At 34.8% G+C, this 123,932-nt stretch overlaps 4 protein-coding genes across 8 annotated transcripts; 1 reads left to right on the plus strand and 3 right to left on the minus strand.

The window, feature by feature from the left end:
* Positions 1-1,267: 1,267 nt before the first annotated feature.
* On the plus strand, positions 1,268-56,542 carry gdpd5b (glycerophosphodiester phosphodiesterase domain containing 5b). 5 transcript variants are annotated; one of them, XR_007829175.1, is made up of 18 exons: positions 1,268-1,590; positions 21,110-21,284; positions 34,826-34,929; positions 38,161-38,254; positions 38,464-38,523; positions 38,790-38,888; positions 38,971-39,064; positions 41,431-41,576; positions 44,295-44,377; positions 46,763-46,913; positions 47,280-47,501; positions 49,197-49,354; positions 49,560-49,707; positions 50,101-50,183; positions 52,657-52,671; positions 54,240-54,352; positions 55,524-55,758; positions 56,455-56,542. XR_007829175.1 is itself a non-coding variant. In XM_051128933.1 (17 exons), exons 2-17 carry the CDS (start codon positions 21,168-21,170, stop codon positions 56,520-56,522), a joined length of 1,755 nt encoding a protein of 584 aa, XP_050984890.1. In that variant the 5' UTR covers positions 1,268-1,590; positions 21,110-21,167; the 3' UTR covers positions 56,523-56,542. The 5 variants fall into 5 exon arrangements, 3 of the variants coding, with proteins under 3 accessions (XP_050984890.1, XP_050984894.1, XP_050984891.1); XM_051128933.1 differs by lacking the exon at positions 55,524-55,758; XM_051128937.1 differs by lacking the exon at positions 56,455-56,542 and having other exon boundaries at positions 55,524-56,244.
* A 2,488-nt stretch (positions 56,543-59,030) lies between these two features.
* Positions 59,031-63,232, minus strand: hspa13 (heat shock protein 70 family, member 13). Its single transcript, XM_051128938.1, has 5 exons — positions 63,111-63,232; positions 62,282-62,622; positions 61,988-62,201; positions 61,362-61,529; positions 59,031-60,048 (listed from the first exon to the last, which is right to left on the minus strand). Exons 1-5 carry the CDS (start codon positions 63,133-63,135, stop codon positions 59,480-59,482), a joined length of 1,317 nt encoding a protein of 438 aa, XP_050984895.1. The 5' UTR covers positions 63,136-63,232; the 3' UTR covers positions 59,031-59,479.
* A 1,845-nt stretch (positions 63,233-65,077) lies between these two features.
* On the minus strand, positions 65,078-80,530 carry samsn1a (SAM domain, SH3 domain and nuclear localisation signals 1a). The gene is made up of 16 exons (XM_051130091.1): positions 80,412-80,530; positions 77,805-77,948; positions 77,417-77,463; positions 77,214-77,251; positions 76,827-76,910; positions 73,972-74,063; positions 73,776-73,838; positions 72,743-72,845; positions 72,350-72,645; positions 69,996-70,076; positions 69,666-69,794; positions 68,682-68,788; positions 68,447-68,603; positions 68,143-68,361; positions 66,252-66,402; positions 65,078-65,760 (listed from the first exon to the last, which is right to left on the minus strand). Exons 1-16 carry the CDS (start codon positions 80,433-80,435, stop codon positions 65,657-65,659), a joined length of 1,839 nt encoding a protein of 612 aa, XP_050986048.1. The 5' UTR covers positions 80,436-80,530; the 3' UTR covers positions 65,078-65,656.
* Positions 80,531-83,910: 3,380 nt separating this feature from the next.
* On the minus strand, positions 83,911-85,836 carry ly6d (lymphocyte antigen 6 family member D). The gene is made up of 3 exons (XM_051129880.1): positions 85,698-85,836; positions 85,007-85,102; positions 83,911-84,211 (listed from the first exon to the last, which is right to left on the minus strand). The coding sequence occupies exons 1-3, from the start codon at positions 85,768-85,770 to the stop codon at positions 84,129-84,131; spliced, it is 252 nt and encodes an 83-aa protein (XP_050985837.1). The 5' UTR covers positions 85,771-85,836; the 3' UTR covers positions 83,911-84,128.
* Between the last annotated feature and the right edge of the window lie 38,096 nt (positions 85,837-123,932).

The raw sequence follows: 123,932 nt of genomic DNA on the forward strand, positions 1-123,932 counted from the left end.
AAAGTTAGTATTCAAGAACCATACATAGGAGTATTACATTAAAAGTCTTTGTTTGAATAAAACTGAATAAGGATTCCTCATAAAAAAAATACTGTATGGAGTTCCTAGCTCTATATTGGCCAAATTCTCTTTTAAACATGCAAATTGTGGTTTCATCTTTGAGTAGTAATGTAATTTTAAAGTATATGAAAAGTAAAACTAAAATATACTACCAGTCAAAAGTTTTTGAACAGTAAGTTTTTTAAGTTTTTTTTTAAAGAAGTCTTTTCTGCTCACCAAGCCTGCATCTATTTGATCCAAAATACAGCAAAAGCAGTAATATTGTGAAAATTTTTTGCTGTTTAAAATAACTGCTTTTTATTTTAATATATTTTAAGATGAAATTTAATTTATACATTTTCAGCATCATTACTCCAGTCCTCATCTGTCATATGATCCTTCAGAAATCATTCTAATATGCTCATTTGCTGTTCTAGAACATGTATTATTATTATTATTATTATCATCATCAATATTTAAAACAGTCAAATACATTTTTCTGGATTCTTTGATGAATAGAAAGATCCACATATCAGCGTTTATCTGAGATAAAAAAAACTTTTGTAACATTATACTCTATTCAGTAGCTTGGGGTCAGTCATTTTTATTTTATTTATTTATTTATTTATTTATTTTTTGTGAAAGAAATGTTAGAAATTAATACTTTTATTTAGCAAGGATGCTTTAAATTGATCAAAAGTGAAAAAAGATTTTTATTTCAGATAAATGCTGTTCTTCTGAACTTTCTATTCATCAAAAAAACCTGAAAAAAATCTACTCAGCTGTTTTCAACAATAATAATAATTATATATATATATATATATATATATATATATCATCAGCATATTAGAATGATTTCTGAAGGATCATATGATGCTATAAATTCAGCTTTGAAAACACTGGGATAAATTACATTTTAAAATATATTCAAATAGAAAACTGTTATTTTAAATAGTAAAAAAAGTCATTTTACTGTGTGGTTCTTTGGATCAAATAAATGCAGGCTTGGTGAGCAGAAGAGACTTCTTTAAAAAACATAAAAAAATCTTACTTTTCAAAAACTTTTGTCTGGTAGTGTATGTATGTAATATATTTTAAGCTCACAGCATTTGCCTCTATCCTTTAGATAGAAGCATCATCATACCGGACAGTAGGGAGCACAATAAGACAGAGCAGCATCTGGCCCCTCCCACATCGCATCAGCCCCGCCCATAAGCAATCGACAGCACTAGTGCTGTCTCACTCCCATAAGCACAAGCGCAGGTACAGCATTCGTATGACAACACAAAAAACGCTTGGAGCCGAGCAAACAAACCGCTTGCTCTTTTAGTTCAGCCACTTTTATTGCTTCTAAACATGTTTGTCGTGTCTGCCAGTGCGAGTGCCTTTTAATTTGGTCTCATATTCGTTTAATATCCTTTGGTTGAGTTGCTGTGTCAGTTGTTAGCTACCTGTCCCGTTAGGTGTAGAAGGAAGGAAGAACCGCACACAGGAAACGTTCCGCGAAAGTTCACTTGCTGAACAGCTACGGGGCAAACGCGTCTAGAGAAGGTAAGAAAACTTCTTTCTTGCTTTAATTTTGTCATGTGCTCTTTTAAATGATTTGTTCAAATGGTCAAATGGTCAACAAACAGTTTAACTATTAATGTCTGGTAATGTAAGGCTATTGGTTTAATACAATCATTTATGTAATATTAATAGGCAGTCAGTTCATATTGCAAAGACGCAGAGGGTTATCTAATGTTGACAGGGTGCGGTGGGGGTCTTAAAAACGTCCTGCAATGGGAGTGAAAGAAAAAGTTTGAGGGGGTTTCATGGTTTTTAACATTTCAGTCACAACAAGAGTTCGGTAAACGCTTATTAATAACAGAAATCACGTTGTAACCATAGCAACGTTATGGCGTTTTCGCACTTTTCGTTAGGATTATCATTAGACTTCGTCTTTTTAGTAAAGATTTAGACATTAAAAATATGTCACAAAACTTTAACGGTTTGTTTTGAATGCCTTAAAGCTTAGCTTTTGCGTTTTGGTAACTAAGAAACGCGAAAGACATTTTACGTAGCCCGAACATAAACAGATATGTAACCCAGGACAAAGAAACCAGTCATAAGGGTAATTTTTTTTTAAAAAAAATTGAGACTTATACATCTGAAACCTGAAAAAATAAGATTTCCATTGATGTTGGGTTTGTTAGAATAGGACAATATTTGTCCGAGACCCAGCTATTTGAAAATCTGGAATCTGAGGGTGCAAAAAAATCTAAATACTGAGAAAGTCGCCTTTAAAGGTGTCCAGATGAAGTTCTTAGCAATGCATATTATTAATCAAAAATTACATTTGGATGTGTTTACTGTTGGAAATTTACGAAAAATCTTCATGGAACATGATCTTTACTTAATATCCCAATGATTTTTGGCATAAAAGCAAAATTGATCATTTTGACACAGTGTATTTTTGGCTATTGCTGCAAATATTACCCGTGCTACTTGGTTTTATGATCCAAGGTCACATGTTTCTTTGTGCATGTAATCATCCTATTCCCAGTAAATTAAGCATTTAGCATCTGCTCAAATTTGAGCAAAATATTTCAAGAAACCAGAATATTGGCTTACTTTGGTTTTGGCAATCAGGTTAATTATTTTACATGACACTTGGTCATTTTCTGACTAACACTAAAACGCTGAGTCAATCATTCATAGGAATGTTGTTGCAGGTCCAACAAAGGATGGTGATCCAGCAAAAATGTTTGAATTTGTTTTTTAAGCACTTTATATGATATAATCAGTACAATCATAACCTACATTACTGGTTTGTTGGTCTTGATAATCTTGCTTTGTTTAATCTTGTAATCTGCTTGACTTGTTAGATATCAATGCCGATTTTCCAGTTTAAGGGGTAGTTCACTAAAAAATGAAAACTGTCATCTTTTACTCACCCTCGGGTTGTTACAAACCTGTAGAAGTTTCTACTGTTGAACACAAAAGACTTTTTTAAGAATGTTGGTAACCAAACCACTGACGATAGTCATTGACTGCTGTTTTTTGCAATTTTCTTGATGGGACAGTGAAGATAGGACAGGAAGCAAGTGGGAGAGGGGAGAGGGGGGGTTGGTGGTATGGGATCGGGACAGGTCCATGAAGCAGGATTCAATCTCGGGACACCCGAAGTGCAACTGTGCCATATGTCAGCGTGCTGCCCACAAGGCTATTGGTGCCAACAGTCACTGACTGCCTTAATATGGTAAAAATAATATGGCGACCCTCAATGGTTTGGTTAACAACATTCTTTAAAATATCTTCTTTTGTATTCATCAGGTTTGCAACAACTTGAAAGTGAGTAAATGAGACAGAATTCTCCTTTTTTGGTGAACTTTCCCTTCAGAGTGAGTCACATTTGTGACCCTGGACCACAAAACCAGTCTTAAGTAGCACGGGTATATTTGTAGCAAAAGCCAAAAATACATTATTCTTTTATGCCAAAAAATCATTAGGGTATGTAGTAAAGATCATGTTCTATGAAGATGTTTTGTAAATAATTAGTAATATGCATTGCTAAGAACTTAATTTGGACAATTTTCTCAATATTTAGATTTTTTTGCATCCTTAGATTTCAGATTTTCAAGTAGTTTTATCTCAGCCAAATATTGCCCTATCATAACAAACTATACATCAACCATACATCAATATTTATTCAGCTATCAGGTGATCTATAAATCTCAATTTCAAAAAAATGGACCCTTATGACTGGTTTTGTGGTCCAGGGTCACATTTGTCATTTACGCCTTTTTTAAGCTAAATTCCAAAAGAACATTGTTTATTTTGGAATACTAATAGCATATTTTATGTTCAAACGTTTCCCCATTAGTGTGACACATCTAAATGCTATTAGAAACAAAACCAGACCAAAAGTTAAAAATGAACCCATTGTGGTTGCATGTTGCGAAATACACTCATCCTGGCTTTTATATGAGCTTTCATCTGCACTAAAGATCTGTTCACTGAGTAAAAAGAATCACTGTTGGCCATCTCTAAGGAAACAGTCTTCATTTTATCTAGCATGGCGGGAGTAACGATGAATTATCCCTCCTTATCGTAAGTGAGCCGGGTGATGCTGTGAGATGACCTATTATTATTGTCAGTCCTGTGGGAGCTGAGCCATGTGCTGTCTTTGATTAGTTCACACCCCCCTCCCACATGTCAAGGAATAATGGACGAGACTCTGAGACTCAAAGCACAGCGTTGCATCATTAGCGGTCCAAATGACGTCTACCCTCTTAAGAAGCCTGCATCTGATGAGGTGCGCTTTAATACTTGGGGATCTTTAATCTTCATTGCGTTTGACGTTGGGTGATTTTTAACTTGGTCATTACTGCAGAAATCTGTGATTATTTGATCAGCAAGGATTTCTTTACTAAATGGCAGCAGTTTAAATTAATTGTGAGGCTTTACTGGCTATCACATGTTTTACTAGTCTGCCAAATTTAGTTCATTTTGAAGCACAGGTTGAGGCAAAGCAGAGATGTAGTGTTTGATGATAAAGTACTGGCCTGTATCATATCATCAGTCAGTAAACAAATTGAGACTTACTGCTGCACATCTATTCATAGTTTTCACATGATGTTACACCCTTATAAGAACGCCCACCTGTAGGGCAAAACAAGGCTTTCCTCTTCTGCCTGCTAGTTATTTTTTTACCATGTTTGTGCTAAGTACTACCATACTGAGACTATGCTATTAAAAGACTAATTTTAGTATGCACCGAATTAATGATGCATGCTATATACAGCAAGTCGATGCGCCAAGAATATGAATGCAACACTTCAAAGGGGTAATTCACCCAAAAATGAAAAATCTGTCACTAATTACTCACCCTCATGTCATTCCAAACCCGTAAGGCCTTTTTTCATCTTCAGAACACAAATGAAGATGATAAAATCCAAGAGCTTTCTGACCATTTTCTGACCCCTTCTGAAAGTTAAAACTTGTAAACCTTTAGAGATAGACATGCTGATTTTTAAAAATAATTGTATAACAGCAAAATTTGTGGGGTAAAAACTACATGATGCTGAGAAGAAAATTCCACCAATCAGAGAGCTCGGCACTTTTGCAATGTTGTGATTTACCTTGTAGTTGGTTAGTTTGGCTTATAATGCTTTACAAAAACTTTTTTTTTAAAGTAATGGAAATAATCCAGAAGCGATGCAATATTTGGATATCTGCTTGAGTGAATCATCAATGGCCACGTACACACTGCAAGTTTTAGGAGTGACAACCGCATTTAAATTCGGGAATGAGTCCCATAATCTATCGTTCCATGTGTGTACAGAACAGCAGTCACTCTACATTTTGGTGTCTTGCGAGAGTGAATAAGAATTTAGTCGATTAGTATCTGCCTTTTTTGAATAAAGACCATTATTTTAACTAAAGTACCGCTGATACATGTGCTGTGTTTTGTTTATGCTCAGGAGGCTGCTTTAAAGAGCACTGTTGTGCAGTGTTGCCATGTCCTCATATTTACAAGCACTTTTAGGCTTGCTGCTTCGTATTAACTCACAAAGCTAGGCACTTTATGGAGTTAATAAAGTGGTCTATTGTGGATCTGAGATATATGATTCTTTTGGTGTTATAAAACAAAGTATTTGGATGTTTTAGTGTTGTTCAGTTTGGTTCCGTACACACTGCATAGAATTGTCACTGCCTGTATTTTTTGGGAGTTAATGTGGTTGTCACACCCGTATTTTAGTGAATTATGTGTGAAAAGAATAGTTTTAAGCAGTAAAAGGTGAACTGGCAACCAAATTTATCTGCAGCGTGTACATGGCCAATAAAGCCATACTACATTAAACAGTGTTAAACTCAACATTGATTCAAATATTAAGTCAATCTCTCTTCTAAATGCTGATCTTATTGTGAACATTTCTTTTATGCATATTTTTATTGTGGACTTTTTTCTCAGAATTCCGAGTTTGTATCTCGTAACCCTGACTTTTTCTTAAGAATTGTGAATTTCGCAAGCCTCACTTTTTTTCTCTCAGAATTGCAAGTTTGTATCTTGCAATCTTGACTTTTTTTCTCTGAATTGAGAGTTTGTATTTCGTAATCCTGACTTTTTTCCGCAGAATTGCGAGTTTGAATCTCGCAATCTTCATTTTTTTCCCTCAGAATAGCAAGTTTGTATCTCGTAATTCAGTTTTTTTTTTTTTTTATCAGAATACTGAGTTTGTGTCTCGTAATTCTGACATTTTTCTCAGAATAGTGAGTTTGTATCTCATAATCCTCATTTTTTTCTCAGGATTGCGAGTTTGTATCTCACAATCTTGATCTTTTTTTGCAGAATAGCTAGTTTGTATTTCATAATCCTGACTTTTTTCTCAGAATAATGGGTTTATATCTCGCAATCCTCATTTTTTTTTCTCAGAATTCCAAGTTTGTATCTCGCAATCTCGACTTTCTTTTGTCAGTATTGTGAGTTTGTATCTTGCAATCCTCATTTTTTTCTTACAATTGTTTTTGTATCTCACAATTTTTTTCCTTAGAATTGCAAGTTTATATCACAAGATTCTAAGATTATAAAGTTTGCAAGTTAAAGTCGCAATTGCCTTTTTCAATTTTTCATTCAGTGGTGGAAATGGGCTTCCATACTGTCCTGCTGTTTTTCGTGATTGAAGTAGTGCAGTGGGTGCTGTATATGGATCACAAGTGCCCAATACTTGCAGTTTGTTCGTATATTGTTTTTCTTCTTTTGACAGGCATTCAAAATACTTATGACTTCAAACACATGAGGAAATTGACAGGCCTGTGCTTTATTGTTCCATGGATGTTTTGTTATCAAAGTATCTGCACCAGTTACGAGACTGAAACTATTGGCCGTGAATTGTATGTTTATCATTCGGACAGATGGCACCTGTGCTTACTTCCTCTGGGATTTCAGGTGGCAAAGGAAGGGTTAAAGCTTTGATGGCCTTCGTTTCAGTTAGAACAATGTTCCCTCTGTGACTGCATGCCTTGAATGCCTTTGTCAGGTGCTGGTTTTCCAGGGAAATGTTTCAGCACCTACTGTATGATTAAAGTCTGATCCAGAATTGCTTTATTCTCGCTAGTTCACTGAACTTAATCACCAGGGGTTGTTGCAAACTACTCCATTAGGCCATTCTTGTGCTTTCGGCATTAGCATTCAAGAGGGCAGCGGGTTCAGCTGGATGGAGAACGTGCCAAGCTCAGCATCCCTCTGTTTGGAGTGAGTGAAGCCATCTGAGCACAGTATGTTTATCCTGGTTTGTTGTTCGTTTTGCTCTGTCCCTCGTGTGTAGGAGGTGTTGACTCCTTCATTTTGTCTCACTCTTTTAGATTTTTTTTTTTTTCAAAAATTGTTTTGTGGCAAAGCCTGTTTTTCATAAGAGGTTGTCCACTCGTTTTGTCTTTGCTTTAATTTGCATTAAGAATTGCTTTAGAACTAAAACAATATATATCCTGAAAATATCCTGTTTGAGTTCTACATTAAAACTTTGCTCATATTGCACATCATTTATTTATTTATTTATTTATTTATTTATTTAGTAAATCTAATAAGTGAAATTTATTCTTCTGACCATATTGAAACCCATTTTCAAATATCAGATTTTTAATCGAATGGATTGTTTTGGCTAGCATGCCAGAAAACATGCCAAATTTTGCTGCTTGTCTGAACAAAGCCTTAAAAGCCTCTCAAAACACAAATGGAGAAGCTTGGCATAGGAGTAAATTCTCACCAAAGATTGTCAATTGCAGGCAGTCAATTAGATGGGCAAGGAGGAATGATTACTTAAAGAACACCACTGAGTGGTGTTATGTCTTTAGCTCCATTACTCTCCTGAATAAATGATGGGGCATTAAATTAACCACATTTGATCTTTCAAAAATGGCGCTGTTCCACATTAGCACAATGATGTGTGGGGTGAGGTTGGGTGCCCTGTCATGTTTGATCTTTCTGCTCATAATTAAAACTATATTTTCTCTGATGTGCATAGATGAGAGAGAGAGAGATTTTGTTTAAACACAGCTGTTGTATGGACTAGTGTACAAACTGCATGTTATTTTTAATTTAGTACTGACCTGAATAAGGTGTTTCACATAAAATACGTTTACATGTAGTCCACAAGAAAAAATAATAGTTGAATTTATAAAAATGACACTGTTCTTAACTGATTCTTAATACTTTGTTTTTACCTGAATGATCCACAGCTGTGTATTTTTGTCTGGTGATAGTTGTTCATGAGTCCCTTGTTTGTCCTGAACAGTTAAACTGCTTGCCATTCTTCAGAAAAATCCTTCAGATTTTTTTGGTTTTTCAGCATTTTTGTGTAATTGAACCCTTTTTAACAATGACTGTATGATTTTGAAATCCATCTTTTGACACTGGGGACAACTGAGGGACTCATATGCAACTATTACAGGTTTTTCTGTTCAAAAGTTTTCTCCCCCCGGCTCTTAATGTATCGTTTTTCCTGCTGAAGCATCAGTGAGCATTTGAACCTTTTGTAATAGTTGCGTAAAGTCCCTCAGTTGTGCTCCGTGTCAAAAGATGGAGCTCAAAATCATACAGTCATTGTTGGAAAGGGTTCAAATACACAAAAATGCTGAAAAACCAAAGAATCTGTGGGACCTGAAGAATTTTTCTAAAGAACAGCAGGCAGTTTAACTGTTCAGGACAAACAAGCTACTCATGAACAGCCATCACTAAACTCAACTTCAACTTTTGAGTCCCTAAAAAGTTTTGACCTCAGCTGTACATTCTAATATGTCCAAATGGGAGAATTTCCAATATGTTAAAATGAGTTTGGTGGTTTTTTAAACCACTTTTGAGCAAACTTCATTTTGGTGATTGTTGCCCAGACTTATGTTGTGAAAAATATGTTGTATGTTGGAGCTCAGTCATAATTTTGGCTTTTGTTCATCTACTGTCTCACTTTTTTTCCCCAAAGTGCACCACCTGCTGCTTTTAATTAGTGCCAGAGAGTAACTAAAATATCCACAGACGCAGCCCAGCTCTCATCTGTGGCATTTTAAATCATAGACTGTCTTCAGTCAGGGAGGAAGGAGGCGTCTGAAAACACTATATTGCTAGACTTATAATTACACTGATGGGCATTTAGTGCTGTAAAACGTAGGTAGTTGGTCTGTGAGAAGTGCTTTGTGTCACTTGTCACAACTGCTAAATAATGCCTACTTTTAATTGGTTCCAGTTTACGGTGCTGAGCTTTGCTTTCTGAAACTAGCTGTCAGATAAATGAGTCTTAATCATAATTAGCGAGTAGTTGCGTGTTATTTTTTTATTATGGCATTTTAATTAAAGGCGGTGTATAATTTTCTTTCAGTTTTCTTAATAAGAAAGTCACGTTGTCCTGACAGTGAGTGTTTCTTCCAAAAGACATCAAGTGGAAAAGTGACAGCATCTAACGGCCATGTTCAAGGCTACATTAGCTTGTACAATAGAGGAAAGGAGCTATATTTAACTTAAATCTATTACAGTGTCTTCGATCAATCAGAACAAGGTCTTCCGGTAGATGCTCGTGGCTCAGCATTTTGTTGACTGTTTTTTTATTGAAGATGTCCTCTCCTTGGCCTGCAAAAACTTGTTTGCTTGATCTCTCCACCCAAGAGGACAGAGCCCTCAGTGAGTGAAAAATGAAAAAGGAAATTCACCGGACATTTGACCCAGTTCATACCCTCACCGATAATGAGCGGTTTATCATGATTATAATAGCTGTCACAGTATGGCAGTCTATTAGTCATTTAGTAGTAGGAAATGAAGGACTTGCTTATTTGTTTTTGATTGCCATGTGTCCCCAAACCAGCCTTTTAATTAATTTACATGGCAGAGACTGATTAAAGAAGGAACACTTCCAATTTAATTAGCCTTTTTTCCACTTTTAAAATCTATTCCCATTAATTCCCATTAAGCTCTTATCTATGAAATGAGTGTGAATGGCATGTAACAAATGAGGTACGGTCAGGTGGTTTGCATTATCGCAAAATAAACCCTGATAGGGTGATCAGAACCCTGACGGAAAGAGGAAATAATACATTTTCTTATTTATTCTTCATTACAACAATCAGTCAGTTTAGCGACTTGAGGTGGGCGATATGACGAAAATCTAATATCATGATATGAGTAATAATACGGTAACGTCATGATATATATATATATATTTTGCTTTAAATAAGCCCTTTGATATACATTTTTAATGCCATAGAAATTTCATAAAATTTCAAATATTAGCCAAAAAATAATAATAATAATAATAAAAAATATATATATATATATATATATATATATATATAGCTTGAGTTGTTTTATTTATTTATATATATATATGTATGTATGTATGTATGTATGTGTATATATATATATATATATATATATATATATATATATATATATATATATATATATATATATATATATATATATATATATAAAACAACTCAAGCTCACAAAAGACAAGTAAACAGTAGGCAATAGGAGCAACAGGACAAAACTAGAGTAGAACAAATAAAAAACAAGTGCTACATACATTGTAGTCAAAACACTGACTGCATATTCTTCTCTGTGTAAATAAAATGTGTTTTTCTTCTTAATAAAGTTGCAAAAGTGATTTAGTCAAGAGCAGTGAGAGATTTTCTTTTTCTGTTATTTGATTAACATGGAGGACAAACAGCAGCAATATCAGACTGCTGTCACTTTAAGAGCTGCCCGGATCCAATATACTGTTACACATGTGTTTTCTTTCTCAGCTGTTTGCTTTCACTTAAGACCTAGTATACTTACGAAAATGGAATTTTTGACACACAAGTGTGTGTATTTAACTGTTCAAGGCCTATAAAAATAACTGTTCAATACTCCTGCGCTCTTTGAGCACCGTCTTCACATGTGCGCACCCCTCTGAAGGCACTTGGAAACGTTTTTGTGACCATGTTGCACAGCAAAATTAAGTGAGCGTGTAATTGCAATAGAGACCATAGTCCAAAATCTCTACTGGTTAATCATGTCTACCGGTATGCAGTGTTTTCCACAGGATTTTGTGAGACTGTGGTTGGTGGACCTCAGTCAATCTAGGGGGGTGCGGGGGCTACTACAAGAACTAAACATATTTATAAAAAAAAAAATAAAAATCAAAAATATGTGAAATTAGAACCAACCACTGCATTTTAATCACAGTGCAAACAAAAATGAGCAGTTTATTTTATTTTATTTTATTTAGTTGAATTTGATTGTATCATTTCAACATTTAAATCAGAATCAGAATGGACTTTAGCTTTGTGAAATTATGCTGTAACCTGCATAAAACAAGAACAGTTTCATTCTCTGACAGCAGGTGGCGCTTATGGAACAGCAGTGATAAGAGGGGAAAATGCCATCAAAACTTCAAAGTCAGTTCCCTTCAGAAATACATCCCACCCCAGTATTTATATTTTTATTCCAAAAAAAAACAAAAAAAACACTGATTTTGCTCTGTCTGTACATTATTACGTCTATTAATTTTAGTCCTTGCTTGCAGGAGATAAACCTATGAGCTTTTATTTTGTCAGTGATTCAGTGGTAACCATAACATTTTATGGTCTAACACTTTAACACTTTAACACTTGATGGTCTAATGAGTTATGAGTAAAAATTCTGAAAATCTTTTAGAGCTCATAATTTGTTTAAAAAATATAACCTATTACACATTAATGAATAACTCAATATATATAAAATTATTTAATTTACAAGTATCATTGTTACTATGTGTGACAAACAATGCCGCTCTCCCACAACACATCATATTCTCACGCAGTGAAAAATACATTGCGGAGGAAACTCACAACATGCCGACAGACAAGACAGCAGGTTACTTATGGTATGAAACAAGGTCGTAGCTTTAAAATGTTGGCCTTTTAAAAAAAAAAATTAAACATTAAATACCATTTTGCAGCTCAATCGTGACAGATCACTGTATTACCTTATTAGATCAACTGAAACGTAAACCAATGATCTTTTCTTCTTTACTTAAAGCACAAAATAAACATGAATGAACATCAGAATGTATTTTTTCAACAGCGGAAAAAATATCAATACAAACGATTTTTCAAGTTTAATTCCACCTAAGTTAATCTACTATGATTGGTCAGATCGCCTGTCAATCAAGCTCTTTGCAAAGGGTCAAGGAATGAAGTATTTCAAAGAGCTATGTAGTAAATTAGATTATTAAAAATCCCATTACTGTGCAAAGCCGGTCAATAAATAATGCAGTTAGCTTTTACCTGCACTAACATTTTGCATAATAAATTAGAATCTGACAAATAAAACATGTGATTCGAAACGTGCCATATAGTTTGATTCATATTTAATGGTCCTCACAAATGATGTTGGATCTGGCTATATGACGTTATGACTTACGGTTATTGTTTTCTTGACAGTATGAAGTATTGTGGCCTCTTCTCTCTCTCTCCATACAATCTGATTGTGGTGACATTTTTGCTCTGTGCCAGTTTAGATTGCAGTCCCAATGCGTTCTCTTCAGGCTCATTTCATATCTGACATAATGTAATGACTTTTTAAAAATGTCTTGGAAGTTTATATGTCATTTGTGTCAGTTACTGGTCCAGAGCTTCACAAGCAACTTATTTTGCTGTCATGAGCTGCCTTAAAAAGGGTAGAAAACTCTGCATAAATACGCAGTTATAATGTTGCTATGTCTGCATTTTGGACCCTCTGAAATAACGGATTTCCACATCAGCATTTTGCAGCACTCATTAGCATTCTGAGCAGGCTGTGCTCTAAAGTCGGCACATCTTTTTTCATGCTAGAATCCTTGGGCGAAGTAGATCAATGTCTGAAATCAATCAAACATGGAGATTTTGCCAATGCTCTGTCACCAAGAATAGGCCTAATTGAGCTTGAGTGGTTTCTCCATAAATAATATAGCATCCCAGCATATTTTTAAAAAGCTCACAATCAGTGTACATAACTTTGTCAGATCTACCTGTGGCAGTAATGTTGACAAGGTCAGTATATCCTGGTCAGTATATCAGTCTTTTGCTATTTTTTTTTTTCCCCACGTTGGGCACCAGATATGCTGGTTGTTTAATTGTTTGGTGATTTAAAATGGTTTAACAGGTTAAATGTTCTCCATATGTCCTTGATTTATTTCTCTCTTATTTTTTGATTTCCTGAAGTTGCAAAATTCTTGGTCTTAGTATGTGTTTGGATAGTATACTGGATGAATTCCAAGTTCTTCTTGGAAGTTTTTTTTATATAGGCTACTAGTCCTTGAGAAGTAGCGTTGTTATAAAACTTTTGATAGGCAGAAGTAGCATGCGTTGCAGAACCACAGAAGTTTTTCGTTGTACAAAAAGAGCTAAAGCATCCTTTTTGGTTTGCTTAATAGGCAAAAAGTTTCTCCAACAATATTCTACGAACCACCCCAAATGTTATTTCACCGCCAGCTCCGCTGGTCTTCGTCTACTCGGACTCTGTCTGTGTTTATTTAGGTGTGCTGTGGAAGAGGTCAAGTCCGAACTGTTTGTGGTCTTTGTAAATTCCAGCCTGAAGTGTTTTAAAAAGTGTCTGTGAGCGTCTAATCTGTGCCATCACATTTACTCCCTCGATGTAAGGGAGTATTTCTACTCTGGCTTTGTGCAAGGTATTTGGCAGTTTTAAGCAAACAGATGGCGGCTGGAATATCTTTTAGTCGTTATAGAGAGAGTGAGTGAGTGGGGGGCCGCTGACACAGCATTGGAGCACTTCCATTTAGGAGGGAGTCAGACATAAACAACCTGCTAATATGAGTCAGGTCATGGCAGGGCCTGTATTATCTTCTTCATCAACACCCCTCTATTTAGTTTGTTATCCATGGTGCATCGTCTAGTCACTTACTATGGTTTAGTATTGAAATAAAAAAAAAATTCGTTTTAGACTGTTTAGATGCATGATTTAGACTAGTTAATTACCAGTTTGGCTGTTAAATTGTTTTTGTTATTGCCTTCAAGCTGAATCCTCATGCTAATCACAGTTATTTTCTCTGGTAATCAACAGTGCAAATTGTGTTGTGGATATGTGGATATTGTGTTCCAGTTCAGATTTTCAGAATATCAGATGCTTAAAGGGAATATTTTACATTATACAAGTAAAGACAAGCTTAAGAAAGCAATTTGTCTCCTCCTTTGGAAAAATGCAACACCTTTGTACTGTAAATCGATCAACTTTGACATCTTACCACTGAATAAAAACAAAATGTCCGCAACCTTTCCCTAAGGCAAAGAGGCATTTTTTTCATTTTCAGCAATTGTCTCTTTACTTGTCAAGGAATGATAGCGGTCATTTGTAATGCGTCATTTTAAGGAGCCTGAGGTTGCTTTGAATGTCTCATGGTGCAATGTCATGTCTTTCTTGAAAAGAAAAGAAATTAAGGTTTTTGAGATAAACATTCCAGGATTATTCACCCATTTAGTGGACTCCAGTGGGAACCAATGGATCCCAGCTGAGGAATCAAGGTCTTATCTAACGAAATGATTGGTCATTTAAAAAAAATAAAAATAAAATAAAAATAAAAATAATGGTATACTTTTTAATAGGGTTGTCAAAAGGTACCGGGTTCGGTACTTTCAGTACTGAAATTTTAAAAACGTTCATTTCCCGCTCGCATTTGAGTGCTGTTGAGACGATTTTTAAACATCGCCCATTGGCCATAGTGTTCACGTGCTCAACAGACATGACTGTGATTGGCTACAATGATAAGCGATTCACGCTCCTCACCGATCGCTCACACTTAAGCACAACAGGAGCGTTTGAAAGCCGCGTCTGTCAGCGGATCCGTCTATATGCAGATGTATTAGGGATCCGCTGACACATGCGGCTTTCAAACGCTCCCGTTGTGCTTATGTGTGAGCGCTATCATTGTAGCCAATCATAGTCATGTCTGTTGAGCGCATGAACACTTTGGCCAATCAGCGATGTTTAAAATTCGGGTCAACAGCGCCCAAATGTGAGCGGGAAATGGACGTTTTTAAAAGTTCAGTACCGAAAGTACCAAACCCAGTACCGTTTGACAACCCTACTTTTTAACCACAAATGCTCATCTTGCACTAGCTCAACTTCACACATTACGTAGCCTCGTTGGAAGGTCACGCATGATGTAGGCGGAAGTACCGACCCAGTGTTTACAAAGTGAACATGCAAAGAAAGCCAAACGGCCTTTACAAAAACGATGTTGGATGATTTTGAAGTTGGAGGAGAAAATGAGATGGAGTTTTTCGCCCTACCTTACCTTTTTGAACCGAAGTACATAAATGAAGATCTAACCTCACATGACCTTTCCAATGTGATTACGTAATGCGTGAAGATGTGCATTGCAGCATGTGCAAATGAGCATTTGTGGTTAAAAAGTATATACGTCTTAATTTTTTAGAAAATGACAGATCGTTTTGCTAGATAAGACCCTTATTCCTTGGCTGGGATCATGTAGAGCCCTTTGAAGCTGCATTTAAACTTTAATTTGGGCCTTTATCTTCCTTGATCTCCATTGAGGTCCACTATGGAGAAAAATCCTGGAATGTTTTTCTCAAAAACCTTCTTTTCAACCGAATAAGGAAAGACATGAATATCTTGGATGGCATCAGGTTGAGTAAATTGTCAGGAACTTTAATTCAGGAGTGAACTAATCCTTTAAATAATGACTCAGGGGCTTGTTTTGTTTGTCACCAGGCTGTAAACGGTTTAACTCCCTTGTCTTTTTCAGTGTGACCGGTAGTTTGACCTGAGTATACAGTAAACATGTTTGAGATGCTGATAGTAGATTGACTCACAGGCCTTTTCTACAGGTGTGGTCAAATGTTGTGTTGTTTAGCAAATTTTGGCTGGGGAAATCTGTCATTTCAAAAGGACTCCACCTAAATTGGAATTTTGAATGTGGGTGAAAAAATCCCACACACTTTTCACAACAGTGGGTCACACAAATTTGCCAAACTGACCAACAATAAGCTGCATGGTTTGAAAGTGATTCTGTGTAAGATTCATACATTGCTATGCTTTTCACAATAGACTATTTATTGCTCACAAAATTTAGTCCAAACAAACTTAAATGTCCTGATAATTTACTCACCCCTATGTCATCCAAGATGTTCATGTCTTTCTTTCTTCAGTCGAAAATAAATTAAGGTTTTTGAGGAAAACTTTCCAGGATTTTTCTCCGTTTAGTGAACTTCAACTGGGGCCGATGGGTTCTTGTCTGTGTACTTCGATTCAAAAAGGTAGGCTAGGGCGAAAAAAATTTTTTAATCATTTTTTGGAAAGGGCGTTTGACTTTCTTTGCACCTTCGCTTTGTAAACACTGGGTTAGTACTTCCGCCTACGTCACGCTTGACCTTTCCAACATGACTACATAATGAGTGAGGTCAAGCTAGTGCAAGATGAGCATTTGTGGTTAAAGTATATACATTTTTCTTTTTTAAGAAAATGACAGATCATTTTGCTAGACAAGATCTTTATTCCTCAAAGTAGAGCTCTTTGAAGCTGCATTTGAAAGTGCAATTTGGACCGTCAACCTATTGGTTCTCATTGAAGTCCACTATATGGGAGAAAAATCGTGGAATGTTTTCCTCAAAAAAACGTTCTTTTCAGCTGAAGAAAGAAAGACATGAACATCTTGGATGACAAGGGGGTGAGTACATTATCAGGAAATTTTTATCTGGACGAGAACTAATCTTTTAAGGCTCTTGAGACTGTCAGTGATACTGAAGAGGTTCCTTTTAACTCAACCTTTCCCTTTTACACTAATCCGAGATGCAAACTGCTGAACTGTTTCCCTTAATGGAGGCTGTTTGTCAGTGTTTCGTGGCATTAGGAAATGAAGCAGCAGAAAGAGAGAATATTGTTCTTAAACTCTCTCACCCATGCCAGAGCCCTAAAAATATGGTACAGAGTCAACTAGACGTGAAACTCACGATTGACAGAAACTGTGTGACTTTGTCCTTTACTTGAAGGCACTGCATTTAATGCAGGTGTGAACTGTTTTCATTTAAGAGTAAATTCTAAATGTCCAAAAGTGAGTATTTTTCTCTTCCCTTAAGCATGTTTACATTCTCCCTTTCAACTGGTAATTAAATGAACTGGTGACCTAGCAAAAAGCTGATGCATTTAGAGAAACTAGAGTTTTTTTTATTGCAGTATGACTTCACTGTGGTCTTGTGTAATAGCATGTTTTGTTTTTCTGTTCTGTTGAGACAAGGAACAGCTGACGGCTGCATTTCATCACTAGATCATAACAAGTGACTAATCCTAATTATTTTAACCCCCTGTGTTTATTTATTATGCCATTTCATGTTTGGATATTAATGAACAAGTACGTGATGATTTATTCTTGTTTATAGTTTATTCTACATGTTCCTGGCATGCAAACATTAAAAATGTAAAAAGTTATTGCATGTCTTTCAGCCATGTCTGGCATGACCAGATCAAATTAACCCTATAATTATCCCACCTGCTCTATAACATCCACCTCCTAGATCTGCCACACGCACAGCAGTAAATGCAGAAGATGCTTAATTATTCAGCAGTTCTCCAAAATGGATTTACTTCATGGGAGTCCAGGAAGAATTGCTTTCTTTGCAATTAACAAACACTGACAGCTAATTTACAGAAACACAAGCTCATTTAAGCTCATTTTGGTTATGTAAGAAGTTATTTACTTCAACACACACTTGAAAAATCATGTTTTTGTATTTAACTCCAAGAACATGCATTGATTTTGCTAAAGCAGATTACCTGATGCTAGTACAACATTGCGGTTCCTAACCTTCACAGTAGCCCTTTGCAGGTTCATCGCTGTTAAAAATTCTGTTGTGATGTTCTGTTCAGCTAATCTAAAGAAGAGTCTCTGCTATTATTTTCCATAAACCTTTGTGTTATTTTTGAAGTGGGTGTTCACATGAGACCTTGGTGACGTAAACTAACACTCATTGCTCTGTTGGGTCCTCTAAATGCCGGATACGCCTCCCTCCAGCGCAGTGAACATGAAAGACTACTGGTGGTCTCTGTTCTCTCCCTGATGGCACTGATTGCTGTTTGGGTAGGCTTGGCAATGATTCATTTAGCAGATAAGCAAAGGAGGTATTCAGAGATATGATGTGCCATGCTTATAAATACGGGAGCCCTCATGAGAAGCAGCGTGGAGATTAATTTGGATAATTTTCTTATGTATTTTTTCAACATGAGTTGTTTTCATGAACTTTTTTTCTGTTTAGGTCAGCCTATGTCATATTTTTGCAGCCCTAACAAGTTTTCTTTTAACCTTCTGAAAATGCATGGTCCATTACCACTTAAAAGATTGGGGTTGGTAAGATTTTGAAGTCTTATGCTCAGTAATAATGTGAAGTAATCTTACACAATAACTGTTTTCTATTTTAGTTCCTATTTTGAAATATAATTTACTCATGATCTTTCAAAAATCATTTTAATATGCTGATTTGCTGCTTAAGAAACACTTATTATCAGTGTTGAAAATGGCATTCTTTGATGAATAGAAAAATCTTGACTATCACTGTTGATCAGTTAGCGCATCCTTGCTGAATAAAAGTAGTAATTTCTAAATAAATAAATAAATACGGGCCCCAAACTTTTGAGCTGTGGTATAAACATTGTTTCTTAAACACAAAACTTTTTTAAAATAGATTTGTTGCCGAAATACAACAATGGATAACACTGAAAGAACTTCTGTGTCAGCTTTTCCACAGTGCACATTTGTGCAAATGAAAAGCTGTCTCATTAGATGACACTGTTTTGGCTTATGCCAGGGCCGCCCAGGCTCCCCTGATAAGGGTTCCAGAGGCTTAGTTCCTCGCTCATAGAGACTGATAAGCGGAGGAAAATCTCTGAGCTGAGGCAGCAAGAAGGTGAATTTATTCTCTTGGGCAATTCAGCGACAATAACTGCAGGCACTGTGCTGATCTGGCGACTGGCACACATGAACACGAGAACGGTTGAGGGTCCACTACTGTTATGCTGGCAGGTTTTAGGTGTTGATGGAATCTACAGACATCGTGATATCATGGAAACGATTCTATGTTTTTTCAGTATTCTTTGATGAAAAGAGAGTTCAAAAGAACATCATCTATTTGGAGTAGAAATCGTTTGTAACAGTATCACTTTTGATCAATTTAAAGGATTGATCAAGCATTTGTGACTAAAAACTACTGCGTGCGACTATGAAAAAATACTTAGGAGCACCAGTGCAAGTGACCAGATCGGCTTCAAAGCTTCAAAGGTTTCTACGTGTTTTTGTAACATTGAGTAATGCATCACAGACACATCTCACACATCCTTTCATAAACAAAGCGTAGCTTGAATGTAAATAAGAGATTCATTGTGCATTGTAGAGAGCTCCGTTGATTATAATGGAACTTCGTGAGATTGTGATGAACTAAGATGAGTGACAGCTTTTAATGATTTTTTCAAAGAGTTTGTAAATGAGATATTGTTAAATAAACAAGAAGTGAATATTAAGTGACTTACATTGTCTGACTATAACACTATTGCTTGATTTTGCGATATTTCGTCTTCAAAAATAGTTTGAACCAGTCACAACTGAGCCTCTGCACATCTCTATTCAAACACAGCAGCGTTTTGTTTATAAATGATCGTTTGTTTTTAAATGAATCTAGTGAGTTAATGAATCAATTTTCCCATTTATAAAGACAGTCACTTGCTTTATTCCTGAAGGAATCAGCTGTTCGAACGAATCAAATGAATGAATGATTCAGTAATTTAATCAGTGACTTACTAGCAGTTTTAGTTTCATTTTTTAAGTATCTTTTCAGTTATTTAAATCATTTAATATTTCTATATTTAACATTTTATATTTAAAACATTAATCTCAACATGAATTTATAAATGTGATTGCACTCATGCCACCTCTGAGCCTCATTAAACGTATGAAAATACACCTACAAGCCACTTTTATGTTGTTCTGTGCCACCTCTGTTGTACAAATTAATTTACTTGGTAACTTCTTATTCTTATTCTACTTGTTCTTATTCTGTTGTTTTAATTAGACATTTTAAAAAGCTTATAAAATATAATAAAAAAATTGACATAAAAGATGACATACTTTTAATAAAGTTAGAAAAATGCCGTTACAAAGGTAAAAACAAATTTCCTCTGTAAAGCACTTTAAGGAGTCAAATATCACCTCGTCTTATATAATGAAACGATTGGTCATTTTCTAAAAAAATCTATGCACTCTTTGTCTATGCACTCAAAAGGTTTAAAAATGTAGGGTAGGGCAAAAAACTCCCATGTCATTTTCTCCTCCAACTTCAAAATTGCATGATATCGTTGTTTTACCTATTTTTTTAAAAAGGGGGTCTGACCTTCTTTGCGGTTCACGCGTGACCTTTCCAACATGACTACATAATGCGTGAAGTCAAGCTGGTTCAAGACAAGAATGTTGTGGTTTAAAAAGTATATACATTTTTATTTTTTTAGAAGATGACGTTCGTTTCGCTAGTTAAGACCCTTATTCCTTGGTTGGGATCATGTAGAGCCCTTTGAAACTCACTGAAACTCCAATTTGGACCTTCAACCCATTGATCCCCATTAAAGTCCACTATATAGAGAAAAAATCCTGGAATGTTTTCCTCAAAAACCTTAATTCCTTTTTGACTGATGAAAGAAAGACATGAACATCATGGATGACGAGTAAATTATCAGGAAATTTTAATTCAGGAGTGAACTAATCCTTAAATGCATTCTTGCAGAATAAAATTACTAGTTTCTTTAAATAAACATCTTCTGGCCCCAAACCTTTGAACAGTAGATTCAGCATTGAACAGTTTGAGCATAAAATGTGAAATTGAATGGTCAGCTTTAGGAATTATGCATCTATATTTAGATGATCTGGCATGGCACTGAGCAGTGACAATGGTGAAAATAGACTCTTAGTTTTCCACTCCTCCCCTCGTAAGATTTATGGATGTGTCAGCCATTCGAAGTGTCACATGGTGCTAATGTTAATCTGCTGTTTGTTTTATGCAGTGCTCTGTGTGCGTCTTTCTACAGGGTTCTTGGCGATCAGTGGGATGATAGTGAGGCGGGTTGGAGTCTGGATTGAAGGAGCATGGTAAAACACCAACCATTACAGGTCTACGAGAGACAGCTGTGTTTGTCATGTCTAACCGGGATCTACGGATGCCGCTGGAAACGCTACCAGCGGTCACATGATGACACCACCAAGGTGAGTCGCCAAGCCGTCTGCCTGTGATGTGAAGAGTTTATTACAGCTCAAATCCCACAGCTAATATTTTAGATGGCACATTTTAATTTAGCACACGTAATTTGAACTGAGTGTTTATGCAAACAGTTTTGATTTGGTTAAGTGGGTTAGTTCACCCAAAATTTAATGAAAATTCTAATTAATGTTGTTACAAAGCTGTAAGACCTTCGTGCATCTTCAGGACACATATTAAGATATTTTCGATGAAATCCGAGAGCTTTCTGACCCTGCATAAACAGTAACGCAACTACCACGTTCAAGGCTTAGAAAGGTAGTAAGGATATTGTTAAACTAGTCCATGTGACACCAGTGGTTCAACCGTAATATTATGAAGCTACAAGACTTTTGTGCGCAAGAACCTTTAACGTCCATGGAACATTTCCATTGCACAAAAGTGTAGGTTAACTAGGATTGGAAATTAATCGGGTCACATGTTGAGTCATAGTTTCCAAGAAAACTTTTTGGAGAAGATCAAAGTTTAGATTAGTCAAGGGTCACGGTGCAGTACGGGGTCAGAAATTCATTAGCTAATCGTGAACTCTATGTTCCCTTGTGTTCTTTATCACCCAGATCAATGTGACATGTCTATCATTGTCTTTGTTTTGTGCGTAGACATAGATGTTGTAGTGTCAATATGTCTAGTAAACTCCAGGTCATTAAGAAGTAAGCTGAATCAACATTTGCACTGTATACATATCAAATAACCGGAACTTATTCAGTAATAAAACATAAAAGTGAGACGGAACCAGCCGTTAGGTTTCATAACTGATTTACTGTATTAGCTGATGTTCTAGAAAATGATTAATATCAGCCGGATATTAGTCAAAGGGATAAAAAACTAAATCATGTTAGTCCTTTTGTTTGGTGGTCTTTTGATTGGGGTTTGCTCTGGTCTGCTTCAATAGAGTCAAGTAAGTAAGTAACGATCAGTCTTTTATGCATGAAGGTAGTTTCTGTTTAGGATACTGCTTCCCTGCATTTAATTAAAGGACATGCGCTGAGCATCAGGGGAATTGTGACATTATTTATGTGTGTTGAAAGAGCCGTCTCCAGACTGTCAACAAATGGTATTATCCTCATTGCCTAATGTAGTGAGCGAGTCCAAGAGTCTGTGAGGGGGTTGTTCTGCTTTAGTACAAGAAGACTTGCAGGTCTGTATAACTTATGTTAGTGGAATATGTAACTAGCACAGCAACTGTGGATTTCTTTGTCATGGGAATAAGTGCCCTTTCATGTTGTACATACCCTTTCATTTGCCACTGTAAGGCGAAGTGTAAGGCTAATAACCATCCTTTAGTTTTTTCTACCTATTTCATGGTGTCTCCAAAGAGTTCCAGTGGCTTAAAAATGCAGAAGTGTTAGTGGAAAACCTGTAGGCCTGTCTAACATTCAGTGTTTTTTAATTATGCTAATCAAATGTGTCCGCAAACTCCCTGAAGGTGCATTTATTAGTGTTTGCTTTCCTTCAGAGGGAGTTTTGCCTTTGAGCATTACTGTTTTCAGATGTGTACTCCGTAAAGGTCCCTGTGGGAGAAGAGAGTTGGGACACAATTGCTTGTCAGAGAATCATGCTGTAAGATGAGACGCAAGCGAAAGGAGAAGACTTTGTGTTGAAAATCAGTGACACAGATTTTGACCGTGGTCATGTTGCTGAGAAGAGCTGGAGAGATGGTTGTCAGAGAAACCAAGATAAAGTTGGAGGTTTTATAAGTACAGATGCATGTCGATAATGAAAAGAGGACCATTACACAATACCAGGGAAACGACATCAGTTTCTAAGGAATCTGGCCTTTTTTTGATGTATTTTCTTTGTTATTGTTGAGTTACACACCATCAGATCAGATAATGCAGGAATTATTCCAGTGGATCTGAGTTTAATTTGTTTATTTATTTATTTATTTATTTTTTTTTGCTAGGCAGACAAGAATCCCATAGACATAACTTTTTATGGGCCAAAATATGAACCAGAAATTTGATAAGCAACTACCCTGAACGACATAGTAATTGTGTAGCAACATGCTGAAACACCTCTAAACATCTAAATATGTGTATATAATATTTAAAAAACAAAAAAAAAAAAAAACAAAAAAAAAAAAAAAAAAATATATATATATATATATATATATATATATATATATATATATATATATATATATATATATATATATATATATATATAAGTATAAAGAGAGAGAGAGAGAGATAATAAAATACTGAATAAATCTGAATATATAGCCTATTATAAGTCTGAATACATAAATGTAAATTGTGAATATGTAGTTATAGTTCTAAAAATATAAATATAGATTGCAATATGTAAATATAAGTCTAAATATATAAGCATAAATTGCTAAAATACATAAATGTAAATTGTAAATATTTAGTTATAATTCTGAAAATATTGTTGTAAATTAAAAATTTAAAGGTATAATATAAAGATAAAAAAAAATATTCATTTTTTTAATTTTTGGGCATGGTAATATAATAATACTGTTATTCTGATTTTATTTATTTATTTATTTTTGGCTCATGTACTATGGTAATGTTTGTTCTTCCATGGTATTCAGGTGCCTTAAAGTGAATACCATGATAATAGCATATGATAATCTTTCTGTTGTATATCACAATTCCATAGTATTTTCATTTGAAATGGTAGGGGTATGATCTTGCTTTTTTAACCTTTTTCAGATTCAGAACATAGTGTGAGTCAACCAGATGGAGATATGCATCACATATCCACAATCAGTGTGCAGTTAGATCAATGCCTACTACACTAAAATGACCTGTAACGGATAAGATGTACATTTCCACTTTAATTCCACTAAAGAAGACTAAACCAATGCCCTGGTTTCCTGTTGTTCTCTAGCTCTCAGCTGCTTGTACTGTGCTGTCAGCGATTTCGGTCCAGTCTTGACTGTCCGCAGCGGGAGGCCTGACCCTGTCCACAGAAACAGCCAGTTCAGCTGTCTGCGAGTGAGAGAGAGAGATACCCAGACTAGAATGCACTGTGGTGTCAATTCTCAATGAATGCATCTAATGTAGTTTCCTGTCACTTTTAAATGAAACAGGATATGCTGTTTTCACTCCTACATAAAAATGTGACCTTTGTCCCATCCTGCCACAGTTGATCGTTTCATTGCCCAGGTCTTGCCCTCATATAACACACTAAACTCTGAGCTGTGCGACCAGGGATGATGCAAAGCGCATCCATATTTCATGATTCCAGACTCAATCTGTGGAATCACTGGAGCGGTGAGATTCCGTCTGGCATGTCAAACTCAATACAAAGGCTTTGTGCATTAACCCCAGAAGGTGTACAGTGGTCTAATATGACTAGTTCTGTTGAGTTATTCTATATGAAGCCTGTCTTTGTGTGTGTGTGTGAGGGAGAAATGTGTGTTCGTCTTCTGTTTAAGCTGTAAGCTGTGCTCCACTGAAAAGAGATCCCTCCTCAGTAATAATTGAGAGTTTTTCCATTTACGTATCCCAAGACAAAGGGCACGTGAATGGGAGTGTCCTTTTCCCCATGGGCCCCTGCGTGGTCTGTGCAAACCAATATAGCACACATAACACAATACCAGCAGCAACTGGCGTGTAGTGGAATAACTGTGATCAGTTATATACAGTACCATTCAAAAGTCTGGGGTCAGTAAGATTTTAAAATGTTTTTGAAAGGCTGCATTTATTTGATACAAAAATACACTAAATACTGTAGTATTGTTTTACATTTGTCACATTTGAAAATGGTTGTACTACTGCTTAATACATTTGTAATGCAGTTTTATTTCTTTGAGTAGAAATTTCAAAATAACTGCATTTATTTTAAATAGAAATCTAAATTGTAACATTATACATTGTTTTTGTTAGTTTTGATCAATTTAGTACATCCTCGCTGAAAAAAAGTATTAATTTCTTTTATCTCACAATTCAGACTTTTTTCTTGCAATTGCGAGAATTTTTTTTCTCAGAATTGCGTGATATAAGCTTGCAATTGTGAGCTATAAAGTCAGAATTGCAAGACATTCTCAGCAATTCTGAGAAATAAAGTCGCAATTCTGAGTATAAACTCACAATTTTTTCTCAGGATCAGAAATGCATGACATAAACTTGTTACTGTAAGTTATGAAGTCAGATCTGCGAGACAGAATCACAATTTTGAGAAATAAAGTCACAATTTTGAGAAATAAAGTTGAAATTCTGAGAAATAAAGTTGCAATTCTGAGAAGTAGTCACAATTTTGAGAAATAAAGTCACTATTCTGAGGAATAAAGTCAGAATTGCAAGATATAAACTTGCAATTTTGACTTTTCTTATAGCTGAGTGATATAAACTTGCAATTGTGAGTTATAAAGTCAGAATTGCGAGACATAGTCACAGTTCTTAGAAACAAAGTCGCAATTCTCAGTGTAAACTCGCAGTTTTGAAATAGCCGCAATTCTGACATTTTTTTCAGGATCGAATGATGTAAACTTGCAATTGTGAGTTATAAAGTCAGCACTGCAATTCTAAGAAATGAAGTTGCAATTCTGAGAATTGAGTTCATATCTCACAATTGTGGCTTTTTTCTCAGAATTGCGAATTTATCCTGCAATTTAGTTTGTTTTTTTTCTCAGAATTGCGACTTCATTTCTCAGAGTTGCATTGAAAACTTGCAGTTTTTTGAATTTTAGTGCCAAGATTTGAATTGTGAGAAAAATTTGCAATTACGTTTTTTATATTTTATTCAGTTGTGGAATTCTGAGAACATATCAGTCTTTTTTCCCTTAGAAATGGACTTTATAACTCGCAATTGTGAATTTATATCACAATAATAAAAATTCTGAGAAAGAAAGTCAGAATTATGAGATAAAAAGTCGCAATAACCTTTTTTAACTTTTCTTCAGTGGCGGAAGCCAGCTTCCATAGATAACCCTTTAGAGTCCTGAAGGATTTAATTTAATTCAAAGCTTTTTACTGCAGCTCCTGCTGCATTCGTCCTCTGAGATGCTGCCAAAAGCTCTCAGGATCTACTCAAACACTTTACACAGTTCCCCTCTTTCCTCTCAGTTTTCATCTGAGAGAGGTTGACAGCTCTAACATTAGTGATTGACAATAAGGATTAACGCACAATGTGTGGTACACATGCGTCAATGACACAGCATACAACTAGTTGTTGACTTTGCCTCCATTCGTACAGCATGCATCAGCTGAAATCACTTGTAAAATTCAGTTGTGAGTCACTGTTTATAGAATGCGGCTGTCAGTCTTCTATAAACATAACCATAGTAAGCCTTTAAACAGGACTGACAGTTGTATCCTTCTGCTGTGTGAACCCTTTTTAGCAAACCCTTTTTGAAGTGTTTACTTTTGGGAAAAGTAGTTAAATTCAGTCAGTTGAATTTACAGTTTCTGTTCATGTTTTCGGACAGTAGCAGCCAAGCTTTTGGTGCATCCCTAAAAATACCAGTTTAAAGAGGTTGTTCACCCCAAAAATTAAATTCTGTCATTACTTACTCTCATGTTGTTCCAACTTGTATGATTTTTCTTCTGTGGAACATAAAAGAAGATATTTTGAGAAATGTCTTTGTTGTTTGGACCTTAAGAAAGTCAGTGGATACAAAAATTGTTTGGATACAAAATGTCTTCTACTGTGGTCCACTGGCAAAAGAAAGACTTTCAGTTTTGGAACAGTGTGAATGACAGAATTTTCATTTTTGGGAGAAATATCCTTTTTAACACTTCAACAAAGTTCAAATACCTCTTCACATGGGGAATACTTTTGTATGTTAAAATGTTCTCTGCTTCCAGTCGGTACTGAGGGCAGGGTGTCACCACAGACATAATGCGCAATGACAGACAGTGACTCTACCCGTGTTACATCAGGTACATAACCGCCTCAGACTGAGCCAGAGGCCCCCCAACCATTCAGTGTTTTCCCTCAGGCTGAACACTGTAATTTCCGGTCGATTGGAAGAAACTAACAGACATGTACATGCATCTTCAGACAGCGTGAGGCTCTTAAACACTTGCCATCCCTCAGGAATACAGATTATGTCTGTGATTACATTTTGTTCCCTAGACGCTGTATTGCACATAGTAATCTGTTCACTGCAATGTTCTTCTTTTTGCAGTCATTCAGGGTTCGTGTTTACAGATCAGAGCAGCGTTCTTAAATGGCTTTGATGAATTTATCTATGGGTGTGCTATCTAGTGCCAGCATCTCCTACAAGGTGACCTACAACGAATGTTCTTGTCAGATTTAATCTTTTCCTGTCCGTCAGCATGGAGATTATTAGGTTACATGTATTTTAACAAAGAACGATGTTAAAGGGGACCTATTATGGAAAAATCACTGTTATAAGGTGTTTGAACACAGTTGTGTGGTCGTAGTGTTTGAAAACAATAAGCCTATAATGGTAAAAAATCCACTAGCCCGGCAGACGCTTGTCAATCAACTATCGTGGGAGCAGCCTCTCTCGGTGTGACGCCACACCGACAGGCATCTGAGAATGGCTTGATTTGAAAAAGGGGATATTATTTTTACAGATTAATTAAAAACCACAGCATGCATTTTTATCATTATAGGGTAGATTTGTACATACACTGCCAACACACATTAATGTTCAAAGAACATATAAAAGTGAACTTTGCATCCGATGACCCCTTTAAGTAGCAGTCTGTGGAGCAGTCTGTGGTCAATTTGAGTTTATATTTCAAAATTCTGACTCTCGTAGTTCCGAGATTAAATCTCACAATTCTGACAAGAAAAAAACAACAACTCGTCATTGTCTCTTTCCCACTCTGCTTTGGCTTTTTTCCCCTGAGAACTGACAAACTCACTATTGTTGAGTTAAATCGTTATAAAAGTCCGAACTAACAAATATAAACTTGAGTCAGAATTGTGAGATAAAATGAACAGATGTTCTGTAAAAGGTTAAAAGTGATAGGTTTAAATATTATGTCATGCTGTAACTGTAGGGCTAATACAGTACATCCCCTACAAACAGCATATGTGAATATTATGAGGACATATTATTGAAATCAAATTTATGCTTTAAAAGCAGAGTAAACATAGCAGTTTTTCGTACATAGTCTGTCCGTTTAAACATCTGCATTTACCTTTAAATGGCATCTTTGACGACAGTATTCTCTTAAAATTATTTGCATTCCCACTCTGGCATTAAAAGGCACTAAAAATTGTTTTTTTCTTTTTATTCCATGGATTTTACCTGTTTCACTCCACTTGTTACCAGTGTTTTTCTGCCACCACTATGCGTGCGCAGCTGCAAGTGACGTAACTGTGGTGTCTACTCCAAATTGGTTTATAGGTCAGCTTTAAAGGGATAATTTATTGACTTTCCTTGTATCGACATTGAGACATCTTTTCCAAATTACATTTTCATTCATTATTATGTTCTTCTGAAGATAAAGTAGTACTGGTCTGGAAAGACATGAAAGTGAGTAAATGACAGAATTGAAATGTTCACATCTTGGTCACTGAGTGCTTTTGAATATTTGAAATTTTTGTGCATCTGACATTTTGTTCTTTGTTTGAAGTACATATTTCATTTTGTGAATTTATTTTTTTTTTGCATGTTTGCAAAGCCAGCTTTTAAAAGTACTCTTTGCAGCAGCTGACACATTGACACACAGTGATTTTACATAACAATTAACATCAATGGAACACTTTGAATAGAATTAAATGTGTAATTTCACGTGGAAATTAGTCATGTTTACAGCGTTTTCATTTAGACATCCAGCATGTCTGGCTGTAACCCTCAGCCAGACATTGTCGAGCTGTAGTGAACTACGTTCAGGTCCAAAAATACCCTTATGTAAATACCAACACTACAGTGGGAATGTACTGTACATCACACCTCTCCACTACTACAGCTGGTCTATTCAGTAGAAGTGATCTAAGTAACCCATGAAGCTCTAAACACTAGTAGTGTTAAATTGAATCCACATGGGTTATTAAAGGTCATTTTTGCATAGTCCTTGTTATACTGCCTCAATTTAATTCCACCTGACCTATATTTGACCTGCAATGATACTTTCTTTTCAGTCGCGTAGTCACTGTACACTAGTATAATAATCACTCTATAAATAAAAATGGACATCTTTTCTTTAAACAGTCCTGTTAATGGATTACATGACATCTGTTCCAGTCCAGGTCAGTCCATTTTGTAGAAAGGAACCTGATTTTGCACCTTCCTTACGGATGTGATTTACCGCTGAGGGACTGTTCTTAAGAACGTTGTTCTGCTGCTCCCCTACCTTTTCCACTTCCATTTTTCAATCCGCTCACTTCCACCCACTGCCTCTCCTTCACTCTCTCACATCGGGCAGCCGGCCTCCCCGTGTTCTTTGCCCTTTGCCTCAGTGGAATAGATATTTAGCAGTCAGTGGGATTTTGAACTACAGTTGGTGACTCAAGGGAGCAATTGTGTGCAGCAAACTTACTCGTATGAATAAATTATGTGATTCCGGGGCGTCAGAGTCAAGGCGCTCCAAGAAAAAGCTGCTTTTTAGGCTTGTGTTTGTCTTGTTTTTGGGCAGTTGTTCAGCTTGGCTTGGTTGTTTGCTCAGGAAACGCTAACGAAACTCTTGGCTAATTTTCATAATTGCAGCCAGTGCTTGGCAGATCCTAGCCTGAGATGTTATTATACCCATATTTCAGCATCAGATAAGCCTGTTTAACTTAATGAAGATAATTAAAGGCAGCCACTGTAACCATGCCATTTCACCCCACCTTAACCAATTAGCGAGAGTCTTTACGGCGTTAAAACAAATGTGCCGTGCAAAGCAGCGCCGGAATTGTTTTAAAGCGAATTGTTACTTTGATTTTTGTCATAGAAGTGTTTCTGTGCCTGACGTAACTCAATGAGACGGTCAAGGTTCAGACAGTTGTAGATGCTGTCGTAGATGCACAATACAACTCTCCCTTCAGGAAATAGTGGAAAAAGTGAGTTTACTTTGGTACTAAATGGTAGAGTGGAGCTGCCATTTCAGATCAGCGGGAGGGAATAAAACAAGGATTTTGAAAATAAGCTTTTTGAGGCTTAATGATGAGATAATATTGTCGTTTAGAGGAAACACAATTTGCCGCCCGGCGCTGCTCTGAATCCCTCCTGTTAAGATGTACGCTGCTTGTTGCGCATTGGCCCTGATGATGTCATGACAATCTGTTCAGCTGCTGCAACCACATAAGTGCCAAAAACACAGCCGTGTTTATTAATTCATACGCTGAAGCCATATAATAACTTGGGGCTGTTTTGTTAGCGTCCACCTAGCAATGGCTTAGCAACATGTAGGACTGTTTATTTTTTCCCAGATTCAATTTTATTTTCTTCCAAATTCCATTTTTCACTCCATTTTAATGGCTAAATATTTTTTTCATCAGAAAGCATGTCTGATTAATTGAAATCATGAAACTTACAGTATTAAACAGCAACAATTTATTAAAAGTTTAACAAAAATGACATTTTTAAGGCCCTGTAAAATGTTTTTTTTTTTTTTAGATTCTATTTTAATTGGATCATTAAATATTAATAAACAATGATTTTGTGAAAAAATGGAATTTGGAAAAAAATAAAATTGAATCTGGGAAAAAATAAACTGCCCTACATGTTGCTAAGCCATTGCTGGCAAAAAATACAATAAAAGTAAAATAAGACAAAACTAAGAGTACACATACATGTATGTAATTCTGTGATTTTTTTTTTTTTTTTTTTCTTTAATTAATTGATTTTATAAAAATATTGTTTTTTTTTTTCCTTTTTTTCCAGAAATAGTGTGTTGTGTATTTGCATTTTTCTGCTAAATAAATTCTGGTAAGTAATTTTTCTGGTAAATATTCCTTTAAAAATATGGTTTTATAATTTTATTATTAGTAGTAGCACTATCATTATATTAAGTAATAGTTCTGTTACGGTTTCTTCAAGTTAAACCTAACTTTTATTTTGACAGGTTGCTTTAGGTTTCTGTTTGTATATATGATGATAGATTTACTCAAAAGGAACTGTGAAATGCTCATGAAGTGACTCTCAGAGCACTTCTAGAGATTATGTCTATGTTTTCAAGTACTCGTATATTGAAGCAGTAAACTTTTGAATGGGGACATTTTTATAAATTCAACTATTATTTTCTCTTGTGGACTATATATAAATGTTTTTCATGTGAAATATCTTATTCAGGTTAGTACTAAATAAAAAACAACATGCATTTTTATGATACCTCTTATTTTGGTAAAATAATTAACATTTTTGCAGATTCTGCAAGTGTATGTAAACTTTTGACCTCAACTTTACTTACCTACTTTGATGTATCCATTCAAAATTTGGCAAATTCGATGACATTCTGTGTTACACAGTAAATACACAGTGATTCTGTCTGCGTTTTCCAAATTGTGGAAATCAGAGGGCCCTAAACATTTGACAAGCCAATCAGAGTTACTTAATAATGTTATAGTAACGCCCTGTAACCACTCTACTGCAGCCATCAGCACTGTTGTGGCAAGGACTTTTACACAGACAAATAATTTAAGTGCAAAACATTTCTGTTGTTCTCAGTCTGGTGCCATTTTTAAACTCGTTGGAAAAATCATTTGGAAAAACAATACTGCATTTGACATTTGACCTGTTTTATGGTGTGATATTGATTTGGCGCATTCAGGCAGTGTTCGATGCTGGTGGGAGATCTCAGGTTTAGCAGCATTTATTTGTGTGTATTATTTTTCTGCTCAGAATTACCCATAATCCTCTTTATCCGTCTATATTTAGGTGTTTTTGGGATGATGGGGCTTAGGAATTAATACATGCTTTCTAACTGCTTTTTGTGAGCCAAACGGATCATTCATTTCTGAATAAAATGGCTTTTATTGCCCTGTTCCCTCATGAAAGACCGTGTTTCATTCTTTGTGTAGTGACAAGGAAAAAGATTGACAGTACGAGTACTTCTCCACTGATTTTTTTTTTTTTTTTTTTTTAATAAAGAGCTGTCAGTTTGCATGTTCTTTATTTTGCAGTGAGAACAGTGAATTTCTTTATGTAACCAGGCGTAATCTTAACAGTTCTTTTTATATATATATATATATATATAATATTAGATAAACACAATTCATTTTGCCACCCAGCACTGCTCTGAGACATAATCAGATTTTATTTTATTTTATTTATTTTATTTTCATTAGGCCACACTGTTTGTGGTTTTTATTACACTTTTAGTCCATTTTCCAAAAAAAAACCTTATGCAAATCATGTATAGGAATTAGAGGAAGTTGTCAGCCATATACAGGACTGACACTAAATCCCTAGGGTAGATTAAAGAGGAAAACCATTAAGAAAAATCACTATGATTTGAAAATTATAGTAATATTAGTCCATTCCAACATTAATTTATTCAGAAATAAATGTTTTATTTGTTTTTCATGGTTTATGTAAGTGCACACTAGCCATTTCATTAATCTACAAACCCAATTTCATGGTGTCATAGACAGTGCACTATTCAAAAAAAAGGAAAAAAAAGAATTGGTCATCTGTGAGCCATATAAATGATGGTATTTTAAATGCGGGTTTAAATTATTCATGGTACATAATGTTACGAGATTGGCTGTGCCAGGGGTGTATATGTGCAAACACAAATGTGTGGGAAGTGCCTGTGATATGCTGAAAATGAAACTATCTCAAAGAAAATATTCTTGAATACTTGACCATCTATGTGTGAGAAATGCTAATAGAGAGCTTTTTTTTATTTGAACCTGAGAACAAATAGCATTGGCTGTCTACAAGGGTTACATGGTACTAAATGACTGTTACTGCTGTAAATTTACTCACTCCAAGTCCAAGGCCATCCAAGTCATAGATGAGTTAATTTTTTTCATCAGAGCATATTTGGAGAAATTTTGCAGTGCATCACTTGCTCACCAATGGATCCTTTACACTGAATGGGTGACGTCAGGATGAGAGTCCAAACTGAAAATAAAACACCTCAATAATGTACAAGTAATCCACATTAAAGGAGAAGTTCACTTCCAGAACAAAAATTTACAGATAATTTACTCACCCCCTTTCATCCAAGATGTCTGTGTCTTTCTTTCTTCAGTCAAAAAGAAATTATGTTTCTTGAGGAAAAAAATTCAGGAATTTTCTCCATATAATGGACTTCAATGGTGCCCCCAAGTTTGAACTTCCAAAATGTAGTTTAAATGCAGGTTCAAATGGCTCTAAATGATCCCAGCTGAGGAAGAAGGGTCTTGTCTAGCAAAACGATTGGTCGTTTTCGAAACAAATGGACAATTTATACACTTTTTAACCTCAAACGCTTGTCTTGTCTAAGTCTGCGTGAACTTTTTCCGGTTCAGTATGGTCAAGAAAGTTAGGGTATGTCGAAAAACTCCCCAACTTCAAAATCATCCTACATCGCCGCAGAAGTACCGACCCAGTGTTTACAAAGTGATCATGCAAAGAAGATCAAACGCCCTGGTAAAACTGGTAAAACAGTGATGTAGGACGATTTTGACGTAGAAGTCAATGAGACTGGAGTTTTTCGACATACCCTAACTATTGATCCGGATTACACAGACTATGCATGCGCATTGCAGAGATGAGACAAGACAAGCATTTGAGGTTAAAAGTATATAAATTGTCAATTTGTTTCGAAAATTTATAGCCCTTTGAAGCTGCATTTAAACTGCATTTTGGAAGTTCAAACTTTGGGGCACCATTGAAGTCCACTATATGGAGAAAATTCCTGAAATGTTTACCTCAAGAAACATGATTTCTTATTGACCGAAGAAAGAAAGACATGAACATCTTGGATGACAAGGGGGTAAGCAAATTATCTGTAAATCTTTGTTCTGGAAGAGGACTTCTCCTTTAATGAACATCTTGTGAAGCACTTGTGGATTATTGTGATGTTTCAGCTATTTGGACTCTCATTCATGAGCTACATTTCTCAAAACATGTTCTGATGAAGAAACAATCTCGTCTATATTTTGAATGGCCTGAAGGTGAGTGGATTATAGATATTTTCATTTTTGGGTGAGCTACTCCTTAAATTTTTGTAGGTTTGCAGTAATTTTAGTGTTTGAATCACCTATATATTTTGATGCTTCTCCTAATGTCTTAGTTAAGAAAGTGAGAGCTGAATTCAGGCAACAGAAAGGCTTTCTCACATACCCTGCAGAGAGCAGAACTAATGTTTCAATAATGAATCTGTGATGAAGGCCTATCTCGCTATTAAAACAGCTCTATTCATATTAACTGAGTTTCATACAAGTATGCGGTCATGTCCTGAGGCACTATGAATACTCTACATTAAATTTCACTCAATTTTTAAACAGCTTTGACAGTATTTTGAAATGTCTGTTCTCGAGATTATCTTTTGGTACAGTTTCTCACAGTGACTGTATTAGTTGATGCTGGCACCAACCCATTTAATAATACTGATGCTGACAGACACAAATTATGTAACATTTATTTGAACTCCTTTTTTGATTTCTTTTTTTTTTTTTTTTTTTCCAGTGGGAGTGCTTGTGGTCCTTCATTCTCTTCTGCACTTTCTCCTTGTTACTGGTTTGGTTTTACTTCTGGTGGGAGGCGCACAATGACTACAACGAGTTTAACTGGTGAGTAGGATTTATAAAATCACACGCTTTCATAAACAATCCCAAAATCGCTGTTTCTCTGAAGAGACATATAAGAAACTCATAAGCTTTGCCAAAACAAATTTGGCATAATCCTACATTGAAAGTAATCCAGAGTTCATGGAAAGGTCTCTGATAGAACAGATTGCGTGTATTTTTAATAGAGAGGCTACACTGTTCTTGGCTAGTGTTCAGAATAGCCTACAGCATACTATGAAGTACTATACGTTGTACTGCATACTACTTTTAGTATGTAAACCAGTATGCAGTATGCAATTAATTCATAAGAGTACTATGTTAATATCTTAAAAGTGGTTATTTGGTATTTTGAATGCAAATTTGCGTAAAAATGTCATTTGTGAGTCCAATTATACAAGAGAAAGAGGTTGAAAATTGAGGCTGTTGTTATTTCCAGTTATTTGTTGAACAATAAATAGAAGGTCATGTTGAGCAGAGTGAATTATGGGATTTGTATGTAGTATACAGAATTAAAATATACATATAAAATATGTATTACTTTAATATTATACATGTGTAATCCTGTATGATATAAACAAACTCACAAAAACACCCCCATTTACATTCAGTTATGGTTTAGCTATTAAGTCACGCTCTGACATTTTTACAGTACCCGTTGCTATATAACCTTCTATTTTCCAGGAGCCACATGCTCTGTGAAACTGGTTGAGGACATTACAAACAACGTGACAATGAAAGCCATTGTTTGCTTTGTCCCTCAAGGTCGTTTCTTCTGATCTTTTTAATTCTTTCATCTCCTGTTTTCTCTTTCTTTTCAATGTCACTTCTCTCCTTCCTTATGTGGCCTCCACCTCCCCCTGCACAGTCTCAGGGGAGGTACATGAGTCCTTGATGTTACAGTAGAGGACAAGAGGGTTGATTCACAACGATCTCCAGTTATTGCCCTGAGGGACTGTGTATGTAGAATCTGTGATCAGACAGAGGATGTAACAGGCAAACCCTTGATATGGCTCCACCCACCAAGCTGCATTTAGCCAATCAATTCTGAAGGAGTGTTTACGGGTGCTCTATAATCTGCCCGGCCCCCTTTTTCCATTCTGATGATAACATACCAACATACTACTATTGCTGCAGTATATACTATGTACGCTGTATGTATGATTCAAAAGTTTGGTGTCAGAAAGGTTTTACCACAATGCAATGTGCTTGATTTGACTATTCGGAATAGCATACTACCATAATAGTAATCGTACTATTCGTAGTGCTGGGCAATGATTAATCGTGAATAATCACGTCCAAAATAAAGGTTTTTATATATGTATATATATATATATATATATGTATGTGTATTGTGTATATTTATTGAGTACATATAAAGATACACACATACAGTATGTATTGTGAAAATATTTACATATGTTTACATGTATATATTTATATTCATATACTTTACATTATATATAAATATATTACATTTATTAACATAACGTATTTTTCTTAAATATATACATGCATGTGTGTGTATGTATGTATACCTAATAAATATACACAGTACACATACATACATTATGTACACACAAACTTTTATTTTGGATGCGATTAATCACAATTAATCATTGCCCAGCACTAATTTCTGGTTATCAAACATACATACATACATTTTTTTTTTTTAATCACAGAAGTACATGTTTTTCATGCTACTTTATTATTTAACAATACTATTATCTTTTTTTTTTTTTTTTTAATGTTATCTTATTTTTGCTACTCTCTAAATTAAACATGTATGTGAACCAACATATAATAATAATTTTTCACTCACTACTTTAATAAACTAGTAATTTTACTATTCAGCCATTTTTGTTTATTAAATTGGAAATTATTTTGAAAAGTTTTTTAAATGTAACTTTGTAAAAAAAAAAAAAAAAAACTTAAATAAATAACTTTAAAAAATCACAGAATTACATACATGTATGTATACTCTTAGTTTGGTCTTATTTTACTTTTAGCTTATTTTTTGCCAAATGTATGCAAACAAACATATAATAGTATATATGTTGCACTCACAACTGTAATAAACTACTAATCTTTTTAGCCATGTTTGATTATCAAATCGGAAATAATTTTGAAGTGTTTTGTTTGTTATTTTGTATAAATAAATAAACGTTTTAAAAAAAATCTAAGAATTAAACATGTTTAAATATGTTAAATACGTTAATAATAATCTTAGTTTTATCTTTACTTTTATCTTAGTTTTTGCTACTCTAAACATGTATGTGAACTAGGGCTGTAACGATAATTGCACGATGTCGTGAGGCGCGTTTAGTCAATGAAGCCGGTACTTTGATTAGTAGTAAAGCTCCATCACGTGCGTTCAGCTGGAGCGGCAAGTAATACACAGAGCCGTAAAGCACTGACAAGCTACGCCAAAATCGCGATTCGATTTTGCGCGCGATTTTCGACATCGTGCGATTATCGTTACAGCCCTAATGTGAACAAACATATAATAATATAATAATATATATTTTGCACTCACTAATTTAATGAGCTAGTATCATCTTACTATTCTGGCATTTTTGGATATCAAAGCAGAAATTATCTGGAATTTTTTTTTTTGTAATTTGGTAACAAAATCTAATAAAAAAATTAAGAACTTTTTCATGCTACTCAGTTGTTAATAATTATTAAAATTATCTTATTTTTTGCTATTCTCTAAAGTAAACATGTATGCAAACTAACCTATATGCAACACATCAAGGAATAATATTATACTACTTTAATAAACTAGTAAGCAGTATACAGGATTTACTGCACAGTATTCAGGAAAACATAAGCCAGTGTTCAATTCTGATCTCAGCCGCTGAGTTTAGATGTTGAAGAAAGCTAATACTGACCTTGATACTGTGTCCTATGGTCTCATGTGTTTTATCTCCCTTTGTTTCAAAGATACACACTAGGCAGATGATGCTTTTTGTAAAACAGATGCCTCTCTCATCCACCTCTTTGGGAAAAGTATACTTACATAATCCTGAGCTCTCATAAGAGCAAGCAAGAGAAATGTGTAGCCAGTCAAAAGATTAGTAGCTTCTGTTTGTTTTTGAGGGGGTTGGTTATTTGATTAGGCCTTAATGCAGTCTGGCCATTATGGAGAACATAAGACAACCAGGAATTCTAATGCTGAATAATCAACTGCTAAGGTTTTTTTTTTTTTTTTTTTACGGTATTGTGCTCCCACAGGTTTTTATATAACCGTTCAGGGGAGTGGAGTGATGGAACCGTTCCCATATTGGCCGCTACGGCAGCTGGTTTCACCTATATTGCATTTTTAATGGTGAGTTGTAACTGCTGTGAAGCAGTGATACTGCATACTAAAACCTCTCCAAAACCACCAATGCTTTAACTCTCTCAGACATGTGTGTACATGTTACTATTCAGAATTATTATGATGTTTTAGCTCCATACCCCAGCTATCAATTCATCTGAACAGTTGCTGTCATCCAGTGTTTCACTGAATGTACTATTTGTCCCTTTTTGGTCCAGATTTTAGCCCTGTGCCACGTAGCTGTCGGGCAGCAGTTAAACCTCCACTGGCTCCACAAGGTACCTGTCAACCTCTGATTTTTTTTTTTTTCCCAGAATAGAAAAAGAAAAGCTTGTCCGTTTGTGTGAGACAAACCAAATTAACCTTGACACAGTGTCACAAACACCTCGTTATGCCCTGAGGCTGACTTAAAGTAGTATTTCCTGTTTGTTCATGAACAGAAATGGAGCATTGTGGATTTTCAGTGTAGTTTGCTGAATAAGTGATGCAGAATTGCGTAAAATGAAGTGAAACTGAATGAAGTGGTCTGTGTTTTTCTCTCTAGATTGGTGTGACAGCTGCTTTGCTCACTACAATAATTGGTGTGATATCGGTCACTCAAATGTGGGGAGAGGAATGGGATGTAGTTTGGATTTCTCTTCAGGTACATTCTTTTAGATGTTCTTTTCCTCCACTGTCTAGACATTTCTCTTATTATATCCATGTTTGTCTCTGTTATAATTCAGGCTACTGGTCCTTTCCTGCACATCGGTGCTTTAGCTGCAGTTACCGCTTTGGCCTGGCTGGTGGCCGGACAAGTGGCGCGAGCGGAGAAAACCAGTAAGATGAATCCACCTCCTCGCTTAAAGATCAGTCTCTCAGTTAGTCATCATTATTAACTAGATGTTAATTATTAAAGGGATACACAGAGAAATCCTCTGTCCCGATACATTCCTGTCGTCACACAGAAACGGATTGCTGTCTCTGCTAGCTCAATGCGCTCGTGTTTCATGTTACAGCATTAGGGGGAAAATTAATATACTGCTATTGATTCCTCATTTCAGTTTACCCAAGCTCATCTGATTGAACTAAGCACAGATTTAACTGGCTCATCTCATTTAGTTAATCGGAAGACTTTCTCTGTATTCCTTAGAGACGTACACTGAGCATAAACTACAGTTCAGAAGTTTGGAGTCAAAGAGATTTTTGAAAGAATATTATGTTCACCAAAACTGTATTTATATTTGCATGTATTAAAGCAGTAATATTGTAAAAACCAGAATTAGAATTTCCTGATAATTTACTCACCCCTATGTTATCCAAGATGTTCCTGTCCTCCTTTCTTCAGTCAAAAAGAATGAAGTTTTTTTGAGGAAAACAGTTCAGGATTTTTCTCCATATAGTGGACTTCAATGGGGATCATTGAGTTGAAGGTCCAACTTGCAGATTCAATGCAGCTATAATGGACTCTACACGATCCCAGCCGAGGTATAAGGGCCTTATATAGTGAAACTTTTCTTAAAAAAAAAAACAAAAGTATATACTTTCTGACCACAAATGCACATCTTGCACTAGCTCTGCATCTACGACTTCATGCATTACGTAGTCATGTTGGAAAGGTCACGCATGATGTAGGCGGAAGTATCGACCCAGTGTTTACAAAGCGAACGTCAAACATCCTTTTGTAATATTATAGAAGTCTTTACTGTTCTCAATTTTTATCAATTTAATGCATCCTTGCTACATAAAAAGTATTATATAATAACAGAACCCAAACTTTTGAATGTTTGCATTTTGTCTTAATAATTTGTAAATTTCACTAAGTAGCCTCAAAATTTCTTTAAGATGTAGGTCTATCCTCCTGAAACATACTTTGTGCAAGCATGTGAACTAAAATAGCTGTGTAAGCTCAATTCCACACCTCATACATTAAGAAATGCCACTAAAGATTAGTATGTTTTCAGCATTATCACAAGAGAAGTTATTGCACACTTTAGCCTTCTACACTTAGTGTTTTCTTCAGGTCAGCTAGGTGGAATCAGCACTCCTTAACAGTCGACATTTTATATCATATGAACAGTAACTCTTACTTACAACAACACCAGCGATAGAAAACACATTAGGTATGTACAACGAGGCCACACAGATTGAATGTATTGGCTAAGCATTCACATCTGCATTGTGTGCCTGTTTCTAACCTAAAATTTCCATTTAGGCATTTTCTTTTGAAAAAAAAAAAAAAAAAGTTACTTTGGCATAACACGTGATCATTCAAAATGATTTAAAAAGCTGTTTTATAGCCATTTTCATTTTATGCCTTAAAGGATTAGTTCACTTATAGAAAAAAAAATTCCATGTCATTCAAGATGTTCATGTCTGTCTTTCTTCTGTTGAAAAGAAATTAAGGTTTTTGAGGAAAACATTGCAGAATTTTTCTCTGTATAGTGGACTTCAATGGGGATCAGCGGGTTGAAGGTCAAAACTGCAGTTTTCACAATCCCAGCCATGGAATAAGGGTCTTACCTAGTGAAACGATCAGTCATTTTCAAAAAAAAAAAAAATTAATATACTTTTTAACCACAAATGCTCATCTTGCACTAGCTCTGCGATGCGCATGCGCTTCTTCGTGCATTACATAATCACGTTGGAAAAGTCATGCGCAGTTAGTTATTTGTCTGTGTACTTCGGTTCAAAAAGGTAGGGTAGGGCGTAAACCTCCATCTCATTTCCTCCAACTTCAAAATTGTCTGATATCGCTGTTTTACCTTTTTCTTAAAGTGTGTTTGACTTTCTTTGCACGGTTACTTTTTAAACACTACCTTCTGTCTACATTGCATGTGCGTGATTACATAATGCGTGAAATCGAGCTAGTGCAAGACAAGCATTTGTGGTTAAAAAGTATATAAATTATTATTATTTTTTTAAAACGATCGATCGTTTCGATCCTTCTTCCTTGGCTGGGATTTTGTAGAGCCCTTTGAAGCTACATTGAAACTGCATTTTGGACCTTCAACACGTTGGCTCCCATTGAAGTACACTATATGGAGAAAAATCCTGGAATGTTTTTCTCAAAAACCTGAATTTCTTTTCCACTGAGGAAAGAAAGACATGAACATCTTGGATGATGTAGGGGTGAGTAAATGATCAGGACAGTTTTATTCTGGAAGTTCCTGTACCTTCAGCTAACTAAGTTGTTGGTTCTCTAGGGTTTCAGGTGATGGTTCTCCTCCTCTACCTGAGTGTTCTCCTCACGCTCTACTTCATTCCGCTGTCAATCACCTCACCCTGTATTATGGAGCGTGGGAGTCTCAAAGCAGCACCCGCCATCATCGGCCATCAAGGAGCTCCAATGGTGAGATGCCAAATTGTCAACATTGTGCTGTGTACTTCCTGTCTTCCCTAGATGCTACATCTAACTCAGGCTACATCAAGGATTGCTGGAGGCAGTTTGGTCTTTTCTCTCTCTCTGTGGCACATCTCTTTCCCCTGTCTTTCCATCCCTCACTATCTTTCTCTCTTTCTTTCTCCCCCTCCATTTATCTTTCTCATATTTCTTTTCCCTGGCTTGTCATAGCTAAATATAACTCGGGAAAGAGCCACTGAGAATCTCTGTGTAGGCGTTGTTCAAGGTTTGGTGGTTATGAAGGGTTTTCAATACACCCGTGTGTATCATTGGTCTATTGTGAAATGGCAAATATGCTTTTAATGTGTGCACGTTATTTCAGATTTATAGCGGCACTGAAAAAAAATGGCAAAAGTCAAAATCAGTATATGGACAGGATTAGATTTCGGAGCTAATGTTGATATTTATTAATACATTGTGTGTGTATATATATAATAAATATATACACCAATATGGAATAATAAATACATTCATAAATATATAAAATATATATAAATTAACTAATACATATATAAAATGTATGTATATGCACTGCTGTTCAAAAGTTTGGGATCAGTAAGATTTGTAATGTTTTTTTTAAAGACTTTTCTGCTCATCAAGGCTGCATTTGTTTGATTAAAAATACAGAGAAAAACAGACATATTGTGAAATATTATTGCAATTGAAAATAGTGGTTTTCTATTTTAATATACTTTAAAATGGTATATATTCCTTGGATGCAAAGCTGAATTTTTAGCTTTTTTTTCTCAGCATTTTCATTTATTTAAAATAGATTCGTAACAATATACACTGCCATTTAAAATTTGGGGTCAATTATTTTTTTTTCTTTCTGTCTTTCTTTGAAAGAAATTAGTATTATTTAGCAAGGATGTGTTAAATTGATAAAAAGTGATACTAAAGACTTGTATTGTTAGAAAAGATTCGTATTTTTAATAAATGCTGTTCTTTTTTTAACTTTTTATTCATCAAAGTATCCTGAAAAAATATCATAGTTTTCAAAAAATATGAAGCAGCACAACTGTTTCCAACACTGATAATAAATCAGCATATTAGAATGATTTCTGAAGGATCATGTGATACTGAAGACTGCAGTAATGGCTGATGAAAATTCAGCTTTTCATCACAGAAATAAATTATATTTTAAAGTATATTAAAATAGAAAACTGATTTTTTTAAATTGCAATAATATTTCACAATATTACATTTTTTTCCCTGCATTTTCGATCAAATAAATGCAACTTTGATGAGTGTAAGAAACTTCTTTAATAACATAAAAAAATTAAAATCCAATCCCAAACATTCAATACATGTATATATTTAAAAAATATTGATGTGTATATATATATATATATATATATTTTTTTTTTTTATGTATATATATATATATATTTTTCATATGATTTATATTATACATAAATATAAATATATTGCATACATTTCTCAAATGTATACATTTTATTTTATATATATATATATACATTTAAATATACACAGACATATACACAAATATACACACACATATATTATGTAAACGCAAACTTTTATTTTGCATGCGATAAATCACGATTAATCAAATTGACAGCACTAAATATGTGTATTATTTATGTAGTATTTCTTTTGAGATTTGTATAGTCAAAAATGGGATTCGCTTTATCAGAATTAGTATGTAAAAAAATATATGGTTAATTTCCTCTAATTTTGCTGAGTTTGTACGCGAACAAACAGATGATTATTTGGTTTGCATTAAAATCACCTATGAAGCACAAATTTACCTAATTTCCTCTGGGAAAAGCCGTTTCTCATCTAAATAGGGCTACACAAAAATAATTGAGTAAGAAAATGAATAATAATATCTCATCATTTTTACGGGTGGCGTGCTAGCAGCAGTGTTATGTAACATTTCAGCGAGCCTATTAGTGAACATTTTTTTGGAAGAACGTACAGTAATTGTCCTCCACCACTCCTAGCTACAGCTGTAAACAGCCAAACTTAGGTTGAAAACAAGCCTTTACAACACCGCAGGCGCTGGTTGGAGATCATAAGTGTAGTATCAACCACCATGGCTTTAAAAACCAGAATTCAAAATTGAGAGTCATAACCATAAGTGCTCTCCAAAGACATGCATACAGATCCTAATTTATTCCTCTCCTCATTCTCTCGTGCTTGAAAAGAAGCATCCTTCATTTTGCATTGATGTCACATGTACTAGTAAATCTAGATCCGCAGTGTGCGGATGATCACAAGTTGCTGCCTGCATGCCTTTGCATGAGCATGAACCACAGAGGATCCATGGATTGTGCATGTGTCTGGCCCTCAAGCACTCCGTGAACCTCCATGAGATGGGTTATTGATTTATTTCCAAAGAACGAGGAAGAGGTTTAGCTGCTGCTTAGCTCCAGGGTGAGAAGACTCTCACATTTTGGTTTAACAAAGATATTTCCATTCTGAACTCCATAGGGTTTAAATATGCAAAGTGTTATTCTCTGTATCATTTTTACTTCTTAATCATTTCATGTATTTCACTCTTCCATTTCCATCTTTTTGTGGTTTTGTCTTGCTTGGAAATAAAGAGTGCAGTTACACACCTAAAATGAATAAATCAATGAAAATACATACATACATATATTATATTTTGTTATATTTTATCTTTCTTTTTCTCTCATTTAGCTCGCTCCAGAGAACACTCTCCTATCATTCAACAGAGCTCTTCAGAGAAATGTTAGCGCGTTGGAGGCGGATGTGACCATCAGGTATGCATGCATTTATTCTGTCTGGTTCTCCTCCTCTTGGTACAGTTCAATCAATACATTATACAGAGCCGTTTGTGTGTGTGTGTGTGTCTCTCCAAAGGCACAAGGACACCGTGTGTTTCAAAGTGTGAATCCTTGTGTGGCCGTGTGAGTCTACTGTAATGAGAGGTTGGCATGACGTCTCTTGTGAGCCCAGTGAGCGCATAGTAATTGAACACTGGGATAGACAGGAAGACTTTAGAAAGAAGCCCCCGTAAGCTATAATCTACTCTGCCTGCTTAACACGCATCTTTAGATAATGGAGCAGAAATTGTCCATCTGTTGGGTTGTAATTTATCTCGGTTAAAGACAGTCATCACTCAGGCTTTTTAGATTGAGATATCATCTCTTGTTTGTTTAGACTGTTGCGTTCTCAGTATTTTTGTGTATACAAATATTAGCAATACCCGGTGGACACCGTCTCTGGCACAATTTTGAGTACCAAAGAAAATAATTTCATTTACAGTTAAAAAAAAAAAGAAAAAAAGATATGTTATATATAAATAAAAGATATATATATATATAAATAAATATAAATGAATGAACTATGTTAGATGATAGTTATATGTTTATTTATGTTTTGAAATATGTTTTCTTTTATATATTTTATATTTATTTTCGTGCTATATATATATATATATATATATATATATATATATATATATATATATATATATATATATATATATATATATATATTCATTTAACAGTAACTATAGTAATTGTTTTTCTTTTTATATTTTTTTTTTTTATATATATATATATATATATATATATATATATATACACACACACACACACACACACACACACATATATATATATATATATATATATATATATATATATATATATATATATATATATATATATATATATATATATTATTCATTTAACAGTAACTATAGTAATTGTTTTTCTTTTTATATTTTTTTCTTTATATATATATATATATATATATACACACACACACACACACACATATATATATATATATATATATATACATATATATATATATACATTTTGAACAATACTTATAAATATATAATAAAAATTATGTTTAACATTAAATTTAATATTTACATTTTAAATAGGACTTATAATATGTAATATAAAAATTCAGTTTTTTTCTTTAACAGTAATTGTATTTTTTTTATATTTATTTTCTTGCTATATATATTTTTAAATATTTAGGTTTTAAACAATACTTATAATATAAAGATTAATTTTTTTTTCTTTAACAATAATTGTAGTTATTTATTGTCCTGATATCATTATAAGTATTGTTCAAAATGTAAATAATTTAATATATATTATGTAGTATTATTATTATATATAATGATATAATAATATAGTACTTTTTTTCTTTTTTATATTTATTTTCTTGGCATATATATATTTTAAATATTTACATTTTGAACAATACGTATAATATAAAAATTATATTTTTTTTATTTAACAATAATAATAGTAATTGTTTTTCTTTTAGATTTATTGTCTTGATATATATATATTTAAATATTTACATTTTGAACAATACTTATAATAAAATATATAAAAAGTATATAGATTTTTTCTTGAACAAAAATTAGTAAATGTTTTTCTTTTATATTTATTTTCTTGCTATATGTATTTTTAACTATTTACTTTTTTTTACTGTAATTATTCCTTAGACAAGTCCCTAGATGAAAATAAAATTGCATTGTTTAAACAATAAAATTGTTTGAATTTGGTGACTGTTTTCTCCTGATCATCCATCTTGACCATTGTGTTGCCAAAAAACATTTATCATTTTTAGACAGTGGAGTCAGTTAAAAGCTTTGTAAAGCTGCTTTGGATCAATATACATTGTAAGAAAGACTTTACAAATAATTTAAATTAAAAATGAAGTCTTGTGGGCCATCACTGCTTTGTGATTGGATATTTCAGGCCACATGTTATTATGGTTTGGAACATCTGGTTTAAAATTAAATGGGTTTTTGTGGCTTTTAGAGGTTAAATATCTTGGCTGGTAACCTAAAGGTTCAATATTCAAGATTGGGTGGTCCACAAAGTACTACCGTTCAGATGTGAGTTGTTAAAAGCATCTGCTAAATAAATAATAATGAGTTGCAATAACACTACTTCTATTGCACAGCAGTCCTACTATTCAATAAGTGCATTTAGATGTTTTTCTGCCACTCACGTTGTAAGTTCGCTCCTCTCTTTCATTCTCTGTCTCTTATCATTGAATATTACCCAGCAGTGCTGGCAGGTTGAGCCCTAATGGAAGCATTTTCTCAGTTGCAATCTAAGTGCTGTCTAATCACATATACTGCTGTGTAACACTGGCTTTGGCTGTAGTCTAGATGGTGTGCCGTTCCTCATGAGAGACCAGACGTTGAGAAGAACCACAAACGTGAGGAGCGTGTTCCCAGACAGACAGTACAAAGATGCTTCACTCTTCAACTGGACTGATCTGAGCTCGCTGAACGCTGGCCAGTGGTTTCTAAAGGTATGGGTTACAGCTGAATAGCATGTAATGGTGTTAGCAATAAACACTGAAGAGTGTTTTAAATTTAAAGGGATAGTTCACCCCAAAATTAAAGTTTTGTTGTTAATTAATCACTCTCATGTTGTTCCAAGCCTGTAACAAAAACAGCATGTTTAATTAAATGTAAAGGTTGCGTGAAACTAAATTATAGATGTTTTTGGTACAAGAAACCCTTTGCTCCAGTTACAAGTGGACTTCAATGCTAATGAAATATTCCCCTTTTGGATCTAACACAGTACAGTTGAAAGTGTAAAGGTAATCCTTTACATTAGGACTGTAAAAGTCAGCATATATATCAGCTGGACTAACTAATTTTACTGAACGCAGGATGATCCCTTCTGGACTGTGCAGTACATGTCGACGTCCGAGCGCTGGTCAGTGGGGAACCAGTCAGTGTGCAGCTTGGAGCAGATGCTAAAACTAGCAGCTAAGTCCAAGAGCTCGGCTGTATTCACACTTCGCAGACCGCCACCCGATCACCCCCACTACCACGACTGGGTCAACCTCACCTTGGACACTGTTCTGAGGTCAGGAATACCACAACATCAGGTTAGTCTTGAGGAAGTGATGCTCACGTTTGATGTGCTACGGTTATTCTCATTGTCCTTGGATAGGGGTTAAAATAGATGTGTTTAGGGATATGATTCAGGATACAAATCTGTTCCTGTTTTATGTGGTTATGTGGTAGCGCCCCCTAGCTGTGACTATTATTAAGTGCATTATAGTTGTAATATTAAAGGGATAGTTCACCCAAAAAGGAGTGAAATTCTCTCATTAATTACTCGCCCTTATGTTGATCCAAACCTGTAAGAGCTTTGTTCATCTTCAAGACAAATTAAATTATTTTTGATACAATCTGAGAGCTTTCTGATCCTGCATAGATAGCACGTTCATGTTCAAGGCCCAGAAAGGTAGTAAGGACATTGTTAAAGTAGTCCATGTGACATCAGTGGTTCAACCTTAATTTTATGAAGCTACAAGAATACTTTTTGTGTGCAAATAAATGAAAATAGCAATGCGTCGTGGTACTTTTGTGAGCACACATTGAAGACTGACACAGAAGGGAAGAAATTGTAAATAAAGTTGTTTTCTTTGTGCACAAAAACTATTCTTGTAGCTATTTTAACAATGTCCTTACTATCTTTCTGGGCCTTAAATGTGTCAGTTGCGTTGCTGTCTATGCAGGGCCAGAAATCTCTTGGATTTCATCAAAAATATCTTAATTTGTGTTCCAAAGATGAACAAAGGTCTTGGGTTTGGAACAACAGAAAGGTGAGTAATTGATGGCAGAATTTTCATTTTTGAGTGAACCTATAAATCCTTGTGTATTATATTTGATATACATTTTTTAAGGCCTCTTAATGATCAGTATGATCTGCTGAAAAACCTGATGTACTGTGCTGTTCTTATTAAACGTAAGATTAAGTTTGCTTTAAAAATAACTACTAATAGTGTTAGTAGTGTTTCAACATGAACACTTAGGGGACTAAAACAACTTGTCTTTAAATGATTATCCATGCATCATTTTTTTAGGAAAATCATGTGTAATTTGAGTATCAAATATGATACATCAGGCTTGTGTGTGTGTATGCGTGCATATATTTATCCCAATCAAAAGATTAAAAAAAAAAAAAAATGTTTTTTAAAGATTTCTCATCTGCTCACCAAACCTGCATTAAATTGATCCAAAATACAGCAAAATATTTTGAAATATTTTTACTATTTAAAATAACTGTTTGGAGTTTTTTGGGGATTTAATAATTATATAAATTATTATTATTATTTTTTTTTTAGCAGGTATGCTTTAAATTGATCAAAAGTAATGATAAAGACTTTCTATGAACTTTCTATTCATCTTTTCTGTTTTTTTCTGTTTTCAACATAATAATAATAGTATTAGTGTTTTGAGCAGTAAATAAGAATATTAGAATGATTTCTGAAAGATCATGTGACTGGAGTAATGATGCTAAAAATTCTGCTTTGAAATCACAGGAATAAATTATATTTTAAAATATATTCAAATAGAAAACAGTTATTTGAAATAGTAAAAATATTTCCAAATTTTACTGTTTTTACTGTTGGATCAAATAAATGCAAGCTTGGCGAGCGGAAGAGAAAAAAATTTACAGTTCAAACCCTTTTGACTGGTAGTGTTTGCGTGTGTATATGTAAGTATATATGTATAATGCATATATACAGTATACTACAATATACACAAATTCTTTTGTGTATGTGTATGTGTAGGTGATGTGGACGGTAGACAGTAACAGGGAGATGGTGAGGAACGTGGCTCCGGGTTTACAGCAGACATCTGTGAAGAAGCTGCCCCTCGACACACTTCATCATAATGGCATCAGCAGGGTTCTGCTGCGCTACAACCAGGCCTCTGTGCAGGACGTCCGGTAGGATGCTGGCCTATTTACAGACACCTGGTCTCGCTTACAACATCTACATTACACAATAAAGGACTGTTTTGGAGCAAAATCTGCAGTGTCTTGAGGCACTGGTGTAATGAAATGAAAATGCAAAAACCTTTAATTGTTTAGGCAAAAAAGCACTGTCAAGTGTGTCAGAGCTATTCATATATCTCTGTGTTTATTTTAATAGGCTGTATAATGAGAACAACATCAGCCTGACTCTGTATTCGGTGAACGAGCCGTGGCTGTATTCCCTGCTGTGGTGCAGTGGGGTGCCATCCGTCTCTTCCGAGGCCCCGCAGGTGCTGAGGAAGGTGCACTATCCGCTCTGGCTCATGGTACGAACCCTCATCTGTTGGTAGATTATTTATTAGGCAATGGCACAAAGCCGTCACGCTTTTCCAAGATATATAATTGGTCAGCATCTGCTGCTCTGGCCTTTATTCAAAATGAGAAGCAATACTGCCTTTATTCATTTTTTTCCTAGAATATAACAAATATATGTTAAGGGGCAAATACATGATTGAGATGTTAATGTTAATGACATTTGTATATAATATATTGATAATATTTTGCTGTTTAATATAACATCAACGAGCATGTTGTATATAATATAATTAGTGTGAAAAAAAAAAAATTAGCCAGCAATGGCTGTAAAATCTGTTCTCTTGCGCCATCTAGTGGTGTGAGTGTCTGGTGTGAGCGGTGTAAGCATTTGTGTCTTTTTCTAGAGTCCAGATGAGTACTGCTTGATATGGATTTCTACTGATCTCATCTCCTTTGCTGTAGTTCTGGGAATATTTATATTCCAGAAGTAAGTGTCCACTTGTCTGACATAGTATGCTGTAGATTATTACCTAAAATCTAATTTTTAGATTATTTATATTCTATTGTAATATATTTCGAATTCTTTTTTTTATGTTTTCTTTTTATTTAGTTTTATTGTAGTTTAGTTGAGTTTACTTTAAGTTTTAGTAATTAAGCTGTGTGCTTTTGTAATTTTTATTGGTTTTATTATTTAGGCTTATTTTTATTTGTTTCAGCTATAGTGTTTTTAGTACTTTAACTTACTTTACTTTTTTCATTATTTAAGTTAGTTGCCAAGAAACATTTATAATTTTGGTTAATGTCTTTTATCTGCTTTTTTTATTTTATTTTATTTTATTTTATTTCATATACATTATGAGCAATAAATTATTAGAAAATTAAAAAATATATATATTAATATTTATAGATGGTTAGGGTATCCTATATGCATATGTTTAGGTTTTGCTACTAAAAAAATGTTTTAATATTTAGGTTTTGATAATTTTATGTTTTGTGTGAATGTAAAAACCTTTAAAATTTGCATTTTATATAATTTCATTACAGTGTTATTTTTAGATTATTTATATTAGTATTTAATAATATTTTGAATTGGATTTTATTTTTGTTTTCTTTTTATTAAGTTTAGTTAAAGTTTTAGTAATTGTTATTCTTTTGTCATTTTTATATATATATACACTACCGTTCAAAAGTTTGGGCTCAGTACATTTTTATTGTTTTTTTTTGTTTTTTTTTTTAATTAATACTTTTATTCACCAAGGATGTATTAAGTTAATAATTAAAAGTTTATTAAAAGTTAATAATAAATAATTTACATTGTTATAAAATATTTATATTTTGAATAAACACTGTACTTTTTAAACTTGTTATTCATGAAAGAATCCTGAAAAAAAAAAAAAAGAAAATCACAGGTTCCAAAAAATATTTGGCAGCACAACTGTTGATATTATCCAACATTGATCATTCTAATAATAAATCCGCATATTAGAATGATTTCTGAAGGATCATGTGACACTTAAGACTGGAGTAACAGCTGATTAAAAATTCAGCTTTTCATCACAGGAATAAATTCTATTTTAAAGTATGTTAAAATAAAAAACATTATTTTATATTGGAAAAACATTTTGCAATATTACTGTTTTTTTTTCTATATTTTTAATCAAATAAATGCAGCCTTGATGAGCATAAGAGACTTCTTTAAAAACTATTACAAGTCTTACTGACCCCAAACTTTTGAACGGTAGTGTGTATATATATATATATATATATATATATATATATATATATATATATATATATATATATATATATATATATATATATATATATATATATTTCAGTTTAAGCTATATGTGATTTTAGTACTTCAACTTATTTTAATTTTTTCATTATTTATTTAAGTTAGTTGCCAAGACATTTATAATTTGGGTTTATGCTTTTTTCCCCCTGATTTTATTTTATTACTTTATCTTATTTTATTTATTTCAATTAATGAAAATGTATATATATTTTTTAATTTTAGATTTAATTTTATCTAACAATAAAACTTTCAAAGTCTCATATACATTATGAGCAATAAAGAATTAGTAGTTTTGGTTTAAGCTTTTTATCTAAAATTATTATTATTTTTTTTAATTCCAGTTATTAAAAGTTTGATTTCATTTTAGCTAATAATAAAACTATCAAAGTCCTTCCAAATCTCATCTACATTATAAGCAAGATAGTATTAACAAATAAAAAATTATAATGTCTATAGAAAGTTAGAGTATCATATATGCAAATATTTAGTTTTTGCTATTAAATAAATGTTTTATTTTAATATTTAAATTATTTCAATAATTGTATGTGAAAATTTCTTTTCAAAACTGCTTAAATTCACTCGCAATACAGTTTTGGTCTGAAGGCAAATATGACTTTGAACGTTGTAGTAATGAAAGCTAAAGTTTGTTTAAAGTCACTCCTAAAACATCTAGATTGTGAATTCTAGTAAACAAAAATGTAATAACTTTGCTTGGATTGTTTCACGCAATCAGATTGTGTGTTCTAGTTTCATCAGATGTAATCAAATACAGCTTCCTATTGGGAATTCACATTGTTTGACCTTTACAAACAAATATTAATGCATCACAAAACACGATTACCTCCAGAGAGAGAACAGGAAGCAAGGATAAGAAGAAAAAGTGTTTGCATTGATGATGTTTCGCATTCTAATGTTTAACGTTGGAGATCAGCATCACTGGTAAATGTGTGAACTGAAAACTCAATGTGATGTGGGGCTCTGGATCCTCTACGTTTGCTGCGCTTGCCATAGTGACATTTGCATCTGCTTTTCTGAACTGACCTCTTGATTCTCTCCCTTTCTTTTACTCTTGTACCCTTTTCTTCCACCTCTCCTCCTCTTCTTCTTGCTCTCTGCCTGATGTGCATGCTCCTCTTCTCTGCTGCATTCTGGCATCTCTCAGCTATCACATGATCAGGTAATTGGGTCAGTGCTGTTGGCCCATGCTGCCAGTGTATATCTCCCTTTCTTGCCCTTCTTTCTCTGTATAACCCCGTTTCAATCTATCTGCCTGTATCTTTCGTTCTACCTGTATTTTGTCAATTCTATTACTAACTCTTCTTACTAAACCACAGCCCACATGATACACTTTAATATCACTGCTTATCACGTAACATATGATTAATACTTAATTGAAGTATATTGTGTGAATTGACTTGGATTAAAGGAGAAGTCCACTTCCAGAACAACAATTCACAAATAATTTACTCACCCCCTTGTCATCCAACATGTTCATGTCTTTCTTTCTTCAGTTGTGAAGAAATTTTTTGAGGAAAACATTTCAGGATTTTTCTCCATATAACGGACTTCACTGGTGCCCCGATTTTGAACTTCCAAAATGGCTCTAAACGATCCCACCCAAGGAAGAAGGGTCTTATCTAGCGAAACGATCGGTCATTTTTTTAGGAAAATAAAAATTAGTATACTTTTTAAGCACAAAAGCTTGTGTAGCACAGGCTCTGGGATGCGCGTTCACGTACTATTGAATCACGTCGAAAGGTCACGCGGAACGTAGGCGGAACCGCAGACGTGGTGATTCGAAGATGTGATTCGTAGTAGTGATGGGAAGTTCGGATCATTTTACCGACTTGGACCTTTGAGTCTCGTTCAGCAAAATGAACAAATCTTTTTTCGAGTCATTTCGTTCATTTGAGCAAAATCAGCATCATGTGACAGCCCCATAAGATGAACAAACGACTCAAAAAAACCCGAAGACTTGAAACGGGTGAATTAATTCCAGTACAGAACCTAATAGGTTGTTGCGCATGCGCGACAGAACGAATCATTCCCCGAGACGACTCGTTCTTCCCGATTCACATTAAAATGAACGAATCGTTCAAGAACGACCTGTGGACGCGCATCCCAGTGCCTGTGCTACACGAGCTTTTGTGCTTAAAAAGTATACAAATTTCTATTTTTCAAAAACCAGATCGTTTCAACCCTTCTTCCTCGGCTGGGATCGTTTTGAGCCATTTGAAGCTGCATTTAAGCTGCATTTTGGAAGTTCAAATTTGGGGCACCAATAAAGTCCATTATATGCAGAAAAATCCTGAAATGCTTTCCTCAAAAACCATACTTTCTTTACGACTGAAGACAGAAAGACATGAACATCTTGGATGACAAGGGGGTGAGTAAATTATTTGTAAATTGCTGTTCTGGAAGTTCTCCTTTAAGGTTCACAAACAGATGGGTTGCTAAGTCATTCTGCACTCTTCCACTAGGGGGTGACAAACACATGACAGACAGTTACAGATTATTTAGTTGTAGAGTTTTTACTTTTTTTCAACGAAAATAATTTAAATTTTACTGTCACTTTTGATCAAGTTTTTTAAGTCACTGACCCCAAAATTTTGAAAGGTAGTGTACATGAGAAATCATGAAACTGTGAAATTCAGCGTGTTAAAAAATGGATAGAGTCATTAGTATCAATGCGAACTCCAAATGTTTTGTGTACGTGTGTGTTTATCTATATGCACGCGATCACAGGTGGAGAATGAGCGGGATGCGTAGCTACAACCCAGAGCAGATCATGCTGAGCGCAGCCGTCAGGAGATCCAGCAGAGACGTCAACATCATGAAGGAGAAGCTCATCTTCTCTGGTAAGAGCCACCTAACCACATCCTTTTGATGTTTCTCATATCGCGTGTATGAGAGCGTGCTATATGCAAGCTTATTACACAGCGCTATGAAATACTTGGTTCTGATTGGTCAATCAAATAATCACTAAACTACATATTTCACCATTGTACTGGTGCTATATGTCAGTATCTCATATGTTACTCTACAATGTCTCTCATTTCACCAAGAAGTTAGAAAAGCTCATTAGCGCCATCTTGTGACTCAAAACTGAAGGACTTCAGTAATCATTTTAAAAGAATAGTTCACCCAAACATGAAAATTTGCTGAAACTGTACTCACCTTCAGACCATTCAAGATGTACATGGGCTTCTATATTGGAACAGATTTGGAGAAATTTACACTACCAGTCAAAGGTTTTTGAACAGTTCTCTCTTCGGCTCACCATGCATTTCTTTGATTCAAAGTACAGCAAAAACAGTTATTTTAAATAGTAAAAATATAACATAATATTACTGCTGTATTTTGTATCAAATAAATGCAGGCTTGGTGAGCAGAAGAGATTTCTTTTAATAAAACATTACAACACTTTTTATTGGTAGTGTAGCATTACATCACTTCCTCACCAGTGGATCCTCTGCAGTGAATAGGTGCTGTCAGAATGAGTCACACTCAGAAACAATTCCAGCCCATCAAGTAATGTCTTGTGAAATTAAAAGATGTAAAAAAAAAAAAAAAAAAAAGAAAGAAAAATCATTCAACATACAGCTGAATTACAACTGTTTAAATGGTGTTTGATCTGTGCACATTTCTCACCTGATTCAGATGAGATGGCTTTCTCACTGGAGGAAGTAGTATTATGGGTAGACATGTTTGATGATGGATTTGTTTTGTAAAAATGCACTTTTAGCTTCACAAGACATTAATTGACGAACTGTAGTCGTGTGGATTATTGTGATGGTTTTAATCAACTGTTTGGACTCTCATTCTGATGGCACCCATTCACTGCAGAGGATCCACTAGTGATATATTTCTTTGCCAAGTAGCTGTGTAATAATAATAGGGAAAAGTACAGCCAACGTCCAGTTGACTGTACACGTGTTGCATGCAATGTGTTTTTGGATTAATATGGTGTGTGCATGTATCCCAACAGTGTTTGCATGCCTCTGTGTGTGTTTTTGCCCTCTTTCTAAGGTCAGCCACAGTAGCTGTCCATCTCCTGGGTTTGAGTCTGTGTTACCGCATCCCTCCATCCCATTCCATCTCATTCCCTCCCCTCTCCCTCCTGTTTCTCACTGTCCGCCACCATCCCGTCTCTTCCTGCATCCATTCATCCATCAATCCATACTCCGCTGACATCCCAAAGCTTGAATGATAGCTCATGCAGTGCTGTAGCATCAATGGCCAGGGTAACTGTGGCCTGCGTACGGTGAGTATGAAAGTGATGACAACTAACCCGATCATTCAGATATGTGGCAAAGAAGGCCTACAGTTTGCTTTTTCACTAGTGGCTCTGTTCCAAGTATGCCAAGTGCATAGGCAGCTACTATATAAGAAAGCATATTAGAGGGATAGTTTATCAAAAAATGAAAATTCTACGAGAATAAAGTTGAAATATTATGAGAATAAAGTCTAAATGTTTCGAGAGTGAAGCTGAATTCTCAAAATATTTTGGTAATAATCCCACATATATTCAAATAAATTCCGGTGGCCTGGCAACTTCTCCCCAGTCCGGCTATTTGCATGCACCATTCTCAAAATATTTTGACTTTATTCGCTAAATATTTCGACTTGTTCTCGAAATTTCAACTTTATTCTCAAGATTTTGACTTTATTCTCTAAACATTTTGACTTTAATCTTGTAATATTCAGTAAATCTTGGAATTTTGGATATTTTTTTTTTTTTTTTTTTTTTTTTTTACGTGGCACTAAAACACCATTGTCACACCTATGACGCCTAATACAATGCTGTCACGGTAGACAGCTCACTAGGATTTGGAACAGAGCAGGTGTATCTCAAGTACGATCAAAGATCCTTGGTTTGCAAATTGTCGCAGTGAAGGTCTTGTAAACATTGTGGGCATTAAGCATAATTTGTATTGCCTTCTTTCATCTTGTTCAACAGAGGTGAGCAACGGAGTCACCAACGACGAACCCTATACGGAAAACGGATTTAACTACTACACCAATTAAAACGTTGCTTATTGACTCAATAATTGACTCAACAAAAAATCACATCACATCCTGAACAAGCTTGTGGTGTCTCCTCTGAACTACTGACTCAACTCTTAGCCTACTGTTTATAAACCCGTGTACAGAAAATTGAGCTTTTCTTTCACTATTAAGTTGCTTGTTTTCAATTCTGGACGGTAAGGAGAAGTAGGAAGTGCGGTTCTTCTGTCGACTATTACCAAATCTGTGGCCTCTTCCCCTACGTAACGCTTGAGGATCCTGGAATGCCCGTTACTTGCTTCGTATTGAAAGCATGCCTGTGATGATATAGTGGATTTTATCTGTCGGTTTTTGGGGATTTTATTTTTTCTAATCTTCCATAGCCAGCCAATGTGGAGTGTAACATTTATGCCAGTTTTTTTTTTTTTTTTTTTAATTTCTAGATCTTGATTTGGTGATATTCACAGTCTAATGATGCCTTCTGTTGAAAAAGTTGTGCATTTCCAAGAACAAAACAGGTGTTTACAGAGTGCCTGCCTTTAGCCTTCAAGTGATATTTACTGTATTTGATACACCACCTATTTAGCATGTGATTCAGTTGTCATTTTGGAAGGAAATCACCCAGCCTTATCGTCGTGGTCGGTATGATGCCAGATGGAAAATTTAGGCATATGTTCTGCATACATATCTGTGGTTTAATTTATGAACAACAACAAAAGCAATTCCCTAAGTTAGGTTAAAATTAACAACCGAAACTTAAACCATTAAAAGGAGGGTCTGTTCAGAATTAGTTGTTGAACACTGTTTATAAAGAAAGCTGGCTTGAAGTTTCAATGCCGTGCAATATTACTTGGACACTGTCCTATAATAAACAAGTGTGTTTGAATATTGTTCAGTGATAATTTTTTATTTTTTAAACTGTTGCATTGTCATTTTAGTCTCAACCCTTTTGTTTAGGCTTTTCATGTATTAAACATTTTGTACAGGGCTTCCCATTATGATGTCCTGACCCTTAATATTGTAAATGTGAGATGTGACATTGTTTACAGTGGCTTGTGCTGTCACACGGAGGACGAGGCTGAACGATTGTGCTGTTTGATGTTTTTATTTTGTATTAATGTGTTTCAGAGGTCGATCAATAAAAACCTGCAGTTTTAACAACGTTTGTTTTCTTTGCGCAGCAGCAAAAGTTAACTTTAATGAAACACACAAACCAGGTACTGTGCATAATGCAACAAATGAAATACAGGACTGTACAAAAATAGAATTGTAAGAATATTTTTTAAGTTACAGGAAAGATTTGAATATGCATTCACACTGATAAATGTATAACTGTTTTCCCTTTTGAGTTGTGCAATGTTCTGAACTCCTCTTCTGTATGTAAAGTGCATTAAACTAAGTTCACACTTGGCATAATGTAATTTCACATCTAATATTGAGCTTTTAGCATTATGTAAACAAACAGGCCAACACAAAAAGCTATTTTTTTGGTCCTTGTGGTTAATTATACTTTGCTTGTTTAATATGCAGTAAATGCAAAACTAAACACGAAATATATATCTATATTTAAATAAACATTTAGATATCTTTTAATTCACATTCTTATAAAAGCTTCAGTTTAAAGATTTAATCATCTAAATACCACATTGGTCATGCTGGTACGTTTTACGTGTTTTATATTTAACAGTTGGCAGGTGGTATTAGAGTTTACAAATACTTACAGCGTTAGTTCAGCCAAAAAAGAAAATTATGGCATTATGTACTCACCCTCATGTTGTTCCAAACCCGTGAGACGTTCATTTTCGGAACACAAATTTAGATACCTCTGATGAAATTTCTGATTGAAATGTAGTACGGACAATGTTAAAATAGTCCATGAAGCTACGAGAATATTGTTTGTGTGCAAAGAAAACAAAAAAGAAACTGATTTTGATTTGAAGACTTTATTCAACAATTCCTTCTCTTCCGCGTCAGTCGACGCACGTTCACGAGAATACCACGACGCGTTCTGACTTGGAACCCGGATGCGCTAAACGCGCGAAAGAGAAGAAATGTTAAATAAAGTCGTTATTTTTGTTCTCTTTGCGCACAAAAAAGTATTCTCATAACTTCGTAAAATTACGGTTGAACCACAGATGTCACATGGACTATTTTAACGACATCCTTGCTACCTTTCTGGGCCTGGAAACTCTGATTTCATCAAAACATCTGTGCATTTGTGCTCCGAAGATGAATCGTTTGAAACTACATGAGGGTGAGTAATTAATAACAGAATTTTCATTTTTGTGTTAACTAAGGTTAACCTTTTAACTCTGTTAGGAAAGAAACAAAAACAAACAAACAATAAAGACAGTATGTCTTTAAAAATGAAGTAAAAATCAGACTATTTTTAGTCTACAGTACACAATTAAACTGTGGCACCGATTGTGGCAAGCAAAAGCTAGTTGTGATTTCAGCTAGCTGTATAAGACAGAAACAGCTAGCTGAAATCACAACTAGCCTTGGCAAAATAAATAAATAATAAATAGCTGAGATTGGAATGATTATTCAGTTATATACAAACAGCTGCTTCCCTGAATACAACATCATTTAACCTGCCAAAACCAGTTGTCAGAGACTTATTGCACAGTTAGTACCAGTTAGGCACACAGATGGCAATAAACTAAACGATATGGTCCCAAGCAGACACTTGCTCAGAATAAAACGCTATTTATATAACAGAAAACTAAATAAATACTCTGCATCTTTTCTGAAGATAAATGTATAAACGGTAATTTGGGCCAACAAGTCCAGACGTTAAGCACAAATGCTCCAGTAACCATTGTGTTTGGCCTGCTAACAGGAATTCATTGCAAAACTAATGTGTTTAAGGAAGCAAAAACATAAAACATTGTTTAACCGGTTTTTGGTTTGTTGGCACACAGCAGTCACGTGACAAATGCCCAAGTAGCAGTTTCTTAACCAGTCTTCTCAACCAATCAGCTGAAGTTAGTCTTGCGAAGATGCCTGTTGGGAATTTCAATTGCGCTGACTTGGAGAGGCCAAGAGCCGCCCATGATGCCTGCTTGAATGGCTACCCCGGTCACCACGGCCAGGTCAGGGTCTACTGAGGTGTTTGGTTCCTTCCCAAAGTACTGACTAATGAGCTGTCTGATGCGAGGGATTCTCGTAGACCCTCCGACCAGGACGATTTCATCGACTTCCCCTTTTTCTAGATGGCCCTCTATGAGGACAGTCTCAATGGGTGCCAGAATCTTCTGGAAGAGATCCGCATTCAGCTCATCAAAGAGCTCCCGCGTCAGCTTCTCCTCAAACAGGATTTTTTCCTCCTGTGCTCCGCTCACTCCCGTTGTCTGCAGGTGAAGAGGAACTCGGAGGTGAATGTGAGGCTCCTGAGTGAGGTTGATCTTGGCGGCCTCCACAGCCTGTCGGAGAAGGTGGATGTCTTCTTTTAGAGTAGGAGGCACGCCGTACTGCTGCTGCACTCGCTCGATGGTGTACTGCAGCAAACGCTGGGTGAAGTCCTGCCCTCCTAGCTTGTTATTACCTGTGGAGATGGAGGACCACGTGTTAATCTCGTGATGAAACAGGATGAGGGTTTGCGCACCTGATGTGACACCATTTCCATGTGTGTTAGGTAAATGCCAGTGGTTTCAGTGAGATTGAACTACCCTAACCCCTACCCTACCCTATTTGTAACCTAAATACTCATTGAGGTCAAACCACAGGGCCAGGGGAAAACATCACATGTGTATTAGAATACAAAAGGTCATATGCAGAGTCCCTACGTTCTCTACACCACGAATTTCAATTATTTTCTATGAATTTTCTAATGGTGATGACTGTATAAGGATTTGAAAAAACCAAATCACACAAAATAATTCAACAGTCAAAAACTGTAGAACTCAACTAGAAAAACTGTCAAATTTTAATTAATATATTATGAACGATTTATTTTACTTTTTTTTTGCCCTCATAGTTCATTAAAGGTTTGTGCTATAAATATACTCAACTCCATTTCTTTGTGGTTTTAGAATAACTGAAGGAAACAAACTATTTATGGTTATTCGCTGAATATTTCAAACAATTGAAACCAAGTTGCTTAAATGAAGACATCTTATTAAAAAAAAAGAAAAGCTGTAAACAAAAGCTCGCAACGCTCGCCCTGCCTCCGGGGGAATTCTTATTGGTTCACTGTTTTGGAAATTACATTGATGAGCGGCACTGCATGTAAAGGTTTAAATTCTTTTAGCTTGACACGGCGCCTTAAACCCTCTACTCACGTGTGAGACGCTGCAAAAGATGCATACACAACAGTTGTTCATGTCTGTATAGCGTAGACTACACACACGGTTGTATGTTTTTAATGGGCAAGTATTAACAGGATTAAAAAAAACGAAATAACCGACATGGGAAAATTACATCAGTTAGAGGTTCTGAATTTCGATTAATTTTCGATTAATCGTCCAGCGCAACGTATGAGTATTCATAATGAATTAACAAGAGTTAAGACTGCAACACTGGAATTAGACTTGAACTGATTAAGCTAATATTATAAATGCTTCAAATTTTGTAAATGGACCTCAGCTGAATTCTATATTAATGTTGTTAATTAAAATAAACTTCTTGGCGACCACGTACAACTATACTTTGCTTTATGTTACACCCATTATTTCTTTCACCTCTTTGGCTTTAATATACAAACTTGCAATAATGGAGAAGACACAGAGCTGGGTGCGTCTTAAATATGTAAATAACAAAGCAGCCCTGCCCATTAATAGCCACCCAAATATTCCTACCATATATTAAAAAAAATCTCTGCTAGTTGACATATTTATAATGTGATATCACTCCGCTCACCTGCCATTGCTCTGGTAAGGAACATGCCACCCTGCTTATTGAGAAGTGACACATCCAGTGTTCCTCCTCCCAGATCCACCACCAGCACATTAAACACTTCTGCTTTATGCAGTCCGTAAGCCATCGCCGCTGCCGTAGGCTCATTGATCACCCGCAGGATGTCCAGTCCTGGTGGCAAAGATGTGATCGATCAGTTAACTATTATAGATTGTAACAAGAACATTATCAGCTTTTAGGCTGCTTGTCCTAATTTTTATGGAAGCCAGTTTCCTTCACGAATAAAAAATAAAAAGGTAATTGCAGAAAGTCAGAATTCAGAATTTTTTTTTGGTAGCAATTTTGAGTTTACATCTCGCACCTCGCACCTAGTGAAAATATAGTCATAATTTACCTTTTTTATTTTAAGCTGGCTTCCATAGATTCCAATAGCAATACGTAATTGACTGACTAAAGTGTGGTCACATTAGACAAAAAAAGGTCAATTATAAATAGCATAGTGATGCAAGAAGTACAGCTCACACAGCTTTCAAACCAAGCAGCTTTCTGTTGGTCATTGCAGTGAATTTGTGTGACACAGTTCCTCTTTGCGATTAATGTACACCTTAAGAAGTGAGTAGTAAACTGACCAGCTAGGTTAGCAGCCCTTATAGTGTAGTTTCTTTGCCTTTCATCAAACTCTGCTGGCACTGATATGACGGCTTTCTCGATAGGTATTCCCAGTTGCTTCTCTGCCATCTTTTTCATTTTCAGCAGGAGACGGGATCCAATGAATTCAGGAGTAACTGTGAAGGTGCTATTTGTAGAGACTAAAAATTCAGCACTCCCGTTGTTGTATGTCACCTAAAAATAATAGAGAAAACATCAGAGATACTGCAAGCTGTGTGAGAGCAATGAAAGAGTGTAAAATATGAAATGTGTACCTTGAATGGGTACCGTGCGCTCTCTTTCTGTAAAGTCTCTTGGTCGAAAATCTTCCCTATAAATCTCTTAGCATCATAGATTGTGTTTTGAGGATTTATGTCTGATAATTCCTGACCCTCATGTCCAGAAAACACACCGGTGGGGGTGAATGACACTACACTCGGAATGCTTTTGCGACCTTTGTCGTCTCCAATAACCTCAATCTCGCCTGTGCCAGGCTGAAATACTCCCACAGAGCAGAACGTGGTCCCAAGATCCAACCCAATCACCCTGGGCTTTGGAGGGGGCAGGTACTGTTGTCCCAGATATCCTGCCAGGAACAATGCCAGGATGACAGAACCTGTAGGGACACACAAAAATATATATGCCTAAGAAAACAATGTTTCTGTTGTTATACACCAATGGTTACCTTAATGTATATGTTGTTAATATGTATTACAAAAGATAGAATGGTATATAATTTATTGGTGAAATCTAGACCATATTTCTGGTGCGCTGATGCCCAAACATGCTGTCTAGATAGGTAGCTAAACTAGGATTTGAGACACTGTAACATCTGTAGTATGTAGTAACATCTGTAACAGACGCCAGCTGTCTATAAAAGGCGTATATAGTCATCTGATGTTTAAGGCTGACTGTTTTGTCTCAAGCTGGACAATATAACTATGTGTCTGTCTGATATACCGGTTGTTGTCCACCTGCAGTCAATTATTTGGGACTTTAATGCCAGGTGCGTCAGTTCCATTTCTAGCTAACGGCTACATGAATGGTCATTCTGTTAAATTTGACATATATCTTTCTGAGAACAATAGTTTAATTTACACTCACCTATTATGGACATTTCTCCAGCCATGTCTCCAACTCAATATTTTATGGATATCCGTATAAGAGATGTTCATTTAGTATCTGCGCCGACTGAGCGAACATACACGTCGACCTAATACAGACTGTTAGGCTTATGGGGGTTGTAGTTCTTTTCATCAGTCGCATGGTTACAGGCGTGCTGTTGTTAACTACATTTCCCAGAATGCACTGTGAAGCGCAAGCGGACTTCTGCACAACTTCCTGTCATCCTTTTTAGTTTCGAAACCGGAGACTTTAAAGAAATTCAGCATTGAAACTGGGAGGAGGAGCACTAGATATGGACGCCTGTTTGTGCCACAGAATAATAATAATAAAAACAAGGTAATTACAAAAAAGGCAGAGATATAAACTCGTTTTCTTTTTACATAGCTATAGCGTTTTTAACACATTTTTACATTTTAACAGATTGTGTCAAAGTAGCTTTACTGTATTAAACAGGATAATAGTATGTCAAAGTTAGAGTTCTTGCAGTTTATATCTCGTAAAGCCATAATATACCATTTTTAATTTTTGGTGGATATTTTATTATATTTATTTATTATATTTTAGATTTATTATTTTATTTTAGTGGATAGCCAGAAAAGTATGCATGGTACAAACTAATAAAAATGATGATGATGATAATAATAATAATAATAATAATAATAATATTTTTCAGTTTAAGATCTTGCAGTTTATATCTCGTAATCTAAATTATACATTTTCTCAGAATAGCAAGGAGGGAAAGCCACAATTTACCATTTTTATTTTTCAGTGGATATTTTATTACATTTATTTAATTTTTCAGTGGATATTTTATTATATTTATTTATTATATTTTAGATTTATTCTTTTATTTTAGTGGATAGCCAGAAAAGTATGCATGGTACAAACTAATAAAAATGATAATAATAATAATAATAATATAATTTTATATCTCGTAATCTTTAGAAATTTTCTCAGAGTTTAAGATTTATTTATTATATATTTATCTTATTTATTTTTATTTTATTTATTTATTATATTTTAGTGGATAGCCAGAAAAGTTTGCAGTTTATATCAGTTTAAGATCTTGCAGTTTATATCTCATAATCTAAATTATACATTTTCTCAGAATAGCAAGGGGGGAAAAGCCACAATTTACCATTTTTATTTTTCAGTGGATATTTTATTATATTTATTTTATTTTATTTATTTATTATATTTTAGATTTATTTTAATTTTAGTGGATAGCCAGAAAAGTATGCATGGTACAAACTAATAAAAAATGCTAAAAATAATATTTGTCAGTTAAAGTTGGAGTTCTTGTAGTTTATATCTTGTAATCTGACTTTCCCCCCTCTGAATTATACATTTTCTCAGAATAGCAAGGGGGGGAAAAGCCACAATTTAACATTTTTATTTTTTTTCTCAATATTTTATTTATATTGATATATCTATTTATTATATTGATATATTATATTTATTTATTATATTCTAGATTTATTATTTTATTTTAGTGGACAGCCAGAAAAGTATGCATGGTACAAACTAATAAAAATGATGATAATAATAATACTAATAAAAATGATAATAATAATAGCAGAAGTAGTAGCAGTAGTAATACATTTAAAATCCAGTACAAAATTAAGCTGTAATTTAAAAATACTTATTGGCAAACCTGCATTTATTAATTATGTAGTAATATTAATTATTAATTAAGTAAAATATTTTTCCACTCTATCATATGCATCTGTTCGAAGTTTTTTCTTTCTTTCTTTCTTTCTTTCTTTCTTTCTTTCTTTCTTTCTTTCTTTCTTTCTTTCTTTCTCTCTCTCTTTTCTTTTCCCCCAAGCAGAGAAGTCGAATTAATAAATGTGGTCACAAACATATATATTTCCTGCCACAAGACCTTAGTAAAATTGATATAAACTATAAACATAGGTGTCTTGTTTCAAAAAACTTTTACATTTTCCAAAAGTAAATGGAATTGAGATTCTATCAGTAAGCATTAGTCATTACCAATATAGCATGCTGATCAGAGAGGGGAGTTGTGTATTAAATATTAATTCAAGCAAAGGATGGAAACTGGAAAGTGCTTTGAAACAAAACCTCCTTTTCACACATTGCACGTGACTAGTCATCTGGAAATTCATCCCACCAAACACCCACAAAAACCAACTAGTTATTTTGAGAAACAAATGGAAAATGAATAGCGTGAATTTTAACAGCAGTAGCAATGTAGAAAAGAAGGTTGCAGAATAAATAATTTATTTTTAATAATATTATATACAATTCAGTCATGATAACCATTTGTAAAAGCTGTAAAAATTCCTCACGTACAAGTATGTTGCCATGAACGTTCAACTAACATACATAAACAGAAGTAGGTTACATCAACACAAAGCTGAACAAAGAACGTGTAAATACAAAACACAGTACATCTAAATGAAAGACAAACACACATTGTGACAAATGAAAACATATGAACAGATTTCTGTCTGTTTGTAGCTTCAACATTAAATGATATCAGAAGAGATGTTGGATAAGTCTCAGCTGTCAGGACACTCTGCCGGAATAAAACAACCCGAGTCTCTGGGACAGTCATTATCTTCGTCTTCCTCCTCATTGCCCTTCATCTCTCCCTCTTCGTCTTCTGTAAGCCAAAGCAAAGAAAGGTTAAATCTCTCACATAAACTCATTAATTTCATCTCTGCCAAGCAAATCAGGTTTGCGTTTGTGCAAAAACCCAAATGAAATTAATGTTAATTAAATGACAGTATGTCTTCCTGGTTATTATCCCACACTCATATCAGCAAGAGCAGCCCAGCCATGTGCCACCTGCTCACACAGTGAGCCCACATCCAAATGCCAATTAATCCTGACCCGCATTTACAGGAAAGGACCGTTCCTGACTGCACAGAGCGTTATGGATTAAATTTAAACAGATAAGGTTGTGACTTTCTGACTCTGGTATTTCAAAAGGGCAGAATTTCGTCAAAACACCAAAATAGATGATGCAAAGATTGCGTTATTGGTGTCCTTCCTGAGGCTTGCTGACATAATGTTTCCTGAGATGGACACAGAGAAAACCAAAATGTGGTTTTGCCTAAAGCTGTAAGTCAAACGACCTGTATTGATACTCACTGCTTGTGACATAGAGGCAGTCTGACGCAGCAAGCAACCTGCGTCTGTGTTCTGGATCGGACACATTCAGCTCAATCAAATGCCTCTCTTTCAGGTGTTTGAGATCATCTACTGTCTGGTAGCCATTGAGGAGTAATGAAGATGCATATTCCTGTGACAAAATAGATTCCAAACATTAAAATGTGCAATACATATGCAAACTATTCAGTCAAAGAAACATTTATGGACATTTTTAACTGGAAATTTAGTGAAATTTTCTTGAATCTTTAAATTATTTGAATTATATATGTCCACTAGTGTGGATGTTAGCAGGCATTTTTAATTCATTCCTTAGGGAGCTGAGTGTTTATTTATTTATTTACTTTTTTGTGGGATTGAAATAACAGGATGAAAGTGTCAAAATATTCAGAAACGCTCAAATATACACTAACAGTCAAAAGTTTTTGGACCGTCAGATTTTTAATGTTTTTTAAAGAAAAAAAGTTTATTTGATCCAAAATATAGCAAAAGCATTTATTTTGCAAAACTGCTTTCTATTTGAATATTTTAAAATGTAATATATTCCTGTGATCAAAGCTACATTTTCAGCATCATTACTCCAGTCTTCGGTGTCACATGATCCTTTAAAAGTCATTGTAATATGCTGATTTGCTGTTCAAAAAATATTACTTATTATTATTATCAATATATAAAACAGTTGAGCATTTATCTGAAATAGAAAGCTTTCGTAATATTATATACTATACTATTCAAAAGCTTTAAGTCAGTATTTGTGGGGGGGGCGGGGGGGCTTTCTATTCATTCTTCTGGACTTTCTATTCATCAAAGAAACCTAAAAAAATTCTACTCAGCTCTTTCCAACATAATAATAATAACAGAATATTACAATGATTACTGATGGATTATGTGACTGGAGTAATGATGCTTTGAAATCACAGGAATAAATTACATTTTATAATATATTCAAATAGCAAGCATTTATTTTAAATAGTTAAAATATTTCAAAATTTTACTGTTTTGCTTTACTTTGGATCAAATAAATGCAGGCTTGGTGAGCAGAAGAGACTTCTTTAAAAAACATTAAAAATCTTAATGTCCAAAAACTTTTTACTGGTAGTGTATGTGAATGACAGTAAAAGGCAGTATCATGAAGCTATTATTATTTAGATTATTTTAGTACTTTAACTTAAAAATATTTATTTTAGTTAGTTTACAAGGCAACGTTTAAAAAAATATGTTTTAAGTTTTTCATCTAATATTTATATTTTATTTAATTTCAGCTTTTTTTCAGTTACAGAACATTGTTTGTAATACTTTTTATTTTAGTTAATAATTAATACACTGGTGGCAGCCAATCAGTGTGAAGTAAAGATAGTGATGTTAAAATCTGCAGATAGTTTTCTGTTGGATTTTGCAGCATTAAAAGGATAGTTCACCCAAAAATAAAAATTCTGTCATTAATTACTCACCATCATGTCGTTCCAAACCCGTAAGGCCTTCATTCATCTTCTGAACACATATTAAGATATTTTTAATGAAATCTGAAAGCTTTTTGACCCTGTATAGACAGTAATGCAACTGACATTTCAAGGCTCAGAAAGGTAGTAAGGACATTGATAAAATAGTCCATGTGACATCAGTCGTTTAACCTTAATTTTACGAATCTACTCTTTTAAGAATACTTTTTGTGCACAAAGAAAACAAAAATAATGACTTGCAGAGTCAGAAAGCTCTTGGTATCTTAATTTGTGTTCCGAAGATGAATGAAGGTTTTATGGGATGACATGAGGATGAGTAATTAATGACAGAATTTTAATTTTTTTGTAAACACCCCCTTTAAGCAGGTAGGTATGAAGGATAAATAATGTTTGTGTGTCCAGTCTGGTCATACCTCTAAATGAAGTCTCTCTAATAACTCCAGGAGGGTATTTGGTCGTGGCTTCTTGCATACTTTGACAGGTCTGATTATTGGGGCCTCCTCCTCTTCTTCCTTTTCTTTCTCAGGCAGAACATCCACATAAATAAACTTGAAATTTCCCACTTTATTATTAAGCATTCCTGTCCATATGCCCATAGGTGGTTTACTTATGATGTTGATGATGTCTCCCACCTGAAAAAGATCACCAACACCATTAACTTACTGTTGCCAGTTAATGTTTTTCCTTTAAGTGTGAAAAATACAATTTTCATTTCACCTTTAGTTTGAGGGAGTCTGTATCATATGGGCTGGGGACAAAGTCTGTATGTACTTTAGCTCGCCCGCAGAACTGCCCCGTGTAGGGCACTTCCTCCTCTAGTTTCAGGCTGTCTCTGTTACTGGATACATCTGAATTGCTAGCCACACCGCCTGAGCCGGTAAATATAAACAAAAAGAGTATGATTACAATGTCAAATCACTTTCTAATTCGGTCGCTCGCGTGTGGATACTTACTGGATGAGCTCTGTCCACTGTAGAGGCTTTCTAATGAGTTGCTGGTGTGGTCTGAGCTCTTCTCTGCTGGAGACCCGTTCTCAGTTTCACCCTCAGTGTCATCACCCTGCACCAATCAAAATGTCAGTCTGGATATTCGTACAAAGCTATTATACAGATTAAGTGATAGGGAGAACTGGGGTTTGTTGGTTTCAGGGGTTGGTTTTGTCGGTCATAATTTCTGGGTCATAAGGTACACTCTCAGAAAAACGGTACATGGCAAAATTCAGCTAATGCAAAGCTGTATTTTCATCAGCCACCACTCCAGTCTTCAGTGTCACACGATCCTTCAGAAATCATTCTAATATGCTGATTTATTATTATTGTTGGAAACAGTTGTGCTGCTTAATATTTTTTTTGGAACCTATGATACTGTTTTCAGGATTCTTTGATGAAGAAAAAGTTAAAAAGAACAGCATTTATTCAAAATAGAAATCTTTTCTAACAATACAAGTCTTTACTATCACTTTTTATCAATTTAACACATCCTTGCTGAATAAAAATATAAATTTCTTTCGAACAAAAAATAAAAGAAAAAATTTACTGACCCCACACTTTGAATGGTAGGGTATATTGTTATAAAATATTTTTACTGCAAATAAATGCTGTTCTTTTTAAAGTTTTATTTATCAAAGAATCCTTAAAAAAAATACCAACACTGGTAATGATTCAGAATATTAGAGTAAACTGGAGTAATGATGCTGAAAATTCAGCACTGCATCACAGGAATAAATTATATTTTAAAGTATAATAAAACAGAAAACCACTATTTTAAATTACAAAATATATTTCAGAATATTACTCTTTTTTTCTGTGTTTTTAATCAAATAAACACACCCTTGATGAAAAGAAAAGACTTCATTAAAAATCGATGATGTTTTGGGTAATAAAGGACCGAGTTGCCTAATCAGTGTCAGTAATTAAATGAGGAACTTGTGACTCACCATGTCCTCAGAGACGGATTTGACGTGTTTCTTGGCCATCCGTTTACGCATAGTCATCGAAATGGCCTTCATCTTTTTTCCCAAACTTCCCGGTTTCTCACAGTTTTCTGCTGTTGATTCTCCCTCTGCCTGTTTTATATGCGCAAAAACACAATATGTTTTTTTAAAATCCTTTTATGTATAAAAAACCCATCCAATGGTCACTTAGACAGTTGGAATTAATATACGCAGCTGTTTTTTCTTCTACACAATGAAAAATAGTGAAACATAGTATCATAAGGCATAAGCTTTTAGATTAATAAGTGTCTTATTCATGCAAATTCTTCTTACCTCAGGTGCTCCATTTTCCTCAAGTCTGGAAGGGGAGTGTTGATTTCTGAATGTGTCAAACCTTCCAAAACTGGTGGATCGCTGTGTCAGGTAAATAAAATTGACACCACATTTATAACAGATATAACAGAAAAGCACATGTACATTACTTAGCATGAAACAAAAACTGTCATTACACTGTCCTTGTCATCAAGTTAGAGCATGGAGCACTCCATTACATTAAATAGCACTTGGCGTTTTCAATTTGATAAAAACACTGAATGATTCATAATCTGCTCAAAAACCCATCAGCTCTTCCACAGGAAAATACAAATAATTATCTAAATTTAAAATCCATGTAATCTCAGTCAAACAGCAAACTGTGGTATCATTAGAGCCACTCTAATGATTCTGACCTTGACAAAGCTGTTCATACTTGTTTAGTAATGCTGTGTGGTGTCAAGCTGTTTTCTTTTTGTTCTAAGAAAAGTCCATTTTCAAATGACAGATCTGGCAGCACTACTTGAATACTACTACCTAATTGAATATCACCTTCAAATTGTTGCCTGAAATATTATGATCCATTAATAAAACCTACCTTAGGTTTGAGACTTTTTGGTTTGTCTGAAACATTTGAAGCAGCCCTTTGAAGCATCGCCTTGACGTGTGTGTTAAGTTTTTCCTTAAAATGAAAGTCTAACCTGAAACTAGCGGTTTTTACCTCTCAGCTCCACAAGTGTTCAAATGCACTGCCTCAGCAGAACAACCGATTACAAGAACTTCCTTAAATCACACAGGATGTGAGCCAATGCACGTTCTGTCTATTATCAAGACATCAGTTCTGCAGTGGAAAAACATTAAATGCTTGAGTCTGCATTCTGTGGTTTACCACTTCACAGTCATTTCGAGTAACACAAATTCAGTAAGTGGGACTCTGTGGCACACAGAAAAAAAAGAATTTCCAGAGGTGCTTTTTACATAATCGAACCCTCCTTGCATCATATTGGTTTCATGAAGGCCCTCAATAGATGCAAGAATCCGTGCTTCCAGTATGTTTTTCATATAACTTTTATGATTACTGTCATATAATTTCACTTACTTTAAAACTATAAACATACTAAAGTGCAAGCTTATTAATCAATATTCCTTTTGTCCTTTGCCCAAGTTGCAAAATCTGGACTTCGTATAGGGGAAGTAGCTCCATTGCACGCAAGGAAGTGGACCTTTGATTTTGAAACATTTCCTGTCTACTTTCACAACTTTCAGTTAGGAATTTTTTTGCAAAACTGCACTTGTGTATCTGTCTTATGTATTTTGCATATGCAAAAGCATGTTAGTCACAGGCTCTTTATATATCAAGAATTAAAAATCCTACCTTTCAATATGTAGAAAACTATAAGTAAGCCATAAATATGTTTATTTTCCTGATTTGCTCTGTAATAGTATCAAAAACATTCTGTTTCACCAGCATCACTGGCTCAGCCAATGACATGAGTTTGGGGGTGGGACTATTGTTTGAGCAGCCAATAGAAGATGGGAAGAGATTCTGGAAACCTGTTTAAGAATAATCATTATTTCTGTCGCTAGAAGCACAAAAATGAAACACTTCTCGTTTAATTGAAAAAACACCTACTTAAAAATACGGATTGTTATACGAGGCATGAACTGACCAATAGCGTTCAAGAAAACCCTGCGGACAATAACAGCCTAATCCAGCTGTGTGCAGTCGGCCATAGCAAAATCCAAATCCAGGATTACAGCATTATAACCTATTTCTTCAAGCACTACAAGCCTTTGAAAACAAACAGCCCTTCCTAACCTTTTCTGCGCACATCTGAGAGTGATATAGTGTAGTTGTTCACTGCCAGAAAGATGATACATATGAGAAACCAGGAAACAGGAAAAGATTATCAATTTGAAACGTATCTATATACCTTCAGAAAACACTAGAGGTCATCACCCTGAAGTGTGTGAAAATATCACTGGTTGTTAGCATGACAGGGCAATCTTTGAGTCTTACATTGTAAGAGTATTTGTCACATTAATTAAAAAGCTTTGATTGATTGCGTATTTACTATATATAGCAATTGTTGCTTTGCACAGAAAAATGTGAAATCATTTTATTTCTTGATCAACAAATCAGCATATTAGAATGATTTCTGAAGAATCATGTGACACTGAAGACTGGAGTAATGATGCTGAAAATTCAGCTTTGCCACCACAGTTGTTTTAAATTGTAATAATATTTCAAAAGATTACTGTTTTTACTGTATCAAATAAATAAATTGTGAGCCAAAGAGACTTGTTTAACCAACATTTAAAAAAACTCACCAACCCCAAATTTTAAATGATAGTATATTTAAAAAATGACTTACGTTGGAGGCACAGAAATCCACACTGGTGCTGGAACGCGCTACTCCTTTGGTAAGAGAGTCTCTCTTTGAGTTTTGAATGTTGATTTTATCTCCTCGACCTGGGGTTGTGGATGTAGTGCAGTCGCAGATGTGCACTCGATATTCATTGCAGGGAGGTAGACAGGTGTTGTTGGCTGGTACCCAGTTTAAGGCTGTTTCTGTGGGATTACTCCAGCGATGTCTGGCGGGTGCTGTCTCCGTGACCCTTGACCCCCCAGCAGTGCCACACATCATTCCTTTGGCATCTTTGATGTGAGCTTTGGAAGACACACATAAAAATATCAATATCTGTCAAAAACACAAAAACACCAAACAAATAACTGCTATTGCATCAAATTTATTAGGTTCATCTACCTGTTGTTTCCTGTGTTGGAGTTCCTCTTTTACTGCTTTTCCTCTCTACTTTTTTCACCCGTGTCCCTCTTAGCTGTGTCATCTCTGCAGTTGCTGTGTCAGGCTGTCAACAAACATCATAATTAAAGGGATAGTTCACCCAAAAATGAAAATGACTCACCCTATGTCGTTCCAAACCCGTTAGACCTTCATTCAACTTTGAAAATGAAGATATTTTAGATGAAATCTGAGAGCTTTGCATAGACAGCAATGGTACTGCCAAGTTCAAGGCCCAAAAAGGTAGTAAGGACATTGTTAAAATAGTCCATGTGACATCAGTGGTTCATCCATAATGTTGTAACGGTAAACATCGAAGACTGACAGGGAAGAGAAGAAATTAAAAATTACAGTTGAACCACTGATATCACATGGACTATTTTGATGATGTCCATGCTGCCTTTCTGGGCCTTAAACATGGTAGTTGCTTTGCTGTTTATGCAGGGTCAAAAAGCTCTCGGATTTCATCAAATAATCTTCATTTGTGTTCCGAAGATGAATCAAAGTCTTACAAATTTGGAACGACATGAGGGTAAGTAATTAATGACAGAATATTCATTTTTTGGGTGAACTATCCCTTTAAATGAATTAAATAATTGTTATAAATAATTACATATAATTATAACTTAAAAATTAATATAAGAACATAATTATAAAACTTTTTTATTTTAAAATTTATCATAAAAATGTATTTTTTTTTTATTCTGCAAGCTCATTATGCTGACAATATTGAGAACTCTCAACAGTGAGTCCATTGACAGAGTTTTACACTGGTGAATGCATAACGGATTTAGCAGTCTCGACTGACTCTAATGCCGTGTGGGCAAAGGGATTACATGGGCAGAACGTGCGCCCCTCACCCAACCATCTGTACAGACACAATCAACCACGATACCCTGTACGGGGACAACTGTTGTTTCAGCCCCTGTGAAATAAATGACGATCAGTTACAATCCAGCTGGCACAAAGCACCTGAGAGGACAGGGCTTGAACTTACCAGGCCATTCTGTCTGCTGCTTAGCCGATCTTGGTTTGGATTACACCCCTCATAACAGACAATCTACCAATGAAAAAATGAATATTAAAATAAAATAAATAAATAAATATATAAATTTTTAACATTTTCTAGGTTCTAATTGTTTGAATATATATCAACATAACTAAGCCAGACACAAATGTCATATGTTTCCAACCTGGACAGGAATCTCTTGCTGTATGTTTCTTGAAATGGTCTTTCTGTCTGCCATAGACTGGCTTTCAGCTCTTCTTATAGCTCTCACCACATCTGAAATTTGAGGACATTTCATCAAATTGTTAGGCAATTAGCAACTGAGTCACTATAGAAAATGTTTGCTTTTTATTTTAGGTATTTATTTTATTACCCAAAGATGTCAGTGCATAAAATAAGACATGACAGAATCTCTGGTAAAGCTAAAACATGGTGGAGCTCAAAATAGTACATTCCGTATGAGAAAACTTATGCGGTTGGCACCTCATTTCCTGTTTTGCTTCTTCGTGTATTTTAATGAGGGGAAATACCATGTGACAGGTGATTTTGCTCTGCTTAGTCAAGGAAATGTGGTTCATCCATACAGACAGGTTTAACAACATTGTTACCTTAAAATGTATCAAATGAATCTGCACCACCATTTGAAATTCAGATTATAGTAAGCTTATAATCTTTTCATTATCTATTAAAAACAGTGATTAAAATATTTGAACGATGTCTTATCAAAAAGCACTGAGATAAACTACATTTAACATTAGTTAGATTATTATGTTAGGAAATATCAGGAGGACTTTGTTAAAATGTATATTGTAAATGAGTAGTTGACATAAAATAGTCCTTTGCCTTGATCTTTTGGCATATAAGATGTCTTTGTACCATTAAAACATTCTGCAAGTTTCATAGCTTAAAACGTCCTCCTCATTATAAACAAAGCGTTTATTTAACCAAGCTACAAAATGGCTTGCTTGTATCTGAGGTGTGAGATGACATCACCCAGGCACAGTCATTTGTGTAAACACCGACTCCAGGGCAACACATCGACAAATAGTCATCTTCTTACCATAGGCCTCGTCCACTGGTGTTCAGTCGCTTAATAGATTGATACTTGTTTATACTGAATGTGTCACGTCGTATCAAAGCAGATAGAAATTACAATCACTGCTGCTATCTTTTCAACAATGGATACAGTACAGGCCTACAGATGTGCGTTCGCTTTCTGACATAGTCCACGTGCTTGAGTCTGTCGTCAGTGAAGTGAAATAATGTTCGCTTTGACGCCATTGGTTTACACAGCTTTTTCGCATCTTTGTACAGATATCAGAAAGATCCCAGCATAAGGAACAAGTGGATAGTTTATTTTTAAATGCATCCCGGATCATGTCAGAGGAAAGTTAAGAGCGTATTGTTTTGTAAAAGATGAAGCGGTACTGCATGTGACTGCAGCTGCATCACAAACTGTAAGTAAATGGTTTTATAATGCTTTGTCTGGAAATTACGGTTTTAATTTGATTATGTTGTCCAAACATTCCCATGCAATAGCGAGGGGGCATTGATACTGTTTCCTATGGAATGACGTTAGCCAATCATAACATCATAACAGTGGCGGATTATTGACCAGTCTTAAAGGATCCATCCCTTAAAGGAGAAGTTCACTTATAGAAAAAAATGTACAGATAATGCACTCACCCCACTGTCATCTTTCTTTCATCAGTCGTAAAAAAGGAAAACGTTGCAGGATTTCTTTCCATATAGTGGACTTTTATGGTGCTCGTGAGTTTGAACTTCAACTAATACCCGCAAGTTCTAAGTTTTAACCAAATGCAGGTTAAATGCAGCTTCAAAGGGCTATACGATCCCAGCCGAGGAAGAAGGGTCTTATCTAGCAAAACCTTTGGTTATTTTCTAAAAAAATATTGATAGTTTATATGCTTTTTAACCTCAAATGCTCGTCTTCTCTAGCTCTGTGTGAACTCTGTGTATTCTGGTTCAATACAGTTAGAGTATGTTGAAAAACCCGCATCTCATTTTCTCCTCCAACTTCATCCTACATCGCTGCAAAAGTACCGACCCAGTGTTTACAAAGTGAACGTGCAAAGAAAATCAAACACCATTAACAAAAACTGCAAAGTAGGACTATTTTGAAGCTAGACAAGATTTAAAAAAAAAATAACCGATCATTTCGCTAGATAAGACCCTTCTTCCTCGGGTGGGAATGTTTAGAGCCCTTTAAAGCTGCATTTAAACTGCATTTTGTTAAAACTTAGAAGTCCACTATATGGAGAGAAATCCTGAAATGTTTTCCTCGAAAAACATAATTTCTTTACGACTGAAGAAAGAAAGACATAAACATCTTGGATGATAAGGGGGTGAGTAAATTATCTGTAAATTTTGGTTCTGGAAGTGGAGTTCTTTAAAATAGGTTGTTTTTATTCAGAAGGTCATAATGAGGGGTTGAAAACAATAATTTTCCCACATATTTACTTATTTATTTTGTGCAAAAAACGCTATTAACATCATAAGTAAACCTCAAGGAACAAGGAAAAAAAACATATGACCCTTTAAAAAATTCAAATTCAAATAAAATTCAAATTCAAATAAAAATCAAATCAAAGTAGGCGGGGTTTACTGTACAAAGAAGCAGAGCGCAAATTCCAGCGTGAAATCAGTTTACGTTGAAAGAGATCGAGGTAATATTAAAGGATCCGATTCAGTATGGAAGCTATTATATTATAATAAAAGTCACGGGGCAACGTTAGTTGTCTTTGAAAGTCCTCCACAGTTGTAAGAGGCTGAAGTCTAGTGCCCTATTTACAATTAAGACCCTGCTGTTTCTTAATTAATCCCACACAGGACAAGCAAGTACTTTAAGTGAGCTGACGACTGCGCAACACTCCATTCACTGGCAATGGGATTTGACGCAATCAGAATCTTACAGGGCGTCTGATTGGCCGATAGTAAGTGGATGTTGCTTAGCTGTGTGTGTGTCTTGTAAATGAAATCTAGTCGAGCTTAACCTACAAATCCTTAGACTGGTTTTACCTTCATTCTGGTTGTTCCTCAGGAGGAGTAAATCTTCCTGCTTTTTGGCAATGGGCCAGACAGAATTAGTGCAGACGGTATTATCTGTAGGAGGGAAATCAAAACCATTAGGGGTTTGTTCATTTAAGGTCCACTAATGTTACATGCTTTTACTTTTTCACTCTGTGAAATCTCGCTTAAAATGTAGAAAATCTGGTTTGTCCTCCCATTCGTGTTCATAATGATGTGATAAACATGGTGTGAACCTTTCTGTTTCATTATGCATTTACTGATTGACTGTAAATCAGGCGAGTTTCTTTATGAGCATAACATAAGAGTGTACGGTTGCAGCTTAGTCATGTGATGCAGAAGGAAGAAGTTCAGGAAAATGTATAAAATATCTCATACCTAAAGCTTCATTTTCAGAAACAGATTTTGGTAGTGAACTGAAAAAAGATGCAAGGAAACATTTGAAGAAAGTACAAATATTCACAGAGAGTACATTTTGTATTATGTGTCACTGTGAAAGCCTCAAGGGCTCTTTCACTTTTGCTTTGACTGGAAGTTCAACATTTTTCTCTTTGTTCACTAAAAACAAAGACTGAACTCACCCTTGTTTCTTTTTTCTAGTGCTGTCTGAGTTGATTTGTGAAATCTCCTGTAAGCAAATACAGCATGAGGCAGTTTCATAATTTTAACATGCGAAGTCATACGGTATTGTAGATATTTATTTGAAATATTAATATGAAATTCTATGCATGCCTAGCATGTTATTGTCTTCTCAAGATTTCGCAAGCCTATCATTTGAGGTTTCTCTCTCACAGACAGGCCTCAAATAGACCTTAATATATTTCCATATGGTTACAGCACAATCTATTAGCAGCAGCTTTCATTTAATGGAAGCTCATCATGTTATAGCATGCGTCCAGATGGCCGATACATTTCCCATGACAGTGTAGTATATGCATTCAACATTCCAGCAGTCATTTTTATAGTTACCACAGAGATAGAACGCCCTGCGCTCCGCCATTTGGTGGCGTCATCTGAGAGAACAGCTGGGCTGCAGGACCTGCTGGGGATGGTGTACACCTGAGCCTCACAGGACTCCTGCACGGCCTCGTACAGGCTGTCCATAGAGCCCTCCTACAAAACAACAGCATGTCGGTCACAACCCATGCTGCTAATGAGCTAAAAATGTAAAGTAAAATGTACTTAAGACACACTAAAAATCTTCAACCCCTTGGTGGATAGAAAGATGGATCTTGTTGCAAACAGGGTTATTATAGTTAAGTAAAAGTAAAATATAAACTGATAAAAGTCAGAATTGTGAACTCTTTTTTTTTAACTTTATTGAATACTATATTAAACTTTATTTTTCAGAATTGCTAGTTTATATCTCACATTTCTTACTTTATAACACGCAATTGCAATTTAAGTCAGAATTGTGAAATCAACTCACAACTTTGAGAACGTAGTCTTTTTTCCCATCAAAACTGGACTTTATAGCTCGCAATTACAAATTTATATTTCACAATCCTGAAAAAAAGTCAGAATTGCGAGATATAAACTCCCAATTGCGAGAAAAAAGTCAGAATCGCAGGTTTTATCTTTATTTCTCACAATTGCGGCTATTTCTTGTAATTGAGATTATAGCATGCAATTCTGACTTTATAACGTTGTATCACGCAATCCTGAGAAAAAAAGTCAGAACTGCAAAATATAAACTCGCAGTTGTGACAAAAAAGTTGGTACTGCCAAATACAAACTTGCGTTTGCAAGGAAAAAAAAGTCAAAATTGTGAGTTTTATCTTTATTTCTTGCAATTGTGCGTTTATAGCGTGCAATTCTGAGAAAAAAAAGTCATAATTGTGAGTTTATATCTCGCAATTCTGACTTTATAACTCACAGTTGCGACTTTATATCACAAATCAAAAAAGTCAGAATTGCAAAAAAAGAGTCAGAATTACGAGATATAAAATTTAAATTGTGAGGAAAAAAAGTCAAAATTGCCTGATACAAATTTGTATTTGCGAGAAAAAAAGTCAGAATTTTAAGTATATATCTCGCAATTCTGACTTTATAACTCACAATTACAAGTTTATATCATGCGATTATGAGAAAACAGTCAGAATTGCAATTATGACTTTATAGCTCGCAATTGCGAGTTTATATCAGGAAAAAAGTCAGAATTGCGAGATATAAAATTTAAATTGTGAGGAAAGGTCAAAATTGCCTCATACAAATTTAAATTGTGAGGAAAGGTCAAAATTGCCTCATACAAATTTAAATTGTGAGGAAAAGTCAAAATTGCCTGATACAAATTCGAATTCGTGAGAAAATAAGTCAGAATTGCTAGTTTATATCTCACAATTCTGAGGAAAAAAGTCAGAATTATGAGAAAAATAGTCAGGATTACAAGATATAATTCTAAGGAAAAGTCAGAATTGTGAGAAGAAAAGTCAAAATTGCAAGATATAAACTCGCAATTGAGAGAAAATGTTAGAATTGCCAGATACAAACACGTATTTTGCAAGAAAAAAGTCAGAATTGCGAGTTTTATCTTTATTTCTCTCAACTGTCACTTTATTTCTCGCAATTGTGAGTCAGAACTGTGAGATTAAAAAGTTGCTAACCCTTTTTTTTTATTCAGAGGTGGAAATGGTTTTCCATTAAAATAACTAAAGCTGTAACAAAACAGGAACTACAAATATAAAAACTATCAAAATATTAATACAAACTGTGTAATAGTATCTCAACTCAACTCAAACAACAACAACAACGACAAAAACCCTGGTTATAAAATGCCTTGAATAAAATTGTTGGATTTTAAGCCTGGCCTATATTATATGTAGTACATGTATCCAGCAGATAGGCATGTATGTAGTATTTATTTGCATATATTTACATTCTTTATGATGTTCACATTAAAATGATCATTGTTGATATACAGAGTAACATGCAAGAGCATTTTAATTTTACTTTATTTTAGTTTTTTAACTTTAGCTTTGGTTGAAACTAAGTTCATAATGTATTTTTCTCTAAAGCAAATTTTTTAACAAATTATTTTGAGATCAAACATTTAATGCAGTGCAACCACCGATCCAGCAGGGGTCAGAGACCCCCTGATTTATTAGACAGTGTTTTTAGTACATTTAAGCACAAATCCATTTGTGCAAAAGATGACACAAATAACCAGAAGCATTAGTTTGTTTACAGAAGATCAGACCAGCGTGAATTCAGTGAAGCAAGCCCACCATTAATCCTAAATTGTACAAAACAACACAACATCTGGTAGAGATACTTACATTAAATCTACACATTTGACTAATATGTTTTGTTTTTATAAAAATAATAATTATTGAATAAAAGTCTTGTGAGGGTTAAATAAATAAAATAGATCTTTAATGTAAGGGCTACAAATGTGAGCCATAATAAACTTTTTAACTAAAAGTAAGCAAAACGAAAGGCCCTCGTGAGCAGCTAAAACACGGTTCCTCATCATCATGCACTGTCACATGTTGCCTTCACATCCTCTAGCAAGCCACGTTTCATCCACACGCTGTCAATCTACAAACCACAGAGCAGAAAAGGTGAATCACATCTTACCAGAGAGAAGCAGAAGAGATTCATTCTGGAAAGTATGGTTTCTTTCCAGTGCCCACAGCACAGGATGAACAATGGGACGAGTCAGAGGCAGACAGAGAGCAGAGTGCTTAGTGTTCCAGGCTGTCTACTGCTCCACAGATTAATACTGAATGACATCCTTCCTCTAATCCAATAGATGTGGAGGACCATTACCACTCCAGGCAGCCCCTCAATCAACTGCTGAGCTCGTTAATGCTGATGTTATTTACTTATCAGCGAACTGGGTTGAGAGCTTTTGTTTGCGCTATGACTACAACAACCGTTTGCGTAATTTACTGTAAACACCAGTCATTGTTTTTTATTATTATTATTTAAAGGGATAGTTCACCCAAAAATGAAAACTGTTATTAATTACTCACCCTCATGTTCTTCCAAACCCATAAGATCTTTGTTCATCTTCAGAACACAATTGTGACTTTGTCTCGCAGATCTGATTTTTTTTTTTCGCAAATGGGAGTTTATATCTTGCAATTCTGACTTTTTGCCTAACAATCATTATTTTTTGTCGCAAATACGAGTTTAAGTCTCACAGTTAAGTTAAATGACTTTTTTTCTCGTTTATGTCTTACAATTCTGACTTGCATTTGCGAGTTAAGTCAGAATTGTGAGATATAAACTCGCAATTCTGAGAAAAAAAGTCAGAATTGTGAGTTTATATTTCGTAATTCAGACTTAATTTCTCAGAATTGCTTGTTTATTTCTGCCAATTCTGACTTTTTGTCTGGCAATTCTGACTTTTTTCTCGCAATTTTGACCTTGTCTCACAAATCTGACTTTTTTTGCAAATGGAAGTTTATATCTCGCAATTCTTTTTTCCTCGCAATTCTGACTTTTAGGCTTGCAAATCTGACTTTTTTTCTCACAAATGTGAGTTTATATCTCACAATTCAGACTTTTTTTTCATTAATGTCTTACAATTCTGACTTTCAGAATTTCAGAAGAGTCAGAATTGTGAGATATAAACTCGCAATTCTTAGAAAAAAGTCAGAAGTTTATATTTCGCAATTCAGACTTTATTTCTCAGAATTGCTTGTTTATGTTTCGCAATTTAGACTTTATAACTCATAATTGTGAGTTTATATCTTATATATGAGTTATATGTGAGTTTATACCTTTTTATTTTTTATTCAGTGGCAGAAACGTGCTTTCATAATATTTAGTATACAATTAAAAAAAAAATTATTTATATATATATATATATATATATATATATATATATTTTAAGTACTTTTAATTAAATTAAATGTAGACTGAAATCTAAAAAGTTATATAGGAACAGAATACTTGCAGTCTCTTCACAAGCAATGCTGGTGACATAGAAATATACTTAAATATGGCTGTGCGAAATATTTTATTAAGCAAGCACCGTGTTCAGGCTCCTTCCACAGGGAAAGGGAAATGAAGGTGACATTAAAGCACAGCCCTTAGGAGAATTTATCATTCAACTACCTTCAAAAAGCTTGACTGCACTGTAAAACACATTAGGTAACCTAAAAATATGCTTCATGTGGAACCAACTGAACTAACTTTAGCTCAAAAATTTTATTTAATATAACTGAATCAGCCTCGCTACATAAGGTTACACCATCGAACGAATTGTAAAGCTCAGGTCACACAGCTATTTCCCCTTAAGTGCTGTTTCACTTTCTACGTTCTATAACTCAAGGAGTGTGGAATGACATTTTGTAATAAGAACTTTATTCACTTGTGCAAAGCTTTTCTCAGCTAGAGGAAATCTGCCCAGCTGAAGATGCGCTGCCTTGGCATATGACACTACCTGCTAGCACAGCGAGTGTTTTTTTAGCCAAAGTGCATGTGATGTCTTGTCAACAGTCCTTAAGTCGCTTATATCTGGAATTGTCTTGAAATAGGCCCAAAGGATTATGGTGCACAACACAGCATTTCAGACCTCAGGACAGAAGGTGAATCTGGTCCAAGAATGTCTAAGCTGGTGCAGAAAGTGGGTCAATATGAAACCAAGGTGCTCATGGTTTCTCTGTAACTGTGCACGCAGACGAACGTGAAGGTCATCAGACATTTGATTTGCTTCAGTGATAATCTGCTTGTTTTGATTTTTGGAAGTTTGCCCAATTATGCAATCTGTTCGTTTTCTTTATGTTGCAATGAAAAGGGCAGTTTGAGGTGATGTCTGGTCTGGCAGCAGCACAACTAATGCATTCAAATAATTAATGTGCTCTCATAAATTTAAATGCATATTTTAAGGTAATTCACATAGCAGATTCTATTTTAAAGTCAACAAGGAATCAAAATGAAGCCTATCTAATTTCTTAATGGACGTTCCTGCTCTTATTGTGCATAATCCATTGTGCAATCCTATAATTTAAAAAAATCATATATATATATATACACACACATATATAGGTATTATGTAGATGTTTTTTTTTTTTTTTTTTTTTTTTTTTTTTTTTTTGGTGGGTAACGCTCACTTTTGACTGTCCAGTCAGCTTGCAGTAGACAGAATTAAGCACCACCCAACATTTTTTCCTAATTTAGTGTCAAATTACACTCAAATTGCGGAACTAAAATGGCTTGCAAACTGGAATTCAGTTTGACCGTGGCCAATCCAAGATGACAAGGCCTTTTTCTACAACCTCAGCTCAGTTAAAGTTTAATCCATCACTGTTATGTATTCTGTTCCCCCTCTTTTCTTCCTCTTTCTTGACAAATCTTGGAAATCTCACTCTGCCTTAATCAGCGAAAGAGCTCAGATTCTCAGAAGCGACAGCTCATTCACTCGCTCGTTTCTTAGAACTTGTAAATTGACAAAAATGCCGTGTCAATTCAACACACCGAGGCCTCCGGCTCTTAATCTTTTGCTGTCCATTAGAGAACATGACAAGATAAATTGCTGTCCCGGTCGCTGTGTGAAATAAGGTGCACAGGTTCCCAGCTGGCTATTTTTAAAGGAAGAAAATCCTCAATCTCTTTAATAACAAACCCTGCAGTCATAGAAACGGAAATAAAGACGGGGGATTAATTCACGTCTGACCCATATTTCCTTTGAATTTAGATTATTAGAAGCAGCCCAAATTGTTTGTGTACGGGGAAGGTATTTTTAATATAACATGTATATATGCATATATGTAGAAGTCTGCAATGTTAATTTCAAAAATTATAATTAGAGTTAGTATTATGCATATAATAATGAGCACAACAGTTATCTGTGCAAAGGTACAATATACAGAGCATCTCATCAACTCCAACGGAGTTAAGCTTGTTTGAAAACAAGCAAGTAATCATTTTTTAAATCACCTATAATCAACATTTGATATGCATTTTTTGCATTTTGTGAGGGGTATTAATGCCTGGACTGCATGTTTAGCTTCCAGTCGTCTCATCTGTTAAAAGCAGCGGTTAATCCAGACACATATGGCATCATAACATCTCTCTCGAATGACCTACATTCCTCTGATACTGAACACACAAACACACATTTTACTGAGTATACTTTATTTAATTCATAAATCAAATCATACAGAGCTTGGAGAGAAACCACGCTTATTAGACATTCTTTTAAGCAGTGCTATGTAAAGCAAATCATGTTGAGTCAGATGGAAAAGGTAATTAGAAAAATTATACAGGTAAAGTAACCCAGTTTTTGATGATGCCTGACTTAAGGACAGCCAGTTGATCAGCAGGACTGGTGACGTTGAGAGATCAGTCACACAGATCAGAAGTACAGCAGTAGACGTTCACTCCAGGAACACAGAACTCCTCACATGTCCGGCTGAACACAGTGGCTATGGTTTAGAGCATAACGAAAAAACAGCTCAGTATTTTTAAACTTCTAGAACACAGACCTCCTAATGATGAAATCACATTTTCCTTTTTTAATCACCAAATGAGGGGTAATAAATATGAAGCTGTTACCACGGTTATTATCGTTAACAAAAACTATACATACAAACTAGACTACTTAAAAATAAAATAAATATTAACTAAAAAAAAAAAAATAATAAAATATGTGACCCTGGACCGCAAAACCAGTCATAAGGGTCTATTTTTTTTTTTTTTTTATTGAGGTTTAAACACAATCTGAATGCTGAATTAATAAGCTTTCCATTGATGTATAGTTTGTTAGGATAGGACAATACTTGAATACTTGAAAATACAAGAATCTGAGGGTGTAAAAAAAATCTAAATACTGAGAAAATCACCTTTAAAGTTGCCCAAATAAAGTTCTTGGCAAAGCATATTACTAACTAAAAATGAAGTTTTGATATATTTACAGGAAATTTACAAAATATCTTCATGGAACATGATATTTACTTAATATCCCAATGATTTTTGGCATAAAAGAAAAATAGATAATTTTGACCCTTACAATATATATATATATATATATATATATGTGTGTGTGTGTGTGTGTATAAATCGTATTATTTAAGTTTTAGCTGAAGTGCTAAAATAACTACAAATAAATTAACTAAAAACTAAAACTTAAACTAATTCAAAATATTAACAAAAGGAAGTTTATCAATAATACTAAAAAATGAAAATTGAGTAAATAATTTATTTTAATATTTATTGCTTACCTGTTGAAACTGTTTTGCAGAAATTGCTTGAGGCTGGGCATTCGGTTGGGGTCTTGCAGTTCCCATCCACACAAGTGTAGCATGTCAGCGAGTGCACTGATTGGAGATTACATATTAGACAAACAGAAGTATTTGCACTTCATCAGAGCATTTTGGAAACTGTTCTTTTTTTAGATTTATTTTTGGCATTATTTGACTTTATTATGTATAGAGGAGACAGGAAGCAAAGTGGAAGAGAGAGAGGGGGGGCGGGATCAGGAAAGGTCCTCAACTCGGGATGCCTGTAGTACTATATTTCTGCGTGCTTCCCACAAGGCTATTGGCACTGACCATTTTGGAGAACTTTTAACTATATTCCAAAGCATAATATTTGACAATTTACTCCACTACGATTCACTAAAAAAACATTATTTCCTCATTGTTTAGAAGTGATGAAATCATGACATGCTCTGAGACTTGATTGCAATGTTCAGTTCATGAACAAATCATTCATTTGAACCCATTTTTTTTTCAATTAATCTGTTAATCTGTTAAGCATTTTACGAATTGCACTGCAGTGATTAATTTGTGAATTTGTATGAGTCAATAAGCTCTAACCCTTACACTATCTGTGTCTGAGACCTCTTTATTTAAGATAGACAGGTAGATAGATAGATAAATAGATAGGTTGATAGAAAAGTTTTCATCTTACCTGAGGCACTGCAGAGAAGCACCACAATAAGGGCACACACTAGCGTCTTCATGATGGAGGCTGGTCTGGTCATGCGGAGGAACGCGTTTCTTTATATACCTCGGTTACACCTTTTACTGAAAATACATTCTTCCTAAAGCATAACAGTAATGCTGCATAACAGGTTTCATGTAACCAGATATAGATGTGAGCTTAGTTCCTGGACAAGGAAGTAAAATTATTTTTCGGTAATTGCCTGCTTAGATTTTTGTCTGACCTTAGCTTGTGAATTGTTTTACCCAAGATGCAAAATCTGAGAATTTCTGTCAAGCCTGTAACTCCACAATGTCTTTTTTTTATTATTTTACAGTTTTTTCTTAATCTTTCCACTTATTTACGCATAATTTCTGATTTCTCCAACTCTGATAATTTAGATATTTTAAGATTGAGATGACTATCGTGTTCCACGAAGATATTTTGTACGTTTCCTACTGTAAATATATCAAAACTTAATTTTTGATTAGTAATATGCATTGCTAAGAACTTCATTTGGACAACTTTAAAGATGATTTTCTTAATATTTTGATTTTTTGCACCCTCAGATTCCAGATTTTCAAATAGTTGTATTTCAGCCAAATATCTTATCCTAATAGACCATAAATCAATGGGAAGCTTACTTATTCAGCTTTCACATGATGTATAAATATCAATTTCAGATTGACCTTTATGACTGTTTTTGTGGTCGAGGGTCACAAATATCACAATGATTGTACTTCTATTACTTCTCCAAGATGGGCAGCTAAAGTGCAGAGCTCTTAAATTCATATTCCTCTTGCATTACTAAACCTGTCAGGTACCATAGAAAACATCCAATTAATCTGCACACCAACAATCCCCTGGTGTTCCACAGGGATCTGTACTTGGACCACTTCTCATTCTATACTAAATCACTCAGTTATTTCATAACCTCTCCTGGCCTCTTACCTCTTATTAAAAATGCAAATCTCATCTCAAAGTTGAAATTACAGGCCAGCTGGCAAAATGATCTCTAATAGCATGCACCTCAGGGCCACGAAGCCAAGTGAATTCAATGCTTATTAGAGCTGGGGCATGGAGAGGCCTTATGGGTAATCTGTCTAAAGATTAGTATTTTATTGTTCTTAGGCTCTGGCATTTCCATAGAAGTTTGAAACTAGTTATTGCTTTGAGAAGAGATATTAGGAGACTGGAGGCAGTTGCCAATGTTCAGCTCTAAGGTTAAATTGCCAAAATATGATGGATATTTTTCTAATGAGAATCCAATTTATCAGACAAGTAAAGTTTATCACAGCTTTACATGACATAGTCACTAATGTGGATAAGATAACAAATTAACAGCTTTGTTAGAACAGGTACAAATGGTTATTAATCTATTTGACAGCACTGCACATGAGACATCTGAGAAAACAGAAAATATATCTGAAGGAATTGACATTTTTTTGGTAAATGCTGTAACATGTAGATCTAAACACAAGAGGGTTTAACTAACACAGACAGCAGGGGGCAACAAAGATTTAGAAGTAATTAGATGCAAGCATTCAGCAAATAGCCGTCATTAAGAAAAAGATTAGTGTGTAATATACTATGTTATTTACAGGTTAGTTAAATGTATCATTGCATATGTGCAGTAAATGCATGATTAGAATCCGAAACAGATTTTATGCAGTGAACTTAAGACATGTTTTAATAAATCAAGAATGTTGTTTGAAACTATTTCAGTTTGCTATTCAAACTTAGCATATAATACGAAAATAATTAATAATACTTAAGATAATTAGGGCTTTGGAAGAGGAACATTAGCATTCCTCAACCTAAACATCCATCCATCCTTCTCTCTCTCTTTTAGTCATCCATCTATTTATTCATAAATCACTCAACCATAGCCTACATATATTGATCCATTAATTCATTTTTTAATAAAAGCAATTTATTGGAAAGCGTACAGTTCTTTAGTATACCACTCAGCAAAATGAAACCTTGGGCTTCTAATGTAATTTTTCGATGCATTAAATGAATTACTAAAAGTTCCATTTAGTAAGCAATTGATTCCTGTGTAAATAATCACTTCAATAAAATATTTTTGGATTCATTTACCCTCTAAGCATATAGGTGACAGTGCTCATGACTTGTGATTTAGGGTTGCCAGCTCATGAGCTAACAAAACTCTCAGAACTTCAGAATAGCACATTTTACAAACTTCTTTGCAACACATTGGCTCCAAGAACAGACAGTACGTTCTAACAGCTGAGCTGAAGCAAATAAAGTTGAGTGTTTTATGGTTTTGAACTGTGTTGACCATGTGACCTTCTGAAGGTGAACTTGCTACTCTGCAGTGACGTCTCATAATTCCTTCTCCTATGCCAATGAAGTCCAGAGGAAATGTCCAGAACAGAACAGTCTGTTTTGCAACAACTTGTAAAACAACCACAGTATGAAATTCTAATCTGACTAATTTAAATCTGTTTTTAAAGGCAAATAGATTGCAATTTATTATAATACATAAGAATAGTAATAATAGGCTACTTAACACTTGATAAATACTTAAAGGGTTAGTTCACTCGAAGATGGATTCCTTCTTTTAGACCAATGCAATCGGTTATATTAAAAATAATCCTGGCACTTCCAAGCTCTATCATGGCAATGGGCAGGTGTTTCTCTTCATCAGTCCAAAACAAGTCTAATAAAGTGCATCCATAAGAAGAAGTGAATTAAGGCCTCCTGTAGTGAATCGATGCGTTTTAGTAAGAAAAATATCTATATCTAAAATGTAATAATCACTTTAATCTAGTTTGCGCTAACAGTCGTACACGGAAGCAGCTCCAGGCGGATGACGTACTATGTTGGTGTTGCGTTTGTGCCGGTGAGTCTCGAGAAAACCAACGTTTGTTTACAGAAGCAAAGGAAGCAAATTTTCCTTACTTTAGCCATAGAAAAATAGTCTCCTCTTGATTTGAAACTTCTATCCACCTCATTTTTCAAAGTGGAACAATTCTGTTTTTTTGTTTCCGCCACTGAATAAAAAATATAAAAAGTAATTCTGACATTATAACTCGGGAATTACGGACACCTGATCTGCAATTCTGACTTTTGTAACTCAAGGCAATTGCGTCTTTTTATCTCACAATTCTGACTTTTATTCTTGCAATTGTACGTTTTTATTTAGGAATTCTGACCTTTTTTTTCCTCGGAATTGAGTCATATAAACTTTATAACATCGTAACTCGCAATTGCAGCTTTTTATCTAACAATTCTGCCTTTTTTCTCGCAATTGTGAGTTTATATCGTAATTCTGACATTATAACTCGCAATTACGGCTTTTTATCTCACAATTCTGACTTTATAACTTGCAATCTGCAATTCTGCCTTTTTTTTTCTCGCAATTGCAATTCTGACTTTATAACTTGCAATTGCGGCTTTTTATCTCACAATTCTGACTTTTTTCTTGCAATTGCTAGTTTATATCGTATCTATTTCTGACTTTTTTTCTTGTTATATATCGTAATTCTGACATTATAACTCGCAATTACGGCTTTTTATCTCACAATTCTGACTTTATAACTTGCAATTGCAGCTTTTTATCTCACAATTCTGACTTTTTTCTTGCAATTGCTAGTTTATATCGTAATTCTGACGTTATAACTCGCAATTGCGGCTTTTTATCTAACAATTCTGCCTTTTTTCTCGCAATTGTGAGTTTATATCGTAATTCTGACATTATAACTCGCAATTACGGCTTTTTATTTCACAGTTCTGACTTTATAACTGGCAGTTGCGGCTTTTTATCTCACAATTCTGACTTTTTTCTTGCATTTGCGAGTTTATTTCATGCAATTCTGACTTTAACTCGCAATTGTGTTTTTTTTATCTTACAATTCTGACTTTTTTCTCACAATTGCCGATTTATATCACACAATTCTGACTTTATAACTCTCAACTGCGACTTTTTATCTCACAATTCTGACTTTTTTCTTGCAGTTGCGAGTTTATTTCATGCAATTCTGACTTTAACTTGCAATTGCAGCTTTTTATCTCACAATTCTGAGAAAAAAAGTCAAAATTGGGAGATAAAAAGTCACAATAACCTTTGTATATTTTATTCAGTGGCTTCCATAGTTCTCTGCGAATGTGCGAGACTTACGGTTCATTAGCCACTGTAGGGAAATAACGAGAAGAATAAAAAAGTGCAGTAAAGGGTAAAACTGTTGCACTACAAACCAGTGAGTTCATAAGTAAGATAATACATTAAAAATATGGTAAGACACACCAGTTTGCAATATTAAGCATTTTTATGTGTTTTTATGGGATAAATAAGGTGGATAGCTCCGTCCAAAAAAGCTCCGTACTTAAAAGCACTTCATGGAAACAGCCGTAAATTAGCAAAGCACTACAGACCGCAGTACCGTTTACAGCCAGCAGATGCTGCCCTTGAGCCAATCAGTTTTGTGAGTGCTTCACTTACGTTGTTTGCATTTCACAGCTGAATGAGTAAAATCTCTTCAGAATGCAGTTGACCAAAATAATCTACAATTCTCATTTGAACAACCCAACACATCGCTTTGCCAGTACATCTCTGAAATAAATGACACCATTTGCAAACTAAAACAGTCTGACAGGGCAAGCAGTCTGCTCTCGCCACTTAAAAAAAGTCATTCCCTCTTCCAAAGCGCAATGACTGGACTGGATAGCAAAAAGCTTCAGATTTCCCATCTCCCTCGGTAAATTGCAGAAACAGAGTGTCCTCCATTAGGCGCCATAAATCTGAGTTGATGTGACAAAGGGTAATGAAGCAGCTTTCTAATCGGCCTGCCCACGGCCCCTCATGTCACACTGCAGACAAGCTCGGGCCAAATGCAGGAATGGATGTGGTTAACAGGTTACCGACCAAAGCTAAACACACAGACGTTTATTTAGAAGCAGAAAATGGCAGCATGTTTGTCAATAATGTTATACGTGAGGGACGGCTTGGCTAAATGCGGTTGAAAGTTGCTAGCATTTCCAGAAATCAATAGTACAGCACCAGACAAGTTTAATGAAAGAAGACAGTAACGATCCTGTTTATCCTCGAGCTAAACCAGAACCTCTCTGAAAAAGAACAACGAGTCCACTTCGAAAGGCTGTTTTATTGTATAAGTGGCTCTGTTTCATAAGAACAGGAACTTCCAATAAACTTCAAGCCGTGGGAGTCGTGCTTTGGCCTCTCAGGACGGTGTGTGGAACACACTGCAGTAGGACGACATTAAACTCTGGGCTTGTCCCATACAGTACATGTGTTCTCTTGTCCTTGTCTCTGAATTGGAACAGAGCTTACTACAGCGAGACCTGGCTGGCGCTTTATCACATAAACCTTCGGTATACCTAATCAAATAACCAGCCGGGCGTGAAACCATATTCCACTCTGTTCACGTAGCCTTGCGATGAGTGCCTTGCAGAATCAAACAGGACACAGGATTAAGTGATGGAGTCGGAGTCTTCCAGAGGGCCTTGTGCTACAGCGATTAGGAGAGAGGTATTACCGTGATTGTGGGAGGTACAATACGTAAAGAATGGGGAAAGACGTGCAAAGTAGCTCTTCAAGACCCATCAGGTGCTCATCTGTTGAAAAATTGCCTTGTGGTATGGTTTTGAAAAAACAGCAATGATTAGAGCATTTACATCAAATTTCACACCTGATTGATTTTATATGTATAGGGTACAAAAGATAATAAATATAATGTAAAAAAAGTAATATATGTATTATTATAATTATATTACTTTACATTTTTTCTTGAAAGTGTATGATTTATTTTTTTTATAATAAAATAAATATAATTTAAGAAATTAAATATAAAGTGCTATTATATAATCTACAATAATAATAATACCTACAATAATAATAGCATTTGCATAATAGTAAAATCTAGAAAGTGATTTATAGCAAGAAATAATATATAATTAATATAATTAAATTCATTATTTTATAAATAATTAAGTATATATAATTCATAATTATAATAATGTAATCTGTTTTTATAATATTTTATAAATGTATAATAATAACAACAATAAAAATAATCGTAGTAGTAAAATGTTTACAGAACACTTATTCCTTAGAAAATCTAGAAACAATATATTTTAATGAAAACAATATAATTTAGATAAATGACTATAATTTAATTATTATGTGAATAATTATTATAGAAATAATTTAATAAATATAATAAATAATTATAATAATGTAATCCATTTTAATAAAATGTAATAAATGTAATGTATAATAATAGTAATAACTGTTAAATGTTCACAGAACATTTTTTCTTATAAAATCTAGAAACAATCATATATATATTTTAAAGAATATCATTCAATAAATATTAATTATTAATATAATTAATATGAATAATAATAGTAATAATCATAAAATGTCTACAGAACACTTCTTCCTTAAAATCTAGAAACCATCATATATTTTTTAAATAATATAAATTATTATTATTATTATTATTATAATTATTAAAAATAATAATAAAAAATAATAATAATATAATTTCTATTATAAATAATGTTATAGTATATAAATATTATATTGTATTATTTGTAATATATACATTTATAAATATTTTATTATGAATCTTTATAGATTTTAAAAGGAAAAATGGTTCTGTAAATGCTATTATTATTATTATTTTTTATTGTTTAACTTTTTTTTCTTTTAAATGTATAATTAAATATTTATAATAAAAATAACAAATGTAATTTATGAAATTAAATTAAAGTAATTAAATGTAAAGAGTTATTCAATGATCTATAACAACAACAACAACAACAATAATAATAATACCTACAATAATAATAGCAAATACATAATTGTACCATCTAGAAACAATGATTTATAGCAAGAAATAATAAATAATTAAATTATTATATAAATAATTTAATACATATAATAAATTATAATAATGCAGTCCATTTTCGTACAATTTAATAAATGTAATACATAATAATAATAATAATAATAATAATAATAATAATAATAATAATAGTAAAACAATTACAGAACACTTCTTCCTTATAAAATCTACAATCATATATTTCAATAAATAATATTAATTTATATAATAAATAATATTATATTATTATATAAATATTATTATATCATTTATAACATTACATAAATCTTTTAATATTTTATTACAGATCTTTGTTTCTAGATTTTTGAAGGAAAAATGATTCTGTAAATGCTACTATTATTATTAATTATTATTATTATTATTATTGTTCAGTCAGATGTTGGTCTTGAAAGTTCTTAAATCTGCTGCAAAAAATGGGACAAACCAACTACTTGCCAATGCAAAGTAAATGCATTTTCACTAGTGGTCTCAGACTTTTGAAAATGTTATAATAGTTTCCTTTTCCGATATTCGCTGTACTTTTTTTTGGAGGTATTTGACACTTGCAGTTCTGAATAGCAGCTAATGACTCACTATATCCACATCCCTTTCTTTGTCTCTCTGAACTCCTATCTTTGCACTCGGCTGAGAGACTGCGAGGGGTCGTGACCCCCGTGGCCTTTTGTTCCCTCAGTGAGTTGGGTTACAGACAGTGCCTCATCAGCCATGCTGTAGATGACCTTCTGTACTCCTGTCCCTCAGAGCTATGCGGGGCCATTGGCCTCTCTGCCTCAGTGTTAAAGCTGCCTTTTATAGAGCAGCCTGGCCCAGCAGCATGCTGGGAGACAAACAAAGACAAATGGGCTCTGATTTTTTTTCTTCAGAATAGTTAAATCAACAAGTGCGACAGAAAAAAAAAAGAACGGTCTCTGATATCTCAGGCTGTCTTAAAAAACTTTGCTAACTTTAAAATGATGCCGGTGTTGCTAAAGTTAAAGTATGATACAGTGTCCTCTGTAAGAGGCTCTTAAAGACCTCTTGGAGTCCCAGGAAGTATTTAAAGCTTAGACGTGATGCTGTAAAAATAATTCAAAGAGCAGGAAGAGGAGTTATTAAACCGAAAGGAAAGTTGCACAAGACGGGAGGGGTGTTCAGAACAGCGGGGGTCTTTGATGAGCGTATCCGGACCGGGCCGGATGAGAGCTGAGTAATGTGGGGGGAGCTTTATCCAGGTGCACACATTGTGCTCATGAGTCTAGCACTCCTTTCTGCCTTCATCCGTCTTTCTTTCTTTCTCTTTCACTCACTCACTCTCGTTCTCCCCCCCTTTCCCCTTCTCTGTCTATTCAGCTCAAGCGCCGGGAGTCAGATAGATGGTCCAGCTGCATCCTCTTGGTCACTATGTGCCAGTTTATTTAAGGTCTTCTTGGAACACAGACCTCCCTGTGAATGTCTTAATATATAGCCTGTGTGCTCGTGTTTGTTCTCGGGAGAGCAAGTCACGGTCCCTAAATACAACTCAGGGTCGGTTAGATTTAGAACGCTGAGTAAATACTACACCAATTTTTTATGAGTGTTTGCATGAAAGGGAGTGTAGTCATGGCTTTCTCATTATGTTTCAGGCCAAGGAGGTTCATAACACCTGGAGAAAGCTATCCGTTAGCATTCGCATTCATCTCAATGTCAGTTTCTCCGAATGGAGCAAGAACAAGAACGCACACAAACCCCACTAGTGACTATCCTTGGATGCAACGTGAAAGGCAACAATGTAAGGCTGAATATAATAATAGGAATAATTTATTTTTACTGCCATTGAAAAGTTTGGGGTTAGTAACTTTCTTAATGTTTCTGAGAAAAGTCTCTTATGCTTACCATGGTTGCATTTTTTTAAATCAAACATACAGTAGGAACAGTGATGTGAAATATTACACTTTAAAATAATTTTCTATTTTATTATATTTTGCAATGTAATTTATTCCTGTGATGCAAAGCAGAATTTTTTTAGCAGCCATTACTCCAGTGTTAAGTGTCACATGATCTATTCTAAAGTGCTGATTTGACAATCAAGAAACATTTATAATTATCAAAAACAGTTTAGCTGCTTTAATATTTTTGTGGAAAAAATAGTTTTAACAGGTGCTTCTGGCTTGGCATTTTGATTAGATGCACACACACACACACACACACACACACACACAGCAAAAATGTTTAATCATCATACACTACATTTAAACATGGAAGCCTGTTTCTATCACTGAATAAAACATAAAAATTCTATCTCACAGTTCTTGCAATTTCGAGTTTACATCTTGCAATTATGACTTTTTTTCTCAGAATTGCATGATACAAACTAGCAATTCTGACTTATTTTTCTCAGAATTGTAAGTTATAAAGTAAGAATTCCCGAAACTAAAACTCGCAATTGCGAGAAAAAGTCAGAAATGCAAGATGTAAACTCACAATTCTGCTTGTTTTTATATAATTGTAAGATTTAAACGACCAATTGCTGTTTTTTTTCTTGAAATTGGGAGTTTAAATCTTGCAATTCTGAGAAAAAGTCAGAATTTTTTTTTTTCTCATAATTGCGATTTAAACTCGCAATTGTGAGGGGAAAAAAGGCAGAATTACGAAATTTAAACCCGCAATTGCGAGAAAAAAGTCAAATTCTGAAATTGAAACTCACAATTGCGACAAAAACTCCGAATTGCGACATATAAACTCCCAATTTTGAGAAAAAAAACAGAATAAACTCGTATAAACTCGAAATTCTGACATTTTTCTCATAATTGAGATTTAAACTCACAATTACAAGAAATTGCAATTGCAATTGTGAGAAAAAGTCAGAATTGCAAGATTACAACTTACAATTTTCACTTTTTTCTCAGAATTGGAAGATTTAAACTCAAAAATTGCAAGAAAAAGTAGGAATTGCAAGATACAATTCTGACTTTTTTTTTCAGAATTGCAAGATTTAAATTTGCAGTTGCGAGTTATGCAGTCAGACTTGTGAGATATAAACTAGCAATTCTGACTTTATTTCTCGCAATTGAGTTTATATCACAAAAATCTGAAAAAAAGTACAAATTGCGGGATAACTCAAAATTCTAAGGAAAAAGTCACAATTGCGAGATATAAACAATTCTGACCAAAAAAGTCAGAACTGTGAGTTTATATTTCGCAGTACTGACTTCATTTCTCAGAATTGCCAGTTTATATCTTACAGTTTATATTTTACAGAAAAAAAAGTCAGAATTGTGTTATGTAAACTTAACAATTGTGAGATAAAAAGTCGCAATTACCTTTTTGTATTTTTATTCAGTGGTGGAAACAGGATTCCATAGTTAAATGGCCATCAATGGAGAAAGAGGCTTTTTGAAAACAAATTCTGTAGAATCCACCAGAAGGGACTAACCGGCTGATGCTAACCAGAAAAACTAAACTAGCCTAATCTTACTTCAGCTACACTATGTAATGATAGAATTTACCCCAAACTGTCTCGCAGAAACACATTTATACACAATTACACACGTTTTGATTCATGGCTCTAAATTAATGAAAACTCCTCTCTAATGCCCAACCTACTCTCTTCTGTCTTAGATTGGGCTTGTCAAATGCACAGAGATAGTCAGGTTTGTCATTTTTCATTTAAAACAGTCAGTCACACTATTTCTAATTAGATTCCTTGTGCAATTTTGCCTCCAAAGCAGTACAGCCTTGATATTTTATTTTTATTTTTTATGGTCCCTTACCAGTTTTCAGCTGCATTGGGCCGTCCACAGGCCATCAATATTGATCACCTCGCTGTATGAAAAAACCCTAAAATCCCCTCCATCCTCATGTAAATGACTTGCACTGTTGATTAATTAATTTTAGATGTTGACATCAGCAGCATTAACATTAGAAAAATGAAAGACGATGAATTTATTCAAGTGAATTAATTATTCATTTCATTCATGTATGCATATTTATATATTCATTCATGTATTAATTTATGCAGATTTTTGGAAGCTGTAAAATTTCCTAGTCCTTCAATAGACATATGACTTCACATTATACTAACAGCTCAGACTGTCCTGCGTAGAAGGAGGTGATTCACAACTTTTATTGCACCAATACTGCCTACTCATCTGCGCTATCCCTGAGCAGCCGGTGCTCTCCTGCGTCATACACTAGTGTCCTCACTGGGACCTTTAACTTCTGCTGACCCCTGAGGGGTGGAGCTCTTCATTTCCTGCCCTGCTGGTGACTCGCACCCATCAATGAAGGTGTTTATCAGCCCGACCTTTCATGACCTCTCCTGTTTCCTGCTGATGACTGGATGACCCTTGTGGGTGACCTCTTGTTGATTTTTATCTGCTTTTAACACATATCCAGTTTATGTCTCAATACATCTTGTCAGATACGTCATGCCTGTTCAGATTCAGTCTTGAGCAAGTGGACTTTTAATGCTACTTCGTATAGATAAAATGTAAGTTATTCGGGACACTTTTTGCCATATATAAGTCTTGAGCAAGTGGAGCAATCTTCATCACTCAAAATTTGAAGGAATATTAGCTGTAGGTATACCACCGTTCTACTAACATGTTTAACAAAATATCCAAAGCATCTTAACAAAAACAATATTTTGTCGAAAACACAGTGATCAAAATTAGAGAACAGTAACCACTGTATTACGAAAGATGATTACAACTAAAATTTTGGAGGGTTACAACTGTCAGAAATTAGTAGGAAGTGTACACTGTGTTGGTGTGGTTTTGGTCCACTCTTCTTCAGGTTAAGGTCAGGACTCTGGGCTGGTCAGTTCATTATTTCAATGCTCTTAGCTTCAAGGTACTGCTTTGAGAAACTGAAAGGGAACCTTGACACTTCCTCCTCCACCTTTCACTGACTTCTTTACTCACTTGGGTTTCAGTCTTTCCTCAGTTTGACGCCATACAAAATGTTTCCCATCTGACCCAAATAAATTAAACTTTCTCTCATTACTAAAGTGAACTTTGGACCAGTTCTGCTCCTTTCACACAACATGCTCCTCACCAAAGGTGAGCTTAGCCTTTTTCTTTCTGCTGATAAGAGGTTTGGTCACTGCAGAGTGCACTTTCAGTCTGACTTCTGTTAAACGTGCTGAGACAAAACTTTACCTGTTCTGCACTGAACTGGCAAGCAATTCCATCTGCAGTGCTGAACCCATTCCCCATTGAGAGTCCCTGCATTATCCTGTCTTCTCATGCATTTGTCTTACGTGGATGACCAGCCTTTTGGGGGGACTTGAATGAATTAGTGTCATTGTAAAGCTGCAGTATTCAAGAAATCACAGATTTGGAACAACAATCTTCTCTTGCAGTCACTAAAAGTATCCTCCCTTTTGGCCTTCATCTAGACAACCTCCTGTCGCAGGGTATCAGTCATCTTAGCGTGGCCTGCCATCTTGCAGTCTCAGTGAAAATTGGAGAAATGCTGCCAGTTGAATAGGGTTTGTCATATAATTAAGGAAATTAGCACCAGGTTCCAGATTAACACCAATAACTTGGAGGTATCTGTAAGTGTTCTCTAATTTTGAAGTTCTCTAATTCTTTTTCAAATATCTGATTTAAAGGAGAAGTTCACTTCCAGAACAAAAATTTACAGATAATTTACTCACCCCCTTGTCATCCAAGATGTTTGTGTCTTTTTTTCTTCAGTCGATAAGAAGTATGTTTCCTGAGGAAAAAAAATCAGGAATTATCTCCATATAATGGACTTCAATGGTGCCCCCAAGTTTGAACTTCCAAAATGCAGTTTAAATGCAGCTTCAAATGGCTCTAAACGATCCCAGCCAAGGAAGAAGGGTCTTATCTAAGAAAGCGATTGGTCATTTTCAAAACAAATTGACAATTTATATACTTTTTAACCTCAAACGCTCATCTTGTATAAGTCTGCGTGAACTGTTTTTTCCCGGTTCAATAGGGTCAAGACAGTTAGTCTATGTCAAAAAAATCACATCGCTGCAGAAGTACCGACCCAGTGTTTACAAAGTGAACATGCAAACGCCTGTTTTCAAACTCTATTGACTCTATTGAGATTACACAAGACTACGCATGCATCGCAGAGATGAGACAAGACATTTGAGGTCAAAAAGTATATAAATTGTCCATTTTTTTTTTTTTAAAAAATGACAGATCGTTTCGCTAGCTAAGACCCTTCTTCCTCAGCTGGGATTGTTTAAAGCACTTTGAAGCTGCAATTAATCTGCATTTTTGGAAGTTCAAACTTTGGGGCACCATTGAAGTCCACTATGGAGAAAATTCCTGGAGAAATTTTTCCTCAAGAAACATAATTTCTTTACGACTGAAGAAAGAAAGACATGAACATCTTGGATGACAAGGGGGTGAGTAAAATACCTGTACATTTTTGTTCTGGAAGTGGACTTCTCCTTTAAGTTTTTATACTGTGCTTCAGAATACAATTTATGAAATATTCTTAAAAAACTGCTTTTCTGCTACTTATAGGATGCCTTCAAATAGAACTAAGCAGTGACCTTGAAATTCAGGAAATTGTAGGTTGTTCTCTCATTTTGATCTCCACTGTGTGTGTGTATGTGTATATCCATGTATATTATATATGGATTCTTGCCTAAATGAAACTAAACTGCCAAAAAAATATATGCACAATGATGACCCTGCCTCAAGCAACTCATAAATGTGTCATCATGACAGAGTATAATAATGTTTGTGTAATGCATGTACATTTTAATTGCAAATAGATTTCCTTTTACTTGTAACAAATACATTGGAATTCTAAGTACGAATAAGATAAATGTGTGGATTATTTGTATGTGACAGATATTAGTCCCATAATGGGTGTTTCATAGAACTAGAAATTCCTCTTTAAAGATTTTTTTGGCTTCCATCACATATAATTGTTTCATTTCATCTCAGCATATGGGATTGTAATCGTTGCTTTCCAGGGAGCAGAAACAATGAGTTTTTTGATTAAGGATCCAATATGACCAATTACCACACTGTAACTAGCCATGTTGGCAGAATGTGGATGACAGAAGATCTTTAATGGCTTGTACATTGCATAACAGCACGGATGAACAAAATATGTTATCACCGTATTAAAATACAGGATGCACATATTTATCACCACAAAAATGAGTTGGATCACTTGGCAGACAGCGTTGTCTTGCTAGAAAATTACAAATGTATTTTACAAGGTGACCCTTTAAAGTGTCATTTATGATGTTTTCCACTGTTTGGAAAGCACTGTTTTAAAAAAAAAACAACAACGTTGCAATAAAAAAGTGCAAAATGTATTATTTTATCTGTTGTGATTGTGACTTTGCAGTGTATGTAAAAATAGCATGTGCTGGGATTTTTCTTTAAAATATAATCAATATTATAGAGACATTACAAGTCATATTGTAATATAATTTATATTATATATAAATATTTTAATGGTAAAATTTAAAAGTAAGCATAAGCATGAGCTTGCCAAAACACTTGTTAAATCATTTTACACGCCGCTTATTTTTGCTATTCCCTTACGCGCCTTGTGAAAAACCAAAAAGTAAGAATAGCTTTTTAATCCATGACCGCAACAAAAAGTACATCTGCAACTCTTTACGATAACTGCCTGGTTCAGTCTACCCGCCCTTGCATTTTTTTTTTAACTTACCTCAAAAGCAAGGCCAAAAGCACAGACTAGAGATGCAGGAAGAGGCATGGGAGGGGCAGAGCCTTCATTGTCTCCTTGAGGACCTTGGTACACTTCATCATACATTCCTTTTCATCTCCGCGTCCTCAGCTTCCAACGGTTTTCCGCATCGCCGCCGCTGGAACGCACACTACGTGATCAGGGTGCACCTGCCGGCTGTGGGAATTGACCCGCTATCCTCGGTTTAGATGTCAATAGTGGGCAATTTTTTCGCTCTTCCTCAAGGTCATTGTGACCTGGAGTGAATCCATAAGAGACTAGCCTAATTACTGAGCAACAACAGGCAGTGCTGCAATAACCTAATTATTCTTGGCATATATTAGATAAAGGGGCCTATTGCTTGGCTTTCCTGCAAGGGGCCTGTTGAAAAGGAATTTGATTTCCCCAAATACTTCTCCACCAGATCGTTCCTTGTGTTAATTGGGCATTTTAAAGCAATGAAGGATACCTTCTTCTTACAAACTGAGGAGCTCTTGGAAGTAAAGGCACAATAAACCCAAAAATTAAAAAAATCTGTTATAATTTACTGACCCTTAGGCTGACTTTTCTTCCATTGAAAGACAAATGCAAATTTTTGGTAAAGAAATTTCTGCCTGTTTATTTTTCATATAATGACACATAAGCAATATCACATTTGTAGCAGTGCAATATGGCTGTATATCAGCACAACTGTGCGAATATACAGTCATATCGCACTGCTACGAGTGTGATATTGTGTTAATACAACACTTTGACAGCACAAGTGTGTAAATACATAAGAAACAACAACACTGTTTTTAAAGCCTTCTTTTGTATCAAACAACTTTCTTCTGCCACTGATTTAAATCTCAACTTGACCATTTAACAGCTGAGCCCAGGCCTCGTTACTAATTCAAAAACATCATAATAGAACCAGTAACGAAGGAACATCAAGTTGCTTCACTGATAGCTTATTGTATTACTGTATTAAAAGTTCACTGTATTGTGAGTATTACGAGAGAGATGGACTGAGTGGGTGTGATTACCTGTATCTGATACAGCATTTTCAAATAGACGTTATCTTTATCAACAAACTGCATATTTGAAGTCTAAACAAGTATATTCCCACCTAAAAATTCTTAAAACATTCTGTGACAGTATTATCATAAAATTATACTGGATTTGAGTGTCCACTCGCTGTGAGAAATGCTGCAAACAAACAGTGAAACGGTTGGAGTTCTGATATCACTAGAATATCGCACTCCTCTCAGCCAATCAGATTCAAGGATCAGAAAGAACTGTTGTGTGTATATAGTTGAAGAACAGTTGAAGTCAAAAGTTTACATACACCTTGCAGAATCTGGAAAATGTTAATTATTTTATCAAAATAAGAGGGGTCATACAAAATGCATGTTATTTTTTATTTAGTACTGACCTGAATAAGATATTTGACATAAAAGACGTTTTTATAAATTCAACTATTATTAAACGTCATTTTTATAAATTCAACTATTATTTTGTGGACTATAGTCCACAAAATAATAGTTGAATTTATAAAAATGACATGCACTTGATTCTTAATACTGTTACCTAAATGATCCACAGCATTGTTTTTTTTTTTTTTTTTGGTATAGTGATTGTTGAGATTTGTTTATGAGTCCCTTGTGTGTCCTGAACAGTTGGTGTTGGGGGGTGAAAACTTTTGGAAATTGAAGATCAGGGTAAATTTATCTTATTTTGTCTTCTGGGAAACATGTACATTTCTGCTTCCAAAGGGCAGTACTACATGAAAAAATATGATATTTAGGCAAAAAAAAAAAAAAAAAGAAAAAGAAAAAACAACCCCATCTTCATTCTGTTCAAAAGTTTTCACCCCCCCCCCCCAGCTCTTAATGCATTGTTTTTCCTTTAGAAGCATCAGTGAGCATTTGAACCTTCTGTAATAGTTGCATATGCTATTGGACTATGAACTATATGAACAACAATCCAAAAAAAACAAAACAAAAAAACAGCTGCGGATCATTCAGCTAAAAACACAGTATTAAGAATCAAGTGTATGTAAACTTTTGAACGGGGTCATTTTTATAAATTCAACAATCATTTTCTCATGTGGACTATATGTAAACGTCTTTAATGTGAAATATCTTCTTCAGGTCAGTACTAAATAAAAAATAACATCCATTTTGTATGATCCCTCTTATTTTTCTAAAATAATTAACATTTTGTAGAATCTGCAAGGTGTATGTAAACTGTTGACTTCAACTATATATGCATGGCTACTTGTGTGATGTTGGCTTGTAAGATTATAAGGTCACCGTGCAAGACATCAGTTTTCGGAGCTCTTAAAAGATACATGTTTTCCGCCCCAATTTGTTTAACCCCCACCAAAAGTTGACTTTGAGCTTTGGGAGATGTTTCAACGATAAAGCCGGTGTTGAGTGGATCTGTGTAGTTTTATTTATGGATCTGTTTCTCGTCAGTCAGTCCTACCCCCTGAATAAGACACGTTGTGCAGTGGACAGCAAACTAATGGAAGTTTCCCTGCAGGCCATACCAGTGTGATCCTCATTGACCATGTCATGATGAATTAGCTTCAGCTATAGGCAGCTGGCTTTCTTATAATACACCTACAGGTCAGCAGCCAGAGTTCCTCGATTTGTTATGGCCACAGTAAAGAGTAAGGTCTTAGGATGCATGTCCTTTTAGTGACTCACTATCTATAAACAGACAATTAAGCTGGAATTTAGAGGACACGGTAGCTTATATTGGGATGTGCGCTGTCAGAAATAGAATCAGAGATATCACATGGGATTGTTTGTTCTATGATTTAGATGATTAAAATGGCAGCCATTGTTTTTGCGGCCATACTATCCACCTATTAAATTAGCAGTACATTTGGACAGTACATCTTGGTAAACACCTCACTCAAGGGTACAATGGAGATGCATGACCTTTCACTTAGTGGGTTACTTGGATCCAAACTTACAACCTTTAGCCAACCTTTAGCCAAGTTTTTGTAAAACTTATTTTTTCCTGTACTGTCAGACCCACAACTCTTTTTTTGAGTCTCAGCTCACCAGTTGAGAACTATATAAGTAACTGCATACCTGTGTCCTGTTCTTGTCTTTGTCAAACTGCTGTCGGAGTATGAACTGACAGAGGCTGAATTATTCTACCAGAGAGGAATGCCGCAATGTTTCTACGGAAGCGCTGGTGCAGCAAGACTTCATATTCAGTAGATCAATGTGGCGTCCAATAACATGTTGTGTTGCCTTCTGAATGCGTCTTGTGTCTGCATTGCTATGTGTGTATGTGTGTGCGCGCATGCATATTGTGCATACTGGTGTGAGGGAGTGTGGTGTTGAACAGCAAAGGCTGATCATGGTATTTGAGCTTGTAGCCGCTGATGCATGAAATGGAACTCAGACAAGCAGTCTGCTTAAGCCTGTCCCCATGTCCTCCTCCAGATACCTACAACACTCCATTGATTTTGCAGCAAGCGATGGAAGTGGGGGTAGAGGTAAAGCTGGCCTTGAGTTTGTAAGTCCTGTAATTCAGACACAGACATGTTTACAGTCCAGAAAATGGTACACAAATTCTCTAATTAAGAGCTTAATAAAGGAACCAAGCAGGTTACGAAGGATCAGCTATGATAAATTGGACAACTTTTTTAAAAAAAGTCTGTTTATTAAACACACACTGTTATTTAAAGCAAATAGAAATTCCTTTAAAAATATTCAGTATATTTCAGTTTATTTGTAAATGTGGGTAATTTGTAATATATATATCAGAGGTCATGTTAACCGAAAATTGTCTGAATTTTTTTTCATCAGTGACGGAAAAATCTGAAAGCCGCCCGTCATTTTGACAGATTACACTGAGGGTGATCTATTGTAAAATTGTAGCTGTAATTCCCACCGCTGTTCAGTTGGTGGTGAGTGCACTCCAGTCTGGCAGCAGAGCGCTGGATCCAGAACAAAAATGAATCTGTTATGAATGTTTTCCTATGAGTTTGATTACGCACAGGCGAGTACACAGAAGCTACAACGGTCTATCACACCACATTAAAGAGTGCCAAAAAAGTATTTATTACTTTAATTTCCTAATGAAATGGACAGAATTTGAAATTTGTTTCATATCAAAAGTAACACAAAGCATATAGCCTATTGCTATTTATTGGAAGGAAGACTATGTACAGCACTATGTACTGTTCATTCATCAACTGAAAACAACATAGACCAAGATATCGGTTGAGATTTCAGAATTGATATTGGTTCATTAAAATCAGAATCTATTAATATCAAGAAATCAATTTATTTTTTATTTTTTTGTTTACCCAGCCATAGCGTACTTTGTTGTTTTTAAACACTGAGCTGTCGTCCTGTAGGTTCATAATTAAAAATGAAAATGTAAACAAAAATAAAAGCAATTAAATGTGTTATTCTAATTAAATATGAAAATTAAAATGATGGGGGGTAATAGATTATGACAGAATTTTTACGACCCTGTCCGTCTGACAATTTTAAAGACTAGCGCAATCTCTGATATATATGCACTGTGTATATATATGGTAATAGAATAGAAGTAGCGTATAGAAACTGATTTGAATTTTCACCTTTTTAAAGTAAATTGAAAGTATATATTACATATGTCACATTCTTCTACAGTGTGTGTGTGTGTGTATATACAAACACTATATATATGCAATATATATGTAGCGTATATATTTTACAATGTAAAAGAATTGTAAAATATATAATACAATGTAAAATATATGTACAATATCATTGAAAGTGAAATTTTTATATATTCTATAGATTTTTTACATTTTTTTAAATAATTTGAAAACTATATATATATATATATATATATATATATATATATATATATACATACGTACAATTTTCACTTTCAATTATAGAATTATAGTATACATACATACAATTATACTTATATATATATATATATATATATATATACATATAAATATATACACTAGAAGAATTTTATATATGTACAATATAATTGAAAGTAAAAGCAAAATATATATTTTTTCATTGCAATATATATATACATATAACATGTTTATATATTATTTGTTCATATTTTTTTAAAGTAATTGTCAAAGAAATTAAAAAATATATATATTAACAATTTTCCCTTTCAATTATATTGTACATATATGTAAATTTATTTTACTGTGTGTGTGTGGGTAGGTGTGTGTGCATATAATATACAGTGATTATGGGATATAAATATTAAAATAGATACTGCACAAACTTTTACACCTTTGGTTGATTGGATTGCTTCTATATAAAGTAAAACCATCATTAAATAAATGCAGATTTCTTTCTGCGGTGCAATAAACCCAGGGCATGCCAAATTAAAGGTGATTAATTAAGAAACTAGGTCAACACTAGTTTAGCATAATATAATAATGTTTGTTAATGTTATTAATCAAAGTTAATATGCAGTGTTTCCAGGAAAATCTGGTATTTTCATACTAGGGGGTCTAAGGGTTGGCTCAGAGTCTTGAAGGAGCTCCCTGGGACGAAGAAACGTTGACAACTACTATATTAAACCATAATCCTCATTATTCTTTTATACTTCTGGTACTTCATATTGCTCTGTCACTCTATCTGCAACTAAAAACAGACTTGTTTATGTGTATGGATGTGTTGTGTAATTGCTTGCTACCCAAAATAACAGAAAAACAACTCTGTGCAACCAAAATAGGTGCAAAAGGCTAAAGCCCTTGGGATTCTGGGATCTGTCTTCTGACCTCCAAAAGAGAAGTAGCAAGTTAATGAACACCCATTACAACAAATCACACATGAGCTTGGAATGCTAATCGGCTCTTAATTGCAAACCTGCTACCAATGGAAAATGCACACCTCTGCAAATGGCAGATGCTTGATCCTGATCAATAGCAGGCATGCGACTATCAATTGCAAAATCAATACTGTTGTATTTGGTTCTCCAATCTTCTGTCTTGTTGGAAATAAGGGCTCTAACAGAGTGGCCAAGGATAACGAGCTTGACCACTGAGACCTTTGTCTTTATCTATCAATGGGTCAATCCTCAAGTCTCCAGTGACCTGAGGCCGGTGCGGTTCTTCACCACATCGTCATTTAGACCTATTGTGTATGTCTTTTTTTATTGCTTATAGGGTTAGTGCAACTAAAAACACAAATTTACTCACCCTCTTGTGGTTACAAACCTGTGTTCTTTTTATTCTTCTGTTAAACAAAAAAGAAGAATGATTCAACTGTCTTTTGTCCATAAAGTCAATTAATGACAAGAGAGTGAGTAAATGATGACAGAATTGTCATTTTGTTTTGGTGAACTGTCCCTTTAAGATGTCTTGTGACTTCAACGCAAGTGTCATAAATACCTGAAGGCCTACAGTGTCTTATTATTTTGCAGAACACCGAAAAGGCTAGATATTTACTGCTCTGTGTTAATAAGGAATATTTAATGAGACAACACAGGTCGTAAACCAAGCAAATGTTCATTTCTGAGTGCTGTCAAACACCAGAAGTGCTCCCTCTTTCCCCATATTTCACATAAGCCTATCTATTAAACGACTTTCAATGCACCAATTTGTCTTTGGCAGATGAATGTCCTTGTTGGCACAAGATTGCCTCAGTCCCTGTTTTAGCCAGTAAATGCCATCTGTGATTGACAGAGAGATACGAGCCAAGAGAACATGCCTGGGCAAATGGTGTCCACTAAATGCTAAAGCAACATGGATTATGGTTTGATTTGTTGAAGGATGATGTTTACTGAGGATTTCACATCAATTCTCTGACAGTACTAATGTTCAACTAATGTTTTAAACCCCTAGAGGAGGGAATGGACTTTTCATCTGAACTTTGAGCTTTAATGCTACGTGAGAACTTTGAAAGCATCGTAGTTCAGGTCACACTTTTTGCTGGGATTCATAGTTCAGAATGATGCAATGATTCGACATTAGACCCTGTTAAATCTTTTAATGAGGGCAAACAGGTTAGAGCGTAAATATCTAATGGTTTGGTTCTTTTTTAAATAGCCAGTAGCTTTAGAAATAAAGCCATGCGCCATGATTTGATACTTGCAAATGATTTTTCTATTTTTTTTCCTAATCTCTTCTTTATTCACTTGAAAAAAAAAAAAAAAAAAAAAAAAAAAATAATAATAATATATATATATATATATATATATATATATATATATATATGTATATATATATGTAGCATAACTGAAATATCATTATAGTTTTTATTACTATTTTTATTTTTCTATTCTGGTTTATCAACTTTTATTATTTTTAGCACTTTTTTAGTATGTTAGTTTTATTAGTATGCCTATTGTATATAGCTTTATAATTTTTATATTTAAGTTTTACTTTTAGTTATCCTAGTACATAAGTGATGTTAGCTGAAATGAGTAATTAAAGGGACAGTTCACCCAAAAATGAAAATTACCCCAGAATATTTACTCACCCTCAAGCCATCCTGGGTGTATATGACTTTTTTCTATCACACGAATACAATCTGAGGTATATTAAAAATGTCCTGGCTCTTCCAAGCTTTATAATGGCAGTGAATGGGTGTTGAGATTTTGAAGACTAATAAAGCACATCCATCCATCATAAAAAGTGCTCCACACAGTTCCGGGGAAGTAATAAAGGCCTTTAATAATTTCTGTCATTTCTTCATAAAAATGATACTAGCTCAAAGATTTTGAATGGTATAGTGTATAATGTTACAAAAGCTTTTTATTTAAGATAAATGCTGACCTTTGGATCTTTCCATTCATCAAATAGATCCTGAAAAATATAAAAAAAAAAAACTGATAAAAATAATAATAAAAAATCTTAGTAAGTAATGATGCTGAAAATTTAGCTTTGATCAAAGGAATAAATTACATTTTTAAATATAGATATAGATATAGATTTAAATATATATCAGATAGAAAGCAGTTATTTTAAATAGCAAAACTATTTCAAAATTTGAATGTTTTTGCTGTTCTTCGGATCAAATAAATGCAGGCTTGGTGTGCAGAAGAGACTTTAAAAAACTTACTGTTAAAAAACGTTTGACTGGTAGTGTGTATCAAAATCCTCCAACATTTTTCTTTCCAAATCTTAATGTAGTACTTCTAATTAATGACTGGTATTTTGTTTTTCTCTCTCCTCTGCACTTCCACATTTGTCACTTTTCACCAGAGCTGATATGATATTTTTCTCACATAAACACATTTATTCACCTCAGAAGGCCTTTATTAACCTCCCAGAGCCGTGTGGAGCACTTTTTATGATGGATAGATGCACTTTATTGGACTTCAAAATCTCAACACCCATTCACTGCCATTATAAAGCTTAGAAGAGCCAGGACATTTTTTAATACAACTCCGACTGGATTCATCTGAAAGAAGGAAGTCACATACACCTAGGATGGCTTGAGGGTGAGTAAATCATAAGGTAATTTTAATTTTTAGGTGAACTAGCGCTTTAAGTAATGATATTTTTAAATTACTTATAATAAACCTGCATCAAGAGAGTATATTACTCGACAAAGATGTGTAAACACCTGTGAGTACAATATGGGCCATCAGTATTGTTGATCTGAAGATAAAACTCCAATATTTTGCGTAGTGAACCTCAAATCAACCTCAAAGCTGACTGACTAACAAGGCCTGTTTAGCTGATAAAGCATGGTCAAGGTTGTGGATTCAATTCAAAACCGAAACGCAGAAGTTGCTTTGACTAAAAGCGGCTGCTAAATGCATAAACATAAAACTCACAAACCACAATTTTGATACCATTTTGATGCCTTGACTTGCTTTCCTACTAGCTTACATGTATAGCAGGTGTATGAATACATAAATACTCTAAAAACGCTGGCGACTTGTGAAGAGAATTAAAAAAGTGAGCCAGCTTTCACAAGGCTTCTTTCACCTTGAGCACAAAGTTATTTTCAGAGAATAATAACGAAGGGCGTCGTAGATAAGGAGCTCGGCGGACAAGGACAAGTGAAAATCATGCCGTGCAAATGCGCCGCAATTGCGGAGGCCCTTTTGAGAGATCACCGGTGGTTTAAATTGCAAAGATGAGCGTCAAAATGGATGAGGCGTCTTCAGGCTCTCTGGCGCTCGCCTTTGCGATTTGCAGTAATTACTCATTGAATGGGGGACATCAAGAAGCTGCTGACGCCGTCTCGTTTTTCAGCAATAACAGAGCGCTTTCCACATCGCTCTGCGTCACAATCATTCAGTCACCTGGAAATGCGTGTCCCTCACCGCACAACAAGGCACGCTAGCAAAGTTTTCATGTGCTTCTGCTGTGTATTGATCAATGCGGAGGAGGAACGGAACATAATACGACATGACCTCTGTTGACATTATAATGTTGCATTATTTGGTAATAGTGAGGAAAGTGATGACAGCTTAAAAAAGGCCGCTGCATGAGTATAATAGCTGACCCGTGTACATTTTGCATAGACAAAGATAAGGAGATAGAAACCCCCACGAGGGCAGAGGGAGACAAAGAGAGCGAGCGAGAGAAGTGTGGGAGTGGAGCAGGAGAAAAGAGAGCGAGAGGGAGAGAGTGTGGTCTGATAATGGAGGGCAGGGGAAGGTTGCTGACCTGCAGATCATTCTAGGGGTTGTGTTACAGAGGCAGGACAAGGTCAGCCTCCTTAGTTTACCACTGTGGTTTCATCATCTGTGTTTTATTTAGTATCACAAACAAATTCGGAGATACCCTTAAATAGACATTACTGAGCATCCGACCCAAATGGCATCATTTCTTTTCTCTGTGATCAAAGGCAAAGCTGTGGGGATGTGGGCAAATATCCGAGTGCAACAAAAAAACAACTAAATTACATAATATAAATAACATATATACAATTATATAAAAGGTGACATCTTTATTTATTGTACATAAAGATATGATTTTTAGATAGTATTTTTATAGCCATGTGGTGGTTTTTTATTGTCATGAAATTAAATTCAGTCAAGTTCAAATCAAATAAAATCCTACATTTTTAGGTAATATTGCAGTATTTATTAGACGTGATTTATCCATGCACATCAGTACTTTTTGATTTCAATTATTTATTATTATTTAATTAATAATTAAATTAATAATACAAATTAATTTTAATTAAATTATTTTTTATGTTTTAAATCATTATTATTATTTTTTGATCGAGTTACGTTTTATTTATTTATTTTATTTAAAACATTTTATAATACAGAAGACAAGGCAGTCTCAAATGTATTTTTACTTATAGTTTTTAATTATTTAAATTTAAAATAATTTGGTTTAAAAAATGCATATATATAGTTATATATAATAAAATGTAACTCAGACTATATATATATATATATATGGTCTGAGTTACATTTTATTTATTTTATTACTTATATATTTTATTAGTATATATACACACACACACACACACACACACACACTACAGTCAAAAGACAAGACAATCTCAAATTTTTTTTTTTTTTTTTATATATGTATATTTTAAATCATTATTTTTGTTAAAAAACACTAAATTCCTGATTGAGTTACTTTTTATTTATTACTTTATTAATTACAAGACAATCTCAAATTTGAAATTTCATTTTTTTCTTTCATTTTGTTATATGATGGTCACGTTAAAACTGTCATGGATCAAGGATAAAGGAGCAAGACAATTTATTACAAAAATGACTAAAATGTCATTTTCATTACAAAATGTTATCAAACACAATAAATCATTATTACAAGGTTTAGGGGGAAAGAAAATCACATAATTATCTGTTCTATATTGTAGTAGTCAAAATAAATAAACTCTCTAGTCAGAGTGTGAAAAATGTGCTGCAAGGGAGTTTATTTTCTAAAAGCCCACACAGGCCCATAAGCTGAAGAAACACCAGTTTCTAATTTCATCATTGTTGTTTTCAGGATTTCTAATCTAATCTTATAGTTTCATAATTGGAATCAGTTGGACTCAAGATATCTCCTTCCATTATTTCCAGCTCATAAAGCAACTTTATGAAGCTTGTCCCTTTCACTCAAGACCATTTTCATTCACACACATACACTGGCACAATTTCCCAGGTGCCCACAAGCTCTCAAGTCACAAACCCCCTATTTCCCGCAAAACAAAATCTTCTTACGCTGAATCATCAGCAGCGTTGCCCTTAACACTGAGAATCCCAGACAGCCCTGTGTTCTTTTGTAAGCCGTGTCAGTATCACCACAGTGACTTGCTAGCAGTGGGCAGGGGGTCATTGGCTGTTAACCTTTGGACCTGTAATAGAGAGTAATGGGATTTTAGTTATGAATGGTGGGGCCTGTCCCGTATGCCAGGGCACGGGAGCGCTCTGTGCCCCAGACTGCCTCCCGCTGTTCTGGTAATGAGTAATCAGGGCAACAGCATGTCAATAGCTTGCCGTGAACTGGACTGACCCTGCTTGCATTTTTTTTTCCCCCTGGTAGCTCAGCAGCAAGAGCTGGTAAGCGGCTTGACCACCCACCCCCATCCCCCAAACATGGCCCACTCTGGTGTTCTGTGTATATATTTGTCTTAAAAACATGATGCAAGGCACTGAAAACACAGCGAGATTTGATACAACAACCTAAGATGTCTGACGGATATCCAACTATATATATGTATGCGTATACATATATATGTAGTGATTATCCATAAATTTACATTTTAAAAAATGTATAATTTGCATGATTTTATTTATTTCAGTCCCAAATATACATATATATATATTTTTTTTTTCTTGATCATTTCTTATTTTTCTTGTCTTTATGTCTAAGTCATAAATTCAAATTATTTTTCATTTAAATTACCATTCAAATGGAATCAAATCAATATATATATATATATATATATTATTCATAAATTAATCAAATATTCATATAATAATTAATTGCAAATTTCAAGTTTTTATTTAAATTACATTTAAATTACTTAAATTACAATTAAAATAATTTTCGTAATTTTTTTCTTTTAGTCCCAAAAATATATATTTTTATATTCTTTTTTATTTATCATTTCTTATTTTTTTTTCCTTATGTCTAAGTCATATTTAACCCTTTAACTGTCACTCCCATTTTTTAAAACAGACATAAAAATGCACTATCCAGACTTCAATTTTTATAATTCAGAAATGAAACTACACAGTGACAGTTAACGGGTTAAGTAAATTATTTTTCATTTAAATTAAAATTCAATTATTCTAAATTATTGATTTGATTTAATGTCTAAAATTGGAAAACAAATACAACAAATATATAATCTCTCTCTCTCTATATATATATTACAAATCTTATTTTATATATAAATATATATATATGTATGTATGTATATGTAGAATTTATTTTTTTTATATAATATCACAGCTTTGTGCTTTGTGTACTAAAATGACATGACAAAAGGAAACTCTGATCTCCGATCTGTGGTGAAGGACAGAGGGTAAAGTCCTAGAAAACAGTGTGAGAAAGCAAAAAACAACATTGCTGGGTAAATTCCACCAAGGTGCCCTCCCCGTCCTCTCTGTTAGTCCTCTCCCTCCTTTGATTTTTTGGCTCACTGAAAGAGAAAATGATGTAGGAGAAGACTGCATTGGCCACAGCTGGATAATTCTTCTCTTTGCCCTAATTAAAGATCCTTTCTGTAATTATGCTGGTTGCTTCGGAGTGGGAAGGGCCTGGGCAGGATCCAGTTTATTAACCAGGGACTCTGGCAATCTAAGAGGGATCATAAAAATCAGAACGACGAAACTTCTAATGCACATAATCGAGAAGTCGCTTTGATCTCTTAGGAAGTTTGACATAAAAAACACAGTCTGTTCTTACATTCTGTTCATAGAACATGCTTTGCATCTTAAACATAATGAATGTTACGTTATACTTGAGTAGGCATTAGTCAAACTAGCATAAGATTACAATGACTTCACAATCTACAAAAGAGCTCTAAGCAGGTCTGACAGACGAATAAAACCAGCACGGCTTCAAAAAGGGTTATATTTCATTGAACCCTCCGACGCTGGGGACCAACTTGAAGTCTTTCCTCTAAGAATAGATAGCCTTACTCAAAAGCACAATGCATTGACTCAGAATAGTCTTCGCGATTACAGGCCAGGGCCCTGGTAAATGAGTTCAAGCCCAGGCCCTTGAGACAATGCACGTAACGGCCTTGTGCTCCACTTCCAGACAGTCCTTGATGATTTCCCTGTTTTTTTTTCTTTTCTTTTTTTCGAAGAGACCTTCTCTTGCTATCTGATATTCTAATGAGGGAAAGGCATAGCAAAGTGCTCCACCCCAACCACCCGTGGAACGAGCCAGGAGGATTACTCCAAGAGCGCAAAGTAGGTCAACAAGATGTGAAAACAAAGCATGCGAGGAGAATGAATGGCACGCCACAAAAGAGCGAGCAGGTCTGACACATCGCCGCAGCGCTTTGGCGGGGCTCCACTCCCCCTCAGCACACATCCACCACGACACATGTGGATCAGCGCCTGACCTGCTTCTCAGCTCCCGTCTGCGCGAGCGTCGTAGACGGACAATTCTGACATGTTTTTGAAAGAATATAGGACATGCCAGAAAAAGAAACTCATTAAAAAATAATAACAAAAAGATGAGCCAACTGTGGTAGTAATCTTTGGGACGCAAAGCCTAAGTCATTTGCATTTTGTGTTGTTGACTAGTAAGTTGCCTTTTAGGTTTTTAGGGCATATATTAAATCAGAGCTGTCAACTTAATGCGTTAATTATATTAATACAATTTAATGGCCAATCAATATAATTATGGTTCACCTTTTGAACTTTTTGCATATCTATTTTTGTTTTGTTGATTCACATTATTTTCTATTGTTTTTATTGATATTGTCAACCTTTTTTTTTAATCATTAGCAGACAGTAAAGTAAAGATCATATTAATTCTGGGCCATGTACCCATTCAAACAGTAAATTGGTTTGAATTACTTAAATGGTGTAATTTTTCAAAATAATGGTATACCTGTAAGTGCATAGACAGCGTCCTGAATTGGGAGGAGATCGGTGTTACCTGCATACACTTCTGAGTAATGGTTAGAGAACTTTTAGAACTATTAATAACACATAACTAATTCTTTAAATGGGCAAATGAACCAACTGTAAATGGCCTTTAACAGAAGCCAGAGACGCTGAAGATGAACACAAAGAGGTGAAAATACTGTAGCAGGCAAAGCAAACTCACCCTTCACCATGCGCATAATATTGGAAGAAAAATATTTCCTGGTCTAATGATATTTAAGACATTTGATTTAAATATTACAATGCTGAAGATAGCTTTTGTTAACTCTACAATACATAAATCCACTTGCTAAATTACTCGACAGCGATGTCATAAGAAATACAGCACAAACGGAAGTTCAAAGACAATATTCTAAAGATAGTGACGCGCTAGTGATGGGTTGTTCTTGAATGATTCGTTAATTTTGAACAAATCTTTAATGTGACTCGGGAAGAATGAGTCATCTCGGTGAGTGATTCGTTCAGTCGCGCATGCGCAACATCCTATTAGGTTCTGTACTGGAATTAGTTCACCTGTTTCGAGTCTTCGGGTTTTTGGAGTCGTTCGTTCATCTTATTGGGCTGTCACCTGATGAACGAACGACTCGAACCCGAAGACTCGAGAGATTAACTAATCAAGTCTCTTTCCGGCTCACACTGCATTGGTTAAACTTATTGGGCTGTCACACAATGAACAAACGAATCAAGCCCGAAAACTTATCAGATAGGAGGTGAGGTGAGCTAATCATAGACTAAAGACCCAGGTAAACAATGAATTAATCTTTTCTGTTTCTTATAGCATTATAGTTTTGTCTTGTTTGTAGTGTGATCAACGTTTGTGTAAGCAGTAGATGTGTTAGGGAGGTAACACGTAACATTTTAATTATATTTTGCTAAAATGAACGAAATGACTCGAAAAAAAATTCGTTCATTTTGCTGAACGAGACTCAAAGGTCAATAGCTGCAGTTCCATAAGTGCCACCTGCTGTCAAAGGGTGAATTTGCGTCTCATTCAGCCCTTCTTTTGTTTTTGTTTCATGCACAGGTGTTTTATGCAGCATAATTTCAAAAAGCTAAAGTCATTCTGTTTTTGCTTTAAATTTCAAAATTATTATCTAATTTACATCAAAAACTGCCTCATGCTACATTTGACACTTTTACAGTTTTTTTTTTTCTTTTTTTTTGGGATCATGATTAAAATGTAGTGGTTCTGCAACTGTTTCATACAAACCATAAAACCGGTAGAATTCTAAAAAACCTTCTGTGATACAGCTTTTTGATCAAATCGCCTAGATCATATTTAACTGATTTTTTTTTTACATTTCTGCCATGTGTACATCAACTTGACATAGTCACCACTGATAAGATACTGCTAAATAGATTGTAGAAACTTACATTTTCTGTAAAGCTGTTTTGCAATGATTTTTATCAAGAAAAGTGCTATACAAATAAACTGGAATCAAATTGAATTGTATCAAATATGAATGCCACCACATTTATGATTATCATGATTATCATCCACCAAGTCAAAAGTATGAATGTGAAAGTTTTGGTGCATTCAAGTCTTCCTGGGAAGCCAGCAGGAGGCGCTTTTGGAGCGGCAGAAATAGCAGTTTCCCCACTAACGGCTGTAAACAAAGCAGCACTGCGCTCACAAGCACTACGTCATGCTTCAGCTATTATCCACCTTTTTCAATATAACTACATATAAGAATGTGAGCAAGTTTAACGTTATATTATCGGCTCAGAGTATATGTTAATTAGACTCCAGACTTTTGACACCAGAGACTGGAAATGTAAAGCACCGCTCTAATTGGGCGAGACTTCCGCGTTCAGAAAAAGGTGGATAGCTAAATATAAAATGTGCGCAGGTTTAACATTATATTATCGGCTCGGAAAATATGTTAATATGACTAGAAACACCAGAGACATAAATGATGTGGGCTGCCACAAATAAATCAATGTATAGGAAACACCTCTATAATTATGCTAGAATGTAAAATGATTCGATTTACAGCACCTTAATTTGAATAAAAATATAAACAAAAAAACACCTAATACGCGTCCTTTATTTAGAATTTTATCCACCTTATTTTTCCCGCAAGAGCGGGCGCGGCCATTTTTTAATTTTATGGGTCTAGCTTCTGGTCTCATCCGCATCCAGCTATTTTTAGCTGCACAAAACAGCTCGTTTTGCTGCTTGATACTGCAGATTGGTGTGTCTTACCATATTATTTGAATGTATTATATATAAACAGTTTAACCGTTTACTGCACTGCTAATGAACCGTAAATCTTGCCCATAGTTTTACTTCTGCGTTTAGAAATAAGGTGAATAGAATAAGGTAAAGGTAAATATGTACGCACCATACTACTAAAATCATTGCTACACAATAATAATGTAATGTTTTGAGCATATAATTTAAGTAATTTGACATTGATATTTACTAACATATTAAATATTAACCGACTGACAGGCCTAATTGGGTAATACTTATCAGACATTTGAGCCAAAAACATTCAATGCCGCAAAGCCCTTTAACATTGTTATAAGAACTGACTATAGACTCAGTGAAAGGCTAGGAGTGAATAGCAAGATCTGGGATGTTCACCGGTGACATTTACCCAGCGTTAAATCACACAAAGGGCTAAGATGACCCTCCACCTGATGACTTAGCAGCCCTGGCTCTGAGCACCTCACCCTGCGGTTCTATTCAGCTCGAATCCTCATTCGGTCGGCTTTCCTTTAGCCTGTACCCTAAATGGAAGGAGCACACAATGAGAAATGAGATACTTGCCCCATTCAACGTGATCTGTGGATTATAATGTGAGATCCTTCACATGGAGGAGACAGTCGCCCAAGGCAAAATAAATGTGGGACCTCAGCACATTGATAAGAGGTATGCTCATGTAGAGATTAACATAAGCAATTTGTCATGGAAAAGTCCAGCTTTTGATAGGGTTACCCCATTCAAATGTGGGATTATCACATGCCTTCCTCGGGACAAAGGAGAAATATTAACCATTTGTGCCATCCGAGATTCAAGGGAGATTTACTCAAATGATACACTTTATTGCTAGGAGGAGTCAAAGCATCTTTTCAAAGCGGAATGGAATACAATTCATATATTCAACACCAACGTTTTTAAAAATGCATTTTGGATTTCGTAGGTTGACTATTCAGTGCATGGATAAACTGTGAAGCAGGTTATGCGCAGCTCATACATCCCAAACCCTTTAGATTCCCCAAAGCTAGGTCAGTGATTTTCCATGCTTAAGCGTTCGGATAAAAAGGGAACAAGGCCAATGAGAATTGGAAGTCCCTTTGGGAAAAATTGGGAGACTGTACATGGGTAAGATGTGAACTGTGGTAATGCCACACATGGCTGCACAATGTGCACACAGTGAGGTCTTTCCTCTGTAAAACGCCAAGTCTTCCGCCCCCGCTCTCCGTTCTGCCACACAAGCGCAGAAAGCCACAGTGTGTCGCAACCCTGCACATAATACACTCGTGGGGTTATTTCCTTTTTTCTCAATCTCTTTCTCCTCCGCTTCCCTCTTGAGATACCTTAGATCTTTGACCACACTGCCGGCCGTGAATGCAGCTAACCTCTGCCGCATCTCGCCGTAGACTTGTAAACATCTGATTATTGTTCTCCGTTATGAATAATAAATGTTTTCTATGAGATATTATTTGATAAGTTCTCTTTTGCACAAAGAACAAACAACATAATGGTTCCCCATCCACCGAGACCTCAATGGTAGGACGTTTGTCTTTTATTTTCACTGCTGCTTCTTTGGACACTGAAACCGTGCCAGATCTTAAGCAGCCATAATAGCAACCTTACTTTCACTGAAATGTAGTGCCGTATATGTGGGCCGCATGCATAAACAGCAGTTATTGATCTGCATCGCTCAGGGAAATAACGAGGGTTACATTATGATACAAGGCCTAAATCCACAGAGTGTCTCACCTCAAACAAGCATGCGTCCAAAAGCCACAACGCTTCCCCTGGCCAACTCATTACAAGATGGCAAAACCAACTAAAAGCCACTGTCTAAGTATTATGTCCCATTAACCAACTAGTAAGGATATTGATGTTCTCTAAATAGAAAACAAATAATTGACACTTTAATGGACAGGAAATGCTCTAGTATATATGGACACCAACCACAGGCTAAAACAAGCAATTAACCCCTCTGAGCAATCTGAATGCCTTGCCAAATTAGTTGCAAATGCAACACCCTTACACTTAAAAGTAAACAAGAAGAAATAGTAGAGAGTTGCCACACTTTTTACTCAACTGAATATTTCTCAGGGGTAGATTTAGAAATGTAAATACAATATATGCACAGTTGACACAAAAATGAAAATTCTGTCAAATAATTACTCACCTTCATGTCGTTCCAAACCTGTAAGACCTTCGTTCATCTTCAAAACACAAATTAAGATATTTTTGATGAAATCCAAGAGCTTTCTGACCCTATACACAGACATTCAAGGTCCAGAAAGGTAGCAAGAGATGAGTCCATGTGACATCAGTGGACAATCAACCTTTATTTTATGAAGCTATGAGAATACTTTTTATGCACAAAGAAAACAAAAATTACAACTTTATTCAACAATTTCTTCTCTTCCGTAGTCGTCTTCTTCAGTCGTCATAGTACTGTTGTGAACGCATGCCGAGGACTGACACGAAAGAGAAAATGTGTTGAATCAAGTCATTTTTTTTGTTTTCTTTGCGCACAAAAAATATTCTTGTAGCTTCATTAAATTAAGGTTGAACCACTGATGTCACATGGACTATTTTAACAACGTCCTTGCTACCTTTCTGGGCCTTCAACATGGTAGTTGCGTTGCTGTCTATTGCAGGGTCAAAAAGCTCTTGAATTTCATTGAAAATATCTTAATTTGTGTTCCGAAGATGAACGACTGTCCTACGCGTTCGGAGCGACAAGATTGTGAGTAATTAATGACAAAATTTTCAGTTTTGGGTGAACTATCCCTTTAAAGTCATGACTACAATAAAGTTATTAAACATTTACATCATTATTAACCATAAAAACAGGTTGATTAATAGCCAAGTAACTACATAACTACATGGGGTAAGTTGTCACATTAAACAGATTTTTCTGCAATAATTTAAATGGTTAAATAATAATGAAAAACAGACATTTTTATCCAAAGCAACTTCCATTGTAGCGGTGGGGGAAATATTGATTCACATTTGAATCGCGAATTCAGTCTTCTGGCAAATCGCATCAGTTCACAAATTTAAAAAATTGATTTTCTAGTTAACATGATAATAATAGCCTAGCCTAATAACATGATGTTGTCAGAACAAAACAGCAACAACAATGGAGGAAAAACAAATACATCCTGCCCCATTTTCAGCCAGGGCAAGTATATTATACTTTAGTTTTTATGGGAAGTAGGGATGTGCCCCAATCCATATTCACAAATGCATGGAAAACGAACTACGTTCTACGCAGCCATGGTTAGCTGCCCGCTAGCGGTTGCCTGTTACATTACATTATATAAAATTTCAATTACCACATAAACAGAGTAATGAGAGATGACTGATAGGACGATGGCGAATGATTTGCAGATCCTGAGCACCACTGACAAACATCTATTCTTGTAAAATGTGTGGTAAGTACTGCGCTCTGTGTATACACAGAGTACGTGCAATCAAAGACTGTACAAATTGGTGTGAAAATCTCAAAAGTTAAAGTAAAATGCGAGCATATTAATAATGGCTCCCTGGTGTGCGCAATTTACATATATAATTTAATTACCCATCGACAATTGTGAGAGAAAGCATCGAAATATATATATATAATTTCCTCCCATGTCGTATTTCCTTTAGGGGTTCCATAGTAGGGGAGCGCGGGGCACAACGTAACACCTTTTGATTTTCTCAGTTTGTGTAAATCCACGTGGGGTTCAGAGTATAATTTTTTATTCACGTTAATTTCACACTTGTCTAGTACAAATATGTTTCATAATTACAGTGTATACGTTTTTTGTTATTTACCTCAAAAAAAAAAGGAAGTGAAAAGTGACAACATGCCCCGTAGGTGGGGTACATTGTAACGTGAGGGGCACGTTGTAACATGACCATATGACAGCTTAAAATGTTATCTGATCGAATGAAAAAAAATATACACAACAAACTAAAATATTTTGTCAATAAAATAAAATGATTAACTTTTTCAAATAAAATAGTGGCGTTTTTTAAGAATAAAAAAAAAATCTAATTTTTGAGGTTCACAATGAACACATCGCAACCGTGCGTGGGACGGCCCTGATCGCAAAACACAGCTATACAATATAGTTCAAAAAAATGAAACACACTCAGACATTCAGAAAATCACTTCCCTCCCTCCAAACACAGCTCTCATAGAACACGAGACACATAAACAAGCCAAAATGCTTTACATTTCTTGAAAGAATAATTTCTCAACATTAAACATCGATTGTCAGTCTTTATTCACCTGTTGTGGTTTCTTTTTAAAATCCATAAAAGTAAATACATAGCTAATGTCATAGAATAGCATAGTTTAATACAGTGGTTTGTAACGCAGTGTTACAGTGTTCCCCATCAGCGTGACTAGAACTGGTTTGTGTCTTCTGCTGACTTGCCAAGCATTAATAAACTATCTAAACTGATGAATAACAGACTGGAGATTAAAATAATAGATTAAAAGCATATTTGTCTCAGTTTAAATGAATACTAAAAACTGAGATGAAAAATTTACTTTAGCCAGAAATGTACTTTTACTATGGTAAAATATTCAGTGATATCTTCAAAAGGCTTTTGGATTTTGCCGCACTTTTTTCTCTGTATAGTGTTGCTTTTGCAACTAGTAAATACCGTAAATTTGGTTATGCTGGCGTGTGTGGAAATATTTAAACCATGTGTGTTACAATTAACCCTGCGTTAGTTTGTGCCCTGCGCACCCCTACATGCCATTTCCTTTCCGAACACGGTATTTGGACACATCCCTAATGGGAAGTGTAAAATGTTTTTGATTTATTAGGAAGATAATAGTTATTAGGAAACACAGATTTTTTTTGGACTACCCATACAGACTGGTGTGTTTTAGTATCAAAATACTGGTGCATCTGATGTCAATTTTGCACAAAAAATGTGATGAAAACCTGTGAATTGATTTTTAATTAAATTACGACCCCAAGAATCGTTATGAATCGAATTGTCAGGTACCTAAAGATTCCCACCTCTATTCCATTGCATTCAAGATATACATTTTAATCAGATCTTGCTTTTCCTGGGAATCAAACCAATGACGTTGGTGTTGCTAGCACCATCCTCTACTATTTGTGCTACAGGAAGGCCAAGTTTTTGAAACCAACATATAAAACCACTGCTAGACAAAACAAACATTTGTGTAACTGGACTTTTGACTTAAATCTTTCTAGCAGACATTGCGACAACTAGCCAGACTTTCCCCTATGCACCCTCAAAACTTTAGCCTTGGTTTGACCCAGTTCTAGTTAATTAAAAAAAAAAAAAAAAGCTTAGCGTGACAAAACATCTGTGACAGGCACCAACAGGCTGCTGAATAACTTTTTGACAGCTTCACTGAATTGTTTTTTACAGTTATGCGCCAAGACCTTTGAACATATCACTTGAGGAAATGTACATTGTCATATGAAGATAAAGTGACAAAACCTCATCATCAGCATTTCAACACAACCCCAGACTTGCAGCTTGGTTGTGGGCATCAATTAACACAAGTTATCACATCGCAATTAAATTAAATTCAATTTTGTCAGCTACTGCAGTCATATTTATATATCTATGCAGCTGCATATGTAGTCAGCGTTCATCTCCACAATGCCTATTTTCAGAGACTGTGTCAATATTGTGTTAAACAGTAATTTTCCTCTCAATGAAGGCCTCTTTGGCAAGACCAGCAACCTTTGTATTTGAGTCCAAAGGGGAGACGGCAGTTTGCGCTTCTCACCCCATATCCTTGTTTGCACCTGCCTGCCCAGGGAGCCTTTACTCTTCCTGGTCATTGAAGGTTCAAGGGAAATCAGAGGAATCAAAGGTCATTGTCTCCTGGCAGACCTAATGTTTCCCTTTGTGACGGTCACATGCTGAGGCCAAAGTCTCTTTGTTTTTGCCTCTGCTCTCTGGTCTGGGATCAGTGCTTGAACCGTTTCTAGAATCAAACAGAGGAAATGGATGTGTTATTTAATCCCATTATTATACTTTAAAGAAAGCGTACTTGCTTGACTTTGATTTCGCTGTGATAAAAGGGGTTTTTGGTATCTGAGTGCTGGTAGATTATTCTAAAAATATACACAACTGAAGTACAACCATTTTTTATTCAAATAACATTATATTCCTGCAAATTTTGGTGGTTGTGCATTGAGCATCTCATTATTTAAAGTTCAAAGAATGTACTATGAATATTGTTCTTCAAAAGAAAATGTAAGCGATATTATCTCACCCAACAATATATTAAAAATTATATTATTATTATAGTTGTATTATTTCCTAATCACCAGGATACACACAGTATACACTGTATGTATGTACATTGTGAAAAATACTGTACAAATAAACTAAAGACTTTATTTGGACAGTAACTGAACATTTCACTTTAACCATATCTAGTCAAAGAGCCCTGAAAATGTGCAAACATCACACATGAGCAAAAGGTTTTTCTCACAGCTTGTCACACAGCAGAGAAACATGTGACTGTCTTGGGAGGGAGCAGGGAATCTACTGTAGTAAGGAGGGGCAGCTGGGATGTTAACATCTCTTTGTATGCAAGAGAAAAACTGTGAAAAACTTGATGGCTGATACTATGTCCCATCAGGATATAGCCCATCTGTAACCCCAGCGGGGCATGTTTACTCCAGCCAGAACTGTTGACTGGTCATATGGGGTCCCAAGAGGTGTGAACTTGGTGTAAAAGCTGTGCCTTCTCAAGGCACAGAAAGGCTGAACTAAGCAGGCCGTGACATAAAACAGTTTTTTAAAGTTTAATGATTGTCACTTTAATTTTTACTAGATTTTAGACTATACGTCTTCTTATTAATAATGTTTTAGATAGCTAGCTTGATGGATAGATGGATATATATTGCTTCAAGCAAATGGGAATGGGAAAGCAAAACCCTTACGCATTAAAGGATTGCATGCGTGAGTTTAAAATTTAACAGCATCTGAGAGTTCAATCTGAGAGTCATATGTGACCCTGGACCACAAAACCAGTCTTAAGTCGCTGGGGTGTATTTGTAGCAATAGCCAAATATACATTGTGTGGGTCAAAATTATTGATTTTTATTTTATGCCAATAATCATTAGGAAATTAAGTAAAGATCATGTTCCATGAAGATATTTTGTAAATTTCCTACTGTAAATATATCAAAACGTAATTTTTGATTAGTAATATGCATTGCTAAGAACTTCATTTGGACAACTTTAAAGGCGATTTTCTCAATATTTAGATTTTTTGGCACCCTCAGATTCCATATCTTAAAATAGTTGTATCTCTGCCAAATATTGCCCTATCATAACATACCATACATTAATGGAAAGCTTATTTATTCAGCTTTTTTGATCTCAATTTTGAAAAATTGACCCTTATGACTGGTTTTGTGGTCCAGGGTCACATAT

This window comes from Labeo rohita, chromosome 15 (genome assembly GCF_022985175.1).
Source record: "Labeo rohita strain BAU-BD-2019 chromosome 15, IGBB_LRoh.1.0, whole genome shotgun sequence".
In the NCBI taxonomy this organism is placed as follows: Eukaryota; Metazoa; Chordata; class Actinopteri; order Cypriniformes; family Cyprinidae; genus Labeo; species Labeo rohita.

Coding starts and splice junctions, on each gene's coding strand:
- gdpd5b (XM_051128933.1), top strand. CDS start 21,168: ATGGTAAAACACCAACCATTACAGGTCTACGAGAGACAGCTGTGTTTG. Junction 47,502..49,196: donor CAGGAATACCACAACATCAG/GTTAGTCTTGAG, acceptor GTGTATGTGTAG/GTGATGTGGACGGTAGACAG. Junction 49,355..49,559: donor GCCTCTGTGCAGGACGTCCG/GTAGGATGCTGG, acceptor TTATTTTAATAG/GCTGTATAATGAGAACAACA.
- hspa13 (XM_051128938.1), bottom strand. CDS start 63,135: ATGGCTGGAGAAATGTCCATAATAG. Junction 62,623..63,110: donor TGGAGAAATGTCCATAATAG/GTGAGTGTAAAT, acceptor GTGTCCCTACAG/GTTCTGTCATCCTGGCATTG. Junction 60,049..61,361: donor CCTTACCAGAGCAATGGCAG/GTGAGCGGAGTG, acceptor CCATCTCCACAG/GTAATAACAAGCTAGGAGGG.
- samsn1a (XM_051130091.1), bottom strand. CDS start 80,435: ATGAATCTCTTCTGCTTCTCTCTG. Junction 73,839..73,971: donor AGCAAGAGATTCCTGTCCAG/GTTGGAAACATA, acceptor TTTCATTGGTAG/ATTGTCTGTTATGAGGGGTG. Junction 69,795..69,995: donor AGGAAAATGGAGCACCTGAG/GTAAGAAGAATT, acceptor CATATAAAACAG/GCAGAGGGAGAATCAACAGC.
- ly6d (XM_051129880.1), bottom strand. CDS start 85,770: ATGACCAGACCAGCCTCCATCATGAAGACGCTAGTGTGTGCCCTTATT. Junction 85,103..85,697: donor GCTTCTCTGCAGTGCCTCAG/GTAAGATGAAAA, acceptor ATCTCCAATCAG/TGCACTCGCTGACATGCTAC. Junction 84,212..85,006: donor CTGCAAAACAGTTTCAACAG/GTAAGCAATAAA, acceptor TCTAAACCATAG/CCACTGTGTTCAGCCGGACA.